This window comes from Paramisgurnus dabryanus, chromosome 5, assembly GCF_030506205.2.
Source record: "Paramisgurnus dabryanus chromosome 5, PD_genome_1.1, whole genome shotgun sequence".
Lineage (NCBI taxonomy): Eukaryota > Metazoa > Chordata > Actinopteri > Cypriniformes > Cobitidae > Paramisgurnus > Paramisgurnus dabryanus.
This window is the reverse complement of record NC_133341.1, coordinates 33,302,039-33,446,217: the sequence shown is the minus strand read 5'-3', so window position 1 is coordinate 33,446,217 and position 144,179 is coordinate 33,302,039. Positions and strand designations below refer to the sequence as shown.

Here is a 144,179-nt window from a genome sequence, read left to right as displayed (position 1 = left end):
GTTTGCATTTCCATACATTTCCCGTAATAAAGTCCAATGACTCTTCACTGTTTGTCTGGACTTTCACTAACACTTTCTTATGCATGATAACTGAGTGGAGACCAATGGGTATCTCTTTCCCAATGAAGAGAAAGAAAAAGATACATTTCCCCTTGTCAATCAGAAGCCGAACCAGAGATTGAGCACCTTTTCGTGTCAGATGTTACCCCCGAGAGTTTTCGACTGGCTTGGACCGCAGAAGACGACCTCTTTGATCGATTTGTGCTCAAAGTTAGAGATTCGAGAAAGCTCTCTCACCCACGAGAGTTCACAGTACCTGGTGATGAAAGAACCAGAGTTTTAACACAGCTCATGGGGGGAACTGAGTATGAAATTGAGCTTTATGGTGTCTCCATGGAACATCGCTCCCAACCCATTACTGCCGTTGCAAGAACAGGTATTTTCCACAGAAGTTTGTATAAACAAACACTCACGGCCTGCATCATTTCTGGATTTGAGGAGCTGTACTGCCTGTAATGTGATGAGCGTATTTAACAACTAAAAATTCTTCATCCTATACAGGTACTGAGGTGTCAAAGTTTGACACATGGCACGCTTTGAAATGTATCTCTCATGATATATTTCAATTCAGGGTTAAAGTCAACCTGAAACAATTTTACTTCATCTATGTGACAGATTTCCAAGTGAAACTATAAGACAATTGATTTTATCATCAAAAATTTATATTTACCAAAACAAAAGAAAATTGATTGCACAAAAAGTCTAAAGATTAAAGTTATTATAATGCAAGTAGTTTTTTTTCCCAAGAAAAAGTCCAAATAAGTAAAATTACAGGAATAAAGTTATAATATTTCGACTATAAAGTCATAATATTTCGACGGTATAAATAACGAGAATAAAGCGTAATATTTCAAGAATAGAGTCGTAATATAACGAGAATAAAGTCGTAATATTTTGACGATATAAATAACGAGAATAAAGTCGTCATATTTTGAGAATAAAGGCATAATGTTTTAGGAATAAAGTTGTAATATAACGAGAATAAAGTTGTAATATTTTGAGAATAATGTTGTAATAAAACGAGAATAGAGTCGTAATATTACGAGAATAAAGTTGTGATATAACAAGAATAGATTCGTAATATTTTGACGATATAAATAACGAGAATAGAGTAGAAATATTACGCGAATAAAGTCATAATATAACAAGAATAAAGTTATAATATTTCGAGAATAAAGTTGTAATATTTTGATGATATAAATAACGAGAATAAAGTCGTAATATTTCGAAAATAAAGACGTTATATTTTGAGACTAAAGGCATAATGTTTTGGGAATGAAGTTGTAATATTTTGAGAATAAAGTTGTAATAAAACGAGAATAGAGTTGTAATATTACGATAAAAAAGTCGTAATATAATAAGAGTAGTCTTAATATTTTGACGATATAAATAACAAGAATAGAGTTGTGCTATTACGATAATAAAGTCGTAATATAATAAGAATAGTCATAATATTTTGACGATATGAATTACGAGAATAGACTAGTAATATTATGAGAATAAAGTCGTAATATAACGAGAATAAAGTTGTGATATAACGAGAATAGAGTCGTAATATAAATAACGAGAATAAAGTTGTAATATTACGAGAATAAAGTTATAATATTTCGAGAATAAAGTTGTAATATTTTGATGATATAAATAACGAGAATAAAGTCGTAATATTTCGAAAATAAAGACGTTATATTTTGAGACTAAAGGCATAATGTTTTGGGAATGAAGTTGTAATATTTTGAGAATAAAGTTGTAATAAAACGAGAATAGAGTTGTAATATTACGATAAAAAAGTCGTAATATAATAAGAGTAGTCTTAATATTTTTGACGATATAAATAACAAGAATAGAGTTGTGCTATTACGATAATAAAGTCGTAATATAATAAGAATAGTCATAATATTTTGACGATATGAATTACGAGAATAGACTAGTAATATTATGAGAATAAAGTCGTAATATAACGAGAATAAAGTTGTGATATAACGAGAATAGAGTCGTAATATAAATAACGAGAATAAAGTTGTAATATTACGAGAATAAAGTTGTAATATTTTGACGATATAAATAACGAGAATAAAGTTGTATTATTTGGAAAATAAAGGCGTTATATTTTGAGAATAAAGGCATAATATTTTGAGAATAATGTTGTAATAAAACGAGAAAAGAGTTGTAATATTACAATAATAATGTCGTAATATAATAAGAATAGTCGTAATATTTTGACGATATAAATAACAAGAATAGAGTAATAATATTACGAGAATAAAGTCGTAATATAATGAGAATAAAGTCGTAATATTTCAAGAATAAAGTCGTAATATTACAAGAATAAAGTTGTTATATTTTGGGAATAAAGTTGTAATATTTTGATAATAATAAAAATTTTATGACTTTGTTCTTGTTATATATTTACTTTATTCTCGTAATTTTATTTATTTTTACTTTTTTCTCGAAAAACTACTAGTTAAAACTCCCATTATAATGTCTTTAATCTCGAGATGGTTTTATTTTTTTTATTTTAGCTTGGCCCTAATCCATTATCTCATTATAATAACAATTCTTTACTTGGAATCAAATGTGCAGTGATGAAATAAAAAGTGTCTGTGAATGTAAATTTCATATTGACTGTTTAGCCTTGCATGCATTGTGTATGTTTATATGACTGGAAGGATTTCTCCTGACATTCATTTCACTACTAAACCATCAAGTTGCATTTGTCAGTATGTGGTTGTTGGGAGACAGGACTGTAATTGATCAGCATGCATTGAACACTAATGACTGATCCCGGTGCTCTCATCTCTAAATAACATGCTGTGTTTCTGCGGTCGTGTCGCTCCGGGTTAAATTTTGCAGAATGCGGTTGAATGAATCGATGGCATGTGATTGTTCATTTGAAAAATATTGTGGATGTGTCTTTGTAAAATGAAACTAATGGATCTTCTCTTTAGGCCTTTTTCATGCACAGCTGAAAGGCCTCTTCTTCTCTCTTCACCTCTCTCATTGCTTGTGTTTTTTTTCTCCAGTGACTCTATGGGTTAACTTTATAACCTGTAAAGGCCATAAGGACTCTGGATGACTCATGTTCCAAACCGGTTTAATTTAACATGTTTTATTAACACATCTCTGCACTGCTTTCTACCAGGACTTGGAGCTCTGCGAGACCTTCGTTTTACTGATGTGAAGGAATCATCAGCTGTTGTTCACTGGACTGAACCTCGTGCCCAACCTGATTCCTATCGAATCACTTACATGCCAATTCAAGGAGGCAAGTGACAGTCCTGTTATAAAATTATATACAATCATCATCGAGTCTCTGTGTGTTTCATCATGAATTCATCTCTGTTCATCAGGCACTCCAATGATTCAGACAGTAGATGGGACGCAGTCTCGGGTTCAGTTGATAAATCTGAGTCCTGGAGAGACGTATCAGGTGTCAGTTATCGCGGTCAAAGGTTTAGAGGAAAGTGAACCTGTTACAGACTCTTTTACAACAGGTGAGCATCACTGAACCTATCTGTGTGTAATCATGTGCTGTTAGTTTAGACATTTTACACTAATGTTCGTCATACATCAGATCTATGTAAATGACTGGATTGCACATAGAAAGCTTAACGTAACAGCAAGAAGTGAAGCCACCGCAGATTTCGAGCGGCCATCTTGGTATTCCCAACCGGCAGAGGCGTCTTAACTTACATTCAAAATCATGATCCAAATTCATCCGGTTTACAGCCTATCAGTCACACAAGATACATTGCTAGGATATGTGTACGTAAATTAATAGTTACTTCTAATGTTGTTTGCAATATTTATGTTTTAATCGAGCAGGATATGAGATTTATAGAAAACATTAAGGAGTGTGACTTCTGCATTCTGTTAATGACACAGATTTGTAAAATAAAGTTTTATGACATTAAGAGCGTACACGGTCAGCGTTATTTCTCTGAATAATTTGTAAAGAAAATAATTTTTATAAGCATAGCGGCATCGAAATTAAGTGTTGTTTTTTTACTCACTTTCTTCCAAGCAAGATCCTTTTTATTCTTGTTTCTATAGAAGTACAAAGATGTGTCGTACAGCTCCGGGTGTCCACATACAGCAATGATGATTTTGTCCTCCATTATTGTTTTGTATTTCTGCCTCAGCTCGCAATGTCATAATCACATCACTACGTCACTACTATTATGAATATCTGCCAAAGTTCAGATTTTTAAAACTCAAACATTAAATGGCCAAAACGCTCAATTCTCGCCGCGTCATTTGCACAAATCACGTCATTTGGTGCAAATTGCGCCGCAGGATGTCTATCGTGTCTTTGCATTGACTTAACATGTAAATCACTCATGCTTAACTCTTTCCCCGCCATTGACGAGATATCTCGTCAATTAAGAGAAAACGCTTCCCCGCCAATGACGAGATTTTCCGTCTTTCCGCAATACCGCTATTATCCACCAGGTGGCGGCCTTCCGCAACTTTTTAAAACCGGAAGTATTGCCCTATGGCAAGCTGCAGCATGTCCGTGTCTGTTTTAAAGATCGCTCTGAATGGGATCTCTATGAAAAGTCCGTCACAAATATGGAATTATTTTTGCTTTTTGCTCAAAATATGGTGTTTTTGCAAAAACCTACCCATATTCAAAAGCTGATTGCAAAAGAACCACTAAAGGTAGGATGAAACGTTTTTTTTGTATGTTTATTTATTTAAAGAAGAACATTTTCTGGAAGGCATTAAACTTTGGTGAAAATCATGAAAAACGCTGGTGCTGGCTGGCAACTTTTTTTAAAAACGCTGGCGGTGAAAGAGTTAACATATCATTCGCGTCTGGTGTGACCACAACATGACTTTCATCGTTTGCAATGTTTCTAGTAGAATCTTTAGTGAAAAAAGCTTGCATGCACTTTTAGGTTTTGTAGTGAGAAACAGTCACATTTGTTAAAGGTGCAGTGTGTAATTTTTAGAAGGATCTTTTGATAGAAATGCAAAATAATATAAAATTTTATCAGGAGTGTATAAAGACCTTTCTTAATGAACCGTTATGTTTTTATTACCTTAGAATGAGATGTTTTTATCTACATACACCGAGGGTCCCCTTACGTGGAAGTTGCCATTTTGTGACCCCATGTTTCTACAAAAGCCCTTAACGGACAAACTTTATTTTATTAAGTTGTTTTCGACGATGACATGTTTTTCCAGTGGCAACTACCGTAGCTTCTCTATGCATTTAAAAAGCGAAGGGTGAGCAGTGGGCTGAGGCGTTGGGTACAATTCATAACCTCACCACTAGATGGTGCTAAAATTTACACACTGCACCTTTAAATACCAATGAAATGACTGTAGCGACATTTGTAAGACATTTCAGTTATTGACTAATAACCTTTCCATTAAAGAAAAATGACTGAAACTAAACATAATGGTCTGATAAAAATGGCCATTTATAATAAGAGAACATGTCAGTCACACTAAGAGGGTTTTGCATTTGAGCTGTTTATATATTGTGTTATAAAAGAAAACAGCATTCTTTTGGTACATAAATAATAGATATTTCTCTCTGTAGTTTGTTTAAATAAAGAATGACATTGATATGATTTCTCTTCTTAAGCTCTTGATACACCGCGCAGTCTCACTGCTGTCAATGTTACTGACACAACAGCGCTGTTACTGTGGCAACCTGCAGTCGCGACTGTGGATGGATACGTCATCACATACAGCGCAGACGAAGGTAAGAAACTTTTTTCTATAGAAAATATGTTCACAGTAATAAATAAACTTATAATAGTTCATTATATTCACTCAACTGTTATTTAGTATGGTGTAATATCATTTATGTGCTGAATTTTGTACTCATTGTCTGTTGTATAACACGTGTGTGTGTGTGTGATGAATTGTGTTTTGTCTGAAGTGTCAGCGATATCACAGCAGGTCTCTGGAAACACAGCAGAGCTTCAGTTGAGTTCTCTCGCTCCTGCGACTCCATACACAGTCACTGTTCATGCCATTATAAATCAACTGAAGAGTCCACCGGCAACCACAGAGTTCACAACAGGTGCCAAACATTCATATAATAGCAGTGATCTGAGTAAATCTTTCATTTACTTTTAATTCATGAGCCTAAATGTGAATTTATAAGGAAAGGAATTTAAAAAACAGGATATTACAGAGAAATGTCAGTAGTTTGTTTCTCACAGGTACCTTGATCTACTGACATATAGACATACATTTACAGCACGGAAAATAAGTATTTGACACATCAGCATTTTTGTCAGTAAAGGGAATTTCTAAGTGGGCTGTTGACACAAAATTTCCACCAGATGTAGCCATCAAGCCAAATATTGAATCCAAACAAAGAAATCAGAACATTTAAGTATACAAGTTGACTCATAATAAATAAAGTGAAATGACACAGGGAATAAGTACTGAACACACTTTATTTAATACTTTGTAGAAAAGCCTTTGTTGGTGATTACAGCTTCTAGACGCCTCATGTATGGAGAGACCAGTCGTCTGCATTGCTCAGTTTGATTCTGGCCCATTCTTACACACAAATGATCTTTAAATCTTGAAGGTTCCTTGGGCATCTTTTATGAACTTTGATCTTCAGTTCTCTCACTGGGTCATTCAAGCAACTTGATTTTCTTTCTTTGAAACCACTTCATTGTTTCCTTGGCCTTGTGTTTGTCCACCCTCTTTGTTGTCCAAACCATGATGCTTCCACCCCCAAACTTAAGTCTTGGTATGGTGCTCTTGGGGTGTTAAGCAGTGCCATTTCTTCTCCAAACATGGTGTGTAGAAAGACTGCCAAAAAGTAAAATTTAGCTTTCATCTGACCATACTATAGCTACTATAGGATCACCTGATCGTGGCTGGTTTATGGTGAAGTGATGCTCTTTCCATTTCCGCATTATGGCCCCCACTGTGCTCACAGGAACATTCAGAATTCTGGAAATGTGTCTATAACAATTCCCATCAAAATGCTTATGATTAACGATATGATTACGAAGATCTTGAGAGAGTTCCTTGCTTTTACCCATCATGAAGTCTTTCCTGTGTGCCTCGATCCTGGTTAATGAGAAGCCTAATTGGCCATTAATTAGGGCTAAAGCAGCTGATATCAATTAGTACTGATAGCGGGCAGGGTTTCTCTCTCAATACTGACAGATTTCAAGTGATCTCCTGGCTTTCTATGCCATTTTGCACCTTGTTCTCTTCATTTGTTCAATACTTATTCCCTGTGTCATTTCACTTCATTTATTATGACTCAACTTGTATACTTAAATGTTCTGATTTCTTTGTATGAATTCAATATTTAGTTTTAAGGCTACATCTGGTGGAAATTTTGTGTCAATAGCCCACTTAGAAATCCCCTTACTGATAAAAATGCTCATGTGTCAAATAATAATTTTTCCAGCTGTTGCTTTAATATTTTCATATATATCCATTGTTTTTACATGAACATCATGAAAAACCTGGTATCAATCAACTGACCTTTTTTATTTCCTCTGTAAGATTATGTTTTGCTCTGTCCCAATGTCTCATCATTAATCTAATAAGTCATATATGTGGTTTAGATGTGGATGCTCCTCGTGATCTGGTGGCAAGTAACATTCAGACCGATAGTGCTGTACTAAGCTGGAAACCACCGCGGGCATCCGTCACCGGTTATATACTGACCTCTCAGTCATCTGATGGAGAGATCAGGGTGAGACAGGGTTACCAAACAATTAAACTTGACTATGAGCATTCACACGATTTATGCAATAAAAGTAAAAAACGTAATGACAATAAAAGAAAACCGATTTTAAAAACAGGAAGCGAGACTGGATCCGTCGGCCACATCACACCGTCTGTCTGATCTCAGAGCTTCAACCGAACACACGGTCAAACTTCAGGCCTTTACTGATGACCAGCGGAGCAAACAAATCTCCACCGTCTTTACGACCGGTCAGTTTACACTTCTTCATTATCTCAGACTCATCATTCTTTGGATTTAATCTTGAGTTTTCTTTCTGATATTCTGTGTAGTTGGAACGCTTTACAAGAACCCTACGGACTGCTCACAGACTCTTCTGAACGGAGATACGTCATCTGGTCCATACACCGTTTATATAACCGGAGATGAGAAACAACCGGTCCGAACCTACTGTGACATGAAGACTGATGAAGGAGGCTGGATGGTAAGACTGGATGGAGGTTGTGCAGAGAAGAGAGGACAAATAATTCAGTTTTAAAATTGGGCTAAATATACTGTTTGTCTGCATGAAGCATCAAATATGTTGTGTGTGTAGAATTCACTTTTAGTGTGAACAGAGGAATGTCCCGTGACTTTACACCTGTCGCTGGACCTGTGCAGGACGTCCGTTGTTGTGAATGTTCATAACATCTCAGTTTTCATCAGGTGTTTCTAAGGCGTCAAAACGGCAAGACCGACTTCTACAGAAACTGGAGAAACTACTCGGCTGGATTCGGTGATATAAACGATGAGTTCTGGTTAGGTGAGTCTCGGTTTTTGACCAACTAGTGTGAAAACTGAAGGATTTTGACCAACAAATGCTTTTTCTGTATTTTTCAGGGCTTTCAAACCTTCATAAAATCACATCGAACGGTCAGTATGAGCTCCGTGTGGACCTGAGGGATGGACAGGAGACGGTGTTCGCTCACTATGACAGATTCTATGTTGGAGAACCTCGAAGCCGCTACAAGGTTCAGATTGGTGCATACAGTGGTACCGCAGGTCTGTTAGAGGAAGAAAAGTCAATATTGAAACGTATAAACTGTTGTTACCAGTGATGAGAAAGAGGACATCTTTAACTGTGTGTGTTTGTCTCTGTATGTCATAAGGTGACTCTTTGAGCTATCATAACAACAGACCTTTCTCCACCTACGACAATGACAATGACATCGCTGTGACCAACTGTGCACTGTCTTACAAAGGAGCGTTCTGGTACAAAAACTGCCATCGTGTCAATCTGATGGGAAGATATGGAGACGACAGTCACAGCAGAGTAAGAGCCTCATACACTGAATAATATGCTTAAAAATTAAAGCTTTAAAGGTGCAGTGTGTAAATTTTTGCAGCATCTAGTGGTGAGGTTGCTCATTGCAACCAACGGCTCAGTCCACTGCTCACCCATCGCTTTTGAAACACATAGAGAAGCTACATTAGCCGCCACCAGACAAACATGTCATCGTCGGAGACAAAAAGTTTGTCCGTTAAGGGCTTCTGTAGAAACATGTAAGGGGACCCTCAGTGTATGTAGATAAAAACATCTCATTCTAATGTAATAACATACCTTAAACATAACGATGCATTATGAAAGGACTTTATACACCCCTGATCATATAATTTTGTATAATATTTTGCATTCATGTCACAAGATTCACACTGCACCTTTAAGCTAAAGTGATCGGTTTTGAAAATGAAAGTCCTTGTAAAGTGATATTAATTGTGTTCTTAGTTTGTCACACCACAGAAAAATATATAATATTAACCACCCAGACAAATTTGAATGATATAAACTTGACTCGAAGTAAATAAAATAAATTCAAAAAACTTGGGAAAATAAGCAGGATTCTCTGCTCTCAGAGTCAGCGCTGAAACCACACCCACTCTCTCAACTTTCAATTACCCATATAACCGAAATAGATGCTTGTGATTGTGTTAGGGGCGGGGCAATGCTTGGTGCCTCCAGTGCATCATCGAGCCACTGTTTTAGCCCCACCCAAATAATCCTCAACACAGAAATGTGGAAAAACTGTTTAACGTGTGACTCCACAATTCAGTACTACATAGTTCACAATCTTTGCAACGTGTTTCGGCAATACATTTGACTATAAATTTCGGCAATAATTGACTTTTATGAACTTTAAAGATGTAATGCAAGATTTTCATTGGTTAAAAATAAACATCATAATATCTGTGTTGAAAACTTTAACCCTTATTTGCTTAAGTAAGCTTATAATAAATTATTTTTCTTTACATTTAATTATGTATGATTCTGCAGGTAATGTCAATTTGATAAAAAAAAACTTATTTAAAAAAAAATAACTTCACAGTTAACCTGCAATTTAATGTTTTAAACAGAGGGTGAGCAGCAAATATTTTCTGATTGCAGCTTTAAAGTATCTTCAATCTGTAGTTTGTTTTAACTAACGTTTAAACTTAAACAGAATAGTTGCTTCATGTCAAAAATAAATTTAAAATCATACAGTACTGTATCATGTACTTTTATATAGTACATTATTTGTACTGTTTTTACTATACTTGCAGGTTTGAGAAGAAAATGTGATGTGTTTCAGCAATGAATGAAGTTTATTTATTTCAATCTGCAGGGCATCAATTGGTTCCACTGGAAAGGTCACGAACATTCGATTCCCTTCGCTGAGATGAAGATCCGTCCAGTTAATTTCAGAAACTTGGAAGGCAGACGGAAAAGATCATAGACTTTATTTCTCCTCTTTCCCTAAAAACTCAAAAGCACACACAGTCTTTCAACATAAACTCCAGAGAAAATCATCTTCCATTTGATAGGTTGATAAATAAATGCACAATAAAAGGTGCAAATAATGACATACACATTGTCATGATTACTGTGATGAACGTCGTGTTTAAAATTGTGTATTTTTCCCATTAATCCAAAGGAATCTATGAAATTCAAGCGCTCACATTCCCCTCATAAATATTAAAGAACAGTGATGTCATTTCCTCTTAGCCGGCAGCTCAAGTTTTTATACACATTATTGTTTTCATGGTTCAAAGTGAAGACAGTTGAGGAAATTTCAATATGATTGTTTTATAAAAGTGTTGGCTAAGCAATACTGAGACAAGCTGTATAAGGTTGATTATTTCTTTAAATGTATTTTTATATTTCCCCATATGTGATGTCTTTAATCTCTTAAAGGAGAAGTGTTGCTTGAACGTTATCTTTACTACTAGACTTTGCACCAAAATGTTAAATATTATTGAGATTGTTTACATTTTTATGTTGTCCATCTCCGAAAGCCAACACCAAAAAATTCATTCTTGAGAAATAAAACATCAATATTCCTTGCCAAAATACAATACTTTTGTTAATAATCAGTGTTGTGAAAACATCATTTCTCTTCTCTTTAATAGCAACACATGAAGCTTTAGAGATCATAAAGATAAACGGAAAACCAAGATCAGTGTTTGTGAAATATTATATTTATGTTTCATGACAACTTTTGGATCTCACACAGAAACACACAAGGCTAAAATGAAAAAGTGATTATGATCATTAAAATAACTAACGCATATAAGCGTCACATTGACATTCAGAATGGCTCAGTTTGTAAGTATAACACTCACATTCACAACATTTTACCTGTTATTTTAGTTAAACAAATTAGTTTGTTAATGCAAAAAATATTGTAAACCACCATCTAGGGGAATATATATAATGTGTGGTAAAATGTGCTTAGAAATGACCAGATAATTTCATTTGGCACAAATCACAAAAGTAAGTTTTCCTCAAAAGACAAAGGTCTAACATTGTTTCACTATTCATATTTGAAACATGATGTCACAGAAATAATGTATATAACATATAATGTTAATTATTTTATTATCTGTTTGACATATACATTTTTACTTTTGAATAAATGCCCTAATGTTAAACTTGAAAAGTATTGCAATTTCAATCTTTAGCTCTTAAGACTGTATGAAATGATCGGGTTAAGATGTACAAATCAAATTATTTCTGACAGTTTCAGTTTTAAACCACCATGACTGCACATGAAAAGCTTTATAAATATTAATAATGCATTCAATATTATAAAATAAAGATTCATTACTTTAAAGTGTATATATGATGATGTATAGGTTTATATAGTATGAATATACATAGATATCTGCTTTTACTTTCAGGAATAGAAGCAGTGTATCATTTACAATAAAACAAATTAAGTTTATATTTAATTTTTTAAAGTATGTATTCATTGTTTGTGATTGATATCATGTGCGATGACAGATTGAATGGCACAGAAGTTTTAAAAAGAGTCATAAGTGGTTTAAAATCTCTCATGAACTTAAGTTTCACCCGATACCAAATATAAAAGATAGCAAAAGTTTTTAAACACTTGGTCCTTTGTAAACATTTCAAACCTAGAAAATCCAGAGACTGCCCTATACCGTACATCACATGGCAGTGTAAAAGCAATAAAATACAAATCCCATGAAACCAGCACTACAAACTCAAGCTCTCGTGTAAACTGTATAAAGATTTCTATATACAAAAGTAATAATAAGACCTGTCATTGTTTCTTATAAATATACAAAATGTAATATTAAATATGCACAAGACTTGTGCCCGGCTGTTCTAACAGAACGATATTACAAATCACACATTTGAACCATGTTTATCTTTACATTTATCTTCCACAGATGTATTCAAACACCAATAAAGAGAAGAACCCACAATCATTAGCCTCAATACAACAATAAAACCCCTCGGCACGGAAACAACTCAATGACGTTTCTAAATGAAAAGCGTCGCCCAAACATGCAAACAGAAAGAGTCACATTTTCTGCTCTGATTCTGAGGGAATGGATTTCAATGTAGTAAATATTATAGTGTACTATACTTTTATTCTTCACTAAGAAAGTTATTAAATAAGCCAAATATTTAGTAAGTGAATACACAGAAGTGGGGCAAGTTTAAAACATGATGGCCTTTCCAAATATCCTGCAGCGACCCTTTAAATACCACGGTAAATGCTGAAGATCTCCTCAACATCACGTTCGTTTGCAGAGCTCTACTGACCTCTTGTGAGTGTGCGCAGTCATAACATTTATGTTTCACACATTATGTAATGTGACAGCTTAACACATGCAGGGAAATAACACCATGTGACGTTCTGAAATCAATCACCTGCTGGGCTTAAGAGGCCATCGGTGTGTAAAGACCTAACACTGAATCAGGAAGCTAAAGGCCCGTCAGGTCCACGATAGCTTTGATGAAGATGGTGTCATCACGTATGTAAGAGTTCTTGCCCTCCAGTTTGGAAAGTGGACAGAAGAGAGGACATCCGCTGGCAATGTTCATGTCACTGACCGGTCTCTGAAATGATGAGGAAGTGATGTCGGGGCGAAACGCATCAATGATGTGCTCTCTGTTACTCTGATCCAGAAGCATCAATGTCACCTACAGGTAGAAGAAATTAATTCAACTCAAAGAAAAGTACAATTTATTGATCATAGCTGATTGGCCACAATATTTTAATAAAAAATTAAATCATTATTAAAATTAAGTTTTTATTATTATTAAATTATTACTTAAATATTAAACTTTTATTTAATGTATCTGACTATATCTGCTAAATATTTAAGCTTATCAGCCACACTATTTTAATAATTCAAAAATGTATAACTATTTTTATTTATTGTTAAAATAAAATTATTATAATTATTATTTAAATATTAAACTTATTTAATGCATCTGATATATATCAGGTAATTATTTAATTATTGATATATATATATAAAAGCCACAATATTTTATTAATTCAAAAATGTATTATGATTTTAATGTATTATTAAAATTAAGTTTTTATTATTATTAAATTATTACTTAAATATTAAACTTTTATTAGATGTATCTGACTATATCTGCCAAATATTTAAGCTTATCAGCCACACTATTTAAATTATTCAAAAAATGTATTATTATTTTTATTTATTGTTAAAATTAAATTATTATAATTTAAAAAATTATTATTTATATATTAAACTTATATTTGATGAATCTGACTTCTATCAGCTAAATATTTAAGATGATTAGCCACAATATTTTAATAATTCAAAAATGTATTATTATTTTCATTTATTATTAAAATGAAGTTATTATCATTATTAAATTATTACTCAAATATTAAACTTATATTTGATGTATCTGGCTTCTATCAGCTAAATATTTAAGCAGATTAGCCACAATATTTTAATAATTCAAAAATGTATTATTATTTTCATTTATTTTTAAAATTAAATTATTATTATTAAATAATTATTTAAATGTTACACTTATTTAATGCATCTGATATATATGATTTTAATGTATTATTAAAATTAAGTTATTATTATTATTATTATTATTTAAAAAAATATTATTTATACATTAAACTTATATTTGATGCATCTGATATATATCAGCTAAATATTTCAGCAGATTAGCCACACTATTTTAATAATTCAAAAATGTATTATTTTTTATTATTAAAATGTAATTATTATTATTATTATTATTATTAAATTATTACCTAAATGTTACACTTTTATTTGATGTATCTGACGTATATCAGCTAAATATTTAAAATATTTTAAGCACATCAATAATATAACATCTATTATACTTGTGTGTGCATTTCAGAACATTTATTTACTCTTCTAAAATCTAAATGCAGATACATAATTAAATACAAATATACTTGTATTAGGATTAGCACAAAAATGAAATGTGTTATTTTTTTTAAATAAACTATGTGTCATATAATGCGAGTCTATAGAGATGTAAAAACACAGTCAAGTACCTTCTGGTTAAATGGCCATTTGAGCAGAGCATCACTCATTCCTCGCATGACCACGAAAAATAGAGACAGATGAGATCCACGACCCGTTCCATCTCCATTCAGATAGATACGCAAACACATCTTATAGCCATATTTACTGGTGTAAAATGCTTAAAAAAAGAGAATAAAACTCTTGGTCAGTGATAAAAATAATCTTAAGCAATATTTCTTCTCTTGTTGAAGAATATTTAGGCATTTATTTTAATATTTAGGCATTGCTTTTTACCTGGTGAAAACATTGCAGGAGCTCGTCCAGCCACCGCGTCTTGTCTCTTCTTAGTGAAATCTGCTATCCGCCAGATGAAGACTCCATCGAAGGTTGTGGCAGACATCTCACGTAACCTGCCCTCCATCTCCGCCACGGTCAGATCTTTAACACCCACCTGTCTCTCCAGCTGACGCACCTGTGTGACACAAACAATAATTCATCTGCTTCATCTTTCTGCGGACAGGGAATCAATTCAGATTCAAACGCTGCCAAAGAAAGATTCATTCTTGTCAGTAGGGCTCGCACCTTGTTACTGAGAGCCTCGATTTTGTCCTGATCCAGTCTGTGCTGACGATTGCTGGCTTCCATGGTGGTGGCGAATCGTTCCACCTCACGGTTCAGCACGCACATCACGTCTTCGACCGTCCCCGCCTTCACCTCCAGCTCCTGGCACCGTCGGCCCAGTTCTGCCACTTTGGTCTTTTCGCTGTGCAGCTGAAGCTCCAGGGCGGCGCCTACCGAGCTGGGCAGAGGAGTGAAGGAGGTGGGGAGAGGAGGCAGAGGCTGCGTGGAGGCGGAGGACGATGACGGAGCGGGGAGAACCCCCTGCGCCGGTGGTCCGGCCGGGCCCGGGATGGCGCTCAACTGGCTGACTCTGGCTTCGAGGTCTCTCAGAGCCTGATGCAGTTCGTGCGCTTTGTGACCGGCCAGCTCCAGGTTTTGGGGCTGCAGACCCTCCAGACTCACCTTCATACCCATGATGCAGTGCAGCAGCAGATTGAGATGATCGTGAGCGCATGCACGCTCGTGCTCGTGTATCTTCTCCTTTTCCACCTTAAAGTCCAAATTAAAATGATTTTAAGGAAGTTTAGATTTAAACTTTGTCATGTGACTCCTTCTACACCGTTTCGAAACAGGGGCCATGTGTACAAATATAAGTGTAGGGGTATTGACCTCCGATACTTCATATGGAGATACCTCACATGCATTTGCTATATTTTATACGAGCTTTTACAAAAGAGTCCAGTGTTGGGTAAGTTACTCAAAAAAAGTAATGATTTACTAGTTAGTAATTACATCTTTAATCATATAATTAGATTACAGTACAAATCACTTTGTCCAAAAAGTATTTATTGACTTATTGCTAATAACTTTCTAAATCCTATTTATTAAATATTTAAGCAGATTAGCCACAATATTTGAATAATTCAAAAATGTATTATGATTTTTATGTATTTTTACAATTATGTTATTATTATTAAGTTATTAATTATATATTCAACTTATTTAATGCATCTGATATATATCAGCTAAATATTTAAGCAGATTAGCCACAATATTTTAATAATTCAAAAATGTATTATTATTTTAATTTATTATTAAAATGAAGTTATAAACAAAACCTTTTATTCTGCAAACGATTAGCCTTACTGTGGTTAATTAGAGAAGTTAAACTTTTAATTTTGTGAAATCTTGGCTAACACTTTGTATAAAGATGGGCTTGAAACGGCTGGAATAAATACATCAATTATTATGTCATACTGGTGCAATTCTCACTATTAACCAACTATTAACTATTTTGCCTCAATCTACTGCTAATTACTGCTTATTAATACTTAGAAAAGTAGTTGTTAAGTTTAAGTATTTAGGGATGTAGAATAAGGTTTTGCAGACTTATTAGAAGTATTAATAAACAGCCAATATCTCAGTAATATTAATACTAATAACTAACTAGTTAATAGTGAGAATTGTAAACTACACTAAAGTGTTACCATTATTTTTATTAACTCACCAAAGTATTTAAAGTAAGGATGATAAATAAAAACATGCATTTTAACCTTAGACTTTAAATGTTGATGTTAAATCCACTATTGTATTATATATCATCCATCTACAGTCCATACACAGGATTTACTTCAATTACATCATAAGTTACTGTCATTAAATAAAGAGTAATCCCTTACTTAACTAGTTACACCCAACACTGCATGCAGCACAGTTTATGTGCAATCTTGGCTAACACTGCCTACAAAAGCAGAAAAAAAATCACTTACTGACAAATCACAACCAACCACGTGATATCTGCACGGAGTCCTGAATTTACTGCAGAACTTGATGTGATCAACGTACTAAAAGACCAAAACAGATGAGAAAGAAATGATCATCTACCATCCTGACATACTGTATACATCTGCGAGTCTTAATCTTTACATCGTTCAATGTTGATATATTTTTGACGAGCAAACCTTTTCTCTGGGGATTTTCTTTTTGGCACATCCTTCACAGATCATGGGATATTTAGGACAGATTTCATCATGTGCCTGTGAAAAGGCATTAGTTTGTCAAGTAAATCACTTCTCTTTCAAAAGATATAAACTTTTCTCAGGTGGCTCATTTACAGTACCTTGATGTTTTTGAAGTGAAAAGGCTCTTTACAGTATTTACAGTTGAGGGTTCTCTCGGGACATTCACGTTCATTGTGTCGTTCCTGCTCGTTCAATCTGATGAGCTCTTTGCACAACGAACAGGCCAGAATCATGAACTCACATTTACCTTCATGGTTCAACTACAAACAAATCAAAAACACAATAATCAAACAGACTGTTGCATTTTTGTTATATACTGCAGGTATTACCGGTCGACTGATACTAATTTAATGATCTAATGCAATGTACCTCATAATCTTTAATGCTTCCCGTCCAGGAGCATCCCTCACTGATACAGACGGCTGGAAGATTCTCCACCTCTCTACGGGCCGCGTTATCAGGAAACGCCTGCAAGAAAACACAAATCAAATATTGCAGTTTTAAGGTTTACATTTAAATCATTTAAGAAAATATCATTGTGCCGCGGAGATCTGTGCTTACACAGCCTTGTTTGAGAATAGATGTAGGGTCTTCAAAGATGTTCTCTTTGATGCAAGCGTTACATTTCTGTGGTCCAGATCTAAAATCACAATCCAACGCACATATATCAGATATTTTAACTATATCATCATATGGTGCAAATGTATTATTGTGCTAAAGAAGATCAATCATAATTCAGTATGCAAACGTTTTGAACACAGACAGTTTAATAGTCTGTGGTTCAGGGTTGCAAAACAATTAAATCGTGACTAATCATTTTTTACCTCATATATGTGTGGGTACTGTGTATAATAATTATGTACATATAAATACACACAGATGCAAGTAAATATTTACATATGTATATACATTTTTATATTTAAATATAATTTATATTATAAATACTTCATATATAAATAGATTAAAATTTAAATTATACATGCATGCATGTGTATACATACATGTGTGTGTATACAATAATAATAATATATATATGTAAATATTATATATAACATTATACATATATAATTACTATACACAGTACACACACACATATATGTAAACAAAACCTTTTATTCTGCAAACGAGTAGCCTTACTGTGGTTAATTAGTGAATTTAAACTTTTATTTTTAAAGGATAGTTCACCAAAAAAAAAAGAAAATTATTATCATTTTTTCTTACTACGGAAGTCAATGGTGCCCCAGATCTGCTTGGTTACAAACATCATTCAAAATATCTTCCTTTGTATTCAGCAGAACAAAGAAATTCATACTGGTTTGGAACAACATTTTTCAGTGAACTATCCCTTTAAATGGTATAAAAGTTATTAAGTCTGTATTCATTCACAGCAGATGTGTAACAGCTCGAATTTTAGATGAAACCAACAACTATGTGTGAGAATTCTACCCATCTGTCTAAGATGTACTCTAAGTTCATATGTTTAAAATCAGCCGGATTACCCCACAGTCCGGTTAAAGCAGTACGAACAAAAGCGATGACCACACTGAGCTTGGAACGGTCTTCTCAGAATGTTCTGACAGCAGTTGCATAAATGTTTCTCCTCGAGTTTATTGGCCAGAATCTTCTTGGGAAAGCCCGGCTTGTTGTTCTCCATGGAGGAGGGTGGAGAAGGTTCTTGAGCAGCCATAACCTCCTCTAAATGTTCCTGATCTAGACAAAACAAAATCAACAACAAGAAATATTAACATATCCGTACTATTGTAAATACATATTGTACACACTGTACTCCTAAACACGATGAATTTCACTATTATTCTCATGTCAAATCTTTAAAGTCATTATTGTTGTAATGTGTTTTGGATGTTTGAAGTGTTTATGTTTGTGAAAATAAGGTTGTGTACAATTATGTCTGAACTGTTTTACAGTAAATTACTGCCTACTCTTTTAAATGTTGAAGTCATTTTAAAACAATGATGAAATGCAGTGCTACACTCAACACATCATGTTAGATTATGGGAACATGTTAAGAAGTGTTCATGTATTGTGTTGTCATTATTAATGTAAGATCATGTACACTAAACAAAGCTTAAATGATTGACAGACACACAACAACAGGCCTCTGATATGAAAGCTCGTCTCTTTGTTTCCGTTTCATCTGTAAGTTTCTGTATGTGTCAACACAAACATTCATATAAACCTGTGATGCACACATCTGATCTCAGCATCCACACACACACACATCACACAGTCACCTGACGTGTTTCTCTCTGTTGCTAAGCAAATGTAACATCTTTCACACCATTGTTGCATCTATTCTTTAGCGTCACGACTCTTTAAACTCTGTTAACGGTGACGGTGTAATGAAATAAAAACTGGTCGTGATGTTTACTCACAGAGATTCGGCACGATTTCGCTTTCATTTGCTCTCTTCTGCACGGACGCTGATGTGTTTTGGTGCCCGACATTGTTGAGAAGAGCGCGTGCTCTTTCACGGGATTACGTCATCACATGAGCGTGCAGTGGCCTGCGTTTGTTCTTCTGATTGGACTGAGATAACGAAACCATACAGGCCTGTACAAAATTCTTAAAATAATTTTTGTTAAGATTATGTATGTTAAGGAGATGTTGTTCTGTTTCCCAGAACAACAAAACTACACTTATAAAAATGGTTTTATTAAAGTAAAAGTGAAACCATGTTGTTGGTGGATTAGGGTTTACAATAGTTTTATAACAAACCATGGTCAAACTAAAATTACTATAGCGAGACACATATAAATACAACTATGATAACTTTAGTTACCCATACGGCAATATAATTAAAAAATATATATTTTTTGAAATATAATTCAAAAATTGGCCAAAAATATATTTGCTGAAATATTTGGAATATGTTTACAAACATATAACTTTTGGACATTTTTTCTATTGAAATATATTTTAAAATAAATACATTTTAAAGCAATAAAATATATTTAGGCATCCATATATATCTATATATACATTTTGAAATATATGTTAAGGTTAAAAATAAATATATTTCCTAATTCGAAAATTGAGCAGAAATTTCTACAAAATGTATTTAGCATATATTTAAAACATATTTTTGGCCAGAGAAATGTTAATGTAAATGTAAATTTAGCCCATCTAAAATTATTGTTGGCAGTATTTAAGCATTCTAAAACACTTTATCATAGTAATAGAGTGACTGAAGTCTAAGGGTGCATTCCAATTCAGAGGCTGCGTCCTTGGAAGGCCGCATTTGACGACCGATGACGTCACTGGGCCGCGATAAAGGCTCTCCCAGTTCTCCAAATGCGGCCTTCGCTTTTCCTGAAACCACGGATGGATCCTTCACAGCCTTGGATATCCCATGATTTAATGCGCGGCTGTAACGTCTGTGTATTTTGAAATAAACATTCAAAACTGTAGTTAAATCATAGTGTATATTTTGCAAATTTAAGGTAACTGTTTTACTATTGTAAATTATGTTTTAGTAATGTGAATTAATACTATTGCTGGAATATTGTGCATGTTGCGTTTAATTTTTGTGTGTATATTTCTAAGGTTTGTAAATTTTAGCTGTTGGGTATTTTATTCTGCATCAATGTGTCATATTTTTTTAAATTAAAATAAAATATATGGCTCCATATTTATTTTAAAAAATATATATTTATTTATTTATAAAATAAAATAAAATAATTTTAAAAAGTCTTATTTCAGTTTACTTCGTGGACTTCAGAGGCTGCAGCCTTCAAAGACCGAGTCTTGCCTTCATTCGTCACTCCACCGCTAGAGGCGCCACACAGCCGTCATTACATCATCCTACGGCTAGAGGCGCTGCAGCACAAGCGCGCACTCGACGCGCGCTCCTCTACCTCTCCTCACGGCATTCCACAGCTGATGATGAGAGAGAGGGAGATGCTACGGAAATGTTTTCCCTCACGGGTCTGTGAGCCGCAGCAAACAACAGAATGCAGGTGAAATGTCCCACAGGAAGAGCGTGGATCAGGTAACGAGACTAACGAGTCCGGGTTTCACTGTTGATTTGGATTTAATTCGCTTTAGACGTCAGTCAGTCAGTCAGTCAGTCAGTGAGTGTGTGTGTAAGGCGCGTGGCCCTTACTGAATGAACGCGCTTGACAATCTTCCACGTCGATACCGAGCGATTTCACCCGTGTACAGTAAATATAAAGCTCTCAAGCTGTTGGTTAGTCCTATGGTTATAGTAAAATTAACCGCTTTGCTTTGAGTTTTATTGCATATGTAGATCAGTTTATGACGGGATAAATACATCTGTTTAGTATAAACTGAAGTGTTGTGTGTGGTATGTCTTCTGATTAATATATTAAATTGCGATCATTATGTGTTAAGGTTCTTTCAGTCGCATGTGTAGAGTTAAAACTAAATATAGTTTGTGTTGCTGTGTTGTATAGATCTGTCTGTTAAATGTGTTTCTGATCTTTGAACTTGAATTTTAATCTTGTGAAGTGAATTATGATGATGTTTTTGATGTTTCACTACATTAAGTTGCTGGCAGTACTAGAAGGACATTTCCATTTTGCCTTTGTTTTTGTATTTTTACTACCAGTACAACACTAATGTACAATTTTTCTACTAAACCTATAACCAAAAATTATTTATAATAAAATATATTATATTGTGTGCAAGATAACGGGTGTGGGGCACTTTTGCCCAAGCAAAATTGGTTGATTTCTGACCCTGGTAATGTTAATGTAAACTGTAGTACTAGTTTGTGTATATAGTGTAATGTTATTTCTGCTACTGTTTGTTACATTATAATGTAAAAATGAATATATAGTAGTTTGCTGCTGAATGCTTTTTAAGTCGTGACATAATAAATCACCAATAGATGAAAGTCTATTCATGGTTCTTGCATATAATTTGTTTTAAAAATTCTTGCTCATTTTCCAAACAATAAAAACAAACACTTTATTCTTCAAAAATGACAAGCACCATGTATGTTACTTTACATACATATTTTGGGAATTTCCTCATACATAATGTTGGCTTTTGGATGAACTGTTTCTTTAATTTGAGGTAATTTGTCATATGTGTGTGATGGCTTAATTATACCAGAGTCTGATATAATAACTCTAAAACAATCACATTTCTGTCCCACAGATGATGGCAGTTAACCAGGATGGCCAGATATCATCACGAAGTTTACAGTAGCTCAAATGAAAATTTTTTAGGACTGTTAAAGTAAAACGTCAACTTCTGCAAATGGATGTGTCTTCCTCCAGAGCTCAATATATTGAAGACGTCTCCACTTTTGAACTGCATTTCCAAACAGTGGAAATCATATAGATGACGACAGCCTTCAACGTCAGTGTCCATTTAGAAAACTGTGAACTTTTTTGACGCAATCCTAACGGTTTAACCAGTATAACCATAAAAAGTCTTGAGTATTCTTGGAGTGCTAAGGAGCTCAAGATGTTTACCGCTCTGAAGAAGCTGGTCGGCTCTGAAGCTGCGCAGCTCAGGGATAGAAATATTCCTGCAGGCCTGCAGTCCATGAATCAGAGTCTACAGAGACGCTTCGCCAAGGGCGTACAATACAACAGTAAGAGTTTCACATTTAATCTCATTTATTCTTTGATCAGAGCCCCTTACAGTTTCTGCCAAGCACTTTACTGTGTTCATGTTCTTTCTCTTCTGGGGGGAGAAATTGTATTGAAGACATCTGTTTGGCTTGAAAGTTGTTTATTTACTGTATAATATTTGCCTATTAAATTGAGTTTTTTTTTTTGTTGAAATATACATTTGTGAGTAATACTGCCTCACGATTAGTCGCAACTAATCGTTTGCAGAATAAAAGTTTTTGTTTACATAATATATGTGGGTGTACTGTGTATAATAATTATGTAAAAATACACACACACGCATGTATATAATTAAAAAACATTTGCATGTGTATATACATGTTTATATTTATATATAATTTATAATATATAATAAATATATTATTTCTTAAAATTATACATGTATGTGTGTGTGTGTTTATATATTTATACATATATACATAATTATTATACACAGTACACACACATATATTATGTAAACAAAAACTTTTATTCTGCAAACGATTAGTCACGTCTAATTGTGAGGCAGCGCTTTTATCTTCATCGACATGTCAAAGTCGTATTTCACATCAAACTAAAAGAAAGAATTTAAAGTCATAACGGGCATAGGTCTGTGTAAGGAACACATTGTGAGATTATTTTGAAAACAAAGCACTTTGTAATGCATTTTTGTCAGATGTATGCAGAAAGAATAACTACATTATTTAAATAGTGAGTAAAAATCATTATATCGTATACATTTAGAGTGGAAATCTGCTTAGTAGTACTTAAAAATGTTGTCTTAAAATGTGCTTTCTTTTCTTTATGCAGATTGTAAGGTTGTTTGATATAATGTGAAATATGACAAGCGTGTTTTTGGCAGCCAGTGAGATGGATCTCTCTTAAGGTTGTGTTTTGACATGCAATGCTACAGCAGAAAGCCTGTTGGCGGTTCCTCATTGATTTCGCTGTGAATACTCGTCGAGCTGTTTCCGCAGCTCTGTGTTAATAAAAAATGGATGAGTGATACACGATCACCCACCTACTGGCCTATTTTTCCAGTCGCTTCTACTTGTTGGAGGTATCTTTATTTAGACACACCAAGACACCAAGCAATTCATTGGTAATAAAGGCAATTTGGGTAGATGCTATGATGAATACAAATAGAGTCTAATCTATCACAGAGTATGAGAGAATCATTATTATGATGTTTCTGTGTGATGAGATGGTTTAATCTGTGTAAAAATAGATTTGTCGCCCAAAATCGTTCTTCTATTTTTTTCCTGTCTTAGTGAAAATAGTGATCCGTGGAGACAGGAACACGGGTAAAAGTGCCCTTTGGCACCGACTGCAAGGGAAAAAGTTTTTGGAGGAGTACATTCCCACCCAGGAGATTCAAGTTACCAGCATTCACTGGAACTACAAAAGTAAGAAATGTTGCTAATGTGCGGATATGAGAGAACCTGTTGACAGTATCTCTCTAAATTTGTGTTTTATCTTTCAGCAACAGATGATGTTGTGAAGGTTGAAGTCTGGGATGTGGTTGATAAAGGTGAGTTTCTATAAAGCACAATGGAATAAAAGTTTGCACACAAATATTTGAATTTAAATTTTTTTAATTAAACATGACTTGCTGTACTTGTTTTCTTGGTTTGCAAATACTCTAAGGGCAAAAGGTTCCTCTCCCAGAGGCTGTAGGTGAGAACAGATTGTCCTGCAGTAGTTTATTTAGTAATCGAGTAGTTAAACATTAACTCTGTGTGTTTATGTGTGCTGTGTTCTTGACTTATCTTACTATAAAACTGCTCAGAATAGATGTGACGCTCAGTAGCTTGTGCTATTCTTGGACTTGGTGTGTGTACTTACATTAAAATAAGATTAATGTTTCTTTTAATACTCAGCTCAACTCAAACGTATTCATATAGAACTTTGTAAAATGTTACATTGTTTCAAACCAGCTTTACATTAAAATTAAGAAATCACAGAAAACTAGACACAAAATATTAAATAAGTGTGTAAAACACTTAAAGGTGTTATATGATGTTGCTTTAAAGAACATTATTTTGTGTATTTGGCGTAGTGTAATGTGCTTACATGGTTTAAGGTTTAAAAAATCACACAATTTTCTATGAACAGTACCGTAGATTATTTTTGCTCCTCTATGCCCTGCCTTTCTGAGATGCGGGGATTTTTAAAAAGCTAATCGTTCTGAAAACTGCGGTTAGCTCTAATTGGCTAGCTAACCGGTGTGTTGTTATTGGCCGAATACTGATGGAATATTTGGAATGTCAGCTTCCAAAACACAGCGTCTTCACAACATGGCACCGGCAGCAACAATACTGCAGTGAAATTAAAAGTTATGACCTTTTTTTGTGTATACATTTGGGCGGTGTTAAGCCAAACTTCCCACACAGTGACGTAGATATGTGTGTGGGGTTTTAGGATGGCGTGGATTAGCCTTCACTTTAAGAAAGAATATCTCTTTAAGTTTTAGACTAATCTGTCTGACTTTACAGATCTTCTACATGTACAAGCATCTTTTAATAATCCAAAGACAAAAGAAAACATGAAATCGCATCATATGACCCATGAAGCTGAAGTGTAAGACAAGTAAACTTTTTTCAGAGCGATATTCACAGTTTACACTTTTGCAAAGCAGCTTTACAGAAGGCACAAAATAGATTATGCATATAACTCAACATATATTAAACAATGACAAAATGTAAAGAAAAAATGTAAGAAACCCAAAACTACAGATGGAATTTATTTTCAAATAGGAGTTCAGAATGGTGTCGTGCGAAGTCCTTTAAAGTCCTTCCATGGTCTGGCATCATCTTCCATTGGTTTTGGGTTATCTGACATCCTTATGGGATGCTGTATCCGGCCTGGAGCTGGTGTAATCCCTGGGTACCTCATGATGGGCATCCCAATGTGGAAGTAGAAGAGCACATAAAGAATCATTAGCGTAGCAGAAAAACAATGAAACCTAGCACTTTATGTCTATAAGGGGAAACTAAAATGAAGTTAGTCGTCTCTGATGGGTGCTGGATGAGTAAAAATGCATGACTATTATATCTCAGAGTCATTTAATGATGTACTGCCACACTAATTGTAATGTCCATGTTTGTCAAACTACTGCAGGGAAAGGGAAACGGCGTGGAGAGAATCTGAAACTTGAAAATGAACCTCAAGAGGTATTTGACTGCTCTTAAATTAATTTATATTTTCAGTCTAATGGCCTCACTAGAGCATTCTTTATTTATTCCTTCATTTTTATTTTGTAGTCTAATATGACCCAGACATCTGAAAATTGCATGCTGAATTGATCAGTCAGTAAATGAGAAGTGATTGCTGTGGTTTTGTGGGGATGTTTTGCTCTCTGTGCAGTCAGATACAGAGCTGGCTCTTGATGCAGAGTTCCTGGACGTCTACAAGAACTGTAATGGTGTGATCATGATGTTTGACATCACTAAACAGTGGTGAGGATTGTCCTTCTGTTTCTACTGTATTCTTTCCAAATCCCATATTCATTCATCTTTCCAATCTTCTGTACCTTTATAACTTCATTTATCATCATTGCTCTCTGTGATACCTCAACCGTCCATGATCTGGATCAAGTGATAGCAAAACAAAGAACCTAAAATCAGCATCTGCATGAAACTGTTTATCTTTCAGCTCATTGTTTTTGCCCTGCATTCTGTCAGTCGGTCTTTGTTTTTTGACCCCAACACATTATTTAGGCTGTTTTTTTGTAAAACCAGCTTTCTAGCCTGCTGCTTTATTCTGTGATTGGTTAACATTGTCTGCATTAATCTACTGTTCATCTGAAACTTTTCTATAGTCCAAAGTGACCCATCATTATTTTATTTATGAAGATATTGAGATCAATTATGTAGAAAGCACTTGAACTGAGCCAATGTTTCTAAATAATAACAGAAAACAGGAACATGATGCCAGGGTAACTGGTGATTATAAAATCTGTTACTGCTGTCTGGTGTTCAGTCAAATATCAAAGCTCTGGCAGTAATAATACATTAACATTATCAAATACTAAAGCAGCCCAGACTGAAACTACAGATTTGTTTTATGTTGTTTTATATTGAGTAAAATCTGTGATGTGGATGTAAACATGGTAAAATGAGAGTACTGCCTTGTTATTGGTGGATAAACATGAAGTTGGAAACGAACCCAAGCAGAATCTTTCTTCTTTTCTTGTGTTTTATCTGAATGTGTTTTGCTGCAGAGTAAATGTTTTTGTTTGTTATATTTGTTGTTATAAAATTTCCTCTAAGAAGGGTCTGGGTTTATTTTATTTGGTAACCTTTAGTGACCAAATTGCGAACCTGGTTAAGACTAAACAGAAGTCTTGTCATATCCTCCTGGTTTTCTTTTACTTCTTGATAAAGTTTTGTTCAGAATCAGAATTTTAGAAACTGCCATAATAGGGCTAGACAAAGAATCAAAATATTTCGCAGTATATTTCCTTTCAATAACAGTGATATGGTTTCTAAACACCCGTTGTGTCTTTCGTAGCTAAGCAACCATGAGCAGCGCTCGCAGGGACGGCGAGGAAAACGTAATGCCTGATCGGATTTAAATCGCTCATTAGTCCAGGTGTTTTAGGAAAGAGGGTGAACAAATTGCAACAGAAACAAACTCAACTGATTTTGTATCCTCCATATGTTCTGAGAAAGGAAAGAAAAGCCCAGAAGAATCCCATTTTACCTTTAGATATCACCATGTTATTTACTGAGTTGATTACTTGTATCAAGACAGACAAAAAATGTATTACAAGTTTTTTAATTGTTTGTTAACATGGACATACGGTGCATAATCTAATTACTGATGTGCTACTTTGCATAAATACCACAACAGATCTAAAAACAGTGTTTTTAAAACATTCAGAGATTCAGTCAGTCATTAATTCAAGGTCCACTCCATAACCTGTCGATTCACAATAACCGGTATCACTTCTGAATAATTTATTTTAAAAGGTTGCACCCTTATTTTAGAGTACTGTAAATAAGTGAAGTATGGTTTTTTTCCTTACCGAGTCTGTCTTTGATGCAGGACATTCAACTACATCCTTCGGGAGCTACCAAAAGTGCCAACACACATCCCAGTGTGTGTACTGGGAAACCAGCGCGACATGGGCGAACACAGAGTTATCTTACCTGATGACATCAAAGACTTTATCAATAGTCTGAACAGGTGAGCAGTGCATTCAACATAAAATCTTTATAACCTTTAAACCAGGACCTGTCAGTCAAACTCCAGGCATCTGCTGACAGCAAACACAGTCCTGCACTGAACTTATACTATTGGTTCAGATTAGGAAAGCACTGATACAACGTTTCTGTGCTGATACCAATATCCACTTACTTCAAATCTATGGATAACTGTTGGATGGCAATAGTTTAGTTTTATGTTGTGAAATCCTAGAAGCGCAGAGCATACAAACGGGCTGTGCAAATAAATCGCCTGCGATTCTCTCTTGTGTTTCATCAGTAAAGCCGGTTCCTTGATAAGTAGTAAATCGCCATCACCTGCTTTCAGATGGAGCAGCATTTACTACACAGAGCCAAAGTTCATAGAGAACGACTACGATAATCTATATAATTTTTTGTTGTTTTTTATCGTTTTAGATCTCTATAAACACTAGTACAAACTGTAACTTTGTTGTCATTGTAACCCAATTCATAATAATCTCACAGCATAAGTTTTGTTGTGTTTCTGCCCCTTTTGATTTGTCAGGATTTAATACAATAACACAATGTGCGTAACCGGAAAGGAGGCTTTCTCAGATCCACTTGACATAATTTTAAAGATTTGTTAAAAGTTACTCCAGTAATGCTTTTGCTGTTTTTTAAAGTTTTAAATTTTCATTTATGGCATGCAAGAAATACTATATGTATGTATAAATGAATCTTAACCTCCTAAGACCGGGTGTGTAGACATACGTGGACATCACATTTTTTGTTGTTTGCACCATAATATTTAATTCGGTGTAACTGGAACCTGTTGTACAAAAACGTGGACAATTACACTGCTTCATGTTCAAAGAAAAATATTTGGTTATTATATTTATTGGTTCTGCCTAACTCCAAATAGCTGGAGGAAATCTGAAAAAGACAAACCAAAGCTTGGGTTTTAGGAGGTTTATGCACACTGTCTAATTTTGAGCAAAAGTGGGGTGGTGATGGCGCAGTGGATAAGACACACGCCTTTGGTGTGAGAGACCCGGGTTTGAATCCACTGTGACACACCATTGTGTCCCTGAGCAAGACACTTAACCCCTAGTTGCTCCAGAGGTGTGCGACCACTGACATAATTAGCAATTGTAAGTCGCTTTGGATAAAAGCGTCAGCTAAATGAATAAGTAAGTAAGTAAAAGATGGGGAAAAAATTCAATTTTGCGCGAATTTGAGGTTTTGATAAAAATAAGTAACTTAAGCCCTCGTCTAGTGATCCCAATGCTCCAAATAGTAATAAAACATCTAAAATGATCTTTATTGTATGTTTTCTCAGAGGTGTACTTTCCTAAATCTTTCCTAACACAAAGGGTGCGTACCCATCAAAAGCAAACCATTTGTGTGTCTCAGGTTTTGGTTTCAGTTTTAAAAGAAAAAAAGTGCAGGATTTGTTTGATGTTTAAAGATTTACTAAGAGCTATAAGCTGATGTTACTTCAAAATTGACTTTGCTGACTGTCGATTTGAAACAGGTGTAGCTCTGTCATTTTTTTGTTAGATTCCAATAGATCATACATCATTTTAAAGATCTGTTAATAGAGAATGTAAAATTACAATAAAATAACTCATTGCAACTTAGTTTGCATGGATTGGTGACATATTTCTGTCAGTTATTATAATCAAATTCTCATGATCCTGTCTGATGTCAGACCTCCAGGCTCCTCCCACATCCACTATGCAGAGTCCTCCATGAAGAATGGCTTTGGTCTGAAAAACCTCCATCGCTTCTTCAACATACCCTTCCTTCAGCTGCAGGTCAGAGAAAGATCTTGTCACATATATGTCAGTTTGCGTCTGGATCATCCTATGTGTAGTAAGGAGTGGGTGATATGAGCTCAAATTCATATTGAGGTATTTTCCACTTTCTAGCCTGTATATCAGCATTATATTGCCATATGAGAAAAAACATTTTGGATTCACATTGTAATAAACCTTAGTTAATTTTTTGTCAAAATATGCATTTTTTATAACCTTAAATAACTAGGAAAGTGGCATTTTGCTGGGGTCGGCACACGGCACCTGCGAAATAGAAACTCAATACAGCCATGATTGGGTTTTACCCCACATTTGCACGACACGTCACACAAGTTTTTATCTGGTTATGTCCCAAAACAAAAATATGATCTATTCTGAATAGTGTGGTAGATTAGGATTAGTGCATCAAATGATATCATGCATTCAATAAACCCACAGAAGATTAAGGGTCTGTGTCAATTCTGTTTGAATTGTTTTAGTTTTTTAAAACTTAATTATAATCTTACTTGGCTTATAAAGATGTTTTATGTTTGTCTTAAACTCTGACATTAGCGGTAGTGATGTTGTTGTAACTTTATAATCTTCCTTGTGTCTCTCTTGAGACTGCCTGGATGGCATGAATTAATAAGGCAGGTTTAAACTAGATCAGTGTTGACCGCTGTGTCTTATGTGTCACACGTCTCATTCTCTTCCTGCTGTTAGTCTACAGTCAGCGGGTTAGAGGATGTGTTTCAGCTGACATTTTATTCACCCTAGTAATGAAATTAACTTACCAGTCCATCATAGAGTGGTAATAAAACCCAATAGACTTGCAGATTCATAAACATGCAGAATCATAAACACTACCTGTGTAGATACGAGTAAACATTGGATGAGCTACAGTACTGTGCTGGATGTTATATTACAAACACAGAGCTGCATGCTCGGTCAGCTGTTGTAATTGTGACGTCCCGCTGTGATCTACAGCACCTCACGCTCATGAAACTTTCAGCTCTGTGTTGAGATCGGTTTACTTCTTCATGCTATTATTCTTCATCATAGTCTCTCACTTGTCTGACCCAAGGCTTTCTGACCCAACAACAGGTCAGCTTCACTAAACCGAACGACAAGAAGATAAACTGAATTCAGATCACTGTGTTTGATGTGTGGTGTGTTTGTGTTCACAGAGGGAAACGTTGTTACGACAATTAGAGACAAATCAACTTGACATTGATGCCACACTGGAGGAGCTTAGCGTTCAACAGGAGACAGAAGACCAAAACTATGACATGTGAGTGGACAAGCAGCTTGACATTAATGGACACGCAGATCTGCTTTATACTTGCAATTGTATCTTAAGTATAATATAATATATATTTACACCACATGGCTGTTGAATGTTTTATTCTGATTGGTTTAGAAATGTTCCATGGGTGTTGATTATTTTTCAATATCGCACACCTAACCTTTAAAATGTCTTTAAAATTGGCACCAGAGCAATCTTTTTGGTAACCATGGTATAAGAGGAATAATTGACTCCGGTCCTTTGAATTATAAGAAAATAATACCGCTTCGCGTTGTGCCGCATAACCACGTTGGATGTGCATTATTTTCTTATATTTCAGCAGCCCGTCGTCAATTATTTCTTACATGTATTAATGTAAAGTACTGTGCAAAAGTCTTATGCTGCGTACACACCAAATGCAAAGCATCGCGTTCTTTGCTGTAGATTACTTGCGGGATTTAACTTTGTGTCATGCTCGTTTTTTGCTTGAGTTGAATATTTGCGAGCAATCGTGCCGCCCAATTTGCGCCATTCACATTGGCCTGTGTGAGTTCGCGTCTGTTTGCATCTTTGCATTAACTTTGTATGAAATCTACTCCCGCAAATCGTTTAATTCACTTTGGTGTGTGCGCCTCATTAGGCCACCATTAGATTTGTTGTTTTTGCAATAGTATAGTCATTATAAATAATAATTTCTCAGTCTATTTATTAAAATACAACCAGAAAATACAGGAAATTTAGTAGTGATGTAGTTAAGTATTTATGTAGTATTAACTCTTTCTCCACCATTGACAAATTATCTCATCAATTAAGAGAAAACACTTCCCGAGTTTTTACAGCAATATTATCCACCAGGTGGTGCTCTTACTCAACTTATTAAACACTAAACCATCCACTGATGCAAAACCAGTTCAAACTCTGTGTATGATTTGATCATTGCTCTGAATTTGATCAAAAATGCAATTATTTCAGCTTTTTGCTCAGATTTGGTGTTTTTGAAGAAACCTACCCATATTTGAGAGGTGATAAAAAGAGAACAAATGAAGTTAGGATGAAACAGGTGTTTTTGTTTGGAAAGCAGAGGGTCTGTTCTTTCATTTGGTATATTTGTATGTTTATAATTTAAAGAAGAACATTTTCTGAAAGGCATTTTTGTGAAAATCATAGATGCACGTTTTATATATGCAACATTTACCAGTGTTACCAAAGTAAAATTTCATTGTTGTATTTGCAGATTTCTTGAAGTGATGGAGACTCGTAAAGCGTATGGCTCTCCAGCGCCCTCTAATGGCCAGAGTCCGTCCTCGGGTTCCCAGTCACCTGTGGTGCTGCCAGGAGCCGCCTCACCCAATAACTCCAGCCCCAGTACTCCACAGGCCCCTCCCACCGGCCACACCCAATCTGCACCTCCACCTCCTGCATCTATACCCCACCCTGCTGCCCAGACATCAGCTGTTCATCTACCACAGACCCAGACAGCATCACAAACCCAAGAGCCTCCAGCCGCTGCACCGATGCCCACTGCAGCTCCAGCAGCACCTCCTGTACAGAAACGAGGATTCATGTCACGTCTGTTTGGATCCTCCGTAGCAGAGACCTCACCAGACAAATCAGGTGCATTTCTTAAATTACAGCAACAATATTGTGCTCCAAGGACAGAGTATTTTTGTAGGCCAACTTTGTTCCTTCGCCAAAAAGACCATTTACTTTTTTCCGTAGACTTTTGGATTATCCCAAAAAAATAAGCTTTTTGTTTAAACAAAAGTTTTTGACACTTGCATGTTTTGTCCAACAAGATAATCTTTACAGATGAACACAACTTTTATTAATTTTGAAGTCTATATGTGTTTACTAAAAATAAAACACTAACTTTAGGCTACAAGCAAACTACACCACGGTCTCTCCACGTCAATGTCATCACCATTTATAACACATTTAAAAACATGTTCCCCCATAAGAAAATACTCTGTGGATGGGAACTGTGCCCATGTTGTGTTGGTTTTTGAGATCTTCATGCATGATGACATTTAACCCCCTAAGACCCAAGTTTTGGTTTGTCTTTTTTTTAGATTTCTTCCAGCTATTTTGGGGTTAGAAAGAACCAATAATTATAATAATCAAATATTTATCTTTGAAAATGAAGCAGTGTAATTGTCCATGTTTGTGTACAACAGGTTCCAGTTACACAGAATTAAGTGTTATGGTGCAAACATAAAAAAATGGGATGTCCACCTATGTGTACACACCAAGTCTTAGGAGGTTAAAGTCCCATGTAGCAACCGCCCTTTTAAAGACATGTTAAAGTCACGAGTGAGGGTATTACTGATGTGTTTAATGTCGTAGAATAAAACATGAAAATATATTAGGCTGATGTTAGCCCAAGATCTTATATAAGGAGTTAAACCATAAGCCCATTTAAAAATCTCACTTGCTGGATTTCCATCCAACCATGAAGCGAATCGAAAAATGTGCAAAAAAGAAAAACATACAAATGCAAATGAGGTTTGTTTCCATCAAGCTGTTCGAGCGAATGACTGTGGTATACCTAATAACCAACAGTAAATAAAACAAGGCACGCTTAGAAAATGTGCATTAAGTTATAAATTAACTATCAGTGCAGCTTGTCATTGCCAAACTGAATGCTGTGCACACAAGAAGGAATGCAGTATTTTTGATGCAGGCACTAACAGCAAGGACATTAAGATGACGTCGAGCCTCATATATGATAAAGAAAACGTCAGCTGATACAGCTAGACCATCAGTCACATGGGTTTAATGTTTTCTATGTCAGAATTTATTCAGCAAATGCATTTCCATCTCCCATTATTCACATTTACTTTTAACGCACAAGCCAAAAACCACCTCAAGCGAGCATAAAAACTTTTTTGCGAATTAAGGGATTTTTATTAGAAACTTGGCGTTTCCATCACTCGTTTTTAATGCGATATTTCAAAATGTGCATAAAATCAGTGTGATGGAAACCCAGCTATTGCTAAAATGTTAATTCGCTTCTGGATTTTCCCTACATAAACAGTCACATCATCCCACTGATGCTCTATAATAAGAAAAGTGTGACAGCTACAGTATGATATACTGCTAGTAATAAAAATACACAGGACCCAAAAACTATTTCCAGTATTAGATGAACTGAAACGTAGCTTTAGTCTAAAGTTAGTACAGTTATTTCTACAGTTTCTTGATGTTTATAATAATTATAAAATAATCTGTTTTTGGTGTGAGCTCAGCAGATTTAATGAGCTGTTTTGGATTTGAACCACAGATTTACATCGATATTACAACTAGAGAAGAAGGTTTGCTACTGTGAGTGTGTGTGTGTACTATTTATTGAGGGACTACATGGATTGTGGTATAAAGTGAATACTAAAGAGCCATTATCAGATAACACCGGTCTGCCATTGCCAAGCCATTACTGAACACACGAGCAGCTCTGCACCAATGCATCTGTTGCTGCATTGCAGATCCAGGGGGATGCTTCAGATCACACCCATTAACACACATCACATAGACACATATAAGATGCATTTCCATTAAAGATATGAGCAAAACTTTAGCGTTATTTTCTAAATGTTGACTATGAAACTATTGTGAAGGCAGGGTGTCTGATTTTAAAAGGGTATCACAATCCAACCCTCCATTCAAATCGCCATCCAAAGCCACACCTCCTCTAAAACCCATGAACACGCACAGACCAGTGAGAAAACTGTGCAGTACAAAGTGAAAAACAAATATAAACATCTGTTTTAAATAAGAATCAGTTACAGCACATTTTCGCACATAGTAGTTTGCAAACATGAAAATCGTTATGCTAATTCGTAAAGTTACACAAACTTCATAAGCAACGCAATGTTTCATCAAACTAGAATATCTAAGCGCGCTGATGACGTATTTTGTCTGCGTGAACGGGGCATGCAAAACATGTTCACAAAAGAGGAGCAAAAATCGCATGCGTCCAATAATTGCGCTCGGTCCGAGTTCAATGATTTGTTGAAAATGTTTTGGTCTTGTGCCTTTCACAGATGACATATATTTATAAAAATACATTTAAACAACTTAACATAGTGACTGCTATCAGGACCTGAGGTGACTTTTAACTAGCATAACTAAAAATGTTTCTGGATCATATCAGATACCCTGCCTTTAATTACATTTTTGCTTTCGCGATAAGTCATTTATTACGCCGACTGATGTCGGTTGGTTGGTTTACTAAGCATCCACCACACTAGGCATTATTTATAACCGAAGGAGAAATAAGAGTATTATTCGATTCAATTTTATTTATATAGCGCTTTTCACAAATAGTAATCGTTTCAAAGCAGGTATACATTAGTAGAAGCAGGGGAAACACAGAAATATCGATAGACAACATAAGTAGCAAAATACAGCAGCTAAGATTAAACTGAACAAGTGAGTGTAGTAATATATAACGTATAGAAGGGGGTGCTAGGTTAAGCCAAAGTCCGCTGAATTTATATATATTTATATATATATATTAGGGCCAGGACTTTAACGCGTTAATTAAGATTAATTAATTACACAAAAAATAACGCGTTAAACATTTTTTATGCGTTTTAATTGCACTTATTTTTGCGCCGCGGAACATTTCTCATTGGATGAGTTTCGGCGGACCGATTATACTGGAGCACCAACTAGCGTTCATGACTTGAGACAACAACACACCACAGTGAACATGAACGAAGAAGCTGATGAGATCGCTTTGGTTGGCCCCGTGGATGGGATTTTTTTTTTATAAAAAACGAACGGATGGAAGCGTCGATAAGAGCATGGTTGTGTGTAAGCTATGCAACAAGGAATTCACATATCACCCGCAGCACATCGAGCCTCAAGTATCATCTCAATGCAAAACATGTAGCAGCTAGCGTGGACATTAGCCCGACTCCGAGTACAACGACTTGGTTGAACAAAAATAAACAATATTTTGTTGCTTAAGCTTATGTATTCAGTCATTATTCATGGTATACTAAAAATCCATGTGAAAAAATAAATTCTCAATGTTCTCAGGTCAAATATTTATATGTGATTAAAATGTGATTAATTTCGATTAATTAATGACAAAGCCTCTAATTAATTAGATTAAAAAATTTTATCGTGTCCCGGCCCTAATATGCACACACACACACACACACACACACACACACACACACACACACACACACATATATATAAATTCAGCCGACTTTGGCTTAATCTAGCACCCCCTTCTATACGTTACATATTACTACGCTCACTTGTTCAGTTTAATCTTAGCATATATATGTAAATATATATATGTAAATATATGTTAATGGATAAGGAGATTACACGGGTTCAGCCGGTGGTCGTTTGGCAGGCATCACGTTTGAAGGATGGCCAGTAGATCAGTGGCGTGTTGACCTTCGGCCGGAACTGGGTCTGTTAGTCTCATTGTCCTCGGGATCGAGGACGAGATGGAGAGAGAGAGAGAAAAAATCCTATTAGCGTAGGGGCCATTTGCATGTAATGCAAGTGTCACACAGTGTTGTGGTTTAATATCTGCTTGGTTCCAGACAGGCTAGCTATTGCGGCATAAGTATATTACCCAGACGAGTTATGTGAATGCTTTGTTAAAGAAAAAAGTCTTATTATCCAAACATTAATGTCAAGGAAAGCCTCTTAGGGCACACTAACATTATCCAAACCAAACCATGCCCTAGCCCGATTGTCACCCCTCCCTACTCCCCCAGATGCACGCACTCACTCTGTACTTTTATCAATCCGAGCCCGGGCGTGCTTTCTTTATTAAGATAGTTTTGAAAAAGCAGGAAGTAAAGCGCTCACTTAAAATTGGAACCCATCATAATGTGAAGTCTGTGTTTTTTATTCTGAGTCGTTTGGTGTGTGATAATAATAATAATTCGTTACATTTATATAGCGCTTTTCTGCAGCACTCAAAGTAGGGATGTCCCGATCAGGTTTTTTTGCCCTCGAGTCCGAGTCCGAGTCATTTGATTTTGAGTATCTGCCGATACCGAGTCCCGATCCGATACTTCTATAATACATTAAAAAAAAGAATAAAGAAGAGCGAAAAAACAGAACCAGTCCAGGATGTTCCTTATGTCATGCCGCACGCATTGCTGTTTCTGTGTGGAGTCAAAAGAGTCTAACTCTGTGCCAGCGCATAACTACAGATGTGTTAAAAAATAATGAATATATACTATATATGTTCAGGGGTTAAATTGGGGTTTCTTTTGTGGGGAGGCTCTGTTGGGAGGGAGGGTTCGAGGGGTAACATGTTTAAGACAGCAAAGCCACTGGGTGTGTTTCAATGACATTTTGTATCTCTGATAGGATTTTATAAGTTTCAGTTTTAAAGCTGTGCCACATGTTGACCCAAACTTTAAAACCTGAACTTTAAATTATGCAAATCTATGAGTCTGACACCCTATATGCATTTGTTGCACATGTCATTATGCACAATTGATCAAACTTTGAATGAAGTTATAAGACTCAACCTCCTTGACTCATTCTAGGCATAAGATAGGCTACCCAAAAAGACTAAATTAACAAGAAAAACAACATACTGATTCAGCAATATATCTTATAAATTAGCCATAGAGATTCCCTAAGCTGGTCAGCTGTTAGTTAAACAATCACTATAGTTAGGTCGTAATTGATTTGTATAATCAAAATACATTATTTTATTAAACTATACAATCAGTTGTATCCAGTTATCTAGTTAACATTTTGTAATGAGATGAGTGACATGGCTATACATACTTTAATACTTTGTTTCTAGACTTCTATTAAGTTTTTTCGACATGGGCACCATTCTTACCTCTCTTTCTCTCATCTCTACAGTAATGTCAAATGATCCTGCGCGAATGCGCATTCTTGAGGTTCTGAGTGAGACGCGGAACTGCGTCTGAGCACATGTTGACAATAACGATCAACGCGTCGTTTAAATGAGCGGTAAAAATGCGGTTTTGTCTTGGGTTCCTTGCACGCACGAGTGTGAAGCCTATGAATGAAAGCACGTCAATAGGCTTGTTCGACTTTATGCGGCGCCGCAACACTCGACAGCCTGGTGACGTCAAACTACCGCGAGAGTGATCCGCGAAATCATACGGAGGAGTTTGCTTTAAAATCGTTCTCGCGGAACTTTGACGTCATGCAGCACCACAAGAACCGGCAGCCGGATGAAGTCGAACAAGCCTATTCTCTTCAGTTCACACGCACCAGCGCAGCGCGTACACTGGCGCGGAGCAGAGCGAGAACTTAATGGATTTTAAACCCTGCATATGTATCCGAGTCCTGATTGGGAGGTAACGTCCGATCCCGATCGAGTCTGAAACCATGTGATCGGGGCCGATTTCCGATCACGTGATCGGATCGGGACATCCCTAACTCAAAGCGCTTTACATATGAATGGGGGAATCTCCTCAACCACCACCAATGTGCAGCATCCACCTGGATGATTCGACGGCAGCCATATTGCGGCAGAATGCTCACCACACACCAGCTTATTAGTGGAGAGGAGACAGAGTAATATAGACAATTAGTATGAGGGATGATTAGTAGGCCAACAGGCAAGTTTGGCCAGGATGCCAGGGCACACCCCTACTCTTTTTCGAAAGACATCCTGGGATTTTTAATGACCACAGAGAGTCAGGACCTCGGTTTAACGTCTCATCCGAAGGACGGTGCTTTTTGACAGTATGGTGTCCCCATCACTATACTGGGGTGTTAGGACCCACACAGACCACAGGGTGAGCACCCCCTGCTGGTCTCACTAACACCTCTACCAGCAGCAACCTGGTTTTCCCAGGAGGTCTCCCATCGAAGTACTGACCAGGCTCAGCCCTGCATTAGCTTTATTGGGCAAGCTGTCTTGGGCTACAGGGTGATATGACACACAGCCCTCTCACATGTCATCAAAATGCTTAGTTGATCTGCGACGTGTGCAGCTCTGACATTTACTTAACCCTGCTGCGCGCATTAAAAGGTTTTTATGTGCCTGAGCCCAAGGGAACCCTGCTCCAGCCCACCTCTGCAACCCGGCCGGGGCGTGATTAACCAATCCGCGCCTGGGCGTGGTACAGAGCGATCACACTAGTCAAATGAACCAGGCTTTGGGGGTCAAACGTGCCCGAGCTCGGTTTGGTTTGGATAGTGTGAGTAATAGGTGTTTGTTGGAGGTAATAGTAAATTATTTTGAATCAAAAGAGTGTTGGAGTGTTATACAAATATTATTGGCAAGGCAAGCTTTTTTATACTTGGGAGCAGACACGTCTTATGGTGTTTCTGGAAGGTTTGAGTTCATCTTCAAATAATAATTCTGTGAATTGCTTGCACTAGGTGACCTTAAAATGCAAATTTTTGTTCTAACATACACCTTCTGGTGCTACTTGGACATGTCATCAGTGGAAAAACCTGGGGTCGACAGGTGTTTCAGGTCTTTAATTAACAGTCTTTAACCCGGGTGACCCTGCCAGGGGTGATCAGTCCCCGGCCTGTGTCCAAGTGCCGTACATCTCCTTATACGAAAATAAAATCTTTCATTGCAGTTTTGCGATGTACACTTTTTTTTAAAAGTGCCTGAAAAACCACCTCATGCAAGCGTTAAAACGTTTTAATGATATATGGGAGTTTGGCAATGGAAACACAGCTATATACACACGGTACAGCATCAGGGGTTCATGTGGTCATTCATAGGTTTTTGTCTTTACTTCTGATTTCACAAATGGACAGTTCCAGTAGGTCTTTTATGTTCTAGCCCCAATCTGATACTCTCTGGTGTTACTGTAAACATCAATGAAAATCATTTTGTCTGCCGATGCACATTGAACTCTCTTATGTTCATCAGATACTATAGGCTCTGATGGCCCTAAGCCTTCTGGATATGTTCAAAGCGTGGATGATTTTGTGCCGGATGTCAGCTTGCAGCGAAGTTTTCTGGAAGATGGTGGAACATCAGCGGTTAAATCAAAGAGCAAACCTACAGGATCTGCTCCAATCCTGGATAGTGACAGGTGTGTATAGTATTGCATTAGTAGGCGAGTTTTAATAATTTCTTATGAAAACCTATTTTTGTTTTATCTTGGTTTTAATTTCTTTCATGTTCTTCAGTGATGGAGAAGGACGGGGAAATCCTTTGGTTTCTGGTTTCCAGGATGATTTAGATCCAGATGACCGAGCACCGTGTCAGCCTGCTGTTAAAGCGGCTGTGCCGAGCATCGGTGTCACCCTCACAAGTGATGAAGAGGAGGAAGATTCATCTCTACCGTCAGCTCCCCACAACATCACACTGAACACAAATAAGTGAGAACCGCCTGCTCTCTTACTATTAATAGAAAGACAAACATGCTGAGACCTGACTTAAAGTTTTAATGATTATGATTTGATAATCACTGATTTTCTTTAATGAAAACAATTTCATCACTTGATAATATTGTTACCTCTTCCCTTGTGTTTGCTCATTATAAAATAATAGATGAATCTAGATGAATAAGCAGCTGATTCAGGATCAGGAAGTGATTCATACATGAATGAAATGTTCAATTATCTCTCAGATCTTTAGTGAACTCTGTCAGAGAGCAGCAAACCTGGTCAAAAGCAGCCGAGAGATCCCAAAACACAAGACCTGCGCTGCAGCCACTCGGTCAGAAGATAGGGGGTGCTGACTCTGATTCAGATCATGAGGCTCCTGGCGCTACTCAGATGCTGTCATTTGTCATGGATGACCCAGACTTTGAAAGCGAAGAGATTTTACCCAAAATCAAGAAGGTAGAGTTTCATTGATATGAAAATGTCACATGTGAAATTGACCTTGTTTACTTTTTCATGCATATTTGATACAGAAGCTGTGTCCCAATTCAAGGGCTGCAACCTTATGAGCATTCGACCTTAAAAGGTGAGCACTCGGTCTTTCAAGGTGGAAGCCTCAGAAGTTTGCGAAGAGAACTGAAATGAGACGGTCTAACCTTCGGAGGACCCATAATTAGCGTCACCTGCTGCACGCGCCCACCTGCACGTTTCTTACTTATTAAAATAAATATGACATCAGAAAAATCATTCATTTATTTTAGAAATATGACACGTTGATGTATATTAACTAGTCAACAGTATACCAAATTAATCAATCTTATAAATATACGCAACATAAAAAGAATATTATTAACACAAAACATAACTTATAATTCTAAAACAGTGACAAGAAAAAATGTTTTCTGATAAATACACTTTTATTTAATAAAGGTTTTAATTGTTTGTTTTAGAATATCCACCCATTATACGCAGCCGTTGCAGAGGTGCAATGACTCTTGGGATATCCTCGGCTGTTAAGGATCCATTCGTTCTATCCTTAACAGCGCGGAGAAATGAGGACGCATTTTGAGGCTTCATTCTAAGCATCCTTTGAATTGGGACGGCCTTACTGGCCTGAAGTCGCGCTGCTGTGACGCAATCGGTCTTAAAATACGTCCTTAGAAGGTCGCAGCCTTTGAATTGGGACACAGCTAGAGACAATACTGTGTGACATTTAACTCATTAGCACAGAAAACTACCATATTGTGCTGAATATAAGAATATAACATTTTTTTTATGGAAAACCTCCCAATAAACATTGTCGTATTCAAGCTCTAGACTATTACATGTCAATCAAACCGTACGACCACAAAAAATCTGGTAGGTAGTGCAAAATACACGTAAACATATTCACCTGGACTGAAGCAACCAAGTTAATGAAATATTAATAGGCTGCGTGTTTATATGGGAATTAACGGGAATTAAAAAAAATTGCAGTGTTTCCTATAACAGGGAACTTAAATGTAGTTAAAACATAATTTTGTTCAACACAACAAGATATAATGCACTTCCAGTTGAATTTCTACCCTCCTTTAATCTTGCACACAAAATAATGTCAAAATGTCCATCTTTGCATGTATTCACGTAAATTACATAAATGTGTTTAAAACTTCCTTGTGTTGTGTGTAAGCTAGTGTACAACAACATTATACCCTCGTAAAGACAAATACACTTAAAGGGGACATATTATGAAAATCTGACTGTTTAAGTGCTATAATTGTGTCCCCAGTGCTTCTATCAACCTAGAAAATGTGAAAAAGATCAACCCAGTAACTTAGTTTTGGTAAACAATTTTCTGCAAGCATGTGAAAAAATAGGTCATTGTAATTTGGCTCCTATTGTGATGTCAGAATAAGGTAATACCGCCCCCTTTATCTGCACTATCCAACCACAGCACAACCATTTAGTACGGAGAGAGAGAGAGAGAGAGAGAGAGAAAATAATTCACAGCACAATTGAGTTTCAATTGCAACAAATTACCATCATTGTGATCGGTGTTTGCACTTCAGCCGCTCATTTGCATTTTAAATGACACACCCAAAACGGCACATTTTTGCTCAGACCTAGATTAAGACTTAGTTTACATCTTAAAAAAAATCTCATAATATGTCCCCTTTAAATGTTTTCTATGTCAGTGTATAATTTAAAAAGTATCCAAAAATCACCCAAAGTTTGGTCACATTACTACTATTTTAATGTTTTTAAAAAAAACTCTTAAATTCTCATCAAGCCTGAATTTTTTTGATCGAATAAATCCACAGTTTGATGAGCGTAATTATCAGGATTCATCAATTTTTTTCTGACCTTGCCTGCATGTATGTCTGCTTATGACCAAACTAAATGTTTATTTATGTTTGTGTATGATAGTTTCCAAATAATTCACATAAAATCCTGATAAGTTTCCAATTTGGAATGTTACCAAAATTCCCAGATTAAATTTCTGGAAATTTACTGGAAACTTTCCACTCCTTTGCAACACTAATTGTTAAATTCAGATGTGAAATGAATGTGGAGAACCTAACTGGTCCCATTTGACTTATAAAAGCCAAGAATTGGTCTTTGAAGGGGGGGGGGGGTCATTTTATAATCAGGGTTTATATAATCATATATTCAGGATAATACAATATTTGTCCTTTATTTTTTTAAAACAAGAAGTATATTTGTTGTCAGCTTGTATTTTTATTTAAAGCTACATTCTGCTGTCTCTGGTGTTTCATAGGAGGCTTTTCCAGCACCAGATGATGAACTTGATGGATCTGATGATGGTTTTGTGTTAACTGGACATCCAGAGCTGCACAAACCTGCTAGCTGCTCGTTCAAAGGTCTCAACAGTGACATTGATCTCTTTGGCCTGGGGTTTGAAGATACGACGCCTAAGAGCAAAGACAGCAGTGAAGACCCAGATGGTAACGACACAGAGATTATCTGTGTATTATACTGATGTTCACTGATTCAAATCATTTTATAGGTATTATTACTTTATGTGAGTAGATTGACTTGCTCTTAGGGATAGTAGCAGATCGCACACTTGGGTTTCTAGTATGTCAACACATCTCAAGAATGTAGAGCCGAAACGTGACAGGGTTTGTGAAAATTATCCTCATGAAGTTTTTCTTTTCTCTGTTGACCAATGAAAAGGCAGCTTTAGTTGCGCTCTTTATCCGCGCTGTTGATTTTAAACTGACCCGGCTCTTTTCACACACACCTGACAGATCTCACACATTCCTACCTGTCCATCGTATCTCTCCAAACAGCAAGACTTCATAACCTTCATCTGTTTTACAGAGAACGAGAGCAGACACTCCACCAAAGACAAGAAGAAGAAGAAAAAGAAAAGCAAAGACGTACGATATCAATGTTTATTGTATTATTGACAGATTGATGTGTCTGTAACATTTGGCCATAATAAATAGATTTTAAGGCTCATATCCATCAACCACTAACACATTTTTCTTTTAACCGTGCGTCAAAACCACCTGTATGTGAAATAAGTCTTTTTTTGTTTCTAGGAGGATGAAAAAAGCAGCAAGAAACGACACAAACACAAGAAAAAGGAAAAAGAAGAGTCTGGAACAGGGGATGAGAAAGAAAAGAAGAAGAAGAAATCAAAGAGCAAGAAATCAGGAGCTGTGGATGATCTGGAGGCGTTCCTCGCCGGGGACGGGCCGGTAAACAGTGAGGGCGGAGACTATGAAGAACTCTAGAACTTCAACTAACCAATCAGGGTTTGACATCATCACTGACTGTGTGACATCATCAGGTCCATTCATTCATAGCACTTTTCTTTTGCAGTGCCTAACCTTGGCAGCGTTTTGTTCTTCCAGCATCACAGCTTTAGGTTGGGATTTGGTGACATTGGTTCACCTCACACCGTTTCCGTCGTTTCCGTTGGCCTAAAACTAAAGATCTGTTTGTTATGAACAGACCGATTTCATCTGCTGCTCCAGAGGTTTTACCTAAAACAAACAGAAACTGAGCTCTTTTACAACAATACTTAATGAGGTTAGGGAAAGTTTAGCTTTAGTTTAGTGTGTCTATGTCTATATGTGTATTGTGTGTTGTGTGATGGCATGCACGGATGATTGAATGTCTTTCATTTGTCAAATGTCTAAAGTGGATCTTCACACAAATCTTCCACATCCGGCCTTATTCATCAAAGACAAGCTGAAGGATTATTTTCATTATAAAGGCTTTCCTCTGGAAGTTTGCTATTTACCAATAATTTACCCACAAAAAGAGTTTATTATTAGCGTGTGTGTTTGAATAATATCTGAATTGTGTTCAGTCATTTACAGATGAATGCTTTTATGTGTTTTATGAATCGAGGCCCAGAGTCACATGATGCTTAATGTCTCTGAAGTCCCTCAAATCAGTCAATACTTTACATTACTAGATTCAATTATTGTCTAATAATACAAACCAGAAGGAAATCCTTTCTACTAACCCTTATTTCACACTCAGAACATTTAAAACAATGTTTCTTTATCATTTTGACAGAATTGGTCAATATGTGCGTTTCTTTAGCTATGTGTAGATGTGTGGTGTGAAGTGTTTTAGATGTGGACCATCACCTAATCTTCCTCCTCCTCATCATCATCAATGAACTCCAGGTATTTTACAAATGAAAGTCAACTGTGATCTTAACCTGATGGCTGTTTTAAACTCTTCTCATTCAGTAACACTGCACTATAGCCGACTTTAACAACAAAACATAAATAATATCTGTACATTTGTAAAACATGTGATTGTGAAAATAGCATCATATTTTGAACCAACACATTTCTACTATGTAATATTTTGAAAGATATTTTGGCCTCAAATCTGTTGATGAATGAAATGATAAAGAAGACAAATGATTGTTTCCTCTTAATGAGACTCGTTTGTGTAACACATTTATGTGAAATGTTCAGGAAAGAGTTTTATTCTGCTGATGTTTCATAAATGAGAATCTGTGTTTACTTAGAACTAGGATTACAAAAGGGGGGAAAGTTTTCGGTAAATTTCCCGGAGACCTTTCATATTAACTTATTCTGGGGAATTTTGGAAATATTGGAAACTTGACAGGAATTATTTGGAAATGTATATAAACTCTATCATAAACAAACCTGAGTTTGGTCAATAGCAGACAGGCATGCAAGGTAATAAAAGAATCCTGAAACTTACGCTCATCAAGCTTTTTATTTATTTGATCAAAAACAATCCTTCAGAAATCATTCTTATATGAATTTAATCTGAAAGATTTTTGAGCAAATAAATGCACCCTTGATGAGCATAAGAGACTTCTTTCAAAAACATAAAAAATACTAAGGTGTCCAAACGTTTGGGTACTTTTGTTATGATCTCACCTAAATGTTTTCTCAGTTAGTATTTGTCTTAACAGGGGTATAATGTTGTTGTACACTAGCTTACACACAGCACAAAGGCGTTTTAAACTAATTAACGTAATTTACATGAATACATGCACGGATGACCATATTGACATTATTAAAAAATGATCTGTTTATTTTATGTATAAATGTAAGTACATGTAGGGGGTGTGGCCTCAATGCTCCTTCAGTAAGCAGTGTGCTGTGTGTGAGGAATGAGTAGGGGAGAAATTCAAATAAAATTGCATTAAATCTTGTTGTTTTAAACAAAAATTATGCTGCAAGATTTTCAAATTCACAGTTTATTTCCATTCATTCCCATATATGTTCCCGTTAATTTCTGTATATTTCCGTTATTCCGATATGTTCCCGTTAATTATTGTATATTTCTGTTATTCCCATATGTTTACATTAATTCCTGTATATTTCCGTTAATTCCCATATGTTCCTGTTAATTATTGTATATTTCCTTTAATTCCCATATGTTCACGTTCATTCTTGTATATTTCCGTTAATTCCCATATGTTCGCGTTCATTCCTGTATATTTCCGTTAATTCCCATATGTTCCCGTTAATTATTGTATATTTCCGGTTAATTCCTGTATATTTCCGTTAATCCCCATATGTTCCTGTTAATTATTGTATATTTCTGTTATTCCCATATGTTTACATTAATTCCTGTATATTTCCGTTAATTCCCATATGTTCCTGTTAATTATTGTATATTTCCTTTAATTCCCATATGTTCACGTTCATTCTTGTATATTTCCGTTAATTCCCATATGTTCGCGTTCATTCCTGTATATTTCCGTTAATTCCCATATGTTCCCGTTAATTATTGTATATTTCCGGTTAATTCCTGTATATTTCCGTTAATTCCCATATGTTCCTGTTAATTATTGTATATTTCCTTTAATTCCCATATGTTCACGTTCATTCTTGTATATTTCCGTTAATTCCCATATGTTCGCGTTCATTCCTGTATATTTCCGTTAATTCCCATATGTTCCCGTTAATTATTGTATATTTCCGGTTAATTCCTGTATATTTCCGTTAATCCCCATATGTTCCTGTTAATTATTGTATATTTCCTTTAATTCCCATATGTTCACGTTCATTCCTGTATATTTCCGTTAATTCCCATATGTTCGCGTTCATTTCTGTATATTTCCGTTAATTCCCATATGTTCCCGTTAATGATTGTATATTTCCGGTTAATTCCTGTATATTTCCGTTAATTCCCATATGTTTGTGTTAATTCCTGTATATTTCCGTTAATTCCCATATGTTCCCTTTAATTATTGTATATTTACGTTAATTTCCATATGTTCCGGTTAATTCCCATATGTTCCCATTAATACCTGTATATTTCCTTTAATTCCCATATGTTCACGTTCATTCCTGTATATTTCCGTTAATTCCCATATGTTCCCGTTAATTATTGTATACTTCCGGTTAATTCCTGTATATTTCCGTTAATTCCCATATGTTCCCATTAATTATTGTATATTTCCGGTTAATTCCTGTATATTTCCGTTAATTCCCATATGTTCGTGTTAATTCCTGTATATTTCCGTTAATTCCCATATGTTCCCTTTAATTATTGTATATTTCCGTTAATTTCCATATGTTCACGTTCATTCCTGTATATTTCCGTTAATTCCCATATGTTCACGTTCATCCTGTATATTTCCGTTAATTCCCATATGTTCCTGTTAATTATTGTATATTTCCGGTTAATTCCTGTATATTTCCGTTAATTCCCATATGTTCGTGTTAATTCCTGTATATTTCCGTTAATTCCCATATGTTCCCTTTAATTATTGTATATTTCCTTTAATTCCCACATGTTCACGTTCATTCCTGTATATTTCCGTTAATTCCCATATGTTTGCGTTCATTCCTGTATATTTCCGTTAAATCCCATATGTTCGTGTTAATTCCTGTATATTTCCGTTAATTCCCATATGTTCCCGTTAATGCCTGTATATTTCTGTTAATTCCTGTTTATTTCCGTTAATTCCTGTATATTTCCGTTAATTTCTATATGTTCCCATTAATTCCTGTATATTTCCGTTAATTCACATATGTTTGCATTAATTACTGTATATTTCCATTAATTCCCATGGAAAGTTTCCAGCCTTGAAATTCCTGGAATTTTGCAACCCTACTTATAACTTAGGGTTATATTTTTACATTTTAACCAATTTTCACATGTTGAATAACTGAATCTTTTGGGTTTCAATCTTTTGTTTTTTTCACCTTGATCTCACTCTAGCCTTGTCCTTTAACACTGTAAGTTTTCTTATAAATGATGCGAATCTGAGATGTTTTGTTTGATGAAGTGCACACATTAATTCTTTCTGCCTCCAAAAAAAACACGTGTTTTAAAGGGACAACCCTTAAACTTCGGATAGTTTTGCCCCCATATGTTAATTGGCTCACAGCTTTCCCTCAGATGCTGTACACCTTCACCCTGACAACTGTGAATGTTTATATCCACTATCCCAGAATCCTCCAAGTGTGTTTGACTCCTAAGGAACTGAGACGATTCAGTCCTGTGGGACATTAAAGACCTGCAGATGCCCCATGATTCCCGTGTGTCTTCATCGACCATCACGTGCGTCTGTGCAAATCAAGCATGCTGTCAGCCCCACGCGTGACACTGAGAGCATGAAATACATCTCGCTGTCACTATGGAAACACACGGCTGGGAGAATCGTCTCCACACGCTCACTGTGATGATCACAATCTCCAGGATGAACAACTACACTGTTGACTACACTCAACTTAAACCAGCGTAAAGATCACAACCTCCAACTCTTCCTCTTATACTCTTCCTCATGTACCGTTAACTCTAAATGGCCCTTGATTTATTTTTTTCATCCCAAAACCTCTGTTTATGTAACCTTTTTATGGTTGCCTTTTCATTTTTTGTCACCTGTTTCCCTACATGCTGTGTTTATTTTGATTTGTGTTTCAATTGTATAATAAATGCAAGAAAAATTGTATGGTGCTGCTTTTTGTGTTTGTCTCTCGTATAAAATGTAATTCCCTTGCCTTTGTTAAAGAGTTTAAGAGTTTGCTTTATCTGAAGGCAGTGGTTTATGTTTCTTTAGGATCTCCTTGTTTGAGTTTTTGTGACCACTGGAGGGAGCAGCAGTGATGTGATGTCATGACGTCGTGATGGCAGCAGTAGGCAATCACAGCTTTAATGTCTTCATTGCAAATGTGTTGTGATGCTGGGGATCGGTGTAGATTGAGTTTTATTGTTTGGGTCATAAAGGTGAATGATCCTGTAGTTATATTACTGTTATAATGACTGTTTATGAGTAAGAAAGGTTGTGCAAACGTGTGCGTGTGTGTGTGTCCACAGACATGAGTGGGATGTTGTGTAGGTTGTGCAGGCAGATGGTTATGTCAGATTTGTCACTGTGTCTTGATTGGCCATATTGGCCAACACAGTGGTGACTCACTGCACCTCCATGACAACCAACACAACCCCATCAAGACCCTGACAAAAATAACTCCTCACACACTTGGTTCCGGATCACAATACAAAGAAAATGTGTTTCAACTAGAATTTAAATAACAATGTAGAATTTCAGATGGACATCAGATTGACAACTAATGCAACTAAGGCCTCGATACATCGTGTCTGTCCTCTACAGACTGTATAAACTTTTCCTGTAATGCTGCTTTCTTTGAGAAAGTCTAACATTGAATATTTTGATTGATAAACATTTTCTTTGTTCTTGTTGTTGATGTGTTCACTGCAAGAAGTCTTCAAAGATTTTCAAAACATATTTATACACTTTACAAACTTTACACTTCTATTATTCACGCTTACACTTTAATATTGATACACTTGTACATCTGCTAGTACTTTGTACCTGTGGTTTGTGTCTTTATTTTTCATATTTTTAGGCTGCTAGAGGTTCCACAGAGTAAGAATGTCATTGTATAGTGCACACATGACATTCTGTCCTTATGACAATAAAAACTCTTTTGAGATTCATGTGCAGCAGTAAATGTGAATGTCACAAAAACATTAGGACGTCATGAGTTTATAACAGTTCAGTTTCTCATTGCTGATAAAGGCATGGACCGCTTAGAAAGAGAAAAGAAATACATTTGCTGTTTTAATGAACATCAGGTCTATGATAATATAAATAAAATGACTTAAAATTGACTTGATAATGATCATTTACTGCTGTTTGTGTGAAGAGTGGAGTCTGGAGTGAGATGGTGGCTGTACTGCCTTTGATGTTTGAAAGTCACATAACTAAAATACTCCACAGTACCATATTAAAGGGGACATATCATGAAAATCTGACTTCATGTTTAAGTGCTTCTTTCAACCTAGAACATTTGATAAAGATCAATCCAGTAACTTAGTTTTGGTAAACCATTCTCTGCAAGCAGGTGAAAAGATAACTAATTGAAATTTTGCTCCCCTTGTGATGTCAGAAGGGGGTAATCCCCCCCAAACTGCACTATCCAACCACGGCACTGCAATTTAGTGCTGAGATCAGCTCATTTGCATTTTAAAGGACACACACACCTACAAAGTGGCAATTTTTACATAATAAATGATCTGTGGTGTATTTTAAGTAAAAACTTCACATACGTACTCTGGAGACACCAAAGATTTATTTGACATCTTTGACAAGTTTTCTGAAATGTCCCCTTTAAATCTCTCTCTTGCTCGATCGCTCACTGTCTGGACCTCTGTTTCTATCTCATGCTTGCTCTCTTTTTTTATTTGGTCATTTCTTTCATTTTAAATATCTGTCTCATCACTTTTGAATCAATATGTGGGCTTTCTGGATTGAAGGAAAAGGAAATGAAATTCAGATGAGATAGCTGGATGAATTAAAACTGTGCCAGATGTAAAGATCAACAAGAGTTCTAGTAAAGAGTTCTGCACAAATCTTTTTGTTATAGATAAACTTTAATTTGGTGTTAAATTAGAAATCAGTAAATGATGGAATAATGTGATGATGAATGAGAGCTGTTCAGGGAAGCTGACTTTGTTGAGTTCTGATAAATGTGCAGTGAGTCTTATTTATGGTTATTAGTTGAGTTAATATAACTCACCAGTGTGTCCTCAATGTGTCAGATACAAGACTGATGGGTACTGAAGTAAATTTGTGTTTTATTACACATAATCTGTATAGGTGTTTAAAAAGAAATACAACCGACTTTATATTGTGTGTGCTGTCAGAATGTCATTTTTCACTGCTGTGCGTCTGTATCTTCAGAGATCAATGAAGTAAAAAAAAATTCATTATATGAGCAGAGACGTCCATGATGCTTTTATAAATAATGTTGAATATGAGATCCTTCTGTCATGATAGTTTTGTTTAGTCCTATAGAGAATGTAAAATCTTGCAGCGACTGGCAAAGATGTTGTGACATAGTGTGTATAAAAGTGATATGAGGACATAGAGTCAGTCAGTTTTATAAAAGGTAATCCTATAATAGTTATTTTTGGATTTGTTTTTGATGTCCCTGCATGAGTTTGATCAATTGTTATTAAATGTCTAGTTATGTTTTACTGATATATTGTGCAGTGGTTTTATTACAATGGTCAGGAAAGACTTCTGTTCAGTTTAGCACCAGATGAAAAACACAAAAATCTAAGTTTTCTATTGAATTCTGTTCCTTCATTTCCTCTCTCTGAAATACATTACAGTCATAAATGTTTCATCCAATAGATTCTGTAAGATTTTATGTGAAATCCGTTAGTGTCCTAAGATGTCAGATGTATTTCTATTGGGATTAGAATGTATTTAAGTCCAGTAGTTCTCAACTGAATTGATTTAACTGAATTTAAAGGTGCCATAGAATGTAAATCTGTATTTATGTAGGCATAGATAAGTCATATGAGTTGTGTTCATAGTAATGACATATCATGAGCCTCAAAGACGATTGTTTCCTGCTTCTTAAGGGCGATTTATAGTCGTGCGTAGGTCCTACGGCGTAACAGTGACGACGTAGGTTCCGCGTCGGTTTTCATTTATACTTGTGCGTCGCCGTCCACGTCGACGTGCAATCACACGCGAAACCGCTGGTTGGCAGTAATCACGCGTGTAACCACTGTAGCAGCAGAAGTCGTCACAGAAGAAGAAGCTAAGCAAGTTAACCCACAAACGAAGAAGAAATAGCAACTTGTTGTGTATAATTTGAGAAGACCAGCAATGATGGCAGTAAATAAACAGCGACTTATGTTTCAGTTTGAGTTAAATCACTCCTCAACTTGGCTCATCTTTGTTTTCACCGTCTCAAACGGAAATACCGATGACGCAGTTTTTTTACCTGACGGGAGGGGTTCTGGTCTACCAATCACAGCGCTTACGGTCCGCGTAGAGCCAACGCGCTGTTAGAAATTTTGTGAGGTGCGCGTCAGGCTACGCAGAGCTACGCACAGGCTACGGATAGCCTACGCCGTAGCTACGCCGTAGGACCTACGCACGACTATAAATCGCCCTTTACAGTACATAAACATCATGCATGCAGTAGACCGCTGGAAAACAGACCAATAACAACATAACACAGATCCAGATGTACACCACAACATTAAATGAAGTACAGTAATGTTACAATGCTAAAAACAAAGTTGTGACTGCTGAGTTAGTGCTATGTGCTAGTTAATGTTATATGCTAGTTAATTCTATATGCTAGTGTTTAGATTGATGTTCAGACATTACAGTTGAAATAAAAACACAAACTTATCACTCATAAACGTCCATTAACAATCTCCAAACAATTGATTATTCCTCAAAATCTGTATCTTCATCACATAAGATCTGTTTACACACACACAGAGCTACTGAAGGAGAAACAGCCAATCAGAGCAGAGCTCAACATTATTATTCATGACCCTTTCAAATAAGGTAATAATAGATCATTTCATTATAAAGGCAAATTCTAGGGTTGTAAATGGACATGAAAAACTGACTCTGGATCATTGTTGCACTAAATAAAGACAGAAACCTTCTGTGTAGATAACAATTTAACAGATTATTACAATGCATTCTTTGGCACCTTTACATTACAGGTAGAAATATCTGTGTCAATGTCTGTGAAATCTTCAGACTGATTATAATGCAGATTAGAATAAATCATCTTAATATTTAATACCATACAAGAATCCTCAAAATGCAGTAGAGAATTTCTCTCTCACTCGTTCTCTCTCTCACGTGCATTTTCTCATTCTCTCTTTTGCTGTCTCTCTCTTTCTCCCGCTGATAAGAGTCTTATTTAGGCAAGCTGATTTGAGACGCTGCTCTTTTGATGTCTCAGTTTTGGCCGAGTTACACAAGCAGTGTTGAGTCACAGAGTCAGATGTGATGTCTTTCTGCTGCATACTTTATTTACTTGTTTAAAACCAGAATCAGGAGTAAATGTGCTAAACTAAAGCATAGAGTTTACTGTAGACATTTGTTTAATGCTATCAACACAAGTTATGCTTCTCGTCTTAACTCTTAAGTTATCATCAGTGTTTATGTAGTTAAGACAGGAGAACAAGTGTGATGTTTAAGATTTTTGCTAATGAAATTATCTTTAAGAGTCATCATCAAATAGTTTGCATTTTTATTAGACAATCTAAACTTGTGCAATTAACTAAAAATAATATAGTTTGATTGAATCTGTTCATGTGTTTTCTGTTATCTGTTACCCTGTTAAATTTCTGTCATATCTTACTAAAGGGACTTTATTCTTAACTGTGCCATTGCTTGTTTTATAAACTAACACAAGTCTTATGTTTGCTTGTTGTGGAATTATTCGATATCTTAGATGAACTCTCATAACAACGTGTTAATCACCCTGGCGTCGTTTTACAGAATGGTTATTTTGCATTTTATACATTTTGTTTAAATAATGTTCAATGCTACCAGTTCACACATATCAGTATTTTTACAAATGTTGTCAACATCTACTTTATGACCGTCATTCTAGTGACAAAGATTTATGACTGGTAAATAAAGTGCCGAAATATTTCCTGTTCGAAAGACATTCATCCGTCTTCTGATATGAATGTTCTGTTGTGATGGCTTTATATCATTCTGCATTGGTTGATTTGTTTATGAGGTCATATTCATACTGTATACAGTTAGTTATGGATCTCTCATGGTGTCATGTGCTGGAGATGCACTTCATCATCAATAGCTGAACATTCAGATCTTGAGAGTGAAACAGCTCAGCATCTATCTTTAATAATGCATGAGCAGTGGCAGAAAAGCTTAATGGCAGAGAAAAAAACATCACAGCTGACATTCAAAGCTTCAAGAATTGGACCGGTTTGAAGATAATTCACTGATTCTCAACTCTGTGCATTATGAAATGATTGTAAAATTGTAGTTTCAGACAGTAAGTAACAGGATTCATCTGACATTGCATTGTTTCAAGTCATTTAAATGATGATTCACTTCACCTTTTTAAGAATATTTTTGTTTAGTTTTGTGCAAGACGTTGTATGATATCCAATGTTAAGTTTGCATCCTAAGGCAGAATGACTTTGACCTTGTGAATGTTATTTCTACAGATGTGCTGAGTGAAGCTGAATTTCACACATGTCTCCTCCTGAAGCTCCTCTGTCAATGTCCTGTGATACGCCTGCAGGTGTTTGTGTGGTGTTCAGCACATTTTCTCAAATCGATAAGAAACAGAGCTGAATCCTCCTGCAGTCCTGGAAATTCAGCTCTGCCAATGGGAATTGAATCTCTTTACGGAGCCAAACTGAGGGCTGTATGTTATAAGAGGGCTGTTTAGCATCAAGGTCAGTGACATTAGGACGCCTAGCATGAGCTCTACTTCAGGCGGCACAGTTATGGTATATCTTCTTAGTTATCTTCAGTTGATCTCATGTTAAGAAAGCCTCACATGCATCCTACAGAGATTGCATTGCAATATAAATTTTAAGCATGACATACTGTATCCAGTTTGTTTACTTTTATGATTCAGTTTCATTTTTAAAGATTAAAAGCAGTAGTCAGCACTCTGTGATGGACCAGAGCCTTATTGAGGATCTATAATAAAGAAATGAAAAGACTTATTTCTTAAAGGTCTTCATCATATTTACACCATGTGATCATTCCTGTTCTCTCTGTAAAACATTATCACATCATAGTGATGGTTTGTCTTAAATGATGGGTGATTAATAACATGTTTACAAGCTTAGTCCTAATTAAACTAAGGCCTAGTCCTATTTTAAAATAATCTCAGTTCGGGTCGGGAAACCACCCCTTTCAATTTTTATATTTAAAATTTCAGTAATTATTAATACAATTATTTTTTTCTCCTAAACACTTTTATTAAAAGACTGCATTTTTATAAATACCGCAGTATTACTCCAAAAAACATATTAACACACTACCCCTTAGTAAGGGTGATGTTTTATATCTTTAAAATGTAATAATACAGACTACTTATTTGCATAGAAGGGCGTTTAGCACGCCCCTTTAAACGCGTCTTGTTGCGTCCGCCCCGCCCCCTTTAAGCGCGTAACGAGACGCATTGGAAACGCCGCGCGCGCCGGGTGCTGAGGAGAGGCGGATGATAGTAACACGCCACGCCACGGCTCACTACAGCAGTTTCACGCTAAAACGATCAGGCATTACAGCTGGAATATGATGGATAATTGCGCTCGTGCCGGATGCATTTAAACGGTAAGAGTATCGCGTAATGATGATGATGATGATGATGATGATCGCGTGATTCTGACAGTGACATTGAAAACGCGCGCATTGATGATGAGTTTGCTGCTGAAGGTAATGAATGCTACAGGGATGCGCAGGCGTTGATGTTTGCATTGCTTACAGTTTCATTATTATGATTATTTAGTGCTGCGTCTGCATTAAACATCTCATTCCGTTTCACTCGTGTATGCAACTTACTGCATGCAACAGACATTTGATTGACGTTGTTTAATAAATATCATCTTTAATGTGTGATGATGTCATCATTAGTACTGGCGTTATGTAATACAGCCGTGGCCTTTTGGACGTGAAGTGATGCACGGGGACATCCTGCTCGTGAAAGTGAACTAACCTCTAATGATGCGTGATGAAATGGTCTTCTTGTGTCACGTGATGTGGGATGCTCTGAGGCTATACGTCACCGTGTGCATGTTGGAAATGCAGTGAGCATCAGAGCAGCTTTGCATGGCTGCACAAAACAAGACATTGCTGTCATTTCTAACCCTGTTTAACACATAAAAGGTGCGATTTCACAGTGATTTCACAGATGAAAGTCTAAGTAAGGATCAGATCAGAATTAAAGTCATTATTCGCTAATCTTTTCCCATGCACAAGCTGTAATCTTATTTACATGCATTTGTATTTAGAGTCATGGTGAAATGGCATTGGCAGTCTGTGAGATGTTAGTGCCGTATAGTGGATGAGGTGACAGCATTTCTCCTGAACGACACCAGAAGATGATGAGACACAATGACTATGACAGAAACGCTTCGAGAGCTGAAGTGCTTTCACTGGAGAAAAATGATCAGACCATTTCTTTATATAAAGCTATCATAGCTTCAGACGACTCTGAATATATTGTTAATTTAAATCTATTTATGGACTTTTGACTTTTTTTGTGGAGCTTAACTTTCAGTGAATAACTGGATAAACTGTCTTTTAGAAATTTCAGTAAACAGATTTAAAGGTGTATTGTGTAACTTTTATAAGATCTCTTGACAGAAATGCAATCTAATCTACATAACTATATTATTAGTGGTGTATAAAGACCTTACATAATCAACTGTATTGTTTTTATTACCTTAAAATGAGCTGTTTTTATCCACATACACCGCAGGTCCTTTACAAGGAAGTCACCATTTTACCCCGTCATGTTCGTAAACACTACAGAGCGCTTTTCGTCACAATGTTGTCTCAGAAGATCACACGTTTATCCGGTGGTGCCTCCTGTAGCTTCTCCATGCGCTTCAAAAGGGACTGAGCCATTGGTTGCAATTCACAATCTCAGTCACCACTAGATGTTGCTAAAATCTACACGATGCACCTTAAAAAAGACATGACGGCGTCCATAGTTACGTTTTTATCTTCACCTTTAAGAAATAAGCTATATTTTTACATTTCTGAGCCTTCTTATGCTGTCTTACACATTGATAGCGAAACTATAAGCTATACAGAAACCACAGTCTCTCCAGAGGCTTTATTTATAAAAGCTGCGTAGAAACTATCCTACATTTGATGTTAAGATCATTTATCAAAAATGCATACGTCTACACGCAGAACACGCGCATACCCCTTTCTTTCAGATGTGAAATCTATAAATCGCAAATGATCTTGAACTTGTGTGCAGCTGAGCACTTTCAGATCTCTGCCTTTAAACGATGCCTAATCAATGTCATAGACATATATATAAAGAGCGCTTCTTTTAAACCCAATTTCGAGCAGCAAGAATAGCTTATATTGCCAAACCCTGCAGCAATCAGACAAGGAAAAGTGCATACATCTGCTCAGACCCTGACATGGCGCTAAGCACTTTTCCACGCCAAAGACAGTTTTTATAAATATGTGCCGTGGATTTTTTCATATGTCAAATCTGTGTGTACGTGCGCTTTATAAATAAGACCCCAGGTCTCAGGGAATTCAACATTACTGTACTTACAGTTTGTACTACAATCACATACATGCACAACTCTCTCTCATGTCATCCACTTCATGGTCTCGTAAGAGAAACAGAGATGTTGAAATGTTTGGACATCAAATGTCCCTTGTTTTTTTAAAATAAACTAAAAAATTAAACTTTAATTCAAATATTCATACTGAACTTTTGCAGAAATGTCACACATGAGCAGAAAGTGTCCGGGTCAGGTGAAGATCACTGAACCACTCTTTAACATTTATTGTTTTCTTTAGTTTTCTTGAGATTATTTTTAGCTTTAGTTTAGTTGATGATCTCAGATATGAAAAGCTTTGCTCTCTTGGCTCTGACCGTTGCTGTTCTGGGTCAATGAGCTTTAACAAAGCCTGATTCACTCAAAAGCATTCACTGAAGAGCTCCTTTCAGATCCAGTATGGGTTCAGATGGGGTTTGGCTTGCAGGCTTGTAGTTACAAGCAGTTTGTGGTTATGTTGGATGGTGCTCGTAGAGTTTGGGTTTTAAAGTGTAAATATACAAATTAATACATTTGCAAATACAAAGACATTGCTTTTTGCTTGCGCAACAGACAGTAAATCTCATAAACAAATATATATGTCATAATTGTATATATATTTATTTATACCACGGGGTCTGTTGAATGATTTATTTTGACTGGTTGAGAAAAGCTCCACGGGTGTTGATTATTTTTCTGTAAAACACACACCTGACCTGACAAATGTCTTAAAATAACCACCAGAGCAAAGTCTGTGGTATAAGAGAAATAATTGACTCTGGTCTTTTGAATTATTTAAAATAAGGCACAGATGTCGCATTACCACCTTGGGTGTGCATTATTTTCTAATAATTCAATGGCCCGTCTGGTGTTTTGATGAGACTGTTGAGCATTTTCAGTCAAATATTAAAATATAATTTCTCAGAGAATATACAGTATTTATTACGAATATATTGTTTATTATACTGTTTATATTTTCAAATTTGAAAATATGTGTTCAAAGTGTCGTGTGTAGATCGACATGTCAAAATATGTATTCATTGCATCATGTGTCATGTCAAAATAAGTGCTTTCTGCACACACATCAACACGATTTATGATAAAAGAGACGCTCAGGTTCACAAAATACTCGCAAAAAACTAAACTCTGATTAAACATAAGATGAGAAGTATGTATCTGACAAATGTTAGCATCATTTTTATCATAAACCCTTTAAAACGCATCTGCAGCAGACACTTATTTTGGCAAGACGCATGATGCATATGGGTCACCTGACGCAACGAACACATATTTTGACATGACCAGCCACACACATGATGAGCTAAATAGGGGAGAACCGGGGCGAAAGTACAAAGTGATTTTCTCCAAGCCCTGATAACATTTGCATTTCAAACTATGACAGCATCTTAAGCACACAAACCCTTGACAGAGATGACAAATATTGCGTTATTTCCTCATCATTTTGCATTTCCAGAAAGTTGTTTTTAACCATGATAAGTCAATTCTTAAAGCGATATTTTTTTTCTTATAACACGTTTTGTTTCTGGTTTAATGTGTTAAAGTCCTGATCAATCTACAGGTTATCTAGTGCTTTAACACATATTGAAGTTTTTCAAAATAAAAGTAAATCTGGTTTTAATGTTCCGGAGTTCCTGTCAGGACGAAAGTAACACTTAGTGTTCATACTTTTAAAAATTGTTTTATTCTCAACAATTCAAGTTTGTACTGTCAGGTTGCTTTTAAAACATTTGATAAAACTGACATTTAAAATGAAAATGTAATTTCATAATTTTTTGTAAAGATAAATCTGTTTGCAGTTACATAGTAACAAGATCAAAGTCATGTATATTTAATAAAAACAAGTGTGACACAAACATCTATCTTGTTTTGTAGTGTTACTTTCATTCCTGCTGTCAAGGTCAAGAGTAACAATGCCCTACTTATGTTCAAAGTGAAACTATACTGAAATCATTTTACATTTGATCAAAATAACACCTGGAGACCACACTTGTGAGATATTGACCACAGCAAAAATCTGTCTAAAACATTAACTGAAAAATTGTACTTTCGACCCTGTTCTCCCCTACATGTTGTGACGAGCAGGGCCGGCCTGGGGCATCCGTGCGCCCAAATTATTATTTTTTTAATATATGTATATAAACATTTTACTATAAATATTTAATTCTGCACAAGAAAACAGCAGTTATTAATGATAATTAGTAGCATAGTATCTCGGAAGATTGTGCTTGTTAAATAGCTCTATACTGCACTGAAGCGGCAGTTTAAAATATAAACCCAGAATTCAGCGAACGTCAAGACAAAGAAAACGGAAACAACAATCAGACCGAGATGCAGAATAATGTTACACAGACCATGTTTAAATTTCAATGTTTCTGGACAGAAATACCAACTTGTTCACTTTGTTTGGTATTAATAAGTGCTGGCCGCGGTGCTGAAGACGCGCTCGGACGGAGTACTGGTGGCAGCACAGATATTTACGTGCAAGCCATTGGAAACTATTATTCGTTATTATATAATTATTATTCGTTATTTTACTTTATTACTTTCACTTAAGAAGAGTTCTGCACTTTTTATTTTAACATTTCTCTTTATATAAATACTATTTTGTACTTAAATCTATAATTTCGTTACTAACCCAACGAACTCATCTGCGCTTTCCGATAGGTTGCACGTAAGGGGAAAGGTATAGCTTTCTTCCCCTTGAGAAGAGTTGTGCATTTTTAAACTTTTTAAAATAAATATCTCTTTACCAAAAAAAAATTTTCTTCTATTTAAAATCTATAGTTTCATTATTTTACTAACCCAACTAATGACTCGTCCACTTTCCAATAGATTGCACGTAAATATCTGTGCATAAATGCCACCAGTACTCCGTCAGAGCGGGTCTTGGTCTTAAGCACCGCGGGGAGCAGCCATCACTCCAATGCGCAGCTTATTAATACCAAACAAAGTGAACAAGTTGGTATTTCTGTCCAGAAACATTGAAATTTAAACATGGTCCGTGTAACGTTATGTAAATCCCGCGTCTCGGTCTGATTGTTGTTTCCGTTTTCTTGTTCTTGACGTTCCCTGAATTCTGTGTTTGTATTTTAAACTGCCGCTTCAGTGCAGTATAGCCACAGTATGCGTGCGTGCGTGTGTGTTTGTTTCCAAAATATTTTCAAAATAAAGAAAAACAAGACAAAGCTGTGCAGTTTGTGTTTCTGTATAAGTTTATGAGCAAAATGATTGGAACACAATTGTGATTCTGTGATTCTAAAGGGCACCAGGTGAAATCTTGCCTAGGGCAGCAAATTGGCCAGGGCCGGCCCTGGTGTCGAGCTTCCCATAGTCACCGGCCACCACTGTTTTTCTTTATTTGATAGTACACAAGGAGAGGGGCAGGGACGGACTGGGGCTAAAAAACAGCCCTGGACTTTTTCCCAAATAGGCCCATCATCCGGCCATTCGCCCCTAGCCGTGCGCAACAGACACAAGGATGTCCTGATACTATGCCACAATACTGTCAGACTATTAGACAAGGATATTTAATATTTTGTCCATGTCATATTAAACTTTGATGTATAATAAGGCTGTGAAATAATGAGTGCGCACACACTCACATCACGTCTTTCTCTAACACTAGTTGCGAATTACGTTAATTTTCACACGAGTTTTATTTATTTTTATATCGTGTATATTATATTATAATGTCACGTGTCCTGCTACTACTGGCACTTAGCTCTTGCTGATGTGAAGTTAACTCGGTCTGTCCCTCATCATGACCAGGCTGTGGATGCTCAGGCTCGCAAACATAGACGCTCGCTAATTCTGGGAATCCGTGGACCAATCACGGCTAGTAGGCCGACTGTTCTTCCTTGTAGGAGCAGCATATAAGTGATCGTATTAGTGCCTCTGCTGTTGGCTGTTCATATTGCGTTATTAGACTTTTTTTTTGCCATCGGCCGGGCGACGGCCCTCCGTTGAACGGCCGTTCTGGACTTTTCCAGAACGCACAGATTGCCAATCCGTCCCTGGAGAGGGGTATAGGGATCTGCAAAGGACCTCGAGCTGGGATTCAAACTCAGTTTCTGCACCGTCTGAGCACTGCCAAACCCTAACCCTAACCTCTGACATAAACATATCTTATGGATGAAACAAATAAGGACGGACACAAGTTTTTAGGAGACAGGATACAGGAGTACTTTGAATAAAAATGTACAAACCAGAAGCAATAATACCCAACATTTGAAGAAGGGACGGCATTTTAAAATAATACGTTCTGAAAGCTGTACTTATACTTAACTATGGGAAATAATTCTTGTAAAAACTTTCTTTATTGTAAGATTGACATTTGCATGGCATTGCTCTGTTGTGGTTTGTGTTGTGTTAAATAATTTTTGGATTTTGCAAATCAGAGCTTCATCGTCTGGGGTTTTTTTTTTTCTCTGATTCTCAGCTCCTGTCGTGTTGTCATGGGTGTGGGTAGATTACTACGGCAAGCCATTTGAACTTTTATTCGTTGAGTTCTTGATATCAACAATTGAATTTTCACAAGTTAAAATTTTAATTCTTGATATCAGAAATTACATTTCCACTAGTAACAATGTTAATTCTTGATATCAACAATTTAATTCTTGATATCAACAATACAATTATTGATATCTGTAATTGTATTTTCACTACTGAAATGTCACCATAGGCTGCAATTCAAATTCAATTGTTGATATCAAGAACACAATGAATAAAAGTTATAACGGCTTGCCATAGATTACAGATATTACAGATTGACTCTGGCAGTTTAGTTGTTGGATTAAGACAAGGTCATAAACTGGGAATCACGCTGGTGATGGAGGGAATCGAATGTGTCGGGAATGTTCAGGAGCAGCTGAAGGGAATCAGCAGATAGAAGAGGAGAATGAGATGTTATCACGTAATGATGAATGTTAAAACATTATTAAGCAGTTAAGAAGTAAGAAAACACATGGATGATGAAGAGTTTGAGATGTTGAGTCTCACAGGAGGAGGAGTAGAAGATCAGGAGGTGTTTCTTTAGATATTGGTGGCAGTTCTTGACATAAATGAACTGCTTGATGATTTGGGGTTAAAGCACAAGAGGCGTCTGATGTCTCTCTGGTCTCACATGAGTCAGTCGTCTTGTTACACTTCAGTCCTGTATATATGAGATTCTGCAGTCGTTCCCTGTCAAGCTGTTTGGTTTGGAGGTTTTTGTTGGAAGCTTTCACGGGCCGGTCATTGTCAAATCCACTCATTATGTTGAATTAGCTCTGGCCTTTACTGTGAAATAGATTCACATTGGCAGCCATCACACCGGGTGGGAAGCAAAGGTTTTGTTTAAGACGAAGGGGCAGATTATCAGCGAGTTGTATTGAGATTGGGCTGCTGTTCAATTTGAATGATTTAAGAAATGCAAAAATACAAGCACTCAATAAGTAGATCAGTGTCTGTTTTAGATTTCATGGATCTTTAATACAATGTTATTTGTGGGATTCATTTTTATGATAATCACTGTGGATCACTCTCACCCGAGCACAACAGCACCTCTATAATCACCGAGCACAATATTTAAACAAGACTTCAATGTACTGTAAGGAAAAAAAGACTTGCAATAGATCAGAAGAGAAAAGCCTGACATCTATAAGAGATACTGTAGTACATGTGCTGGTAAAGAGCTTCATTTCTTCAATAATTTACATCCATCGGTGCATTGAGTTAAAAGGGTCAGCGGAGCGTAAGATGAGACTGAAGATCACAGTACTGAGCTTCATATACGCTCTGTTTACATGATGAGGTCACATCAAACATTTACCCCATCATTATCATCCCACTGATTTAATCCGGATTATTCCTGGAGATCATCTTAAACTAATGCACAATGGACACAAATGGATAACTGAAATGTAAACATGTTGAAAATCTAAAGTGAATAATCTGTTGCTGATGCATGGAAATGTTTTACTGTACAAACACAATCTGCAGCTTTACTGTCATGTCATTTTGTTGTGTATCGTTTTAGCTGTCATTTGCTGTCATGTTTTAGCTTTGTATACTTTATTGTTTTTTTATAAGCTGCTTGCTTTTAGATGCTAGTCATAATAGTAAACATTTTCCACGCTAATGAAATGTTTTGTAGGCTTTGTATGTGTTGGTAGACATAATGTAACACTTACACAATTGTGCGTCATTGTGAAAATCTGTCAGACGATGGTGGCAGAATAAACAGCGTCTGTTAGTAAAATCATGTTTGTAGAGATGATAAACACTCATTTACATTATGACTCTTATAGAAAACCAGCGGGAATTCATTGCTTAACTCAAAATACTAAAAATAATCAGGTTTGTGGTGTCATTTCTGTTTCTATATCTTTAATGACTAAATTAATATTTTTAATCTTTTGACAGAAGCTGCTTTGAAGAGATCTGGTGAGAGCCAATGAAGATTTTATTGCAGCAGGTGAGCAGACACAAGAATTTACAACAAGAGTCAAGCAATGATTTACAATCTGTCCGTCATTATAATAAGACACAAGTGATTGTCTAAAAATAGAAGAGATTAAGACAACTGTCCTAATTCATCCTAATTATAAACATTGAAATGTTATTCTTGTTTTCTCTCTGCTTTGGTGTTTTTAGTTTTATTAGTAAATGTAGTCTTCAGTTATTTTAGGTACATCAATGCATAAACCTTAATGAGAGTGACAAGTCATCGTTTCATCAATGGCATATCTTTTTTATATATAATTAAAGCTGAATTTGATGTCAAGCATTAAAAATAAAAAAGATTTACGTAAGAATAATTTATCATTCCAAGAGACTTGAAGAGTGGTATGAGAGATTTGGTGGTCCTCACACTGTATGTGCTTTAATGATAACCATACGATAATGTTGCTATGGGAAACCGCATCCAGTGGCAACCACTTCCAATTTACTTGCATGCATTGTGCCATCTTATCTTGCTGAGCAACACAATACAAAACTGAGTTTTTGCTAAATTATTATGCACATGACATCTCAGCTTGATGGTTTACTTCCAAAATAATCATGCAATATTCATAACAAAATCATATACTGAATGAGACTATAAAATTTGCAAAACTACATGTAATCTAATATATAATCATAACTAAGGGTGTCACGATTTAGATTTTAAAAAACTTCGAATTACAAAATGGAATCATTGATGCTGTCGCCCCATGTCGCCTTGCCAAGTAGGGAAAAAACACACATGTTGAGTGCTGCAAGTCAACCTCCTCAAACTTATCTAGCTACAGCCAGTTAAAAGATATCATAGCAGATGCAGGAGACACCACACGGGCTGCTCTTTACATGGGAAACAAAATAACAGCAAGCGCTTCCCACCTTCAGCTGAACTCAATTAGAGCGTTCACATCAGAGCGGCGTCTGTGACAGGACCAGTTGTTTCTCTGAACTGAGATCTGTTTTTTTTTACAACAACTTATTTCAGTTGCTTAAGAGTTATGAAAACAGCATTTTAACATTACTTATTGGGGTATAGTCTCACAATTAGGGATGCCACAATTCTCAATACATTATTGAACCGTTCGGTTCGACCCCCACGGTCCAATACGCGCATGTGAATTGCGTTTTTCTGTTTATCCATCCAAATCTGTCAGTTTTAAATTTGTAATTAATAGATTAATTATTTGCGCGTGTAGATTATACAACATCAATGTAAAGATGCAAATTCGCGTGGGGCAATGCGAATGACGCAAATTGGGATTGTTATATATGCAAACGCGCGTTATTTGCCTCAAACAAGTCTTCCTCGCAAGTTGAAAAAGTTCACCTCAAGAAGAGAATGCGGATGATGCTTAAATAAACCCCACCAGTAATCTTGATTGAGGAACGCATTTTTGGTTTCTACACAGACAGCATGATGTTGGATTTAACAGTAGTGCAGTAAGGTACTGTATAGCCTTCATTTACAATGTAAAGTTTAATTTACTAAGTACAGGTATATAAAATGGACAATTTATGTAATGTAATGAATTCACATGTTCCCCAGTTTGAATAGGATATCATTTTTATATGTCTTTATTTAATTATATCTTCTATTATTGTATCAATACACTAGAAATATAAGATGATTTTTGCATTTACATAAAATAAAGAGAATTGCAATTAAAACCAGTATTTTTGCTTCTTAATATCTCACTGTTCCTGTTACCTAAGCATAGATTAATTAAAAAAACACTTTAATAGTCCAAAGCAGAACCGAAACCGAACCGAAAACCGTGGACAAGAACCGAAATATGTATTGAACCGTGAACTAAGTGTATTGTTGCATCACTACTCACAATCCCATCTGACGGTAATAAAAGCGCGTTTTTGAGGTGACAGATGTTCATACGACAAGAAGTTTTATCATATATGTGTGTGTGTCCCATATTTTTACACTGGCAGCACGACTAACATGGCAGGGCATCTCCGGTTCAAGGTCACATATTATATTTCATAAAAGTCTAGCCTAAAAATGGCATAGCACCCTGTTCTTAAAAAACAAATACCGAGAACCGAACCGAACCGTGACCTTAGAATCGAAAATGTAATCGAATCAATGATTTGGAGAATCGTGACACCCCTAATCATAACTGATCATAGTAATTTGAATTATAATGATACTTTATCTTATTATTACAAATTGTATTAGTATTACTAAGAGCACAATGCAATTTAAATAAATACAGTATTCTTAGTAACACGGTTTATAGACATATGCAGTGTAGTACTGTTTCTATCTACTGTTGTTTTGATTAATGTTCTTGTTTGATTTTCTTCCCTTCTTGCAGGGCATGTTAAACTAAAAGACCTTTAATGGGGAAAATCAGAAGAGTCCCATTAAGATGACACGCACAGATCCACCTGACATACTAGGATCAGCTGTGTATCAAGATGTCAAAGTGAATTCCCTCTCGAGCCACTCCAAATCTCATCATCCCTTAAAACAATGTGATTCTCCATTCATCAGCAAACTGGAGGACACTCGAAAAAGCAAAAAGAGGCACTGCCGCAGCTTTGACACCAAGTCTAAGGACAAACTCAGATATCAAACATTAGCGATGGAATATCCACACAGAAGGGCTGAAAGGTACGCGGCCAATCCAGAGGTCGCCTGGAATGCCTTAGGTCGCCAACAAGGGCACCGTTTCTCTTCCCCGGACCTGTTTACCTATCGTCTCGCCTCCCAGCCGATACCCGCTGAACTGCCTGCTGACGTTGTTGTGACAGACGTAAAGAGAAGGACCAGATCGAGAAGTGCCTCGCGGGTTCAGACCAGCCTCACCCCGGTATCGTTTGATGCTTCCCCTCCAGTGGCCAGGAGGGGCCGGGAATCTCAGAGGGCACACAGAAACGCTCAAGTAAGGTCAGAGGTTTCTTCAAGAGGAGAGTCTTCCTATGCTGATACTCGAGCACACCCATTAAGTGATGTTCACCCTATTAAACTGCAGCCACAGAGAACCGATACAAGCAGGTACTCCCCTGTGTACACTCCTGAAGACTTTGATGAAGGAAGGTCGGAGAAACCCGCTACTAGTCCTCATGTTCGGTGTCGGGTAGACATTAAACCAGATGAGTCAGCCAGGCAGCACGATGGCCGGAAGCCAGCTACTCCACAAGGAGACGTACCTTGGCAGAAATATCCCAGCGGCGGCGGTCGGAGTCTGACGGTACCTCGTCATTTCTCCTCTTCAAGGACAACAACACCCACCGAATCCTTTACAGGGGAGTACAGGCAGGCGTACCAGTATTCCCAAAGTATGCCAAACAGTTACATGCAGCCTATGGAGATCCCTTTACAAAAAGCGGTCTCGCCACGAGAGCCGAGGGAACACTACAGAAGGGAACGAAGGGCTCATTCCAGCCCCAATGTGCCAACTAAATTCTTCTATGCAGAGGATTTGGGGAAGTATGGATCTTCAGCTCCATCAAGGACTTATTATCAAGATGACCGATACAGCGTTCCTAGCCAAGCCTACTCACCAAAAATTCAATACGTACAAGATCCAAGAACTCACATTGTTCACGCTGTATCTGCCGGACCGTATTACACAGACGTTGACTCCTACCATTATCCTGCACAACCCGTGTACCCTAAAACCTATGCTGCGAGTGAACCAGGTGCATATATAATACAGACGCCTCCAGCGAGGACATTCTACGGAGATGACCCGAGGACATATCAGATTCAAACAGCCCCTCCTCGGATTTTCTACATGGGCGACCCCTATGCGCAATCAGTGGAGCATCATTATCCATCAAGGGCGTATTACACGGAGGGCAGACGACATGCCCGTGCGGTTCAGCCACAGTCTGATGACTGGTACGGCTCAGAGGTGTCTGGCTACTCGAGCCATTACCCCTCCTCATATGTGTCACAGGTCACTCCCACAAGAGTTAGACAAGAGCCAAAGCTAACGACTTGGTATGCCAACCCGTGCATGGAGCCAGAAAGACCTGCAACAGAACCAAGACCATACTCAAGGTCCTGGGATAACATCCTCGATACCCAGGTCGAGAGGGAACAGCCTGTGCCGCGTGGTAAGAGTGATGAGAATCTTCTTTGTCAGGGAATAGAAACTTCAAACGAAAGACCGAAACCTGTTGTTGTGAATCTCTCAAGCTCCCCGAGGCGTTACGCTGCATTGTCCTTGTCTGAAAACTCTTTGCTTGACAAAAGCCCAACCGAGGCCAGAAGCTCCTCAAGCAAATTGTGGTTTGTCACTCCTGAAATAACCATCACTGACAATGACATTAGACCTAGTAACATTAGCAAAACAGAAACACGCTCTGCTAGTTGGGATGTGCTGGATCCGAAGAGTGCCCCAAATCAAGCAGGCCCTCAATGTGAAACAAAATCCCACCCCGTAGAATCCACCAAAGATAAAGTGCACGGCAGCACTTCCCTGCAGCAAAGTCTCGAGCAGCTCGATGAGCTACTGGCTGACCTTGTCGTCGATTACAAGCCTCCTGCTAGGAGACCCAGCGAAGACCTGCTTGACCAGCTCAAGAAACTCATCGATGAGGAAGAAGCCGTATCTTCGGCAAGAAAGGACTCAGTGGCGGATTCTGAAGGCAGCATGCCCCTCGACAAGCAACCTACTTCCATAAAAATAGATCCAGATGCTCTGCGAGACACTGATGGAAGTTGCGATGGCCTCAGAAGTACAGAGGAGTGCTCCCCTGACCAAAGCCCAGATGAGGACGATACCATGATGTGCTCAAACAATAGATGCCGTCGGACCGAGACGCTGTTTAATGCCTGCCTCTACTTCAAATCCTGCCACAGCTGCTACACCTACTATTGCTCTCGCAACTGTCGCCGAGAAGACTGGGACGTGCACAAAGAGAGCTGCCTCTACGGGCGAATCGGCAGCGTTTGCCGCCATGTTATCAAGTACTGTAGAGAAACCACAGAGGTCCACAAAGCATTCTCCCGTATAGCCAAAGTTGGATACCTGTCTCGGGGTAGGGGTGTCCTGTTTGTAGGGTTTCCAAATCCGGGCTCGTCCACAAATTTCCTTCAGTTTGGACTAGAAAGTCTGCTTATGTCTCCGACGTACTTGTCCCTTCGTGAGCTTGAGAGTTTTAAGGACAACCTGGGGGATTATTGCAAAGAGCTCCAAGAGGCAGGAAAGGAATACGACCCGAATGAATGTTTTCTCTTGAATGTATCCATTGCTGTTGGCGATCAAGTGCCCGACGGACCGTCGCCAAGGGTCCAAGCCCCGACCGTCAGGAAATTTGCCAAGATAGCTCTAGCCTCGTACAGCCCAGAAAAAAAGAGTCAGCGTAAAGAAAGCGACATGGAGACGTTGATCCTCACCCCACCGCCGGGTATGGCCGACATCGACAAGGAAGGAGAAGAAGGAAGGAAATCGAGGGAGATCTGCTTCATCAACATTCAACGAGAGTTAAGGATACGTGGTGTGTTTCTACGCCACGAGTATCCGCACGTCTACCAGAAGCTCTGTGAATTTGTGGAGAACAACAGAAGGTTCACACCCACTACTATTTATCCCATCGACAAAAGGACCGGCAAGCAGTTTATGTGCATGATAATGGCAGCGTCTGAGCCACGAACACTGGACTGGGTAGCCAACCCACATCTCCTAGATGACATTATATAAACAAACAAGTGCACCTTTTCTATAGAAATGCATAGAACTCACTATATAGTACATATCGATATATCAAGCTTATTTGTTATACATGTTTGTAGATCTGTATTTTGTTACCGAAAAAAAAAAAAATATTCATGCCTGCAAGGTCAGTATGATTCAGTTGAATGGAATAATGCCCATCAGATGTCCAATATCAGTAATCTACGTTTCATTTTTCATCGACTTGGTATTGGTGTCCATTCACAGGTTTGGTTAATTTATGCTTGATTTTCTCATACTTTTATGGTAGCAAACAATCTTCTATTTATTTTGGCAAACTCAAGAATTATGTGCTTATTTCACAGAGTTTAATATTTTTTCCTATGCAAAATCTAACAACATTGTCCCTCAAAAATGTCAGATTTTCTGGAAACATGGTACAATATTTATTTTCTTTGTCAGAAAAATAATCTAAGATGCATTATATTATATTATATTATATTATATTATATTATGAGATTTTTATGATTGACAGAAATGTAAGAAGAGCAGTGATGGAGGTGTGGGACAGTGGATTGATTTTGTTTTATTAAAGGCTCTCAGTGAAACGGTTTTAATTAAAAAGCGCTGCGTAGAATTAAGCAGCAAAGCTTCAACACAGAAATTTGAAAACTCATTTTGTAAATGGTTTACTGAATTTAGGTTTCAACTTAATGAAGTAATTGGTGCTTTTTAATGTGTGTAGTAGAATTAACTTGAGCAATAATGACATTTGGAGAATATTCATCAGAAACACTGTGATCTCAGAGACTCACACTTATGATCACTCATTATAGACTTGGAAATATTGCAGTATATGTAAAGACTATAAGACAGATGATATCAGACCGTGCTTTTGTGTAGAAAATTGGATTCAGACATGGATTTGCGGTATGGATATTAAGCTTGGAGATGTAGTAGAGTTTTGTGGTTTTGTTTTTATTTCTCCTTTTAAGAGTTTGACTGACAGATGTTACGGTAAACACAACATTTATTCTTGAGATATTCTTGAGTCAGACAGGTTTAGCTTTTTGAAATCACTTATCATTGTACACTTTTTTATTTATTTGGTTTATTTATCAAAAAATGACTCCTAAATCCACTGCTTTTCAGATCATAACCCAGTACTAAGTTTAATATATATACAAATTTAATGAGACTTAAAAAAACCTTCTGGAACAAATATTGCTATGTCTTGACAGAAGGAAGAATTTTTAATTAAAAAGGTCAAATATGAATAATAGAAAAAGAATTGCACTAATAATGTGATTTGATAACTCGGTCATCTGATAACAAACAGCAAAACTAACTAACAACAAACAATAGCTGATGATTTAATGCATGTGTTCATGTAATGCTGTTGTCTGTTCACCCACAATGAATGATGGGAAAGAAAAAAACAAATCAAAACAGCTGATAAGCTTTAAACGTCTTTAACAGTGTAATCCAAAATAATTCACTGGTGCGTAACTTTTAGTTTATTTGACTCTTTTTCAGTTCTGGTTTGAAACTCAAGAAAACCAGGTGAACTTTATCATCCTCAAACCTATTGATCCTTTATTAACAGCCCTATTACTTTCCCTTTATTTCAGATTATATCTTACATGTTTTTTTTTTTATATATATTTGTTCTCAGTGAATCCACATCACAGCAGAACCTCTTCAGGATTTCCAGCACGGTTCTGTCCTGACAGTGTGTTTGTATATAGACAGTGAGAAACAGAACTGCATGTGACTCTATTTTTTCATTAATATTATTAACCTGCCTGAATATTTGATATTTGAAAAAAGTATATGAAGGATAAAGGAATATAGTAAAGTATATGAATATATAAAGTAAAGTAGGAGTGATATTTTTCAAGATCATTGTGTCATTCACATGCTGTTATGCTGAAAACAAACGAGACAAAGACACAGAAAAAACAAACAAATCTTAAATAAAACAGATGTGTCTCTAACATTGTTTCTATTGTGTGATATTCTTCTGATGTATTAGCGCCACCATGTGTTGTGTTCGGATATATTCGGGTTTCTTTAACTCTTGACGTACTGTAAAATATTTTATACTTTATACTTAAAAGTCTTATGTATCTAAACATTCAACTATAACTATATTTTTTATCATGTTCATTAATGTTTAAACTAGTTATGTCTTTTTACAGAGCATTAATATTTAAATGAAATAGTTTTTTTTATACATTGTAGCATGTAAGCCATTGTGTTTGTCACAGGCTGTGTGTTCATGTTTAACCTCCAGAGGGCAGAAAAGCACAAAATCTTAAAGATGAACCCAGTGTGTCATTTCCTTCAGGTCCAGTGTTTGTTTAAATCAGGAGTGGGGAACCCTGGGTCCTGGAGGGCCACACTGTCCTGCAGAGTTTTGTTCCACCCCTAATCAAACACACCTGAATTTCATTTCCAAGTGATCCTGAAGACTTTAATTAGATTTTTCAGGTGTGTTTAATTAGGGTTGGAACAAAACTCTGCAGGACAGTGACCCTCCAGGACCAGGGTTCCCCACCCCTGGTTTAAATCAAGGTTAGTCTTTTTAATGAGATTTTACACCCAATCCATCTTCTGTTTCTGCATCACAGATGTTTTGTCTTTGCTCTCCGTTGCAGTATATTTCATCAAATGTTTCATATGAAGTTTTTTTTTTAAGTGTGTAGGTAAGATGATCTTTAATTTATTTAAGTCATTATTTTGCTACTAGCCTTCACTTAGTTACACATCATAAACTAGTAGTTTGTGTATTTTTCAAATTATGAGTGCTAATAGACCTTTCTCACAACTTCCGTATTTATGACCGGAAATACGCAATCGTCGCGGAAATGTACTTCCTCCGCAGTCAAGGCAATGTAAAAAGCCGTATCTGTACCATCAATTCTCTGTTGATGGTGAAGTTAGACAGAAGTGGATTCAGGCTATTCGGCGAGACTTATAATGTGTAGTTTTAGTTAACAGTTCAGTAACAGTTAGACTCGCTCTCTACTTACCTAGAAATTTATGGACAAATTCTTCATGGAAAAAGTTTTCCTCCATTAGTCGTGTCACATCAGCAAATGTAATATTGGGCAAATCCGTTAACGAAGTTGTGTAGACTTTTTGATCCATTTTAAACTTGCCCGGGTTTATGTTTTTCTAGTGTGTTGACGCTTGACAGGAACTCCGCTTACACGACGATTACGTATTTCCGGTTACTGTGAGAAAGGTCTATACATTTGTACTTAATTCAAATGTATTTCTGTAGTACTTGTAACATGAATCTGATGTTTGTGATCACCCATACATCGACACGACAGAAGTTCAAAGGTCATATATCAGAAAAAAAATTGTATTTGATGTATTCTGAATGACGTAAATGTTAAACAAATATCATTGCTGAATGATATTTGAACAAATAATATGGCTGATATTTTACCTCAGGAAAAAGTAATCTCTTTCTGTGCCAGTAATCCCTTGAGATGTTGATAAGCGCCGCTGATTTTAACGCGCATGCGCTCTGTCGCTCCACACTCACGCAGCTCAAACTTTCTTGGTTTTAGTTCCTCAGAATTAATCACAGCAAGGACGTAATAAATTGACATTTTTCCATAATTTTCCCCAGATGATCGTTTTATAAAACAGATTAAAAGTCGCAATGGATAACACGTTTGTATTAGGCCTAACTTTAACTTATATACTTTATGAGATGAGCAGATCGCAAAAATATTTTCAAACATACTTTTAAATATATTTCAAAATACACAAAATAATAAAAAAATATATGTACTGATATTTATTTTGAAATGTTTACAACAATGTATTTTTCACTAATATATATATATATATTGGCCATTTTATATTTTGAAATATAGGCCTATTTAAAAAATATATATATAAAGCATTTATATTCACGTCGCATTGGAAGAAAACTTTGTATGTTACAAACCTGTAAACATAACACGTTTAAAAATATTAAAATTAGATATATTTTCAAATGCAAAAATATACTTATAATTTTATAGTTTATACATTTTATACAACCTTGTGTATTTTTTGTGTGGCTGACACACAACGCATTTATAAGATCTGGAGATAAAGAGCTTTTTTGGCTTTTGTGATGCTCAGAAGTTTGTGAGACTCTATTTTTCTTTCTAATTTTTTTAAGTTTTACTCTTCAGTGTAGTTATAGTTTCATCAAAGTCTGCTTTTCACAAACTGCCCTGAAACAAGCGACAAAAAGTTTGTCTATTAATCGACTGTAAAGCAGATGAAAGTTTGAGCAAACTCGATCTCTAGGTCTCATTTGTGTAACACATCTTTACCTGTAGATGGCGCTGAGCATCTAGAAACATCAGAAGTGAAAACTAATGAATTAAAGTTAAGTTTAATGCTTTTATCAGATCGTTTTGAGCAAAACGTTGAATCTAAATTAATCTGTCACAGTCTGTATAACTGCTGTTAAACAGATTAAAACATTGAGTAACACACAAAAACTGTTGTCTTGGGAGGGTAGGTAACATTGGCTTTCTAGGTTCACTAGAACCACAGTCAGAAATTACATAAAATACGTGAGATGAAGCTTAAAGGGGACATATCATGTAAATCTGACTTTATTCATGTTTAAGTGCTATAACTGGGTCCCCAGTGCTTCTATCAACCTAGAAAATTTGAACAAGATCAACCCAGTAACTTAGTTTTGGTAAACCATTTTCTGCAATCATGTGAAAAAATAGCTCATTGAATTCTGGCTCCCCTTGTGATGTCAGAAGGGGATCTTATTATAATAATACCGCCCCTTAATCTCCACTATCCAACCACAGCACTGACATGTAGTGCAGAGAGAGAAAATAATTGACAGCACAATTAAGTTTAATTTCAACAAACCACTATTATGGTGATCAGTGTTTGTATTTCATCAGCTCATTTGCATTTAAAAGAACACATTTTAAACAGCACATTTTTGCTTGAACCTACAAAGTGGCAATTTTATTATTTATTATATTATTAATATAATTATTTATTATATGCGGAGTATTCTGAGCTAAAAGTTCTCTCTGGGGACACCAAAGATTTATTTGACATCTTAAAAAAAGTTTTGTGAAATGCCCCCTTTAAATTTAAATAGACAAACCTTTGAATAAAATGTTTTGTCAGTTTGATGAAATATATCCTAAAGGTTAATAAGGCAATATACCAAACTAGCATCAAAACAGTTGTACTCTAAAGAAACATGAATTGTGTGTGAAAGGCAAACTAACATGAGGTGAGAATCCAGAGAAACAAACAAACATTGAGACAGATGTGAGGAGATGTGAGACACCAGAGAGAGAGGAAAACAAGCTCCTCCTTCAACACGAACTGAGAAAATCCTTCAGTCTTCAGCTTCATGCCTGTCACTCTGAATTAAGTTTATTGTGCAGATATCTTGGGGTATTTTTATCCAGTGTCTATCTCAGTTTCCCATGGAGGGGCAGAAAAAGATCTCTCAGGGGCCACAGCTGCTGAAGAACCCAAGAGTGAGACAGCTGATGTCTGGACCACAGGACACCACAGAACCAAATGATCGTTTTTAAACCAACATTAATTCATCTGACTAAAGATGCTTGAATGGTTCTTCACAACCATTTTTGGTTCCTGAAAGAACCATTCAGTCAAAGGATCTCTTAAAGAATTTTTAAGGGGATCTTGCTGGATTTACACTGCAGATCTTAATGCCCAATTAATTGTGATAAATTGAGAGATTGTTCAGGGTGAACTTATCCTTCACAGGGTTCCCACATCTTGGTTAACTTTAAAATCAAGGATTTTCTAGGTCCAATACCCTCATATTCAAGGACATAATGTGGGGACACATTTCAAGTGAGAGCACGGTTACATCATGTTACTTCGTAAGATACATTTGTTACAGTTTTCATGTGTCAGGCACAACTATGCAAAAAGGCATTTTGGTACGGCACAAAATTCGTTTTCAAAATATATAAGCATTCAAAACGAACAGTTTGGCATGTGTGCTAAAAAAGTCTCAAATTTTTATGACGTCATTCTACATTTTTACAACTTCTCAAATTTCCTGTCCAATCAAATACTCTCTAGACTCTTAAGTGTCCCACCCCCTACGTTGTCAAAGTTGAGACGAATGTACTAGTTCTTATGCTTCGTTCACACCAACTGCGTTTAAGGCGTCAAAATCGCGTTTACCGCGCCTAGTTTGCCGCTTGAACAGTTTGAATGCATTCGCGCGGAAAAAGCAAGCATTTAAAGCGCGTGAGAGGCAAAATCCGCTTCTTGTGGGAGGGGCAAGTGCTATGCGGTTGTCTGTTTGCAGGATGGCTGATGTTGATTGTGCATTTATCCAGAGAGTTACCGGTTTGTAATTGGTAACCTTACTATAGGGGGAAAATAAATGGCGCGGGTCGATAAACGTCACGTGACTCAAAAGTTAAATGTGTATTACAACTTAACAGGTTGCCCGATGTCCTCACTGACACTCTTCCAAGCGAGGTCCTTTTTATTCCCGTCTCTATATAAATAAGAACTTGTGTCGTATAGCTCCGGGTGACTGCTTCGGACAATATCAAGCGTTCCTTCAGGTTGAATGAGTGACTCTGGGCGGGGCTGCCGCCACAGCAGCAAGCAGGCTCCTGATTGGTTAACGCGGCACAAAAATCCGCCAAAGTTCAATTTTTCAACTCTGGCTTCAGACGCAAATTCGCGTCAAACGCAAAATGCACAAAAAGCACCATTCACACAAACTGCGCCAGACGCTCAATTTGCGCGATCTAGACACGCGAATGAGGCGGAATTGCGTCTACCACGCCGCGCCAAACGCCTCATCCGTGTTACTTTGTAAGATACAATAGGATTACTTTGTAAGCCTCATCCGCGCCGCGAGACCTCCATCAACACGTCTTCACATTGACTTAACATTGAAATCACTCGCGCTTGACGCCTCTACTACGGCTGGTGTAAACGCAGCATTATATGGTGAATGGCACATAGTGTACTATGTAGGGGACAAGAAATGATTCAGTGAGTGTAAAAATGCTTTTTATTGGGGTGTATGAAGTCTTATATCGCATCAGTCTCGCGCAATCCGCTACAACGCATAAACGTACCAGACTATAGTACTACGCTATTTGTTTCTTAACTCTTTCACAGCCATTGACGAGATATCTCGTCAATTAAGAGAAAACGCTTCCCCGCCAATGACGAGATTTTCCGTCTTTCCGCAATACCGCTATTATCCACCAGGTGGTGCCCTTCCGCAACTTTTTAAACCCGGAAGTATTGCCCTATGGCAAGCGGCTGCATGTCCGTGTCTGTTTTAAAGATCGCTCTGAATGGGATCTCTATGAAAAGTCCGTCAAAAAAATGTGGTGTTTTTGCAGAAACCTACCCATTTTCAAAAGCTGATTACAAACGAACCATTGAAGGTAGGATGAAACGGTTTTTTTTGTTTGAAAGCAGAGGGTCTGTTCTTTCATTTGGTATATTGTATGTTTATATATTTAAAGAAGAACATTTTCTGGAAGGCATTCAACTTTGGTGAAAATCATGAAAAACGCTGGCTGGCAACTTTTTTAAAAAACGCTGGCGGTGAAAGAGTTAAAGAGAGGGGAGGGTCCTCTAGATAGTTATGTTCTGATTTTCGTTTCACTTAAAATGACATCATCACATCCAATAATGCACCACGTTTCTAGGCACTTCAGTGGGCCTTTAACATAATGCGTAAACGTGCATAACAAACATACATCAAGCAAGCTAGTATGCATAGGCCACAAAGTAGTGAACTGGAATGAATAATATGGAATGTTTTCTTGCATAAAAAATGTAAGCACTTTCGAGGACCTGTGCTCATGTATGTTTATTTTCAAAACTTTCCAGGGCCCCTGACATTTTTGCCCAGATTGACTTTAAAGGACCCGTGGGAACCCTGCCTTCATGTCCCCTCAAAAGTGTGCACACTAAAACAACAGCAAGAAACAACACACCGAGGACAAACAGTACCGTAATTCAGTCTTTAATTAGAAAATCTACTTATATACAGTATACATGTACTGTAGCAAATATTGTTGATTCCATAGGCCGCATGACAAACCCCCCGTCGTCAGAACATTATAAATAAAGTTTTATTTGAAATGTCTATTCAGCGCTTCTCCCATCACGGGAACACGAGCATCAATCAGAGCCGAACCGAGCCTCGCTCTGAGCCTTTGACAGATATTACAAAAAAATAAACCAAGATCAGACAATATGGCAGTGGGAAACCTGAGTCAGAACAGATTTGGATAAACATGCACCCTGAATCCAGTTGAATAAGAGCAGCTTTTAAAGTGGAGTTAAAGTACGTGAGTTTCTCTCAATGATGGAAAGAAACCCATCCGATCGGTCCAGAGAACAAACCTATCTCTGCACACACAGATGAAATAATGTTAGCTTTAACATTTACAAAGAAATGTGCTGAAATACATTCCCATCGCAGCCCGAGAGGACCAACCAAAAGCCACAGCATTTGGTTGCTTAATTTCATCCGAAGAAATGATGCAGAGGAAAAAAACATCAAACATCACAGTAAAAAGTAGAATTATCATATTTGATCATTAAAAATCTGTCATTGCCCTCTGTTGGTAAAAACGTTTTGAAGGCGACATAAAGTCCTATAGTTCAATAGCAGGCACTGAAGAACTATGGCCAAAGAGGGTTTTTATCATTCCACCCTGAACGTGGTTACTATTTACATATTCATTATAAAAGAAAGCAATGCCTTTGCATCTCAGTGTACGATGCATGTTTTGATCCGGCAGGATGGCTAATAAGAGTTACACGTGTGTGTGTGTGTGTGATGTGAGTTTCTGTACAGATGGTTTGTAGGCAGTAGAAAGAAGTCTTTGATGCGGACAGCAGCTTGTTAAGTTCTCCAGGACCTGACGGATGTTTGTGTGGTTCTGGGTTGATGGCAATAATCGTTCACTAGTACATCCTCCAGTGACAGCAGAGAGCGCTTTAGTGCTTTGATATGATTGATACTCATCAACACACTCTTTCAAACATGTCCCTTTATCTTTGACTCACTCTTTTTTTTAACCCATCCGTCTGTGCTTCATATTCGCCCTGTCTCATAGACGCATCTCACTCTCTGATTGGTTGAGACGGCGAGTCGATTCGGCTGTCAGCGCTACTGGCCCGACTTCTTATCCTTCTGAAAACTGAAGCTAGTGCGGCGGTTCAGTTTGCGTTGTTTCTGCGCAAAATAATCCGCTCTGGAAGTGCTGGCACGAGACTCCAGGATGTAGTTCACCTACGGGAGGAAATGACATAACTTCCTGTTAAGACATTTGCATAAAACAAGTATATATAAATATAAAGAGTAATGAGAGCTGAACTCACTTTAAGCACAATCTCGTTGACTGTAGCAGCGTCACATTCAAAGTAAAGCGCTTTGTAGTCGTGGTTGCTTAGATATGTGAGCTTGAATATTGCATGATCTACGAGAAAAACATCAAGAAGGATCAGCATAAAAACAACAACTGATATTACCTGAGAAACTTACAGATGTCTTAAGTGATTTTTGTACAGCTAGAGACAAACTGAACTAAAAAATGATGACACTTCTAAGCAATTTTCTCAATCTCACTTTCCACCTGTCCAATGATAGGTTAGCCCCACCCTAAACCCATGCCAAAGGGAAGTGATGGTCGCTTTCAAAACACTGCTTCATGAAGCCTCAAAACCTCTTTGGTTCGGAGTTACTGTTGCGAAACATTTCAAAATTCTGATGGCTGCCACTAGAAGGTGCTGATGTCAAAGTGAACCCTTGAACGATGGCACGATTTCCCGATTCGCTCAGTGCATCGGCATAATAAGTTAATGATGCGACGCATCGGTTTAAAAACTGTGCATCGGATACAAAGAGCATTTGCATTGTGAAGCATCGTTTCTAAAATATTTTGCATGGGTAAAAACAGATTTATTTCTGTATAATTATTAGTAGATGCGCTATACTTTTATTATTTAGAAAGTGACCAATATTTTCAGATTGCTTTCTTTAACAGCTGAAGACCTGCGCATGTTCTCCTGTCATATTCACTAACAAGACACGTCTGCAACCCCCACAAACCCAAACCTCACAAATACACTGACTTTACCTTTCAACCGAAGCGTAATAAAACAAAAACCACTTGAGCACTTTACAGTGTTAAGAGTAAATCTGTCACACCAGCGTGACATTGGGAGATCACAGGATATTAAACATGGGGTTTATATAACATCCACACAGAATCTCCACAATCTCTGCACTGATTTGTGGGCTCAAAGACAAAACGTGCCAGCGTGATACTATGTGGTTGCTATGTCTTGTGTATATTGATGTGTGACTGTTCTGGGTGGTTGCTAGGGTGCAGCTTTATGACCAGTGGGATATTTGGAGTGGTTGCTAGGTGACCGATGATGTTCAGTGGGCCAAAGTCCTTTGAGGACCCCCATCAAGGTCCCAGCAAACACCTCAGGACCCTCAGTAACTGTAAGTGTAGCGCTGATTGTGTCTACAGTAAGTACACATCATTGAGTTTAAGTAGAAGAAGGACTGACTTGGACTCTTCTCCTCCACCAGATCACATGCACACAGCAGGTCTGAGTCGATGGAGATAGGCTTCTGTCGGATCCAGAACTTTGTGCTGGTCTTCTGATTGGTGACGGGATCGATTTCCACCTTTTCTCCAGATATTCCTGCACAAGAATGAAGGCTTTATTAGGAAAAAAACAACAACTGTAGAGGTGAAATATATTTACATTTTTATATCAGAAGGAAGTCCAGGTGTTAAAGAGTAAAGGCTGTGTGATTTAAATATGAATGGAGAAGACTGGAATATAATAACACGTCTATCTCACGAGCACACACACAGCCTGAATGATGGATGTGACAGCTGGCTGTCATTCAGATACCATAACAAATAGCACACAAACATTCCAGCCTGTCAATCATCTGAAGATTCCTGAGCCAGAAAACATGCTAAAATTGGGATGGAACTGGGAATGCAGGAACTGTCAGGTGTGCTGGAATATTTTGTGTATGCATATTAAAACACTGTTTAATGTGAGGACAAAAATCTGTCATAATTGAAATCATATGGAATTGAGAACAGTCAGGAGAAAAAAGTGATATGAAACTCCTGGTAAAGGTATTAATTTTACCCCTTAACTTTACAGCACCATAACACTGTACGTCTAGTATAGACTGTCACTATACTAGACTACCACTATATTATACTATACTTCAATATCATTGCACTCCCACTATACTAGACTGTCAATATATTATCACTTTACTATACTACACTATCATTATACTCCCTCTATAGTATACTATAACTATACTGCCACTATACTATACTATGGTATACTATACTGCCACTATACTAGAATAGACTGCCACTATATTATCACTATACTATACTGTACTATCATTATACTTTCACAATACTATACTGCCACTATACACTAGACTGTCAATATATTTTCAATATACCATACTACACTATCATTATACTCCCACTATACTGTACTGCCACTATACTATGATATGCTAAACTATACTGCCACTATACTATGATATGCTAAACTATACTGCCACTATACTATGATATGCTAAACTATACTGCCACTATACTATGCTATGTTAAACTATACTGCCACTATACTATAATATGCTATACTTCCAGTATACTTTTCTATGCTAAACTGCCACTATACTATGCTATGCTAAACTATACTGCCACTATAGTATAATATGTTATACTTCCCGTATACTATGGTATGCTAAACTATACTGCCACTATACTATGCTATGCTAAACTATACTGCCACTATACTATGATATGCTAAACTATACTGCCACTATACTATGATATGCTAAACTATACTGCCACTATACTATGCTATGCTAAACTATACTGCCACTATACTATAATATGCTATACTTCCAGTATACTATTATATGCTATACTGCCACTATACTATGCTATGCTAAACTATACTGCCACTATACTATGATATGCTAAACTGTACTGCCACTATACTATGATATGCTAAACTGTACTGCCACTATACTATGATATGCTAAACTGTACTGCCACTATACTATGATATGCTAAACTGTACTGCCACTATACTATGATATGCTAAACTGTACTGCCACTATACTATGCTATGCTAAACTGTACTGCCACTATACTATGCTATGCTAAACTGTACTGCCACTATACTATGCTATGCTAAACTATACTGCCACTATACTATGCTATGCTAAACTATACTGCCACTATACTATGCTATGCTAAACTATACTGCCAGTATACTATGCTATGCTAAACTATACTGCCACTATACTATGCTATGCTAAACTATACTGCCACTATACTATGCTATGCTAAACTATACTGCCACTATACTATGCTATGCTAAACTATACTGCCACTATACTATAACATGCTATACTTCCAGTATACTATTCTATGCTATACTGCCACTATACTATGCTATGCTAAACTATACTGCCACTATACTATGATATGCTAAACTATACTGCCACTATACTATGATATGCTAAACTATACTGCCACTATACTATGATATGCTAAACTATACTGCCACTATACTATGCTATGCTAAACTATACTGCCACTATACTATAATATGCTATACTTCCAGTATACTATTATATGCTATACTGCCACTATACTATGCTATGCTAAACTATACTGCCACTATACTATGATATGCTATACTTCCAGTATACTATTATATGCTATACTGCCACAATACTATGCTATGCTAAACTATACTGCCACTATACTATAATATGCTAAACTATACTGCCACTATACTATGATATGCTATACTTCCCGTATACTATGGTATGCTAAACTATACTGCCACTATACTATGGTATGCTAAACTATACTGCCACTATACTATGATATGCTATACTTCCCGTATACTATGGTATGTTAAACTATACTGCCACTATACTATACTATGCTATGCTAAACTATACTTCCACTATACTATGCTATACTATACTGCCACTATACTATAATATGCTATACTTCCAGTATACTATTCTATGCTATACTGCCACTATACTATGATATGCTAAACTATACTGCCACTATACTATGATATGCTAAACTATACTGCCACTATACTATGATATGCTAAACTATACTGCCACTATACTATGATATGCTAAACTATACTGCCACTATACTATGATATGCTAAACTATACTGCCACTATACTATGATATGCTATACTTCCCGTATACTATGGTATGTTAAACTATACTGCCACTATACTGTGCTATGCTAAACTATACTTCCACTATACTATGCTATACTATACTGCCACTATACTATGATATGCTATACTATACTGCCACTATACTATGATATGCTAAACTATACTGCCACTATACTATGATATGCTAAACTATACTGCCACTATACTATGATATGCTATACTTCCCGTATACTATGGTATGCTAAACTATACTGCCACTATACTATGATATGCTAAACTATACTGCCACTATACTATGATATGCTAAACTATACTGCCACTATACTATGATATGCTAAACTATACTGCCACTATACTATGCTATGCTAAACTATACTGCCACTATACTATAATATGCTATACTTCCAGTATACTATTATATGCTATACTGCCACTATACTATGCTATGCTAAACTATACTGCCACTATACTATGATATGCTATACTTCCAGTATACTATTATATGCTATACTGCCACAATACTATGCTATGCTAAACTATACTGCCACTATACTATAATATGCTATACTTCCAGTATACTATTCTATGCTATACTGCCACTATACTATGCTATGCTAAACTATACTGCCACTATACTATGGTATGCTAAACTATACTGCCACTATACTATGATATGCTATACTTCCCGTATACTATGGTATGTTAAACTATACTGCCACTATACTATACTATGCTATGCTAAACTATACTTCCACTATACTATGCTATACTATACTGCCACTATACTATAATATGCTATACTTCCAGTATACTATTCTATGCTATACTGCCACTATACTATGATATGCTAAACTATACTGCCACTATACTATGATATGCTAAACTATACTGCCACTATACTATGATATGCTAAACTATACTGCCACTATACTATGATATGCTATACTTCCTGTATACTATGGTATGTTAAACTATACTGCCACTATACTGTGCTATGCTAAACTATACTTCCACTATACTATGCTATACTATACTGCCACTATACTATGATGCTACTACACTATACACTATAGGGATCCACCCAATGTTCTGCAACCGAAACTATTAGGCAGAAAATAACAAAGAGAGCGTTTTCAGTGTTTCAAATAAGCGAAAGGCTGAATTTTTTTTTGCTGATTGATAACATGTTTAATGACGCAATCGTACAGCAACCAATGTGCAGAGAGACGTGCTCACAAATGCAGCCAACATATCTGCAATTTGGAATTCTTTAAAGGGGACATTTCACAAGACTTTTTTAAGATGTAAAACAAATATTTGGTGTCTCCAAATATGTGAGTATGTATGTGAAGTTTTAGCTCAAAATATCACATAGATAATTTATTATAGCAAGATAAAATTGCCATTTTGTAGGTGTGTGCAAAAATGTGCCATTTTTGGGTGTGTCATTTAAAATGCTAATGAGTTGATCTCTTTACTAAATGGCAGTGTCGTGGTTGGATAGTGCAGATTAATGGGCGGTATTATCCCCTTCTGACATCACAAAGGGAGCCAATTTGCTTGTTTGCAAAAGGAGTAGACTTGGCATCAGTTAAACACATGTAAGACATTCTCAGATGTTATCAGAAGAAATGAAAGTGTTTAACTGCGAGGATGTACCTAGCTGTACGTCAGTGGTAAAGCGGAGTTTGTGGATCATGCAAATCTTGAAGGACTTGTAGTGATGACTGCTCAACATGTCCTGTACCGTAGTGATGTCTATGGGTGGATCTTCCTCTGAGCTCTCCTCACCTCGAGAACCTGGACATGACCGAGAAACACAGAAAGTCATGTTGTTCAAACCCTAACAAGTGTTCAAAGATAAACCCTTGTAAGTGTTGGTTGCAGTGGTCACTCACTGTTTTCTCGGACTAAGCAGAACTCAAGCGTGTTCTGGTTCTCCAGCGTGCTGTCCAGATCCACCGCCACATTGGGTTCTGTCTGTTTCTCCAGACGATACATTGGACCTGAATATAAATGCGGCAGTATTTGTTATGATTTTCACAAAAGTTTAATGCTTTGGAGAAAATTTGTTCTTTAAATAAATTAAATAACAGAAAAATCTTTATTTGTTCTCTTTTTTTAGCAAAAAGCTGAGGACTTTTTTGATAAAAGGACTTTTTTTCGAGATCAGATTAAGTGCGGCCGTTCATCAAAACATACACAGAGTTTTTACTGTTTGTGGATCAGTGTACACTTCAGTGTTTTATAAGTTGGGTAAGAGCGACACCTAGTGGATAATAGTGGAAATATAGATTGCCTTAAAAACACGTCATTGGCAGGGAAACGTTTTCTCTTAATTGATGAGATAACTTGTCAATGGTGGGGAAAGAGTTAATATATAACCAGATCTAAGATCAAACCATAATCAATCTTATAAAGCATTTAAGGTGAGGGTTTATAAATTAAACATGGTCCTGTTTATTTATTTTCATAAAGAAATGTCCAGCGGCAAAACCCAGACCTTCTCTCCAGCTTTAAACAAAGTAAAATCAGAAACAATACAGAGAAGCTGCCAGTATAAAACAAGCCAAAGACTCCAGGCAATATTTACCCTTTCACAAATAACATGCTCTCCAAAATGTCAAGAAAACCTTGGAAAGCTTGTGACCTCCACTGAGAGAGAAAGAAATGATGTTCACGACACCCTCCAGCTCAATGCAACACAACTCACAATACAACTACACAACAAGATGCCATTTTTGCATTGGCTGTCATTGCTTCTCGTCCAATCAAGATTATAATAATAACCAGAAACACACGTGCAACCACAAATCTCTTTATTTTTGTGTTCTGTAATACCTATTAAATATATCAAGCCAAGTACTAAATAAAACCTCAAATAATGCATGTCCTGAATATGTTTAGCATTGTCTCAAAGTGTTTCCCTAAACGCATGTAGAAACAGTCGCGCTCCTCTTCTTTAGTTCACACACAGAAGCACACATCACCATCAGTCTGAAAGCACAGTCATCGGCTCTTTCTAAATGTCAGTAACATTTACCTCAGATAAGGCACATGTGAACCATTAAATCCTGCTTATCTACACCAACAGACCTACAAACCCTGAGACGCTCATAGTCATATATACCGTTTGCACCCTTCTTAGTGTACACATGTCTGTCATGATATACTTGCTCAGTTTAACCATAAAATGAGACATGTTTAAATATAGATTAAAACCCGGAGTTGATTTTATTCTTTGCTTACATTAAGAAATCCAAACATATCTCAAAAACCTAGACTAGTATATTGGGATATATTCATGAAGGCAAAAACCTCAAATGTTTTCATCAGAAATAATTTTTTGGTAGGTGAAATTCAAGGCGACACGACGGGCAGCTTAATGTTGGAACGGAAGAGAGGGTAACATGATGGGTGTCTTTGTTCCCACTGGGTAAATAAACAATCAATAGTCATCTAAATGCAGATGAGAGACTGATCCTCTTCTGGACCAGCACATCACATTCACTCAAATGTCACTGAAACACCATCACAGACCCAGAGAAAAGTGAGGACAAGAAAGCTTTTACACAGGACATACGCTTTCACCGTAGACGTACATTAAAGTGAAAGGAAATTTTTGTCTATCAGTTCCAAACACCAAAAGGATTTGGTTAGCTGACTCACTGATGAAACAATAGCTGCTTTTCCATAATACTTTAAATTGCACAATGGAAACGTCAATTTCGTAACAACTCTCATAAATCGCAAAAAAGTATTTACGCTCGCATGTGGTGTTTTTTGAGGCAATTCAGAAACTGTGTATTTTGCAAATTTGCAGTTTAAACGGATTTTCAGGTCACTATTATTATGATATAGTACAGTGTTTCCCAATCACCCCCTCCCAGAAAGTTTTAGATGTCTCCTTATTAAACACACCTGATTTAACTCATCAGCTTGTTAGGACACGTGTTTACCATTTTGGAAAGAGGCTGATGAGTCGAATCAGGTGTTTTGAATAAGGAGACATCTAAAACTTTCTGGGAGGGGGTGCCCGAGGACCAGGATTGGGAAACACTGATATAGTACATGTATAATTATTATTTAAAAATGACTTGGTATGAACTAAAACACCTCAATACGTGTCTGCTCCCAAGTATAAGAGGTTTTTTGCCAATAATGTTTGACTAACACTCCTACATCTCTTTTGATTTAAAATAACCTCCAACAAACACCTCATATGTTGTCATTTCTTAGTATAAGGGGCTTTCCCTGGCATTACATTAATGTTTGGATAATAGTCTTACGTCTCCTTCAATTAAAAGTAATGCTGTGTGCGGTGGATGTAATATTAGTAAACATACCAACATCAGTCGACGTGATGAATGACTTATCGCGAGAGGAAAAACTATGTTTCAGTCGCATATTATTGGTTAATGGAAACGCCGTCATTTTGCAATTATCTTGTCGACATTTAGAAAATAACCCTAAAGTTTTGCACAAATCTGCAATAGAAACGCAGCTACAGACACCTCTCTTTCAATCCCCGTTTCGTTTCTAGATAAAGTTTTCAGGGTATAAACTAAGGATGCACATTTCTGTACCAATACTTATATCAGATTACTTTGCATGACTGGTACCGATAGATACTGATCGTTTTTCTTTTTACTCCTTGTTTCAAATGATTATGTTATGAAATCAAATTAAAAATAATCACTAAGGATGATGTTATGTCTTGTGTAGTTTTTGGTTATGTTTTCGGTTTCTTTTTCTTTTTCCCTCTCCCCTTTTCTTAACAAGGTAATGAGGAGGCGTGCCTGTTGCCGTGGACGGGATTGGATAGCTCGTTTACGATTACCTTACGGTTCTTTTAATAATAATATTACATTTTCTATTTGGTTATGTTTACTTTGCTTGCCTGCATGATTTCATAATCCCTGCATTTTTGTAGCAAAAAGTCATATATATCTTAGCAGAGAGTTGAAAAATTATGCATTTACTTCACACATGCGCAGCCATATCCCCTGTTTGTCATGGGAATGTTAAGAAGTGATGTAATTATGCGACGTGAACATCAATAAAAAGCTGCAGAAGCTGCAAACTGTTTTTGCAAGTTCATGCAGTTTTTGCAATTCCCGCAATTTCATCGCATAAATTTGCATAAATATCCTGCATATTCCATCGCATTTTTTAAGAAAACGTGCCGCAAGATCAAGGATTTTTGCCCGCAACAATCACAAAAAAACTCGTTTTTTTGGAAGGACTGTTTAAAATTTTTACATTTTCTGTACTTGACAGCAGTAGAAATGTTTGATTGATCTGGATTTTCTTCAATTGTTGCTTAAATGCAAATACTCTGTTTTGTTTTATATATTGTTTAAATTATGTGGTGTTTATAGTCTAAATCACTGCCAATGTGTGTTACACCTGATTTAGGGATTCACTGATATATCGGCCTATAATCGGTTTTGGCAGATAAAAGCTATTTTTTCCACTGTCAGACATCAGACGATTTTTAAAAACAGATGATTAGGGCAGATTGTAAGGGACAGATAACACATCAGAACCCATCTATTACGTTCCCTAGTCTAGGAGTTTAACAAAAGGAACGCAACACGGTTTTTAATTTAATAAAAAAAATAGCGGATTCCCAATTTCCAACATCAGACCAAGCTAAAAAAAAGCAATACCGAAACACGTGAATAAGTATATAGGTTGTACATTTATTTCATATTAAAAATAAAGGAAATAGAGCAATGTCTTCAGGGTGACCCAAGGCCAACATAATAAACAAAAATGTTCTAATAAAGAAAAAGTCCCTCGACATAACTTACCTAAATATAATATAAAAAACACAAACATTTAACGAACAGGGTTTCAAAAAAAGAAAAGGCAGGTCACCCCTACGCTCTCAACAATTATATGACAAAGTAATGCAGCCCCGCATAAATATGGATTGAATCATGCGATCGCGTTTTTCTGGAGGGACTGATTAAAACACGGAGTTCATGTACATACAGAAGTTGAACAGCAGGAGCCCACGGTTCAAATACACTTCTTTTACTGTGTGTCTTACGGCAGACCGCCAGCGCATAGCAATAGCAGAGCAAAGCGATCTTATTTATTTCAATGGAAGCTTGATGACGACACGAGTGAAAATGACTGTTGGCAACCAGATGGGTGTGTCCAGCGACACAAGGAAGTTTAAATGTATGCAAATGAGGAGCAATTCTCAAGAACCACTAAGAATGGGAGCGAAGCAGTGACGTTAACGTCATCCTTCTCTCGTCAGTTACTGGAGTGGACCGTACTCATTTATTTATGACAACCAGATAGAAACTCCATATTGAAAGAGACGGGTGACACACACACAAGTTGCTGGTGGTCTGGACGAGGCTTTATATTCAAGAGGATCCACATACGCCATCATCTCTTCTGCCCTTCAGCCATTTGTTCTGTAATGCACCGCACACCATTAGTCTTCATCTGTGCTGCTTCTCATCTCTGAACGGGACTGTGGCTCAATATCTCCTCACCTCTCTTATCAAAGCCCTCCGCCTGGCTTATCACAGCCGTCAAAGGACCGATCCGTTACCTGTGACTTTTTGTATTAAACGCTCTGCTCTTATCAGATACGGCACCTATTCAGCCATGACAAATCGGAGCGGCACATTGCTACGGTTATCAACCTGATCACAGCCGACAGATTTAACTTCTTTCTCACCTGGAAACTGTAAACACGCATTTCAGTTTGACCCTCTCTTTAAACACGCTGCTTCTTCTTCTGGTAGTTGGTTGTGGTTTTATGGACCAGAAATAGTAAATACATCCACATAATCTTTTTTGAAACCCTCTCTCTGATCCATACTATTATTAAAAATCCATCATTTTACATAAAATGTAAATGCACGTGTGAGATGTCTTACCTGAGCCTTTCTGTGAGCCCTTTCTCTTCTTAAGAGCCTTCTGTAAGATTTCCTTCATGCTCACTTTCAGACTATCCACTGGGATCAGGGAGAACCCGTGAGCGGCGTTTCTGTGGGGTGACACAGGTAAAACAACAAGCACACTCTATCAATACTAATTTCATTTTATACAAAACAAAAACTATTAGGATTACACACAAAAAATCCCAATAATTTACTCAACCCCATGTCATCCAACATGTTCTTTCTTCCGTCGAAAATAAGTTTTTTAAGGAAAACATTCCAGGATTTTTATGGAATATCTAAAATTTCAGTTCACATATGTGAAACGCACACTTGCGGACCATTTTAAACAATAAACTGACATTAGTATCATTCCAACGTCAGAATGGTCCTCCTTGCCCACACTTGTAAACACTGAAGTGGTAGTTTCACATATGACCTGCGACCTTTTGACGTAATATGTAAGGTCACGCTGACGCATCACATGGCCAGTGCAAGATGATAAGTTATAGCTGAAAAGTACATTTTTCTTTCTTTTTGCCTAAAATGCTGATGCTTGGCCCGATAAGACCCTTATGCTTGGTTGGGATCAATTAGAGCCTTTGAAGCTGCATTGCAAATGTAAATTGTTGCGGTCGACTGAAGTCCACTATATGGAGAAAAATCCTGGAATGTTTTCTTTAAAAAAAAAAAAACCGTAATTTTGCCTAAAAGTTTCTAGTATGCCTAGTAAGACCTTAATTGGCTGCTTTAGGTGTGTTTAATTATGGTTGGAGCTAAACTCTGCAGGACACCGGCCCTCCAGGACCGAAGTTGCCCATCCCTGGTTTAGACGGACAATGAGTTACATTTATTACAATAAGTAACCCTGGACTATTGAGATCCAAAACTTAGTAAATCAGGTTGAAGAAGCATTAATAAACTCAGTATCGTGAGTAGCACAAACACAGTCCTGTAGGCCAGTGGTTCCCAACCTTTTCAAGGCCCCCTAGTTGCCCACAACAATATTTGAAGGCCCCCCACACAAGACTTCATTATCAAAAACTTTCACGTTGATACCGGTCTTCAAAAATTTGCATTTTCAGGACCCCAAAACACAGTTGTCATGTAAACGCACAGCCAAATTTTTCCTATTTGCGTCATGTAAACAGTCCCATACATACATTACTAAAACATTAGATTTCTTGTCCACAGGTTATCATACAGACAATATACCCTATACATGCCTGTGTGGTCTTATTTTTCATACTAAATATTAAAGATTTGTTTTCACGCTATTGCACCTATCAAGATAAACAGACGTATTTGTTTATCAATCTTTGAGTTTGAGAAACTCAAGCTTGTATTCAGAGCGAAAGAACTGACGTCCGAAGTGTGCGACATTCTTAATACAACAGAGCTGAAGGCCAAGTTTGAGCACATGGACAACACAACATCAACAGATAAACAACCCCAGGCCAGAGACCGATGGAGCAAACATGCGGCTTTCTGGACAGAGGACTCGCATGTCCACTTCCATTTAGCAGCACTGGCCCGTCCGCCTCAGGTCAGAGCTTCTGACAGCCTTCACGTCAGGCCTGAGAGAGAACAGAGAGCCTGCGGGAGAGGTCTCGGCCTGATGGCCCACTGCGAGCACAGATCTGGCTCGGTTCTTGCCCGAGGTCCCGCAGAGCCACATCACCGGCCCTCTCATGAAGGGAGCAAGCAGTGACCCGCAGAGCTCTGAACGCCAGCCAACAGCTACGAGCGGATAAATAAATAACACTAAACAGACAAAGACATATTATACGCACGAGAAAATTGGCTGGTAAAACTTCTTTTGTGTTTGGTATGGTGAGAGGACTTTTATATAAAGCTAAAATAAGAATTAGTATACCATTTCAGATGGACAAAATAACATTTCTCCCTGCATTGTCACCCTAATCAGACCAATATGATAATTATAAAACATTTTCTCAACTCTCAGAATTTGTTGGATAAAGAAGAATATCATCAAAAACACCTCAACATGCCAACAAAAATAAATAGAGATGAGAAAAGATATTGGATATAACAAGATTGAGAAATGCTATAGGAGGAAAGTGCAACTCTCAATATGGCCGCTCTTTTATTTATTTATAAGGACAACATATATTCATTAATATGTAAATGTGCCAGTGTTCCTCTGTCGATGGAAGTCCCGCCTTTCAATTTAAAGAACCAATCATAAATCAGCTGAAAGGATTTTGAATAAAAGTGTTTTTAGTGCAATTTGAGCTTAAGAACCAAAAGTTATGATACAGTTGATGTCAGGTTTAATTCAGGGTTCCCACACCTTAGTTAACTTCAACCTTTCCAGGTCCAATACACTAAATGTCCAATCCAATCAATTCAAGGACTAAATGTGGGGACACATTTCAAGTGAGAGCAAGGTTACATCGTGTTACCTTTTAAGATACATTGTTACAGTTCCCTTTTGAGGGAACTTGTGCTGCGTCACTGCGGTGACACTTTGGGGACGCCTCTAGGGGTTAAGTGCATCTGAATGTGAATATCAAATTCAACCAATGGTGAGGCTAAACGACAAAGACAGGGTGACGCGGGAGTCAGGAAGTATATCGCTATCTGAAATATTGCCAAAGACAGCGTTACAGGGACGCAGGAAGTATGGCAAGGGAGACGCAGCGTCTCGTTCCCTTCTCAGGGAACAACAGTTACATACGTAACCCGAGACGTTTTCATGTGTCAAACACAACTATGCAAAAAAGCATTTTGGTATGAATCAACATTCGCATAGAGAAGATTTAAGCGTTTAAAGCGAACAGTTACGCATGTGTGCTTAAAAAGTCTAGAATTATTATCCTTTACACTACACAGGGAATAATATGGATTTTTTTTCCAGAAAATGTCTTGCATAAAATAGATTCAATCGCTTTCAATGATCTGTATCTATGTATGTATATTTTCAAAAACTTCCCAGGGCCTTGAATTTTTTTCCCCCAGATTCACAAACTTTCAAGGATTTAAAGGACCAGTGGGAACCCTGTTAATTGTTGGTCAGAAATATGTTGATGTGATTTTAGAGATTTAGACTTGAGTCTTGCATGACTGAAATCTCTTCAACAGGCCATCCAACCTGAGGTCTTAATGACCACGTTTACATGCACCTTTATCATACGATTATCATGGGATTTTGGCAATGTTGCGATAATAATTTGCCTCATGTAAACACAATACTTTGATAAAAATAATGAGATTAAATTTATTTCCGCAGCATATATAATCGTAATAAAGCAGGTGTTTTTTTTAAACGCAGTATTCGGCCATGTAAATGCGTTATTCACATCTATACCACACTAACTGTAGTGCGCATGTGTTTTAGTGATTTTGAACTTGAGATTAGGAAGTTTTTTCTGAACTCTGTCAACACGACTCATTGTCGTTCAGACAATAACATCTTAAATAACGCCACAGCAGCGTATAAAACCATTACAGGCACTGTCAGTTTATTTCTGTCTTCACTACGGCACCGAATAACCAAATTCGTCCATAGCAACGTGTTTGTCATTTAAAGTAAGTTAATAAACCGGTAATAAACAGTATATGTGAGTTCATCATTGTGCTATGTGTGAGTAATAAGCACAATCATTAGCGAATAATCAGAAAATAAAAACTGCATGTAAACAGGAGTGAAGAGTTTACTGGAGCTCCTGTAGTTTCATGTAAACATCTAACTGTGGATTAAGTCCTTACTCTGATGATTGGAAATAATGGCATTATTGACGTATATGTAAACATAGTCAGCGATGTCTTTAACACAAAACAGTACGCATTGAAGTTTAATGCTTGTGTCAGATCATGGCAGTAATAGTGATGGTTGATTTATCAAACACCACTAAACAAACATCCACTGCTTCTTTACCTTAAAACATAAACACTGATTTCATTACACACACCGAAACAAATCCCTCCTCATGAACTGAGCAATTATAATACTTTATTTATGAATGAAAGAAACTAATGTGGCTTACATTCGAACGAAGAGCGACTGTTTGGGTCCCAGTCCAGGAGACGAGTACTTCTCAACCAGAGCCAATGTGCTAAAGCCAAACTTATGAATGGGCTCATTGGAATCCAGCGGTGGGAAATCTGTGTCCACCTCGCCATCGTCTTCAGCAATGTGCAGACAGTAAGTGTTGACATTTTCACTGTGGAGAACAAGACACAGATCAACTTAAAGTTCACAAAACAATAAAGCCACAGCATGTACACTCATATTTTTCCTTGGGCCCATTTATCTTAATCGTCCACTTCATTTCTCACTTATAATAATAAATCTTCTTGTAGCAGATGATAGATGTTAGGTTTTGGCTAGAATTGCATTCCCATTATAACCAATTAAGCTATGTGAATGTTTCTATGTTGTTAATTTTTGCAGTAACATACACAGATGACTGTAAAGCTTAAACATGGTTTGGTCGTGTAAGACGTGTATCTTTTACTCTTTGAGATCTGAAGCAGAGAAACATTAGTCTGCTTGACTCCACGCTATAAAAACACAAACATCAGACAGATCCACCCAGACACAATTTATGTTGTCAGGCATTGAGAAGGAAACTATTCACCGAGCGGCCTGTTGGGATGCAGAGCATCACAGAGTTAAGATAAATGAACAAAACCAGACAGGAAAGTGTTAACCTTTTGTTTTCATCCTTCTGAAGCACTATTATATACACAATACCCTCTGGCTGATGTCCAGATTACTTCAATACAGATCTGTGTCTTATAATAGATTCTCTCCTTAAGGAAAAACAAAAAAACAAAACTATTAACAGTAAGCTATTGTACGATTCATTCAGCGTCTTTATGATATAGCTTTCAGATCTTTAGTGACGTGCCTACACTGCTGTTGTACTGGGTGGGCTGTGTTATAATTTGCCGTGACACAATTGTAAAAAGTCAGGCGTGATCTGTAAAGACTGACTGTCATAGGACCGATCGTCCATCTTTCCTGCTAAGACAGCCTGAGGAGAAAACTGCTGGATCTTAACAACTCAAACACACACAGATGGGTTTTAGTATAACTGAGATTGTGTAACAGTTATACTTCACAAACATATTAAATAAATGTTGTGTATATATATCACGTATTTGTTGTATAGAATTTATTTTATTTTTTCACTGTGCTTTAAAGAAAGACTAAATAAATAAATCACTGTCCAAACAAGACATGAAATAAAATAAACATGAGATATTTTTGCATTACCGGCATGAAAATTGGCAAAATGCTCCCTCATCTGCAAGTCAATTTGGATAAAGGAAGCGTCCGATAAAAAAATAAATGCAATTGTAAATAAATTGAAATAGAATGTAAATGTGCTTAACTGTCATGAAAAAAAAATGCATACAAAACAAAAAATTTTGTTTACATTATGCATGTGTGTGTGTTGTTTAAAATATTTATGTATATATAAATACAAACAGATATTTAACAAATATTTATATATTTAAATATTTACATGTATATACATTTTAATATTTCATTTATATTGTATATAATTATAAATACTTAATTTATAAATAGATTTTTTTCTTAAAATTATAAATGGATGTGTGTGTATTTATATATATATAATTATTATACACAGTATACACATATGATTGACAAACAAAAACTTTTATTCTGCAAACGATTAGTCGCGATTAATCATTATGCAGCCCTAACAAACAGGTCTATACAGTATATCATTAAATAAAGATCAGGGTTATTTCATCAAATATTATTAGTTTTTGTTTAACTCTTTGTAAAAACATTAGTATACCAAACATAAAAATGTTTTCTTTGCAGTACTCAAGGTCTGAATACATTAAATTGTTTTGTTTGACCCGTTTGTTTAGTTCTTATTTCTGCAAATATTTATTTGCAAATGCATGCAAATAAAAACAATATTTATTTTTTGGAATTTCCGAAAGTTGTAGTTTACAGAAAGAAACAAAAATTATAATTTCACCATGAAATAAATTTTTTTTTGCAGTGGTCTCTTAATATTTTCAATAGCTGACTGTAGTTTAGCACAATTGGTGTGGCTAACTGGAACAGACGCTGATTTAAAGATCCTGAAAGAAATTCCATCTTTCTTCTCCTGATCTTCAGCAGCGTTCCTCACAGGAGTATTGTGGTATTAAGACTCATTTAAACCCCACACAAGCCCTGCATGTCTTCCTCTCTACAGCCTGGGGAAAACTCATTGCTATGCCAATCAGGTTTAACCTCAACCACCAAGACTGTCTGTCTGTTTGTATGAGGCTACGAGCTGCCCAAGAGAGAATCAGATTTTTTTGGGGTCTTCTCCATTTTAATGGTCGTCCTTTCCTCAATCTGACCCGAGTATAAATCTTCATATTGTACCACGTACCAGAGAAAATTCCTGCACTGTTCGGTCAGCAAACCTCGGAGACGTATTGAATGTGGAGATGAGAACGAAGCCCTGGGGAATCCCTAACTGAGCTGGGAAAGGTCATGACTGTCTTTAGCAGCAGAGAGGAAAGGAATATAAATGTCTCTGGAGATGTGTTAAGGACACGAGAGGGTCGCTAATACATGTAGGTTGATACCAAACATATTTTATTCATGATGTACTAGATTGGATCTATATTACCCACACCACGCCATTTCATTTGCATTGAGTTTAAATATGGTAAAGTTATTGCAGGTAAAACTCCTGCAACACTGAAAATAAAACTATAACACAATGCTAGGGTTCTCTTTCTAGTCCATGGTATTGTTATGCAGTTGTCAAGAATGGTTTTAGGGTGGAAAAGGCCATAAGATCCCCAAAATGATATTGGGGCGGTTTCAGGGACAGGGCTTATCCTAGTCCCAGACTAAAATGCATATTTGATCTGACTTAATTTAAAAACACCTTGCACTGACATATATTAGTGACATTGTTTTGTCTCACGATGCGCATCAGTATTGTTTTTTTTGTAAGGTTTGTTTGTAAAAACTACCTAAACGTCCGTATTTAACTAAGACCTAGTCCTGGATTAATCTAAACCCTGTCCGGGAAACCACCCCATACTGTTCTGGTGTTGTCTGGTTTTTGCATGTTCTTACCCAAGCAATTCCATGCAAATGGAAGTTTTCAGTCTCAGATGTTAATATTTAGTGGTTTAAATTAATTTCAGAATTGTCACACCCATAACAAAGAAATGTCACATCCATAAAGTTGTTTCTTCCTCATAAATGTGCACATAAATGAAATAAATATTAATTGTTCTTTGAAGAGCCATTCCTTTTCCATTTGTTGGGTATTATTGCTACTGGTTTGTTCATTTTAATTCACAGAATTCCTACAAAGTTGTCGCACAAAAACCTGTCATGACTGAGATTTTTCTGATATCTGGATCAGAAGTTTAGGAGAAAATATATATATATATTGGTAATAAATACATTCTTTGAGAAATTATGTTTTAATTTTTGACTGAAATAGTCCATGATGCTAGAATTGCTCACCTCCATCTGGTGAAGTTTCTAAGTCAAATTGCTTATACTTAAGGATTTATTCAATTCATAACAATAATCCTAAATATGAACAATAGACCTTGTAATACTTGTATTATAACAACCTATTGTGTGTCATGAGAATTTTTGCTGACATTTATTCTGCCATTGACCAACCAGCTTTATTTTTATTTTATCAGCATTAACCGATATAATACTGTGAAAACAAGTGTTTTATTTGTACTCACGTAAGCTTGGGTTCACGACCCTCAGACGTGTACTGCCAGCAGATGAGCCCGATGAGATCATGAACCCGAGCGTTGGCCATGGTGACCACCGTCATGGGGTGAAGCTTTTCTTGGGTCGACTGCATTGAGAGGTAGACGTCAATTTTTTTGGTTGCCGTTGTACCGACATGGCCCTGAAAAAGAAGAATGCCACAAATAGTAAACAAAAGCCACCTACCAAAGAGTTCAGTGTAAAATGAGTTTTTGTGCATCCTACAGAAAAAACAGCCAAAGGGTGACAGGCTTTGAAAAAACTAAACGCAAGTGATGCACAATGACAAACTCCACACAAAATCTCCAACATGCTCTCCTCTAAAGAAAGGTGTTATAGCCCGGAGCAGCACTTATGCATGAAGACAGCAGAGGAACCTGCGTGGTGGTGACACCAGTGTGCATTTCTGCATTTCACAGAGAGCGTGCTTACGGACCGAAGAAAACAAGATGCATTTAAACGCTTTTATTCAAATAACTCTGCCATTCACTGCTATGAATGATAATGAGGTTTACACTTCTTATCTGCTGGATGACAATTTCTTAAGCAATGGGCTTGTCTAATAATGATGCTATGAATGATACAGAACAACTTTTATTTAACTTGATGACCATGACTCAAGCTAAAAACACTTTTCCTAAAAGAAGTGTAATAGTCAATTATTATTATGCTTGATCTGATTGGCCAATCACAACATACCAAGGTTCGTTCTTTTTACCGCTCAAAACTAATAACACACGGCTGCAAATCATGACATGTACAGTTTAAAATTACACAAAAACTAAACATAAATATTTCTTTTAATAACATATTTGACATCAGATTTACAAATGATTAAACCAAAAAGTGTGTTTGTGACTATTGAATGTGCAAATGAGCAAAAAAATAAGCAATTTAACTCTTTCCTCGCCAGCGCCAGCATTTTTTATGATGTTCACATAAGTTTAATGTCTTCCAGAATTTTTTTCTTTTTTAAATATATAAACATACAATATATCAAATGAAAGAACACACCCTCTGCTTTCACTTGTTCCCTTTCTATCACCTCTCAAATATGGGTAGGTTTCTTCAAAAATAACACATTTTGAGCAAAAAGCTGAGATAATTGCATTTTTTTTAAAGAACTTTGTTAGAGATCAGATTTAGAGAGATGATCAAAACATACAGAGAGTTTTACTGTTTTGGATCAGTGGATGCTTTAGTGTTTTATAAGTTGGGTTAGAGCGCCACCTAGTGGATAACAGCGGAAATAAAAATTACAGTAAAAACTCGTAATTGGCCGGGAAGCGTTTTCTATGAATCGACGAGATAACTCGTTAATGGCGGGGAAAGATATTTAATGTTCCTTACCTTACTTGTGAGGCAAATAGTCATGTAATAAGCAGGATAATGAACAGTCAGCAGGTTGTTATCACAAAATAAGTCCCTTCAGTTTGATACAAGACCCTCTTCTTCACGTCGGAGCCTGATTAGACTGTCTGAGCAAATATCTGCGATAAAAACTCGCTGCCTGTCCTTAATACCTTTCATGGCATACGGTGTCAATGAAGAGAGGTTTTCACTGAACCTTAGCAGTGTCCTTAACATAATCAACACAATTAATTACCAGCAATACATAATGATCTATTTACCTTGCCATCAAATTTGGAGTATTCATTAAAAGGGTTGTTGAGCTGTTGAGGACACTGTTCAAGCCGCAGGGAAAGCATGGATTTACTGCCCGTACTCCGGGACCGATCCTTAAAGTCCTTCTTTTCAAACAGCAAGCCTAAGTCGTCTGCTAGAGGAACACAATATACAGAAAACAAGAGATAAGGCTTTAAGAAATTAAATGTGAAGTTGACTTGGAAATGACAGCGTCCTGTTTCAACGACTGTACCTGACTGAGATGAGCTTCTTTCTTTCCATTGAATGTTTTTACACTTGATCTGATTCTGCCGTTCTTTCCTCAGACGCTCCAGTCGTTGAGCTTTATATAAACAGACAAAACTTTCATCTCATTATAGTGTAAAGCATAAAACATCATGTAAGTAAAACAAATACAGTTCTCAATGGATGCTGAATCGTATCACCTGCTGTCAAAACCCTGAGGTCATTTGATTAAACATACATAACACAACACTGCGAAAATATAATTATCAGAGTCAATTTCTCTATTGATGCATCCCTATAAACAACATAACAGCCATTATGTGAACTCACAGATGTGACAGACCATTTGATAGGTGATAAAAATGAACCCTGAACCACAGAAACCATCATGTGTACAGCCATCAGTAGAAACAAAAACAATAATTACACAAACACACACAAAAATTACAAAGGATTATAAAAAATAAAAACATTAAGAATGACAAATTATTTCTTAATTAATGAATATTCTCCTGAGATCGCAGAACAAATACCTGAACTTATGATTGAGCAAGATTTTTATTTCAATATTCCAGCATTGTTTCCCACTCTGAAAACTTGCTTACCAGCCGGCTCGGTTTTCACGAAACCGTCCTGTCGTCGTGGGAAAGTTGTTCAGATGTGTCTTTATGGAGGACTAGATAAAGCTCTAGAACAATCTCCCCAACAAAATGATCAATCTCATTATTCATCTGTCTTTCTACACTTAATCATCTGTCATGCATTGACAAGAGGTGCAAAAATTGACTGAAACTAATTGACTCCATAAATAAATAATTTTTATAACACAGAAAGTGTTACAGCAAGCAGAACATTACTACATTTACAGATATTTACACACATAATGAGAACTCATTCCTAGTTACATTGTTAGAAAAAAAAAGATTTTTGTAGCTGTCATTGTGGCGGCACCCTTTCCAAAAGTACAACTTTGTAACACTGCAGAACCGGGTTTCACAGGTTCAGGCTGTAAGTTAAAAAACTTTTCATAGACGCAACAAAAAGACGTGAGTCGCGACAATTGAGCATGAGCAGCCGTGTTTGAAACCTGTGCTTTGGGTACCAAAATTGGTACCAAGAACTGCAATTTTTTACTGGTATTGGTACCAAATACTGAAATTTTGGTAACATAACAAACTCTACTTCAGAACAGAAGTGCATACTTATAACCACAAAGTAAGGCTACATATTGATACCAAATGTATATGTATCTGTACCCTCTGGTGACGTTAGGACCTTTTAAAAGGGGGTACTGCCACAGTAACAGCATGGGACAATTTTTTTTATTTTTTCTGACAGTGGTCATATGTTTCAAAGTTAAACATAACAGGTAACATATTTACTAGACAGAAGAAAAATTGTGTTTTCATAGTACTTTTTTGGACAGGATTAATAAAACAGCCACCAACAATTAAAAAAACAATCATCATAAGATAAATAAGATAAAAGATCACATTTCAGCACATAAAGAAAACATTTTAGCAACAAAAATTGCAAAAATATTTTGCGCCTTGCTGACAAAATGGTTTAAAGAGGCCAAATGAAATTCAGTCAGTTTATTCCTGAGCCAACAAACCAATCTGTCCCAGATTAACAGCTTTAAAATAAATAATAATCAAATGATAAAAACGATATTCTTTATGTTAAGAAAATGATTAAAACAAAAGTATTAAGATGTTCACCATCAGAGGTTTGTAAATCTTCAGAACTTTACATTTGGTAAAAGATTATGAAGTTAAGGTCTAATGTAGTTTTTTTAAGGATAAGGTTTGGTCTAATAGGACAAGACTGCCTAAACTCAATAAATACTCAATATCCACTATGTACAGCTCTTCAAGGTTTCGGCTGGTTTCTGATTTTAACAACAAATTCAGTTCCTCACTAACTGTATTTTGCAATACTGTACTGAATGACAACAACAATTACTGTATTCAGCAAAGAGAAAGTAATGAGAATGACTGTTAAAAATTGTATACAACAAAAAAAGTTATTATCGGCTTACAGGAACAGCATCTAGCAACAATACTGGTTTTGTTATTTTGTTATTGAATGCTTTGATTTTAGTTTGTCTGTAAATCTTGTCATGTACAGAGACGGCATAAATGCATTTAGACAAAAACCCATACAGCAGCCAAGCCACATGTTGGCTTAATTACTGAACTGCCTGATGTAAAGAGGAAGAGAAAATAGGATCAGAGATACTAGCAACAACTTTATCTTGGGCCGACAGCATAGAGAAATCTGAAGTAGAAGCATGCAAGCTTATATTTGATTATGCAGAACTAAATTAGGAAATAGAAACTTAGTGCCAAAAGGTTTTACAGGCTTAACCTACATCAACAAACATAATTTTACTCCTACACCACCCAGCTGAATCCAAAGCCCCAGAAGCAGAACAAGAGGGTTCTCGTGCAAGAGATAGACAGCAACTTGCCTGTGTTAGAGCGCCGTCGAATGCCAAAGTCCCAGCTGGAAGTGATGTCGACAGACTGAGAGAGGTCACAAGTCTGTCCGTCTCCTCCGACGCTGCCATCTCCAAACGAACCCCCCGATGACCCTCCACCGACGGACGCCGCAGACGGGTGACATTTCTCTAGATCCACGTCATGATCGATCAGGACCATTTCACACATCCCAGTGTCATCGCTTGTCACGTGGGACTGCCGGATGTGGGCCAGGATAATGGCGGGGTTGTCGAGAAAAGCCATCTTGCGTTCCACGCTCTCACCCCTCTGACGCTCTCCGGTTCTCCTCCGGATGTGCCGACCTTCAGTCGGAGGCCGAGACTGAAGATTCCTCAGCAATGCAACGTCTTCTTTTCCTTCTCTTCGGGGTTATTTTCTCCTCTCCATGGTTGGACATGGATGCCTGCCTGGAGATCAGACACAGATCACAAATAAGTCACAATCACACGTTGCAATTTCTATGAAAACTAATTTGACACAGACGACAAGACTTGAACAAATAATCCATGAACAGCAAAATAAAAATCAATCATATACATCAAACAAAGTTTAGGAAGCAAAAATCCTATGTTAGACAACATGAGTACACAAATCATGAGGGATCCAAACAGGGATATGGGATGAACCTGTTTTCCAGGCTATAGGTTTGTTCTTTAAGGTAATGTTTATCATATAAACATTCAATGAAACAAACAGATCGACACTGTGCACGTGATTGTGATATAATGATATAATTCAAATATGTGCTTATATTGTGTGTATGTATGTATATATGAATTATTGTCAATTCCTATACTGTTACTGCTCAACACTTAATTTGTATTTGCTTTGTTTACACTCATTGTGTGTCTATACACACACATTTGTGTGGTTGTTTACAAATGTGTACTGTCAGTGTGTTAGACTGAACCTCGTCACAGGCAATAAGTGAATTATTGGACATTACAGAGTCTGAGGTTTGTTAGCTGTCATCATGATGATTTCAGTCAAACAGCAGTCATCAAAACAAGACTAAACATAAATTGGAATAGCTGTACCACTTCTTTACACCATCAAACATGTTACCTTATATGTTATAAAACTCGCAGCTCAGAAAGAAACTCACATAGAATTACAGTAAAATAATCAACGAGCCATGCAGCCTGTTAACGTGTTTATATTAATAAACGCTATCATTCTGTCAGCTATGTCATGAATGCCTTTTTACAGCACACTGAAACCAATAACATTATATCTGAGTCATATTATAAATAACACAGAGATAAATAAGAGCACACTGGATGCGCTTGTCAGGCCATGCTAATGTTCGTGCTAATCTGGTGGAAAAAATGAAATATTTGAACACAGATACCTTCATACATTCAAATTCCAGCTGAAAACATCAGAAACAGGCCACAGCATCAGAGCGAAGGCTTTCATAAACTCTCTCATTTCATACTTGTTAAGATATTGACTCAAAAACAAAACAAACGCAACTGTTTACTTCTGTGTTGATGGTTCTGTGTGATACTTCCGTCTGATTCACCCCTCATACCGGAAGTGCACCGCTTCGGGAAACGCCCTCTAGAATGAAATATTGACATGACGTCCGTCCAATCATGAGAAAGATATTTTAAATTCAGTAAATATTACTTAATTAAGTAAAAAAATAAAATTATTATAACAATTAATGAATATATGAATTTCGTTAAAAACAACAAATAATATGACTAAACTAAATAATATCGAAAATCTGAGAGAAAAACTAAATTATGCAAAAAAATGCTATCCATATGTTTAAATTATTTTACAAATTGTAATAAATTTTTATCACACTTGTTTCAGAAATATACAAGAATAGTGAGGTGAGATGATCTGTGCCAAACATTTTCAGGACTGTAAAAAATACAGGAACTTTATTAGTCGTTCAATTCTTTACGTTGTTGCTGTAAATCAATAATGACGTGTGCAGTTAAACAGTTTTAAACCATATGCGAAAAATTTAGACTATGTATTATAAGCTTTGAGAAAGGGCAGAGTTAAATAATCAGAAACAAATTACTATCACACGACCACATTTACTTGTTTATTTAATTGCCCTTTCAGTAATATTGAGTATTATAACTGCGTTTTGTCCTTTGGGATGCACGTAATGTATATAACACAGCAGCAGATAGATGCAGGGTCGTGCACCGCGGGTGGGCGGAGCCGTCGATCTTCACACTGACGTACATCATCACCAGCGCGAGCTGTGCACGAGAACCACAGGAATCCACACACAACCATCACTTCTGCTATAGATCACTCAGTTGAACAGGATTTAACCACCTGCTTGTATTATCCTAAAGCATCAACAGAAAAAAACACTGTAAAGACAAACCTTCACTAGAGTCAACATCCATCACATCTTCTCTTGATGGACCTGATGCTGTGAGATGGAGGCTTTCTGAAGTTCTGCTATCACAGGATCTTAAGGAATAACGCGCGTCAATATGAACTCCAGATTGAAAAACAATTAAAAGTGAAGGAGAAGTGGACGAGAAGACGATTCCTGAAAGTGAGGGAACCCTCAAAGATTTATTTTATTCATTTTTGCCTCACTCCGTACGCTGGACGCATCCATCATCTGTATTCATGTAGGTGATTTGTTCTTGGACAGCGTCGAGTGGATTTAAAGCATGGACGATCAAAGGCATTTAATGCAGAGTCTGGGCGGTGTGACCCTCACTGGACACCCAAGCACTGATGGAGGAGGCACAAGAAACAAACACGAGATTGGAGATATTTTACATCAGATCATGACCATCACCGACCAGAGCCTGGATGAGGCTCAAGCAAAGTTAGTTTCACCACAACTCATAACACTTAACATTGGTGATGGTGTCCATTAATAATTAAAGTTGTGTCATTAAGTTTTTTATACAAATACAGATTCTGCTGCTACTGCCTGCTGGAAAGAAGGATACAGCTTATTTAATACACTATAACGTTTCCCTAACGTTAGTTTTTGGTTATCTTTTGATTCTGTTTTTTGGAAAACAACGTTGCAGGGTGGCTTTTTTTAAATAACCTAAAAATAAGTTATACAGAACACTCTTTAATGTTTTTTTGAAACTATAAAATAACGTTCCCATAATGTTGCATGGTGGTTATCTAAAAAAATATATAGAATGCTCTTTATGAGCTCTTTATAATGTTGTTGTTTTTTTTTTGGGGGGGGGGGTATTTTTGGAAATAAAATAACGTTCCCATAACGTTGCATGGTGGTTATTTTTAAAAATAAAAATAAAGATATTTAAAAAAATAACTTAGGCCTATAGAACGGTCTTTAATGTTTTTTTTTTTTGATCCATAAAATAACGTTCCAATAACGTTGCAGGGTGGTTATTTAAAAAAAATAACTAAAAATAACTTATACAGAACGCTCTCTAATGGGTTTTTGGAACCATAAAATAAAGTTACCATAACATTGCATGGTGGTTATTTAAAAAAAATAACTTATATAGAACGCTCTTTAATGTTTTTTTTTTATCCATAAAATAACGTTCCCAAAACGTTGCATTGTGGTTATCTAAAAATAACTTATATAGAACGCTCTTTAATGTTTTTTTATCCATAAAATAACGTTCCAATAACGTTGCAGGGTGGTTATTTAAAAACAAACTAAAAATAACTTATACAGAACGTTCTCTATGGGTTATTTGGAATCATAAAGTAACGTTCCTATAACGTTCCCTTAACATTATTGTAACGTTAGAAGAGCGTTAAACTAACCTAAAAATAACCATTTTCGTGAAAACTTTCCTGGCTAACCAAAAACAAACCTTGGAAAATAATGTTCTAGAAACCAAAAACTAACGTTAGGGGAACATTTTGAGATCAAAAAACTAATGTTATGGCAATGTTTTGGGAACCAAAAAAAAAACTGTTAGGTGGGTAAGTATGCATACTTATAGTGGTCACATGGGGACATTACACATCAGATTATAAGCTTTATTGCAATTTTTAACAGCTCTCACAGTCTCAGGAGGGTCGTCTCATTGTACTATTACGGTACTCTTTTGTTTGTTTTTACAGAAAGCATGGATTGAACTGTCACAGAATGAAGCCGGCTCTGTTCAGTGTGCTCTGTGAGATTAAAGAGAAAACAGGTATTGTGTCCACACCTAAACACCTGCTGCTGTTAAATTCACACTGTCAGAAGAATCTGGTGTCTGTAGTATTCTTACACTTGATGCATCTGTATAAGAGCTCTGTTTCTGATGACTTCTGGTATTTAGTAATAATCACTGTGGTATATCTGCATCCTGTACTCATTTAGCAAATATATGTGATTTTATCAGTCTGGATGGACGGTTAGATAAAACTGTACGTGCACAAAAGAGATAATTGTGTCGACATTTCATTTGCAATAGAAAAAAATGTTCATGATTTTTAAATGTTCAAAGAGAGACCCACTTTTTGAGATCTGAATATGAGAGAGGTTAAAGGTATTTTTGGAAATGTGTAAATACAGATCTCTTTTTATCTCACATGCAGATTATATAAAAAAAGAAACCAATGTTAAGGCTATGAACAACAGGAGTACATTTGCACGACTCACATCTATTTTTGAAACAATGGTTATTTTCTCCAACTTTATAAAATTATAAAGAAGCTGTTTGATCATAGTATGAGTTTCTGTAGCTGCTTTAGATATTTAAATGATGCAGATTAGCTTTGGACATTTCTTTACTAGTAAGTGTAAACCAGTCATCACAATTGACTGGTTAAATTGTAAAATACCATCAGAGGAGTGGCCTTTAAACTCTGTTGGGAAACTGCTTGTGTAAAATCAATGCAAAACATTTATTATTTATGACAAGAGACTCATTTAACTCATTTAACTAGTTAGTATAGCTCCACCTTAACTGTAGTTTGCTGTATTTTCCACAAACACAATTTTTGCAGTGTATGCATATTTGTAAATATATATCTCTCATTCCACAAAATCAATCATCATCTTTAAGTAAAGGCAAAGTAAATGCATTTGTTTCATTAGGTTGATTTACAGACGTGGTTCATATAGTAAAGTAAGCACAGTAAAGCACTTCTGATGTCCACTGGGACCATTTGAATATTGAGGCAATCTTACATAGAGCTAATGAATCAGTGAATCATAAATGAATCAGTGTATTGTATATCTTGCAGTGAGATTTAATTTGGAGAAAAATTTAAATTACAACAAAAGTAAATACATGTCTGCATAAGCAGGTGGCTGGATGTCATTTTAGGATGTCCAAGTGAGTTCAGTGTGAATGCCAGGGCATTGCTATTCTGATGTGCTGAGTAGATTCTTGTGTGTTTTGGGTTCATTGGCTGATCTGAGGAGGTAACTGTACACAATGTGATTCTGGTCTCATTATAAATCTGGAGTCTGTCCAGGACCTCTTTAAACATAGTGTAGTAAAGCATTGAAAAAAAACATAAAAAATGGCCTTAATATGACATTCAAGTTTAATTTCAATCTGTCAATCACAGCAGTGAATGTGCAGATAAAAACATTTTGTGTGCGTATTTATTCATCTGGACTAGCAGAGATCTGTGCAGGTATCTGGGCTTGTCAGTGGTTGTACTGGACTATGACAGGCAGGTGTATCATTACGCCCTCTCTCAGCACAGGCAACTTGTGTTCGGCCAGAGAGTGCAGCAGAGAGCATACCAAAGAGCAGCCGAGAGCAGTCAAAGAGCAGCCAGAGAGCAACCAGAGAGCAGTCAGAGAGCAGCCATAGAGAAGTCAAAGACCAGCCAGAGAGCAGCAGAGAGTGTAGCAGAGAGCATACCAGAGAGCAGCCAGAGAGTGTAGCAGAGAGCATACCAGAGAGCAGCCAGAGAGCATACCAGAAAGCAGTTAGAGAGCAGTCAGAGAGCAGCAGAGAGCAGTTAAAGAGCAGCCAGAGAGCAGTCAAGAGCAGCCAGAGAGCAGTCCAAGAGCATACCAAATGGTTTTAGTGTCTCCTGGAAAATAGACATAAGGTTTGATTATTATTGATATGTACTTGTATGCAGTGGAGTCATCATCATTATTAACGATTATTAATAGAAAACATTAAAACCTTTCATGGACTCTCTTTTATCATAAACTTAAATCTTTTCATGGCAAAGATTTTGACATGACACACAATGCACATAGTTTCACACATATTTTGAAATGACGAACCACACACGTGACAATGTTTTGACGAGTTTCACATTCGTGCCTTCTCGGAAAAGAAGTCACGAGCTGTCACTGATGGGCATAATGCCTCTGCTTGTATGTCGATTTAATGTTAAGCACGTCTTGGGCAGATTTTTTGAGTGGTGAAGCTGATGAGAATGGAAATAACTATGATCGCCTCATTCTCTCTATACACGTTTTATTGTAAATATTCAGCACATTCTTAGATATGGCACGGGTCACTAAAATGCAGTGCTACTGTATGCTGGAAACATTTTACAAAAATGTAATTGTTTGGTAATAATCTCTCTATTTGTAGGCTATATTTAATCCCACATATGCTGTTGAGCAGATATATATTAGGACAGAATGTGAGGTGCTGCAGAGAAATGAAATTTTAATCAGTATTTTTACAGTCTTAATACGGCAACTAACCCTCATGTGCTGCTGAGGAGAAACTGATATTTTATTTATAACCATTTTGGTGAAGTTCTATGAAATCGTTTATTTTTCTGAGGTGAGACAGCAAATAAAACCATAAATCTTTACGCGTTTTAAGACTTCATATGAAAACCATCTTTATATTGTAATTGGTGTGTGTGTGTGTGTGTGTGTGTGTGTGTGTGTGTGTAAAGTAAACTCATAAACTCTTATCATATACATTAGTAACACACTGGACTGGATTCTCCCACGCTGCACTTCTTCTTTTTCCTCTCTTTTATATCTCTATTTATCATGTTTGGTTTATGACTCTCTATCAGTCTGTGAAACTCTCAGGATGGATTTGCTCACTTAGCAGTTGAGGTTTGTGGGATTTTAACATGAGGGCCTGGTGGCCAATAATCTCTAGGACAGCCTTAAAGTCTGAAGTTTAGCTAAAGCCAGGACTAGGCCTTAGTCCAATTAAGATTATTAAGCCTCTTTTATATGCCTTTGAAAAAACTTTATCTTGAGACAAATCAATGACACTGGCTTATTTTAAGATCTGTCGGTAGTTATTTTCTGCTGAGTCAGGTCCAACATTTGTCTTAGTCTAGGACTAACCTTAAGCCTTGTCTGTGAAACCGGGGGATAATGGCACAGGATTAGTGATAGATCGATATATTCCAGTGTCCGATATGTGTCAATTATCTGTTTCGGCTGATACATCTTTCTGTTCTTTAAAGTCACCATGAAAGGGAAGTAGCGATTGTTTTATTTTTCCCGTGGTGACGTATATCCTAGTGAAACGGTTTTTGAAGTAAATTAAGGTAGGGCTGGAATTGAATTCATCCATTGAGAACTGATTGGATCGTTTGAAGTTGGGTCATGTTGCTATTTGCTAATCGCTGGGATCGTGTTGGAAAAAGCAAAAAATAGGAGTAACCGAGCCGTGAGAATGCCACGGAAAAGAAAATGCGGAGATCCGTGAGGATGCCACGGAAAAATTAGCAAAAAAATTCTGTGACTATCGCACGGAACTTTGTGAGATCATGTTGGCAACCAGAGATTTTTTTCAAGGTACATATATCTTGTTAATATTTTCCAGGTACTTAAAATTGTATTTTTATCAATATAATGCCTAATAAATGCTTATTTAGTTTCACCAATTGTTTGTCACTCATTTACTGTAATTATATTTGTGTTATATCGGCCTCATATCAGCCACATTGCTTTCTCAATATCAGCCATTAAATAAAGCATCGGTCGACCACTACACAAGATTCAACACAGATGTAAATAAGCCCTAGTTAACAACCACAATTTTTCTTTCAGTTCCTTCACATTTTACACCCTGTTTCTCCTCTTAAAGGAGCATTTCACCCATAGAAACATTTATCTTCATTGAAAGTGTGTCATATTTGTAGTCGAAATGTAACATACATTTAGAATTTGGTGCCTATCTGACCGAGAAAATGGGTGTTTGTAGTCTCACTCCCTCAACAAAGACATTGCACTTCCTTCTTTCAATGATGCAAAATTATGATTTTTACATCATTGAAAGAAGGAAGTGCAACACTGAAATCTGTATTTCTCCTGTCTCAGCGGCAACTGAGAAAATTATGCATGACCATTCAAAAACATGACTGGGGTTCTAACTATACAAAGCTTAATGCAAATGGGTGAAGTGTCCCTTTAAACACATAATTATAACAAAAGACTGAATGATAAAAGTGAAGTCTCTCAACAGTCCTGCAAACGTCTGCAGTGTCATTAAAGCAGCATGTGCAGGAGTTTCACAATCTCCAGGACAGAAGAGAAATCAATAGTGTGATCTTCTCCGCTCTCATCCTCGCCGCCAGTAATTGAAATAGAAAATCAAATGAGCGGTGAGCAGATAATTGTTTGATCAATATCCTCCCGCTCGCCCTCCGCAGGTCAGTGGCGCGTGATCACCGGCCGCGGATATGACGAGGATGAAATGTGAAATTGAAAAGCTCGGCACTCGTTTATCAGATATGACAACTCGCTGTGACCGAAGTCACTGACCAGACACTGCCGGTGCTCGCTCACAAACATCTAAACACGATAAAGTGTGAACTGTCATTGATCATATTCATGCTCTTATGTAGTTTTACTGTAATGTGATGGATTACAGTCATCAACAGGTGTTTGTTTCTCTCTTTCCTCACATATTATAGATATCTTATAGTATTTCAAACCAAACAGAAGCACTTTAAAAATGGGCAGGACTTTTTCTTACGATTGGTGAAGTACAGGAGGTCTAAATAGAAAAATTGTACAGCTTGTGAAGATCTACGATTATACAGTAAGAAGGAGAGAAAGTATTTCCCTTTGTGTCATCACATACATGGGAATATATATTTTATGATCGTGAAGGACTCGTGTGCATGACTTTTATGAGCCCGAGACCATATTATATCATTTGATTTGGTTAATGAAGAGTGCTCATAAATCTCTGTGCCTCTCGGGTGTTTGTTAAAAGATGCTGATATCCGCTCGATTGGCCCGACGGCTTTAATTGCCCCTCTGTACTCTTGAACCTATTGAGTGGTTGTTATATATCACCCAGACAGCCATAATGAATTAATCCACATCACACACAGCATATTTCTGTATGATAGATAACACTCTCTGAATTTATGGACCCTCATTGAGTGGGCGCATAAGAGAGACCTAATGAGGATTTGTGGTTTACTTTGGTTTAAAGTCAAATGTAAAATATAAATTGTCCCTTTTATTTTTTATACATCTGATTGTTTTCTGGTCTTCATTTTCAGACTGTTAGTATAAAGAGAAAGTAAACATTTAATATTAACTATAGCTGTAGATCATTGATGTGTATGTCTATAGCAGTCAACACAGAACGACACAGCGATGAACACAAGTCCCCAGGCAAGTTTTAAGTTAAGTTGATGACTCCCAAGGGGTTGATAAAACTCCTAGGAGAAAAACCCTGTGGGAAAAAAGTCCTTGGGAGAAAAAAAAACCCTTGAGAGAGAGACAAAAATAGCTCATCCTATACAGGGTTTCCCGCAGCACTTTTCAGTCCGGGCGGCCCACCTAAGCTGGGATACCCTACCACCTTAACTAGGTCGTCCAAAAAAAAAAAATTGTTGGACAAAAGGCTGTCAAGTGCATCTCGGAGAATAGCGTAGACGCGCTTCACACCGCGAGCGGGCACGCGCCACATGGCTGAAATGAGAGACAGACATGGTCCGTCACTGTCTGGAGGATAGCTAGCCTGTTGATAAAACATTTAATTAATTAATAATCTAGTATGTGTTCATTTTCTGTCATAGTTTCTTCAAAATTGAGTTTAATTTGAGTGTTTTAAATAAAAATATTTTCATCATGACACGTACGCCCCCGCCCCTTTGATTGCCACGCCCCGGCCCGCCCACCGGCACAACCCTACCACCTTAACTAACACATTTTCTGTGGGAAACCCTGCTATAGAAAGATACTATATGTTAAATAGTATATTATAAAATTTTATGGGAATAACGACTGTCTGGATTTACTAAAGATGCGCAGTGGATGATTAGCACTGAAAAGGTCTGGTCTACTGACCTTATTGCATATGCATTTTTAGGAGTTTCCCTTTCAGATTCCAAATTAATGGGATGGATATTTTTTAAATGATTCAACTTGATTTAATAATGTTTGCGTGTGTGATATTACTGGTATTTGCACTATTATTTAACGATGAAAAAAGCATGTCTTAAATCATTTTGTGCTTGAAATGGCTGCAACTGTAGCTGATAGGTATCACAGAGATCAAAGAGCGTGCGGTACAATGCAGAGGATTGTTTTAACACGTAACAATTTATTTTTAATGCACAGGAACATAGTATTCAAAAATATTATTTGCCAAGTCATGTTATTTTTTATTTGCTGGGGGAAATAAAAGTGGAGTCACTAGAAGAATTCACACAATAGCAGACGTTTCAAATCTTTTTGTAAACATTTTATTTTTTGTCCTCTAGTTTATTTCGGTGAATATGGCATTGTTAGCTGTGATGTCTGTGGTGCTGAACTCAAGTGCATCAGGTGTTAGTAGATCACCAGCACCTCATCAGCTCAGTTAATCTGGCCCTATAGATACTACACTAAAAATATAAAAAACTTAAAGGGAAGCGGTTTTTTGGTCTTACAGTATAATGGATGAATGTTATAAAATGTAACATTGATGCAGGTGCACAAGGAAAGGGTCAGTTGTTGCTGGGCAGTCAGCATGAGGATGGGCATGAGGTGGATCGGTGGTGGGATGAGCATCACACCAAACTGGTATCAAACCTGTCTGTCTCAGATGTCCTCGGTGAACATGTGTGTGTTAATGCACCCACAGATTCCGGAAATTCATTGAAAGTGTGAATGGACCAAAAATCTAACAATCCCAGACGCATTTTTTGTGATTTTTACTTGGTTTGGTGGCTGCCCTTTACAACAATGACATTAAAGTTGATCTTTTAAAAGATGTCCTGTTGTGTTGTGTCTACTCTTATTGGTCTGTTATGAATAACTGTTTTTTGGCTTAAATGCTTCCTAATGGAACATTAACACAATAAACACAATACTTTCAACATAAGTCCAGAGGCTCATTAGCATAATTAACACACAATTAATGAGCTGAATAATGAGACAGCAATGCATTCATCTAATTGGCTGCTGCTCAGAATTGCTGTTTACAGTTTAATCCTGATTCAGAAAACAGCATGAATAATATTATTTAAAAATGGTTTATAAAACTAATCCACAGTACATGTTCTCATCTAATGTTTAACGTTTATATTTAATTAGGATGTTGACTTCAAAAGGCCTGACGAGAGAGATACAAAGTTTCCATGTGCTTATAAACAAAAAAGTGTTATTATGACATCTGAATTGTGTTCGATAAATGATATCTGATCTCAGATCAGTTTGGATAGTGTATTTTCAGACATAAACAGTGTCTGGTCATACAGTATAATATCTCCCTCTTGTAAAGAGATTTCTGTATGTTGTTTAGTAGCGGTGAGGATGTAATGACTTCTCAAAGACAAAATGATTTTCAAGATGAAAACAACTTCTAAATTGATCTGTTGCTATCGGCAACCTGTCTCACATCCTCTCAGCTGGACATCATTCATTGTGTTGTGTACTGTAGGGGTGAAAGTCTGAGATTGAAAATAAATCTGTGATGAAAGTTCAACGCAGAAGATTTTCCTTTGAACATTTTGAAATCATGTTGGAATAACATTAACCAGGTTTCACTGAAAAATATAGGCTATTTTTGGACTAGTTTTGTAATCACTTTGCCTGTTTTGGTTGTCCATCCGGCAAACATGTTTTATTTTAGAATTTTAGAGTATTGATTAATAGAGACAGCTTATATTACACACAAATTAAATATTTAATGTTTAATCTCCAGAGTTTCCAGTGTGTTGTGTATTAAATACACCAGGAGCTGTTTTCTCTTTGATTTCTGTGCGAATAATTCATGATGATTAGTGCTCTTAATTAAAGTCATTACACACAAATTAAACTGCAGCTGTTCTGCGGTGGAGAAGAGAGACGGATGAGATTACAGGAACACTTGTAGACCACTATTGCTTATCTAAATAATGTTATATATGTTTGTAAATGATGCCATCCTTTATAATCGGCACTGATTGATATTTAAAAATAATTCTGAAGAGCAGTTAATGAAGCTTAAACCACACACACACTGTTTTTTATAGTAAAAGCCATGCATTTGTTTTCCTAGAATTCACCTGGCATGTGTCTTTTTTGATGTTTTCTGTTGTGTCTATAAGCCAGGTTTGTGTTGGTGAAGAGCAGGTGGTGTTTGTGAGAGAGAGAGAGAGAGAGAGAAGAGAGTCTTTACATGTCAAATATATGCTTAAAGGATTCGTTCTGCTCTGTGAGAAGATCCAAAACCACCCACAGGTTCCTCCAGTCGTACAGTAACTCAAGGTTTAAAACTCTTTTTATAAAACTGTCATTGCTCAACGTGGAAACTAAGCAGATAAAATTAGACTTGTAAATGGGGTTTGGGAAGATTTAAGAGCTTTGGATTAGATTTATTTTGAAGGTCTTCACTTCTGCTGTGACTGTTAAAGAAACAGTTTAACATAAAATGACTCTCAGCCAGCCTAATTTTTTCTTGAAGAACCTCCACTTCTCTGTTTAAGGTCTACAGAAACCTTCATTTCTTTCAATGAAAGTAAATAGTTGTCAATGTCCAAACATAACAGTACTGTATCATAAAGCAGAATGGACAACTGGGCTGTATTGCAAATCTTTTAAAAGCGTATAACAAATGATGGCAGAATTTCATCAAGAGCTTTAACATTTTATCTTGAATAAAGCAAAATACTGACCATTTAAAGTTCACATGACTGAAATGGTTTGTTGCCCCTCCTAACATCAGATCACAGACTCGCACAAGTGATGATGGAGAAATATTAAACGTCTTCATTTTACTCATTAAGATAAACTGAATTGAAACATTGATGCACTTCTGCTTATGTTTATATCAACTGCTTGTATTTCTATAATAAAGGGGACATATCATGAAAATCATGGATGCCTTTTTTCATGTTTAAGTGCTATAATTGTGCTTCTATCAACCTAGAACATGTGAAAATGATCAACTAAGATAACTTAGTTTTGGTAAACCATTCTCTGCAAGCATGTGAAAAATAGCTCATTGAAATTCGGCTCCCCTTGTGACGTCATAAGAGGTTAGTTGTGAGTCAGGTTGTTAGATTGTGTTTTCCCTTGAGATCGGTCGATTCAATGTTCAGCTTGTGTTTGCTCACCTAACAACACTTACAATCATTCTGCGTCTGTTATCAACATCTAAGCAAAGAGAAGAGGATGAACATATGGTTGTAGTGTATCATGCATTAGTATGAACAGGTCATAGTTCAGTATATCTGATGTCACCCAAGATCAGATTTATACATCTTATGTGTGTCTCTTCAGATGTTTCTGTGACTGTCGCTGTCAAATGGCCGTTATGAGTCTCATTCTCCATTAGGCTTCATTCACAATCTATTTACTGCTGTATGCTTAAAACACATTATCAGAACATAAATGTGCTAAATGTGTAGCTTTGGCTTGTCACTGGGGTAATAATACCTGCACAACTGAGCCTCTCTTCTTTATTTATCTTCTGAAAGTCAAACATTGTAAAATTCACGTCTCCTTTGATACGCAGGATTTCAGGTAACATTCATAAAAATAAAGGATGCAGGAGATTTATATGCACATGTGTCTGTATTGGGTTTGTTTGTTCAAATCTGTACACATCCACACATATACATGCTGTAGTGTTGTGCCACTTCTGTTCTCATTCAGTCACCGTTGAATAATTCGACGACTGCTGGATCTCTTTGAGAGGTATTTCATGTGATGCCCTCTGTGCTGAATTTGCATTTCCATGCCTGCGGTCTGAATAGTAAATGTTTTTACATTTGCCATTTTGTTGCCATTAAAAATGATTGCGGGACCAAAGAAAAAGACATCAAATTAAAATGAGATTACGAAAAACATGCAAAACATGAAATCATGCAGTCCTGTGGGATCATCAGATTCAGAATTTATCCTGGATTTTATTCTAACATCCTGCATTTCTTTGCCTGAGTGCAGCGCTTTAAATGTCATCTTACATCGACCTCATGAACAGATTGTGTGTGTGTGTGTGTGTGTGTGTGTGTTCCTGGAGGGCAGTGTGTAGATGTTGTATCTTATTTCAGTCATTGTGTTCAGTGATGTCTTCTCCTCTGAGAATGAGATGCTGTGTTTATTCACAGGGCTGTTTTATTCAGTTGTTCTCTGAGATGTTTCTGCTAAATTCATCTTTTCAGAGTATCAGTGTAGAAATTCTTGTCAATGTCATATAAAATAATAATTTGGATTATTTGGAAACATCTGATGAGAAACACTTAAGTTTATGTTGAGATCTTTGGTGTATGGCTGACCTGAGCACAGTGGCAACAGTATAGCAACACCTTGACAAGAACCCAGAACACCTTAGCAACTGCATAGCAATGACCCGGCAGCCGCTCATGATGTCACACTTCCATTAAAAATTTGTGCAAAACTTTAGCATTGTTTTCGACAAAACTATAGTGAAATGACGGCGTTTCCATTAAACGATGTTATGCAACTAAAACGTATTTTTGTTATCTTGCGGTGAGTGTGTTCGACTTCATACAGCATTGCGCAGACCAACATGTGTATGATGAAAATACTGCAAGAATGTTTCCAATACAATTTATGCGATAGAAAGGGTAATGGAAACACAACTACTGTAGCATAGTGGTGTCAAATTTTATACAACAAATACATTTCCAACAAATATAGAAATTCAAGTCTTCATCGACTTTTATATAGTTATATCAGCTGAGCACATGAGCTTTAGCTTTCTGCCTACAAGGCAGGGTTTAGATTAATCCAGGACTAGGCAAAACAGGGGCCCGTTCTTCGTACGTCGCTAACTCAGTTAGCTGGATTTGATTGTTGATGATTTGGCATGATCTTGGATTATTTGGTTCTTCGAAGCTCATTCTAAACTTGGTGTCATAGCAACAGGTCCGTAAGCTCAAACCTGCTCGGGAGCAGGCTTATTTCATGTAAACAAGATTAGTTTGTACCTTTTTAAGCGGATGTGATACGGAAAGTCTGACGCAGTCGCGTATTCTTCATTATACGAGCGCAATCTGCGTAAGATGCATGATTAATATAAAGAGCTTTTCAAATTCAACACGTAATAAAAAAAGAATATATTAATTAAATCTTTTAGCGATGTTATTTAAAAAATATATAATATAACAAATATATTTTTTCTGTACTTGTGCGACTTGTTTTTGTGTAACAGGTGTTTGATTATTATTCTTAAACGAATGACATGCTGATCACATTCATTTTACATTTGTTTGAATTTTCCTTAATAAAAACAGCAATTAATCATACCCAGCACTAATAGATGTTATGTACAATAAAGACTATTACTCAGTGTGAAATAATTTTCATTTGAATTAACTAATCTCCTATTTTAGTTTTGTCTTTAGATTGTCAAGTAGCTTACAATGTCATGCATGAAAGGGTTTTCGTTTAGTAATTTCTATCTGTTCTATCTTTAAAACGTTGTCTACAAATATGTTACCCTGTCCCTGTTCTGTGACAAAAATGACCAAAATAACCAAATAAGTTTTTTGCACATATTTTCACATATCTTTATCTTCTTTACTACACTTTTCTGTGCAGACTAAGCAGATGCAGGACTTTCAGTTAACGTGGAATACTGCTAATATAGTCAGAAATCAGTTAAGAATAATGCAATTGAAGTAAACTTATTTAACCACTTGCATATAGTTTCTCTAAAGGACTACCATCTGAGAGGATTTCTTTACTGTCATGTGCATTGCTATCAGAAACGGTTGTATTTTATAATCTTTTGATGTAGAATAACATTACCATTCCCTTATACTGCACATCATACTTTATTTACCACATTATTGTAAACTGCTAAAAGTGTTGGTGTATTATCTACAACTGCACAAAAGAGAGGAAAACACTATCGTATAATACACTACAATTAAAATTGTATTTATCAGGAATTAAATTGTTGCATTGGCTGTCGGTTTAAGAAAGAGCAACTGCTCCAGAGATGATCTGTACAATCAGCCAGTTTAGAGACATCACTCCTGCCAGCACATCACATGAAGATGGAGGGCCACCACCTGTGTTTTTTTATTCTGCTTTTTAAGTTGCTGTTACAAACAGACAAAATAGCATTTAACTGCTTTTTAAAAGAGACTTAAAGTACTTTAGGAGCATCAAATTTTAATTACAATCATTAATTTCAATTTTTGACAAGCATAGTAAAGATATCAAGATTATCTTTTTACAGAAAATTTTACATTATTTATGGTGATTTATGTACTAAAGTAGCTTTAACTGGGTTTTTAAATTCAGTCACATAAAAAGTTCACAACCTTCCATCAATAGCTCTCAGACTGCAGGGGTTAAAAATGGGCGTGTTCTTGGCCATTGTAACAACTGGCCAATCACAGCGTGGCTGATCAGTGTTTCTACTATCGATATGTATTGACTTTTCTTGCAGTGCACGAACGTGCAGTGATCTCAGATAATTCAATCCTGCCATAATAATCATCAACAGCAGTGGTGTTCAAAGAACCAAATAAGCGAGATTATAATTAGCCAGATCTAAACTTCTCGGATGTCTCATTTGATCTCGGATGTATTAAGCGACGTACGAAGAACGGGCCCCAGGTGTGCATCTTCTTGAGACAAAAAAATGGCATAGGGCTGTCACAAAATTAATAAATAATCGTCTCATCGCAATTGTTTGACCTCATCGCGATGACTTCAGATCACCGCAATGATTGCACATCTCTCTAAAAACACAAGGGGGAGCTGCAACGCCTCTATAAATGAGACCGTATCAGATGGTGCTCCGTAACTGACAGTGTAACGCGATACATTGCAAAGCCATTCAATGGAAAAAACAGCATTTAAAGAAATGCTGAAAAACTTTTAACTGCCAGGTAAAACATACATTTTAAAAAAAGCAATTTCAAATTTAGGGAAGTGAAAGATGATATTCATAGGGATATGTAAGGAATTAATTTTTTGCAGCCACTACAGACATGTGGTCCAATACTAATATGACCTTAGTAAAATTGGCTATTAAGACCTGTTCTGGTTAGTTTAGATTGCTTGTTTTTATTTTCAGCTATTTTTCAGACACTTTGTGTTTATTTCTTATGAAGAATTTTCAGTTTTTGAAAGACATATTCATTAAATAATTCCTTTTAAATATGTTTTATGTGTATTAATATTTACAGCCAGGTAAACCTTGCAAAATATTTAATTTTAAATAATCACAACAATGTGTGAAAATTATTTCATGAACAAACAAAAAATGTATGAGAATTAAATGTCAAAGCAATAAAACAGAAAATTAATCGTCATAATCGTCACAATTTATTATGCAATTAACCGTCAGATTAATTTCTTAATGGTGAAAGCCCTACTGATACAGTATATGTTAAGATATGTCAGTTCAAATTATTTTTAAATTGAGACACCTCAAACATGCATTTTAGTCTGGGATTGGGATAAGCCCTGTCTGGGAAACCACCCCTATAAAGTTTTAGCATGTTTCCATGAACGTCCCCTTCTCACATGTATGTCTAAAAAAACTGTTAAAACATTGTATCATGGCATTTCTCATATTATATAATTCTCCTGAAGTCCTATAACAAACAGTGTGTCATCATAACTCTTAAAGAGAGAGTTTTCCAAGAAATAAACTTTCTGTCATTATAAAGATGCACCTAAAAATAACCAAAGGTAAAGATTATTTTCCTCTCTCAGGTCTCAGTGTTCGCAGCGGTCAGGACGAGGATCCTCCCGACGCTCAGCTCATGCGTCTGGATAACATGCTGCTGGCGGAGGGCGTGTCTGGACCGGAGAAAGGGAGCGGGGCGGCAGCGGTCACCGCGGCAACAGCAGCATTGGGGGTCGGAGCAGATAACTCCATCGAACACTCGGACTACAGAGCCAAACTCACCCAGATCAGACAGATCTACCACACAGAACTGGAGAAATATGAGCAGGTGTGAGCAGCAGTGTTGTTTTGTAAAATATTTCACATGCAGTTTGATAAAACACTGAGGCGTTATGTGAAATTTGATTGGTTGACAGGCATGCAATGAATTTACCTCCCATGTGATGAACCTGTTGAGAGAGCAGTCTCGTACCCGTCCCGTCTCGCCCAAAGAGATCGAGCGCATGGTGAACATCATCCATCGCAAGTTCAGCTCCATCCAAATGCAACTGAAGCAGAGCACCTGTGAGGCTGTCATGATCCTCAGATCTCGATTCCTCGACGCCAGGTCAGATTATCAATCAATCAATCAATCAATCAGGATTTATGTATGTTACAAAAAAAATAATGAACATGAGAAAGAAATGAAATGATAAACTAAATGATTATTATTCTCAGCAGAGATGGCAATAAAGGCGTTTGTTTGGATGTAAATCCAGAATGATTGCTATTATTGTTTGTGTTTTTGCACTTGTATGTGTTTGTGTAAGTGTGGCTTTGTCAGGGTGCTAAAAGAAAAGTGAGTGTGATCGAGTGGGTGATGTGGAAATATTGATGCTTTAAAGCTTAATACTCCCACATCCAGACAAATTTATATGCTGTTGTTTGAAACACGAAAAGTTACACATAACATTTAAATCATAAAGAGGCTAAATGTCTGGTAGTTTACATTTGATGCCGGTTGTTAAAACTACTTTTGACTGTTTGGTCTCTGATGATTGTGATCAATATACTGTAGGCCTACGGCGCCAAATGACAGCTAAAGTTAAAGATTACTTTTGTTCAAATTAAATGTTTAATATTTTTTGTTTGCTGTATGAGGGATTTATATGGACTTTTTTTCTTTCTTAGTTGACTGGAAGGTTAAATGTTAGCCAAATGTTATATTTTATCATTATAAGGATAAGGATTGAACTAACAAAAATTATACATTTACAAATATTAGAAATACATTTCTAAAAAAGATTAGATTTTTATAAATATGATAGAAATGTTGTATTGTGGACTAACTGTAGGTTTATAAGTTTTAGTAAAATGTTTTTAGAAGTTTTATAACATTTTTGTTCCTGAAATCCACCCTTCTGTTGGGATCAGAATAATCATACATTTGGGATCAAACAAATCCCAATCTTACTAAAATATTTTGAACAACTCAAAGTGACGATTTGATCCTAGATTAGATTTTGTTCAAATTCAGAATCCATTCTTTTAACAACCCTTTTTTTTAACAACTGGCCCCAGATTTGATCTTCAGTATTATTGCACTTCAGATAATAACTAGTCTTTAGTGTATTATCATTTTAGCTACAGTATAAGAGCCAGACTGAACTTATTGATTTGTTAAACAGATGAAGGATAGTTCACCAAAAAATAAAAAACCTGTCATCATTTATTCACACTCATTTTGTTCTAAACCAGCATGAATTTCTTTATTTTGTTGAACACAAAAGAAGATATTTTAATTCTTTCCCTGCCAGCATTTTTTGATGTTATCAGCCAACGCCAGCATTTTTTATGATTTTCACAAATATGTAAGACCTTCCAGGAAATGTTCTTCTATAAATATATAAACATACAAATATATCAAATGAAAGAACAAACCCTTTGCTTTCAAACAAACAAACAAACAAAAAAGCTTCATTTGTTCTTATTTAGCACCTCTCAGATATGGGCAGGTTTCTTCAAAAATACCAAATTTTATAAAGAACATTGCATTTTTTTTAAAGGACTTTTGTTAGAAATCAGTGGATGCTTCAGTGTCATTGGCAGGGAAGCGTTTTATCTTAATTGACCAGATAACTTGTCAATGGCGGGGTCAACGGTAACCATTGACTTCCATAGTATTTTTTTGTTCTAAGTCAACAACATGAGGATGAGGAGATGATGACAGAATTTAAATTTTTGAGTGAACTATCCCTTTAATTCAGTGATTAAAGAGTACGATGGATATACTGATGATTTCTCTGTGTTTGTGTTCCTCAGGAGGAAACGGCGTAACTTTAGCAAGCATGCGACAGAGATTCTGAACGAGTATTTTTATTCTCATCTCAGTAATCCGTATCCCAGTGAGGAGGCTAAAGAAGAGCTGGCTAAAAAGTGTGCCATCACAGTTTCACAGGTGAGAAGATGACAGCGGTGAAGTGTGTGAGAGAGCCGTGAACAGTTTCTGAAACGAACACATGTTTGTCTGGTTGTATGGTCTGTGACATTGTGAAGGTGCAGTTCTTTTAAAATGAAGTTAAAGTCACACAATACTGTTTGAACCTGGAGATGGACAAAGCTTACCTATACATTTATGCGTTTGTCAGATGGTTTGATCAAACTCAATGACCTTTGCATTGCCAACGCAATGCTCTGCCAGTTGAGCTCCAGGAAGACTATCGAGATGATGTGTTGTTTTTGTAGCGCGTGTGCTGGGTTGTACAGGTAGTCGTTTCTGTAAAACAAAGCCCCTTTTGTTTTTACCCCTAGGGGAAGGCAAATAGCATCACTGTGTCACAGGTACGTCACTAAACATCTGTCTGTCTGCACTGTTGTCTGTCCATGTTTGATTAGCAGCTAAATAACAAACACTGCTTTATATACTCTAGTCATTTATTCAGCAGTTTGATTCGGCTATGATGGAGGCATTTATGTGCACATCGGATTTTTACCACACATATGAATATATAGCCAAGATAAGTCAGATACTAAAGACAGTCAAGACCAAGAGAAGTCCAAGACCAGAGAATGTCATACTGACATCAAAAAACATATGTCATACTGATGTCAAAAGCCAACGTCACAGTGATGTCAAAACCCAACGTCACACTGACGTCAAAACGCAACGTCATCCTGACGTCAAAACCCAACCTTATACTACTTCAAAACCTGACGCTACACTGATGTCAAAACACAACGTCACACTAACGTCAAAATGAAACGCCATATTGACGTTAAAACCCAACGTCACACTGACGTCAAGACCCAACGTAATACTGACGTCAAAACCCAACGTTATACTGACGTCAAAACTAAACATCATATTGACTTCAAAACTCAACGTCACAGTGATGTCAAAACTCAACGTCACAGTGATGTCAAAACCCAACGTCACAGTGATGTAAAACCCAACGTCATTCTGACGTCAAAACTAAATGTCACAGTGATGTCAAAACCCAACGTCACACTGACGTCAAGACCCAACGTAATACTGACATCAAAACCCAACTTTATACTGACGTCAAAACTAAACATCATATTACTTCAAAACTCAACGTCACAGTGATGTCAAAAGCCAATGTCACAGTGACGTCAAAACGCAACGTCATCCTGATGTCAAAACCCAACGTTATACTACTTCAAAATCTGACGCTACACTGATGTCAAAACACAACGTCACACTAACGTCAAAATGAAACGCCATATTGACGTTAAAACCCAACGTCACAGTGATGTCAAAACCCAACGTCATACTGACATCAAAACCCAACGTCACAGTGATGTGTCAGGATCCTGCCAGATCCTTGTTTGTATTCAGATCAAGTCAGCATGGCAGGGTTCTGACAGTACAATGTTCTATGTGGGAGATGCGTGGTTTTAGTATTGTTTTATTCCGACCAAACATTTCCCGGGTCTCGTCACTTTTTCCCCGATCCCTTACTTGTGATTATTTTCAGGTGTATGTAATTATTTTCTCCCTATTTAAGAGTCCTTTTGTTTGTTTCCCATTACGGGTTCGTCTGCGTTACTGTCTCAGTAAGTCTTTCCAGTTTGTAGTTGCCTTGTTTTGCTCGTGTTCTTGTTTAAGTTTAGTTTTAATGTGAAGTTTAGTATAGTCCTGTGTTCAGTATTGTTATCCTGTTTGTTTGCCCACTTGTGTTTTTTTTTTCTGTTTTTGATTAATAAAATATTTAGTATCTCCGTACCCGCATCTGGGGGTTCTCTCTTTGTCCCGATTCCTGACATGATGTCAAAACCCAACGTCACACTGACGTCAAAACTAAACATCATATTGACTTCAAAACTCAACGTCACAGTGATGTCAAAACCCAACGTCATTCTGACATCAAAACTAAACGTCATATTGGCTTCAAAACTCAACGTCACAGTGATGTCAAAACTCAACGTCACAGTGATGTCAAAACTCAACGTCACCGTGATGTCAAAACTCAACGTCACCCTGATGTCAAAACCCGACCTCATACTGATGTCAAAACTAAACGTCATATTGACGTCAAAACACAATGTCACCCTGATGTCAAAACCCAACGTCAAACTGATGTCAAAACGCAACATCAAAATGACTACATATATTTACACTTTACTGTGGACATCTACACACTGTTTCACACTCGGTTTATTTCTCCTGGCTGTCTTTTAATGGATCTCAAGATTATGACATCAGCAAGGCGTTTTTATTGCACCTCTTGAACGCTTCTGTCGGCAGTTTAAAGGTCTGTTTGGACTCATTTTATGAAGGAGATATTGCTCAGGGTGGCTGTGATTTTAATATATCTGAGTTTGTAAAAACATTAATGTTGTTTGGTCCATTTACACTCTTATACAATCTGAAAATAACAGATGCTGTTAACACACATTTAAAGATGTGGATGTAAGATCTACTGTACATGTTGCCTGTTTTATTTCTGTAATGACAACAGTTTTATGTTATGTAAGAACAAGATTATTTAGTTGAAAAATCTAAAGGTGTGGTTTTTCATGTTTATGTGGATGCCACATCCTCTTATTCCTCTCTGTACATTTACATTATACATCTCATTCTCTCTCTCTCTCTCTCTCTCTCTCTCTCTCTCTCTCTCTCTCTCTCTCTCTCTCTCTCTCTCTCTCTCTCTCTCTCTCTCTCTCTCTCTCTCTCTCTCTCTCTCAGGTGTCTAACTGGTTTGGTAATAAACGTATTCGCTATAAGAAGAATATTGGTAAATTTCAGGAAGAGGCGAATCTCTACGCTGCTAAAACAGCAGTAACAGCAACCCAGGCCGTGGCTGCAGCTGTCCAGAACAGTCAAACTAACTCACCGTCAACACCCGGCTCTGGTAAACATCAACACAACATCTTCATCTTCATCTAACACTCCAACAGAGATTGGACTCTTGTAAATGTGATCATTCTCACCAAATATTTCTACTTTATTTATGCAAATGTAATCTCTTAGCTTTCTCATTTCCTTTACATGCGGTAATTTTAGAATTTAATATCATAAGGCTTTGACTTCAACAAGGATTCAATCTTATTTTTAAAGCATTCTGTCTTTATTTTGTGGTTTGCTGCAAAATATTTCCTATGTAGGCAACTTACTATGGTTTGTTTTATATCTGACATTTCCCTGTGCAGGATTTCAGATGAAAGATGAAGAGTTTCAGTTGGATACAGCAGAAGATAAAACCCCTTTGTTAAACAGCTTGTTCACTGGTATGACAGCTCTCATTGTTCATCATGTCTTCTTTCTCTATTCAGCTTTGTGTGGTCAAACTCAAAACTTAATTTTACATCTGTTATTTTTTAATTTATTGCACTAAATCAACTCTGCAGGTTCCTCAGGTTCATATGGAGATGTGTTCATGAATCTGACCAGTCTGAATGGAAACTCATACCAGTCTGCCCAGCTCACCAGTACAGGACACACACAGGTAACACACACACACACACACATAATGAATGTTAAATGTATTGTGTACGGTGTTGTGTGTAATGTGTGTTTTTGTCTGCAGGGAGACTCCATACGTCACAGTATCAGTCAGTCATTGGGTTACAGTGATGGTCTGCGGGGAAATCCACTTTACAGCCCTCATGGATTAAATGTAGGTTTGCTAAAGATAAATCTTTCATTTCAAATGTGAATATTATAGGCTAGAAATGTATTTAACTGTGTGCAAACTCAAATGGATGTGCAGTACACACGTGTGAACAGATAATCTCATCCCAGCAGGAGTCGTTCAGAAAAATGTCACCCTGATCAAACATCCGTCCGCGCAAAGACGACAGCTGACATTAAGGGCCCTATTTTAACGATCTAAGCGCATTGTCTAAAGCGCACAGCGCAACGTCTAAATGGGCGTGTCCGAATGCACATTTGCTAATTTAACGACGGGAAAAATGGTTTGTGCGCCGAGCGCATGGTCGAAAAGGGTAGGTCCTATTATAGTGGGAGTATTTTGGGCGTAACGTGCAGTAAACCAATGAGAGACTCAGCTCTCATCCCCTTTAAAAGCAAGTTGCGCTGGCGCTATGTCTAATCCCTATTTAGATGACGGACTTTGTAAACTAAAAAACTAAGCGGAGGAAGAAGATCCCCGGTTTAAGATTAATGTTAAATAATTGTGTTGTTTTTCACTTGTATTGAAATTGTTTTTATTAAAACCTTTAAAACCCGTTTTCTTTTAGTCATGGAAGTAAAAAGCAGGCAATTGCTTTAAATGTATGGCTATCCAATATCATCAAAAAATAATTTACAAGTAGGTTATGTAAGATAAGGTTTGAACTCTAAAAATACTTTATTTGTAACAAACAGGAGATAAAGAATTTACAAACGGCTCTCCCTCCCCTCACGTTTCAGCACTCTGGACAGCATTTTTTTTTAGCAAAGAGTTTTTTTAAGCATTACTTAAAAATGTTTCTCATCTCACCATATCCGCAGGTATAGAGTCATCCATAAATCCGTGAGGAGCATTTAAAAAAAACATTTAAAAACAGATGCATTTGTTTAAAGCAAAGCATTTATTTACTTACCAGGCTGCAGGTGAAGCGCTTCAGCTCTTTATGCCTTCTTACGTCTCATAATCTGTCCTCATTTATGTCCAAGAGACTCAATAATAATCTTTTACATTCAATCCTTTAATCTTTCACAATTAAAAGCATTTTTGTGCTGCTGCGCATTCATGTAATTTGTGATAAGCAAACCCGCGTTGTCCCCCGTTTATAGGCGCATTTTACTAATGCGCTCTTTAAATAACATAAAACACATTGCGCCATTGACTTTAGACTTTAGACCAGGTTTTTGTTGGTCAATGGCGTAGTCTATTTTAGTTTCCTCAAAATAGCAACGCGCCAACAATGCGCCTGAACACACCTCGTTTTCAGACCAGAACGCCCATGGGCGCAAAAGGGGGCGCAAATGCATTTGCTATTTAAACAACGTGGCGCTAAACGTGAAAATTACAATTGCGCAGGGTGGAAACTAGCAAATGACACTTCCGTCGCGCATTGCGCTGCATTGCGCCGGGTGTAAGATAGAGCCCTTAGTCTGTAAGATGTGATGAAAGTTTTTTAAAAGGCAAAGATTCATATAATTTATGGATTTATATTAATATTATCATCTGTGCATGGGCCGTGTGCAGGCTTTAAAGCACATCCATTTTTATTTTTAACAAACATTACTAAGAAACCAAGCACTGCTCCAGACCTTCATACTGAAGCACAGCATCGCTTTCTTTCTCTGAGAGAATTCACACGCCGCTTTCTTATCATTATAATAAAATATGAGAGTGAAATTGCTTGCGGCTTCGTACAGATGTGAAGAGCGTCTTCTTAGATAGGAAATGTTTGATAAAGGAGTCGATCTGGAGTCACAGCACTAAAGGTTCATTTATCTGTTTAAGCCACATGGCAGAATAAAGGCGCAGAAATCTTCTAACAGCTTTGAAAGAAGAAAATCAACATCCATAGTGAATCAATCGGGAGAATTTAGATGTCAATGTAATTTATTTGTGTTTATTACACGGCTTGGGCAGTCACGACATTCCAAGGTTCGTTCTTTTCGGATATCTACCGCTCAAAACTAATAAACACACGGTAACCTGGATGCTGAAAATCATTTTGACAGGTATAGTTTAATATTACACAAAAATGAAATATAAATATGTCTTTTAACTCATTCCCCCGCAGTAATTTTTTGAAAAGCTGCCCGCCAGCATTTTTTTGTGATTTTAACAAAAGTTTCACAAATGCCTTCCAGGAAATTTTTCTTCTATATAAACATACAAATACATCAAATGAAAGAACAGACCCTCTGCTTTCAAACAAAAAATAAACAAACAAATGGGAAAAAACTTTCATCCTATCTGTATTTTTCTCTGCTTATAAACTCTTAAATTTGGTTAGAAATCAGATTCAGAACGATTATCAAAACATACACGGAGTGTAAAATTAGTAAATAATTTTTTTGTTTTAGTTTTTTTTATAAATTGGATAATAGATAGATCTAATGGATAATCGCGGTATTACAGATTAACATAAAACCTCACCAGGAACAGTTTTTTAATGCAAATGTTTTCTCTTAATGAACGAGATAACTCATCAATGGCGGGGAAAGAGTTAATAACATATATGAGATTATATTTACAAATGATTAAACCTAAATAGTGTGTTCATGACATTTTAACATCTTAAAACCAAAAGTAAACAGGTTTTCCTGGCGAAAGGTCTGTTTTCTTTAAAAATGAGCTAATAAAATAATTTAAATCAATAATTAACTCTTTCCCCACCAGTGTTTTTGAATAAAAGTTGCCAGTCAGCACAAGCATTTTTCATGATTTTTACAAGTTTAATGCATTCCAGAAAACTTTTTCTTCTATAAATATATAAACATAAAAGATATAAAATGAAAGAACGGACCCTCTGCTTTAAAAAATGTTTCATATATCTTCATTCGTTCTTTTTTTATCACCTTTCAAATATAGGTATATTTCTTCGAAAATATAAAATTTTGGGCAAAAAGCTGAAATTATAATTGCATTTTTGTAAAGGACTTTTGTTAAAGATCAGATTCAGAGTTTTTACTGTTTTTGGATCAGTGGATGCTTCAGTGTTTTATAAGTTGGGTAAGAGCGACACCTGGTGGATAATAGATTGGCTTAAAAACTCGCCATTGAAATATCTCGTCAATGATGGGGAGAGATATGTAATATCTATCTAATAGTTGTGTAATAAGCAGAATAATGTATATGCAGTCAGTTGTTATTATGAAATAAGCTCCTTTGATGTGATACAAGACCCGTTGCTTCCCTTCAGGCATATTTCTGTGATAACAACCTGCTGCATTATCCCTTACATATTTATAGCTGATTCTGTTTAGCTGTGTAAATACAGTAGTAATGTATATTATTTACATTAGGTTACATCAGCACGGGACTGTACACAACATTAGATGCAGTGCTACTTTTCAACCTTAACCTAAAATCTTAATGTGACTCACTGTAAACTTTCTTTCTAGGGTAACGGTGGCTGGCATGATGCTGTGACTCCATCTTCTGTAACATCTCCTATAGAAGGAACAAACAGTGTTCATTCAGATACATCTAACTGATGATACAGATGTATACAGACTCAACATCACAGCTTTTACAGTTCTTCATTAACCTTGACCTGATGAACAACATCATACCAAACTGAACCCACAGTGACATCATCCGACTCATCATCATAGAGATGAACTCATGCCTGACATGTAAGATATTTGGATGATCTTGGTTTTTAATATATCTTCTTATTAGACTGAAAGTTTGGGGATTTTTTTTACATTTGTATTCATTTGACTTGAAAGATTAATGTTATTCTTAATAAATGTTATCTTAATAAATTGACACACGTGACATTCAGTCATACATATTTATGATCTAGAAACAAAACAAATCTTCCGTTTCAGTTCTACAGTAAACACACATGTGTGTCTGAATCTCTCACAGGGTTATTGATAAGAGTTAAACTGTACTACTGTATAAACCTGCATTGTGGGTTTAAAAGAGTTAAATATTCATCTGGAGATGAATGTGACCCTAGACCATTTTTTTTTTAAATTTATACATCATCTGAAAGCTAAATAAATAAGCTTTTCTATTGATGTATGGTTTGTTAGGATATGACAAGGATATTTGGCCAAAACCATATAAATCATATAAATGTTGTTATTATTATATAAATATTGATAAAATTGCCTTTAATATTTGCCAAATGAAGTCCTTAGCAACACATGTTACTAATGATAAATACATGTTTTTATATATTTATGGTAGGAAATTCACAAAATATCTTTATGGAACATGATCTTTACTTAATATCCTAATGATTTTTGGCATAAAAATCAATAATTTTGACCCATACAATGTATTGTTGGCTATTGCTACAAATGTACCTGTCTGACTTATGGTCCAGGGTCACAAATGTCAGTGATTTACTTAATTACCAGCAATTTGAATTAACACTTGGAAATATAAAACTTTATTTAATGCAATTGCAAATTCATCCCGACCAATGAAAACTCTGTTATTATATTGAAATTGATTCTGCTTTGAAGTTAACTCTTTCCCCGCCAGGGTTTTTGAAAAAAGTGGCCAGCCAGCACCAACATTTTCCATCATTTTCACAAAAGTTTAATGCCATCCAGAAAATTTCATCCTACCTTCATTAGTTCTCTTTTTATAACCTCTCAAATATGGGTAGGTTTTTTCAAAAACAAAATTTGAGATAATAAAATTTTTGTGAAGGACTTTTGATAGAGATCAGATTCAGAGCGATCCTTAAAACTTACACAGACATACAGCTGTTTGCCCTAGGGCCATACTTCCAGGTTTATAAGCTGCGGAAGATAAAAGCGGTATTTCGGAAAGCCAGAAAAACTCGTCATTGGCAGGGAAGCGTTGTCTCTTAATTGACAAGTTAAGCATGTAAGAGTTAAGCATGTTTCCTTTAATTATTAAATTATTTAATAAAATCATCTAACAGATATCATCAAAAGGGATAAATTATTATTTGAAACAAGCAATTAAACACAATCACTTGATCATCAAGCACACATGCTTTATATCTACAATGACATGTATTCATTTCTGAATGTTATTCTTTTTGAAATCTTAGATTCTCTGTATGAGATGCTGTTTGATTCTCTAAACTTTGACAAACTTTTTTACTTCATCAGTTCATTCAGGTTGTTCATAAGTTGCAGTATGATGTTATTAGAGGTTGTGATAAATAAAAAACAACTTTTGTTATGTTTTAACATTGGTATGTTTTAAAGGGGACATATCATGAAAATCTGACTTTCTTCATGTTTAAGTGCTATAATTGGGTCCTTTGTGCTTCTATCAACTTAGAAAAAATGATAAAGATCAACCCAGGAACTTAGTTTTGGTAAACCATTCTCTGCAAACATGTGAATAAATAGCTCATTGAAATTTGGCTCCCCTGTGATGTCAGAAGGGGATCATATTATAATAATACCGCCCCTTAATCTGCACTATCCAACCACGGCAATACCATTTAGTACAGAGATCAATTCATTTACATTTTAAAGGACACACCCAAAAACAGCTAATTTTTGCTCATGCCTTCAAAGTGTCAATTTTAACATGCTATAATAAATTATCTGTGGTGTATTTTGAGCAAGAACTTCACATACGCAGTCTGGGGACACCAAAGGCTTATTTTACATCTTAAAAAAGTCTTCTTATCTGTTGTGAAATGTCCTCTTTAAGGACCCAAAACCGCTTTCTGTGTAAAATAATTCATGTAATCTTAGTTTTGATAAATGAAATACTTTGTATCTGGCAGACGTTTCAATAAACATTTCAATTTGAGATTCTGAAGCCCTGTTTTTTAAGTTTTTAAAATGAACAATAACACATGAACAATAGTGTGCTGCAGGCGATTATACAGTAGCACAACTCTCATATTTAAATCACATCTTACAATCTTCATCCTCATATCTTCATCTCACTTTTAAATTCTCTCTGAATTACATTGACCTGTGAGATTTCAGTCTCTATACAAAAGCTTGGTTCAGAAAAATTTTAGCATATTTCAATCTGTATGCACTGAATACCACCTACGGTTATTTTTAAGCAGTATGTGAAACAGATGGCAACCATAAACATGAATCTATTGAACTGTAAATGTCTTTACTGCTTAGAATTAAAACAGAAATACATTTTTAAGTCTTGTACAGACCCATCTTAACTTGTCTCTGGTAAACACAATGCATTGTTGGGATACTTCACTATTTGAGCGTTTTTTATAAAAATATCTTGGCTTCAGATCAGTGGTTGTTTACTGACCGAGCCCACTAAAGGCTGTGATATTTCAGTCTGCATGATATGATGATGTGGCTCAGGATTGTTTTTGTTCATTAGTCTGTGAATGATAGAGAGTTATGCATCAAAGTTTAAGACGTTTGTACAAATCTGTATATGCATATTAAGCATTGAAAGCTTTAGATGAGTAGTTTGATTTGTTAACATCGTCATCGTCCGCTCACAGATGCATCGTCAGCTTTGGTGAACTGAGATTCATTAATATTTCCACCTGAGTGGCAATAAATCTGTGGCGTTTCTCCGTGAGGCGGCAACAAACCGTCATAAATCAGTGAGATTACAGGCCGATATTTCACAATCTCACATCTATTTCTGTCAGAAGCCTAATAGCCTGCGCCGATCTTTCACTGTGATAGCTCATGAATCCAAGATTTGTTTTCAAAATGTCAACGGTGCAATATGCAGCAAAATCCCCTTTAATTATTTATTTAAGCGTTCCCGTCGATTAAAGTCTGTAGATGAGAGCTCTCGTACGTTCAAATATTTGCAACATCTTAATCACTTTCTAGAGTCACAGAGCTGTAGAAACACTGTAGAGATGATGTTATACACACAACCAGTGTTGGGGAAAGTTACTTTTAAAAGTAATGCATTACAATATTAAGTTGCGTTACTTAGTTACTTTCATGAAAAGTAATGCTTACGTTAGTTTTTAGTTACTTTTGCGTTACTTTTTCTTGGCTGAGGTTTGATCTCTTCAGGCCTTGAAGGTGTTTTTTATGACTGAAAAGTTCTGCATTCAGAAATTGCAAAATTACAAAAATGTCGAGCTCTGGCCTGCCATATCAGTTTCTGACTCAATCTGTTCCCACACAGGGGTGTACACATAAAGTGCGTAATGTGACTATGTTTTTTAAACAAATTAATTAAACTAAAAAAGTAACTTGCATTACTTTTTTGAAAAATTCACCTAAATATTAATGTGCACATTTAAATAGATGTTGTGTTAGCACACAAAGGGCAATGGGTTCAATCACATGTAATGATCAAATTTATACCTTGTAATGCACTGGATTAAAGTTTCTGCCAAATGCCTTAATAAGTCATCTTAATGTCACAAGAATCCAGCATCTCATACTATCCAACAAAATGTATCTAGCCACCACATAGCAATGTTTAAATCACAATTAAATTTATATAAACCAATAGTCTTAATGGTATTGGTGAATTTGCAGATTGTCCTCATGTGGTTTTCGGATCAGAGCCACAGCCAGCAGGCATCATAATCCGTATGCAAATCCCTCCGCCTGGTTAATATTAAACACAGGGTATTAGACAGAGTAAAGGCCGAGCCCTGGAGCGTTCGCCACACCTCCTGAATAATTAATGAGCTGTGATTATGTTAATCAGGAGAGATGCAGGGATTCGCTCGGGGTGACGATGACTCAGTCTGTGTTTTTCTTCTGCACGTTTCATTTCTGAAGGCTTTTTGAAGTCTCAAAGTAAAGAATAAACTCAAACTTTCAGGTTTTTATTGCAACTCAGTCTCATACAGTCTTTTCTGACACATTACATTTATGCATTTGACAGACACTTTTATCCAAAGCAACTTATAGTGTAACCCATTTGGGATCAGTATTGTGTGATACCTGGGCTCAAACCCACAACCTTTTCCACTGGTAATGCAAAGCTCTACCACTGAGCTCTACAGGATGACACAATATAACAGACGGCAGAAAGTGTTAATGAGTGATTTCTTTCATTAAACTAACTACCACTGAATGATTGCTGAGGTTTTAACATCTTTCTAAGCAGTCAAACCACACCTGAATAAATTACATGAAGGAACATTCACAAATTGAAATCACAGTCTCTGCATTTATTAAACATTTTTACCATAAACTCACAGTGAAAGCATGGTTTGAAACTGTAAAAGAAATGATGTGATCGACATCTGCTGACTAAAACTCTTTTTAAAGCCATTCATCCATATCCTGAAGTGAAGATGAAGATGACTGTCAGAATAATGGCTTTGTGAGACTGGAGAGATTAATATTATAGATTTATGAAGAAAAAAATGGAATTTAGATCCAGTTTTCAGCAATACCTTAAAATTTGTTAAATAGAAATACATTTCTTACTGTAGCAAAAGCTGCCCTGAAGGACAAACAGTGTGAACCATTTCCATCTGACCTTCATCCAACCTGCTCTTTTACATTAAAACTGGCCAGCGATTCAAACTTCACACATGACAAGTGCAGTACTGAAAAACATTGTGCTAAATTTGTTTCGCAATAAAAGCCGCGACTCATTGAACTAAATTCTTTTGGTCTGAAGGTGCAGATAATGCTGGAAGTATTAAGATTCAGAGATGTTTAAAGGTCTACTAGGGACACGTGGCTCATAAACACACTGATCTGTTTAACAGCTGGGATCCTGTAATTGATTTTTTTCATCATTGATGTTATTACAGGCAGACAGCAGCACCTGTGAGTTCGGCTAATCTCTCGTCTTTCACCGCTAACAGAGTAACAGATTCATAAGATTTCACATCTGCCATCTGCTCCGACTCAAACATTAACACATCTGATCTCAAACGCACCACAACAACACACAAGGATTTCTTTCTCTCTCTCATTCTTATGCTTTACATTATAAAACATTGCTTTTATGCATCGTATAAACTACTGCTAATGTTTATAACATGTGGATATATTTTTCATGGACATTTTTATCATTCTAGTGTAAATGACAATAAAAAAGAAAAAAATGGCTTCTTTGTTTACCTAAATGTCTAAATTGAAACTTTAAAACATGCAATGCTGTTTGCTGTATGAATATTTGATTGATGATAGACGAGTGAAACGATGCTTTCCTACATCTGGCAGTAATATAATAAAAGATGCTGATCTTCACTTTCACCTGTTTAATTATTCTCAGTCTTGTTTTCGCTCTCTGCCTGAAGCCAACGTCTTTCACGCCTGCAGTATGATGATGAGATTGCTTTTCTTGTAACCGTCGAGCAGTGCAAATAAAACTAATGATTATTATATGATTATGATGAACGGAGAATGTAGAAAATATAAAACTGAGTTAGAGAAGATTGTGAGATTCTGGCAGTGAGTCATTTATACAGAATAAATGATGCTGGGACCTCCGTACCTTTAAACCTGCATTGCTACAAGAAATCTGTTCAGAATGAAATACTACCACAAATTTCACACGAAGGATGCTTAGTATTAAAATAAATGAAGTACTGTATTGATAAACATTTTTAACCGTATGCTGCATTAATGGTGTCCAAGTATTATCTCAGAAGTTCTTAAGCATCTTCAATCCACTTCCTGACACAATGATCCGCACAAATGTAGAGAAACTCAATAATAGCAAATGTTTTTAATAGGTGATGGCAAACGTGGGCAGAATGAAACCATCTGTAAGCAAACAGGTGTTTCATTTACATAACAGCACAGCTTGTGTGTGAAAAGACGTGTGAAACACTTTCATCTTACATCTATCAGAACAACTTCATCTGGACTGATAATGTGTCTTTACAGAGAAACTGTGGAGAACAGAAAGATGCTAATAAAAACTGTTTAACTGTCAAACTTTTTAGGATAAATTGCATGGTTTTATAATTTGTCCATAGATGTACCCCAAGTGAACCTTAAGCCAAACAAAACATATAGGAATGGTCAGTGTTTTACTATCTGCATACTGAAAGAAAGGTAAACACTCATTTAATCTGTTTAATGAAGATAAGCGTTCGCTCCCCAGATAGAGAGTGCCGTTTAAAGTAATTGTACATATTAATAACCTCATTAATTGCTTATCGTGAGTCTGACTGCTGTGCTGTTTCAGAGGCGAAGGGTTAATTTTCTCACTCATGCATTATTTACATATGCTGATGAATAATACATTGTAGCGGGGTGAAAATAAATTTACCCATACTCAGCAAACCTGAAGAAAGCAAACAATTTTAACATGGCTTGCATGGAGAATAGTGAACTATGACTGCAGGCAACACGCGAGACTTTTCATCCATCTTTTCTAGAAATAAATAAAAGCTACACAGAAACAAACTTCATTTATTTTGTTAAACTAATACTGGAAAAGCTCCAGAGATACAGAGAGATCTACGACACGCTGTGGAGACCTATTAGACATGAATATTTGTAATGGAAAACTTTCCTGGAAATGTGAAGAATAAAATGAAGAGTGGGATTTATCATGAGCTGAAATGAGAAAATTGTTATTTAAAACGTACCTGCCGGATACAATCACACCATCATTATAAGCCGTCTGCCTGAAACCAATGCATGAGTTCATGAATACAAAAGTGTGCAGATCAGCAGTTAAAGGAATAGTTTAGTGAATATTTTGTTATCATTAACTCATAAACCCATGTGAAACATAACAAGAAAACATGAGCTGATATTAAAAATAAAGTGCCAGGAGAAAACAAAAAGGGTTTTTCATAATGATGCCATAAAATAATCTTCATCTGGATCCTCAAAAGACATTTAAATACAGCTCTCTTTACAGAACCTTTATTGGTATCATGAAGAACCTTTAACCAGAACTACATAGAGTTCTTCATGTTACAGTTCCTCATCTATTAAGAGATTTATAGAAGTGTTTATGCAAGGTTCTTTAGGGGGGGGTTGGGTTCAATGGTATTTCATGCATTCTGACATGTTTCCTCATGCTAAACGTAGGCAAAGTGTCAAAAAGGAAGTCGGGCGTGTTACAGAGTATTTCTGTGCCGAATGCACTTCACCAGGGTTCATACAATTTTTTTTTTGATTACGGGTCCAGCTGACGTTTCAGGGGTTTTCTATACGTATCACTTCTTTATATGGGCACTTCCCCCGGAAAACCCCGCCCACCCGTCAATCAGCGGGAGACGCTAGAACTTACAAACATCTTAAAACGCAACGGAGCTTTGTTTAATTTCAAAACTCAACAATGGCACGAAAGAAGAAGTGTGTTTTTGGATGTAAGGAGAAGAAAGATAGCATTATGAAAACAATGGATATAATTTATTATCCGATGTAGCAGCAAAGTTTTGCTTGTATGTTTAATGAGCTGATTTCATTGAAAAGTCCCAACCGGGTCATGAGTTGCATGCGGAGAGTAAGACTTCTGTCTTATGTTGGAAATAAGTTATAAGTGTTGCATAGTGTTGCATGACTCGTACTCGCTCCTCCCGCGGTAGTATCTCCTCCTTCTTAATTTTTTGTACGTTATCGGAAAGATTCGGTAAAGCTAATCTTTCTTTTATAAATCTGATTAAACTAAAGACTCTTCAGAGATATAAAAGGATGTAATACTACTCTATAGGTACTCCAGATTAACATCAGAAATGTTCCATTTTCCTCATAAATTAAAACACATTTTGTATTAACAAGATCAAAAACTGATTGTAAATGTTTTTTTATGGCAATAAACATCTGAAAACATAAGAAATGTAAAAAAAAATTTACAAAATATTTTTTGTATTTCATTTAAAAAAAATGAATTCAGGTGTTCTTGTAGTCAACACATGCGGTTTATAATCATGACTCTTGTAGGCATAGAAATGTTTAAAATAAATGAATGCTTGGTACTGTAACTGCACCGATGAGCTTTTATGGGATAAAGAAAATCTCAGCAGCTAAAGGGTTAAATCTCATGAATGTATCCCTGATGATTTCATCAAGACATTCACTAAAAACTGATTTTGTTTTCGTTTGTTTTGCTTTAGACCAGATGTCTTCAATTTATTTAAGGCTGAGCGCCTCTTAATGGATAGAGAGGAGGAGCAAGGACCCCAATTACTTCGTAACATATTAAGACTGGATTTACATACTTTCTTATGACGCTTACATTATGAATATATTAAAATATAAATTCTTGGCATACTACATAACACTGTGGACTTAAAAACTTGGGAACGTTATGGTCTTGATTTTAATCAAGTTAAAATTATTAGTTTATTATGAGTTTTTATTATTAACCTATTAATGCATTTTTGTTTGATGCATTCTAATCGTTCAATAAAAATTATTAAAAGGTAAACAGTATTTAGAGGACCCAAAATGACCGGTATGTGTTCAGTTAGACTGCTACAGACCAACCAAAGGACATATAAATATTTTCGCTTAGTGATTTTGCTAATATTCCTATTAATGGGATTTTATTTCTTAAAATATCAAACATTAACCATTTCCAAAGTTTGACAAAGAATTCACTTGAATTGAAAGGAACATCTGTTCACGTAAGCCTCTCATTGACATTGAATGCTTTATGTGTTCAACAAGGTCGTTGTTTCCTGTTTTCTTAAATGGAACTTACAACATTTTATAACAAATTGCAATGCAAAATTCAGTCCACGGTCATTTAGCAGACCTAATGCTTTACTTGACCTGAAGCAACCTGGGGTTAAAGGTCAAACAAACCTGTGATTAAACCTGCATTCATTTGAGCAGTAGGTCAGCTCATTTAACCTCCACCTCATCTGAATATGTAAAAATATGCAAATGAAGACTATATTGGGCTTTCAGGAAACAGAAAATCCAATGAAAATACAACAGACCCAGCTGGAATAAAACCACAATCAGCAACAGAGGACATTACACTAACATCAGTGTCTGTCTGTACTAGCGCTTGATATTAATAACAACACTGAATCCGCACTTAACAAACAACCTAATTCATCCATCTTCAGACTTATGTTTATATAATCTGGACTAAACTACTGCTATACTTGGGATCTGCATGCATTTATATAGTAAGTAAGCTGGTGGGTTTGGATATTATTTTCTTGCATATCTAAATCTGTTTAAACAAATAACTTGTTTGTATTACTGCATAACCAAATTCTTCATTTTCAAAGAACTTTTAGTACAAACGATATGTGATGATCTGTATGACCGAAGGACTTTTGTGTAATATAATCCTCTGGTTTAAGAAGGGGAATGTTGTCCACATAACTTTATAAAGAGCCGTCAGAATGTAATGGTTTAAAAGGTTTACAGTGGAATAACTTCAACATATATTTGACACGAAGTCCATTAATTCCACCATAGAGTAGGGCTGCTCGATTATGGGCAAAATCATAATCATGATTAATTTAACACGATTTTTATAGCATGCATTTTTTTTAACCTTTTTATTAAGTAAGTGTTGCAATAGGCTACACGTGTTAAAGCAGTTGTGCCTTACAAACACATCGGTCCAACAGCACACAATTTACATTTTAATTTCACATTAATTGTTTTACCTCGAATATCTTGTTTTTGTAATTGTTTGATATTGAAAATCTATGATTAATTGCACATCCCTACCATAGAGGACTTTAAGTTCAATTAATGTGAAATTATATTGCATTTATTTTAACTCAACTTTATATTATCCAGAGGAGTCTTGAAGGTAAAAGTATCACTGAAAATTCTCAAAAACTCCAGCACTTTTTCATCATGTCATAAGGTGCATTTTCACAGAAGTGGTACACATCATCATATTATATTCTGTAGCCTGACAAGCATTGGACGTTTTGAAATGCATTGGCCCACACGATGTCTAATGCATATGAATTTATGCTCGGGGGGAACAGAGTTGAAACAGACAGAGAATGGTGATGATAAAAGGTCAGGCACCATGAGCCATTTATATTCATGCTGACAGACAACTCATCCAGACACAGAGAAGATCAGCTGGTGAAAATTAATTCACAATTGACAAAAATGTTTCAGTCTGTGGCCTGGAGGAACACAGAGAAGCATGAGAGGCAGGACAGAAGATGTTTTGGGGATTTGTTTCTGAAATGATAAGTGTTTACACATCTAATCCAAATGTACATGTGTGTCACTTAAACTTATATGTAAACTCTGAGATGAATCAAGCATGTTCATTTAAAGCCAAAGGACGTTTGAAATTTCGTGTTTAAAATTGAAACATACTTGTGACTTCTACAGATGCATATACTGTCACTAATGGGTGGTTTTATATTTTAACACTAAAATGAATTTTGCTTTGAAGAAAATGAATGTGATTGTGAATGTTGAGCTGGTGTGGGTTAGACAGAGACAAACCTCTCATGATGATACACATGAGATTAATTTTCAGCTCATCTGTGTGACGGCTCATACAGCTCAGTCTCAGGTGTGAGATGTTGAAATAGCATTCATGCAGACCTGAACTCTGTGATGTCAGATTTGATCACACAGTGACTAATATTCACATTTAAATAGTGCTTGTCCATCCAGAGATGATGGATGAATGACAAACGTTCACATTTTAATATAAAACATTCATTGCATGAGTTTGCGTACCACAACATATAAACATTAATGTGCATGTTTGTGCATACAGACTAAATATTGAGCTCAGTGTTTCACACATTCACAAGCACTGAGAGAATGATAAAGAAATGATTAAGACTCGATCTCTCTTAGTGTGTTTGGGTTATATAAGGACAGAAGAGTTTTAAAATCACTTGTCATGAGTAATATCCTGACCTTTTCATCAATGCTTGCATGAAAAAGTCAAATGTGGGTGAATAAAGATGTACCATAGTCTCTTAGCCTTCAGCAAAACGAGAGAGAGAGAGAGAGAGAGAGAGAGAGTGAGAGAGAGAGAGAGAGAGAGAGAGAGAGAAGAGAGAGAGAGAGAGAGAGAGAAAGAAAGAATGAGATGAAACATGAAAACCCACACCTTTAGATTTGAAACAAACAAAGCACAGCGATGAGAAAGGTTGTTGGAAGTGAGGCCGAACGCTGTTGTAGGTGTGAGAATTTTGTGTCGCATAAATAAACAGCAAATATAACTACACAACCTACACACCAGCTGGACAGTGAAAACATTATATATAGTGTTAATGCTTCTTTTAAGACGATATTCTCTAACATTAAATAAAACAAGAAAAAAAACAACTTAAACCAGGTGACAAACAATATCACAAAAACACTTTAACATATTAAAAAAGCAATGTTTAAAAATACATGCAGACCGTAGAATTGATTGTGATATTTACATAAACAAGAAATCACAATGTCTATACATTATAGGATATATTAGTATGTAACCCCTAACCCAAAATTATTTAATAAATCAGCCCACACTGTTTGTGCTACAAACATTGAAAAAATTCTAATTTTCCAAAAATATGTTTAAAATATATGCTAAACACATTAAAGTAAAGCTTAATTAAATATATTTTGAATTGAAAAATATTTTATAAACATATAAAATAAATACATATCTTATTATGCATAATTTTTCCTGGCCTAAATATAAAAGTTTGCAGTAAATTTATAAAGTATAAAATGTATAAGGATGTATGAAATATAAAATAACGAGTATATTCTTGCTGTTAAAAATATATTTCCTTTTAACTTTTTAAAGTAAACTTTTTAAGTTTTTTCCAATGCGATGTGAATATAAATGCTTTAAAATAATTTATTTTTAAAATATATTTAAAAAAAATGTCCATAAAAATATATTGGTGAAAAATACATTTTTGTACACATATTTCAAAATATATTTCAGCACATATATTTTTTGCCATTTTTTGTATATTTTGAAATATATTTGTTTGCTGTATGGGAAAACAGACATGACTTTGTGAAGAGATGTGTGTCTTCTCTATGATATGCACAGCACATGCTCATTAAAATCATGAATGAAAAATAATGCATAGACTTACATTGAAGGAGGGACGACCTGAGTCATTTCCAAATATCTGAATGTCATACACACCTGGACACGGACTCTTTTGAATTAGCCTATGTGTCTTGTCCATTTGAAGCTTTTGGTTTGAATAGTTTACACAGCTTGAACTGAAAATATAAAATGTAAGACGTGCAGTCACATGAACAGGGCCTGTAAACAGAGAGCATCATCATCTACACACAGCTGTGTCAATGACGCCACCTGCTGGTCACATAACAGCAGCACAACAGGCAAACATTATGGATAAACAATAAAATATCATCACATCAAGAAACGTTTAGTTTAAAAAAAAAAAATTACATGTTAGGTTAGTTAAATCTTTACAAAAATATTTTAATATCTCAAAAATATGTAACTGAAACTGAAACATACAAACTGTATATTTTACAACAGCAAGAAAAAAGTATTGAAAAGTGTTTTACCTCCAAAAAATAATGCTTTGTGTCCATCCAAGTGTTTAAATTGTCCTTTTACTTATGTCTTCTGCAATTTGAGCTGGTTGGCTTTTATTCAGACATAAAATAAATTGAACTCCTAGAAGTGTAACCTTTTGATTTAACCATAACAAACGTTCAGCTGTTGCTGACACATTAAACACAAATAACACTACAATCTCCACAGAAGTCTTTCTGAAAATCATATATCAGTTCATAAACAGCAGCCATTGGCACACACACACACACACACACATCTGCTGTGAGACTAAACACATAATGTGTAATTATATAACTGATGGCATGACTAATGTCACTACAGAGAGATGATCAGGTCTGCCAGGCTCTCCAGATGGCACCGTTCAAATTGTTTGTAGATCAGTGGGCACAGCTGACGGAGTATTTATACCACTCAGCTAAAAAATAACCCATTCTCATATGTACTGTTTATGTACAGGAAACTGAGAATGGTGAATGTTTTCATGTGACATTATACCACGGGTCTGTTGAATGCTGTATTCTGATTGGCTGAGAAATGTTCCATGGGTATGCATTAATTTCTGATAACTGCACACCTATCTTGTCAAATGTCTTAAAAATAGCAATGTTGTGTGGTAACTGTGGTATAAGAGGAATAATTGACTCCGGTCCTTTGAATTATTTGAAAAATTCGCTTCGAGTCGTGCCACATTGCACATTGGGTGTGCATTATTTTCTTATAATTCAACGCCCCGTTGTCAATTATTCCTTACTTAATGCCAATGACAAGCAACTCACTAAATGTGAAATTAAACAACAATATATTAAAGGGATAGTTCAGACAAAAATAAAAGTTCTGTCATCATTTACTTACTCTCATGTTGTTACAAACCTGTATAAATGTCTTTGTTCTGATGAACACGAATGAAGATATTTTGAGGAATGTTTGTAATCAAACTAATCATGACCCCCATTCACATCCAAAGTAGAAAAAAGAATACGATGGAAGTGAATGGGGCTCATGATTGGTTCGGTTACAAACATTCCTCAACATATCTTCATTCGTGTTCTTCAGAACAAATACATTTATACAGGTTTGTAACAACATGAGAGTGAATAAATGACAGAATTTTCATTTTTGGCTGAATTATCCCTTAAGTGCTTTCACTTTTGCAAAAAAAGTAGCCTGTGCCCTCCGATCTTAGCCCTGCCCACAACATTTTGACTAGAATTGAGTATGACAACGTCAGGCTACAAAAAAGTGTGTTCAATAATAAAAAAAACTTTTAAATGATTTCATGTCAAATTACACAAGACTATTAAAGTTAACTTCTTCACAAACAGAGCACCAAAAAAAAAAAAAAAAAAAAAACATGCACAAATTGTGGTTAATTTTAAAAAGGCATGAAGTGAAAGTTGAAGTGAGAGTTTTTAAAGGGAAAACACCACAATCAGAAAGACAGAAATAGTCAATTATCTTTAACACACAGAAGTTTTAGGACAATCGAGATGTGTTGATAGGGTTCGGTTGCATTGTGTTCCTCCCACATTCATTCTCAACAGCTTTTTGTAATATAAAAAACATCATTATCCTGTATAACTATAATTTCAAAAAGAAAATGTGTTATTTAAATATAGTTAACAAAAAAATACAATTTAGGGAAATCTGCTTGACTGACATGAACATTTCAAAATGAATAAACAATCTTAATGATTTGATTGATTATGAAAATGATTCATATTTCTTTTGATTTATTATTTAGTCCAAATTCAAATGAAGACTTGGTTTGAAGGGTTAACTCATAATCTACATGTATAGCACTAGTAAAGTGATTGGATCTGTTCACCTGATAATCCTTCTTAAGTTAACGTTAACTGTGCAGTTATTTGCTGCAATCCCATTACTTCAATATGCATTCAGTG

General features: G+C 36.3%; 6 protein-coding genes across 20 annotated transcripts in view; 4 read left to right on the top strand and 2 right to left on the bottom strand.

Moving 5' to 3' along the window:
• Window positions 1-11,125, top strand: part of tnca (tenascin Ca) — a 38,791-nt gene extending 27,666 nt beyond the window's left edge. For all 6 annotated transcript variants that reach the window (XM_065251201.2, XM_065251198.2, XM_065251200.2 and 3 more), the window contains 12 exons: window positions 164-436; window positions 3,200-3,322; window positions 3,408-3,551; window positions 5,654-5,773; window positions 5,954-6,097; window positions 7,620-7,750; window positions 7,860-7,992; window positions 8,074-8,225; window positions 8,447-8,543; window positions 8,621-8,782; window positions 8,890-9,053; window positions 10,381-11,125. In XM_065251201.2, the coding sequence (XP_065107273.1) occupies window positions 164-436; window positions 3,200-3,322; window positions 3,408-3,551; window positions 5,654-5,773; window positions 5,954-6,097; window positions 7,620-7,750; window positions 7,860-7,992; window positions 8,074-8,225; window positions 8,447-8,543; window positions 8,621-8,782; window positions 8,890-9,053; window positions 10,381-10,491 (1,754 nt within the window). In that variant the 3' untranslated portion in view covers window positions 10,492-11,125. The remainder of the gene's footprint in view (window positions 1-163; window positions 437-3,199; window positions 3,323-3,407; window positions 3,552-5,653; window positions 5,774-5,953; window positions 6,098-7,619; window positions 7,751-7,859; window positions 7,993-8,073; window positions 8,226-8,446; window positions 8,544-8,620; window positions 8,783-8,889; window positions 9,054-10,380) is intronic.
• A 491-nt stretch (window positions 11,126-11,616) lies between these two features.
• LOC135732833 (TNF receptor-associated factor 2) lies at window positions 11,617-19,769 on the bottom strand. Its single transcript, XM_065251202.2, has 11 exons — window positions 19,539-19,769; window positions 18,645-18,855; window positions 17,707-17,785; window positions 17,515-17,613; window positions 17,244-17,405; window positions 17,086-17,160; window positions 16,894-16,968; window positions 15,146-15,673; window positions 14,858-15,035; window positions 14,593-14,741; window positions 11,617-13,211 (listed from the first exon to the last, which is right to left on the bottom strand). The coding sequence occupies exons 2-11, from the start codon at window positions 18,830-18,832 to the stop codon at window positions 12,993-12,995; spliced, it is 1,752 nt and encodes a 583-aa protein (XP_065107274.1). The 5' UTR covers window positions 18,833-18,855; window positions 19,539-19,769; the 3' UTR covers window positions 11,617-12,992.
• A 1,115-nt stretch (window positions 19,770-20,884) lies between these two features.
• Window positions 20,885-48,732, top strand: rabl6a (RAB, member RAS oncogene family-like 6a). Of its 3 annotated transcripts, XM_065251191.2 has the most exons (17): window positions 20,885-21,154; window positions 22,288-22,729; window positions 24,020-24,154; window positions 24,232-24,279; window positions 24,396-24,425; window positions 25,869-25,921; window positions 26,115-26,206; window positions 27,798-27,938; window positions 29,628-29,733; window positions 30,900-31,003; window positions 32,232-32,611; window positions 39,858-40,023; window positions 40,121-40,312; window positions 40,564-40,777; window positions 43,077-43,263; window positions 43,643-43,701; window positions 43,867-48,732. In XM_065251191.2, exons 2-17 carry the CDS (start codon window positions 22,600-22,602, stop codon window positions 44,059-44,061), a joined length of 2,232 nt encoding a protein of 743 aa, XP_065107263.1. In that variant the 5' UTR covers window positions 20,885-21,154; window positions 22,288-22,599; the 3' UTR covers window positions 44,062-48,732. The 3 variants fall into 3 exon arrangements, with proteins under 3 accessions (XP_065107263.1, XP_065107265.1, XP_065107264.1); XM_065251193.2 differs by lacking the exon at window positions 24,396-24,425 and having other exon boundaries at window positions 20,887-21,154; XM_065251192.2 differs by lacking the exon at window positions 24,396-24,425 and having other exon boundaries at window positions 20,888-21,154; window positions 25,866-25,921.
• Window positions 48,733-55,272: 6,540 nt separating this feature from the next.
• On the top strand, window positions 55,273-71,449 carry ajm1 (apical junction component 1 homolog). Of its 3 annotated transcripts, none has more exons than XM_065251190.2 (3): window positions 55,273-55,397; window positions 63,779-63,827; window positions 66,184-71,449. In XM_065251190.2, exon 3 carries the CDS (start codon window positions 66,238-66,240, stop codon window positions 69,520-69,522), a length of 3,285 nt encoding a protein of 1,094 aa, XP_065107262.1. In that variant the 5' UTR covers window positions 55,273-55,397; window positions 63,779-63,827; window positions 66,184-66,237; the 3' UTR covers window positions 69,523-71,449. The 3 variants fall into 3 exon arrangements, with proteins under 3 accessions (XP_065107262.1, XP_065107260.1, XP_065107261.1); XM_065251188.2 differs by having other exon boundaries at window positions 55,276-55,397; window positions 63,776-63,827; XM_065251189.2 differs by lacking the exon at window positions 55,273-55,397 and adding an exon at window positions 55,404-55,499 and having other exon boundaries at window positions 63,776-63,827.
• Window positions 71,450-77,523: 6,074 nt separating this feature from the next.
• Window positions 77,524-103,397, bottom strand: mapkap1 (MAPK associated protein 1). 4 transcript variants are annotated; one of them, XM_065251184.1, is made up of 12 exons: window positions 103,216-103,397; window positions 101,834-102,271; window positions 99,368-99,457; window positions 99,120-99,268; window positions 97,458-97,630; window positions 93,737-93,913; window positions 89,724-89,833; window positions 84,714-84,821; window positions 84,475-84,615; window positions 80,107-80,244; window positions 78,907-79,004; window positions 77,524-78,817 (listed from the first exon to the last, which is right to left on the bottom strand). In XM_065251184.1, exons 2-12 carry the CDS (start codon window positions 102,105-102,107, stop codon window positions 78,695-78,697), a joined length of 1,581 nt encoding a protein of 526 aa, XP_065107256.1. In that variant the 5' UTR covers window positions 102,108-102,271; window positions 103,216-103,397; the 3' UTR covers window positions 77,524-78,694. The 4 variants fall into 4 exon arrangements, with proteins under 4 accessions (XP_065107256.1, XP_065107257.1, XP_065107258.1 ...); XM_065251185.1 differs by having other exon boundaries at window positions 99,120-99,265; XM_065251186.2 differs by lacking the exons at window positions 101,834-102,271; window positions 103,216-103,397 and adding an exon at window positions 99,966-101,794.
• A 673-nt stretch (window positions 103,398-104,070) lies between these two features.
• Window positions 104,071-135,044, top strand: pbx3a (pre-B-cell leukemia homeobox 3a). 3 transcript variants are annotated; one of them, XR_010526827.1, is made up of 12 exons: window positions 104,071-104,682; window positions 105,921-105,994; window positions 119,875-120,116; window positions 120,205-120,395; window positions 122,090-122,225; window positions 122,579-122,608; window positions 124,977-125,142; window positions 125,441-125,518; window positions 125,639-125,736; window positions 125,818-125,907; window positions 129,318-129,551; window positions 134,603-135,044. XR_010526827.1 is itself a non-coding variant. In XM_065251182.1 (11 exons), exons 1-11 carry the CDS (start codon window positions 104,522-104,524, stop codon window positions 129,408-129,410), a joined length of 1,359 nt encoding a protein of 452 aa, XP_065107254.1. In that variant the 5' UTR covers window positions 104,071-104,521; the 3' UTR covers window positions 129,411-131,676. The 3 variants fall into 3 exon arrangements, 2 of the variants coding, with proteins under 2 accessions (XP_065107254.1, XP_065107255.1); XM_065251182.1 differs by lacking the exon at window positions 134,603-135,044 and having other exon boundaries at window positions 129,318-131,676; XM_065251183.1 differs by lacking the exons at window positions 122,579-122,608; window positions 134,603-135,044 and having other exon boundaries at window positions 104,072-104,682; window positions 129,318-131,676.
• The last annotated feature ends 9,135 nt before the right edge of the window (window positions 135,045-144,179 follow it).

Excerpts from the sequence above, each read along its gene's own strand:
- LOC135732833 (XM_065251202.2), bottom strand. The coding sequence starts at position 18,832 with ATGGCTGCTCAAGAACCTTCTCCACCCTCCTCCATGGAGAACAACAAG. Across the intron at positions 17,614-17,706 it reads CTATTCTCAAACAAGGCTGT|GCGTTTCCTGATAACGCGGC; the intron begins GTAAGCACAGAT and ends GTTTTCTTGCAG. Across the intron at positions 17,406-17,514 it reads GAAGCATTAAAGATTATGAG|TTGAACCATGAAGGTAAATG; the intron begins GTACATTGCATT and ends ATTTGTTTGTAG.
- rabl6a (XM_065251191.2), top strand. The coding sequence starts at position 22,600 with ATGTTTACCGCTCTGAAGAAGCTGGTCGGCTCTGAAGCTGCGCAGCTC. Across the intron at positions 26,207-27,797 it reads TTTGACATCACTAAACAGTG|GACATTCAACTACATCCTTC; the intron begins GTGAGGATTGTC and ends TCTTTGATGCAG. Across the intron at positions 40,778-43,076 it reads TTTTACCCAAAATCAAGAAG|GAGGCTTTTCCAGCACCAGA; the intron begins GTAGAGTTTCAT and ends GGTGTTTCATAG.
- ajm1 (XM_065251190.2), top strand. The coding sequence starts at position 66,238 with ATGACACGCACAGATCCACCTGACATACTAGGATCAGCTGTGTATCAA.
- mapkap1 (XM_065251184.1), bottom strand. The coding sequence starts at position 102,107 with ATGGCTTTTCTCGACAACCCCGCCATTATCCTGGCCCACATCCGGCAG. Across the intron at positions 80,245-84,474 it reads TACCACTGACGTACAGCTAG|GAATATCTGGAGAAAAGGTG; the intron begins GTACATCCTCGC and ends ATTCTTGTGCAG. Across the intron at positions 78,818-78,906 it reads TCAACGAGATTGTGCTTAAA|GTGAACTACATCCTGGAGTC; the intron begins GTGAGTTCAGCT and ends TTCCTCCCGTAG.
- pbx3a (XM_065251182.1), top strand. The coding sequence starts at position 104,522 with ATGGACGATCAAAGGCATTTAATGCAGAGTCTGGGCGGTGTGACCCTC. Across the intron at positions 105,995-119,874 it reads TGAGATTAAAGAGAAAACAG|GTCTCAGTGTTCGCAGCGGT; the intron begins GTATTGTGTCCA and ends TTCCTCTCTCAG. Across the intron at positions 122,609-124,976 it reads ATAGCATCACTGTGTCACAG|GTGTCTAACTGGTTTGGTAA; the intron begins GTACGTCACTAA and ends TCTCTCTCTCAG.